Raw genomic sequence first — 138,828 nt, forward strand, 5'->3', positions numbered from 1 at the left:
TGCCCCGGGGGTCTGACCCCTGCGTGGGGGTCCTAGTGCTGTCCTGGGGTCAGAGCCCTGCGTGGGGGTCCGAGTGCTGCCCCCGGGGTCAGAACACTGTCGTGGGGGTCCGAGTGCTGCCCCAGGGGTCAGAACACTGTCATGAGAGTCCGAGTGTTGACGGGGTCAGAGCCCTGCATGGGGGTCCGAGTGCTGCCCCGGGGGTCAGAACACTGTCGTGGGGGTCCGAGTGCTGCCCTGGGGGTCTGACCCCTGCGTGGGGGTCCGAATGCTGCCCCGGGAGTCAGAGCCCTGCTTGGGGGTCCGAGTGCTGTCCCGGGGGTCAGAGCACTGTCGTGGGGGTCCGAGTGCTGCCCCGGGGGTCTGACCCCTGCGTGGGGGTCCGAGTGCTGTCCTGGGGTCAGAGCCCTGCGTGGGGGTCCGAGTGCTGCCCCCGGGGTCAGAACACTGTCGTGGGGGTCCGAGTGCTGCCCCCGGGTTCAGAACACTGTCGTGAGGGTCCGAGTGCTGCCCCCGGGGTCAGAACACTGTCGTGGGGGTCCGAGTGCTGCCCCGGGGGTCAGAGCACTGTCGTGGGGGTCCGAGTGCTGCCCCGGGAGTCAGAGCCCTGCGTGGGGGTCCGAGTGCTGTCCTGGGGTCAGAGCCCTGCGTGGGGGTCCGAGTGCTGCCCCCGGGGTCAGAACACTGTCGTGGGGGTCCGAGTGCTGCCCCCGGGTTCAGAACACTGTCGTGAGGGTCCGAGTGCTGCCCCCGGGGTCAGAACACTGTCGTGGGGGTCCGAGTGCTGCCCCGGGGGTCAGAGCACTGTCGTGGGCGTCCGAGTGCTGCCCCGGGGGTCAGAGCCCTGCGTGGGGGTCCGAGTGCTGCCCCCGGGGTCAGAACACTGTCGTGGGGGTCCGAGTGCTGCCCCCGGGTTCAGAACACTGTCGTGAGGGTCCGAGTGCTGCCCCAGGGGTCAGAACACTGTCGTGAGAGTCCGAGTGTTGACGGGGTCAGAGCCCTGCATGGGGGTCCGAGTGCTGCCCTGGGGGGCAGAACACTGTCGTGAGGGTCCGAGTGCTGCCCGGTATCAAAGCCCTGCGTGGGGGTCCGAGTGCTGTCCTGGGGTCAGAGCCCTGCATGGGGGTCCGAGTGCTGTCCTGGGGTCAGAGCCCTGCATGGGGGTCCGAGTGCTGTCCTGGGGTCAGAGCCCTGCGTGGGGGTCTGAGTGCTGCCCCCGGGGATCAGAGCCCTGCATGGGGGTCCGAGTGCTGCCCCGGGTCAGAACACTCGTGGGGGTCCGAGTGCTGCCCCGGGGTCAGAGCCCTGCGTGGGGGTCTGAGTGCTGCCCCCGGGGATCAGAGCCCTGCGTGGGGGTCCGAGTGCTGCCCCCGGGGTCAGAACACTGTCGTGGGGGTCCGAGTGCTGCCCCCGGGGTCAGAACACTGTCGTGGCGGTCCGAGTGCTGCCCCGGGGTCAGAGCCCTGCGTGGGGGTCCGAGTGCTGCCCCGGGGGTCAGAACACTGTCGTGGGGTCCGAGTGCTGCCCCGGGGGTCTGACCCCTGCGTGGGGGTCCGAATGCTGCCCCGGGGGTCAGAGCACTGTCGTGGGGGTCCGAGTGCTGTCCTGGGGTCAGAGCCCTGCGTGGGGGTCCGAGTGCTGCCCCGGGGGTCTGACCCCTGCGTGGGTGTCCGAGTGCTGCCCCAGGGGTCAGAACACTGTCGTGAGGGTCCGAGTGCTGTCCTGGGGTCAGAGCCCTGCGTGGGGGTCCGAGTGCTGCCCCCCGGGGTCAGAGCCCTGCGTGGGGGTCCGAGTGCTGCCCCAGGGGTCAGAACACTGTCGTGAGGGTCCGAGTGCTGCCCGGTATCCAAGCCCTGCGTGGAGGTCCGAGTGCTGCCCCCGGGTCAGAGCCCTGCGTGGAGGTCCGAGTGCTGCCCCGGGGTCAGAACACTGTCGTGGGGGTCCGAGTGCTGCCCCGGGGTCAGAGCCCTGCGTGGAGGTCCGAGTCCTGCCCTGGGGTCAGAGCCCTGGGTGGGGGTCCGAGTGCTGCCCCCGGGGTCAGAACACTGTCGTGAGGGTCCGAGTGCTGCCCGGTATCAAAGCCCTGCGTGGGGGTCCAAGTGCTGCCCTGGGGGGCAGAACACTGTCGTGAGGGTCCGAGTGCTGCCCGGTATCAAAGCCCTGCGTGGGGGTCCGAGTGCTGCCCCCCGGGGTCAGAGCCCTGTGTGGGGGTCCGAGTGCTTCCCCGGGGTCTGAGCTCTGCATGGAGGTCCGGGTGCTGCCCTGGGGTCAGAGCCTTGCATGGGGTCCAGTGCTGCCCTGGGGTTTGGGCCTTGCATGGGAGTCCTAGTGCTGGTCTGGTGGTCCTCTGCCATTGAGTCCGAGTGCTGTCCTGGAGATCAGAGCCCTGCGTGGGGGTCCGAGTGCTGCCCCCGGGTCAGAGCCCCGCGTGGAGGTCCGAGTGCTGCCCCCGGGTCAGAACACTGTCGTGGGGGTCCAAGTGCTGCCCCGGGGTCAGAGCCCTGCGTGGAGGTCCGAGTCCTGCCCTGGGGTCAGAGCCCTGCGTGGGGGTCCGAGTGCTGCCCCCCGGGGTCAGAGCCCTGCGTGGGGGTCCGAGTGCTGCCCCAGGGGTCAGAACACTGTCGTGAGGGTCCGAGTGCTGCCCGGTATCCAAGCCCTGCGTGGAGGTCCGAGTGCTGCCCCCGGGTCAGAGCCCTGCGTGGAGGTCTGAGTGCTGCCCCGGGGTCAGAACACTGTCGTGGGGGTCCAAGTGCTGCCCCGGGGTCAGAGCCCTGCGTGGAGGTCCAAGTCCTGCCCTGGGGTCAGAGCCCTGCGTGGAGGTTGAGTGCTGCCCCCGGGGATCAGAGCCCTGGGTGGGGGTCCGAGTGCTGCCCCCGGGGTCAGAACACTGTCGTGGGGGTCCGAGTGCTGCCCCCGGGGTCAGAACAATGTCGTGAGGGTCCGAGTGCTGCCCCGGGGTCAGAACACTGTCTTGGGTGTCCGAGTGCTGCCGGGGTTAGAGCCCTGCGTGGAGGTCCGAGTGCTGCCAGGGTCTGAGTCCTGTGTGGAGGTCCAAGTGCTGCCCCGGAGCTTCGTGGAGGTCCTAGTGCTGCCCCGGGGGTCTGAGCCCTGCGTGGAGGTCCGAGTGCTGCCCTGGGATCAGAGCCTTGCGTGGGGGTCCGAGTGCTACCCCCGGGGTCAGAACACTGTCGTGGGGGTCCGAGTGCTGCCCTGGGGTTGAGCCCTGCGTGGCGGCCGGGTGCTGCCCTGGGGTTTGGGCCATGCATGGGAGTCCTAGTGCTGGCCTGAGGGTCCTCTGCCATTGAGTCCGAGTGCTGTCTCGGAGATCAGAGCTCTGCGTGGGGGTCCGAGTGCTGCCCCAGGGGTCCCCTGCATGTGGGGTTCCAGCTGCTGCCCCTGGGTTCCCAAACTTTACCTTGGGGTTCCCCTGCATGTGGCTGCGAGTGCTTTGCCAGGCTTCCCTGCTGTGGGAGTCCGAGGGCTGTCCTGGGGTTCCCAAACCTTACCTTGGGTGTCCAAGTGCTCCCCCAGGGGTCGTGAATCCTGCATGGGGGTCCGAGTGCTGCCCTGGGGTCAGAGCCCTGCGTGGAGTTCCGAGTGCTGTCCCGGGGGTCTCGAACCCTGCGTGGGGTTCCCAGGGCTGCCCTGGGGTCCCATGCTGTGGGGGGTCTGAGTCCTGCCCCTGGGGCACAAAGTTGCCCTAATGAGTGCTCCTGGGGTCCCAAACTTTACTTTGGGGGTCCGAGTGCTGTCCCGGGGGTCTCGAATCCTGCGTGGGGTCCGAGTGCTGCCCCAGGGTCCTGAACCCTGGGTGGGGGTCTGGGGGCTGTCCCAGGGGTCTCGAACTTTACCTGAGGGCAGAGTGCTGCCCTGCAGGTCCCTCCAGGGGATCCCATATACCGCCTTGGGGCTGCGAGTGCGGCCCTGGGGATCCCAGCCACTTCCTTGGGGGCATCGGAGCTGTTCGAGGGGTTCTGAAGTCTGCAGTAGGATCTGGAGCCTGGCCGGGGAGGGGGGTCCTGAACACGGCGTGGAGGTTCCAGATTGAGTCGGAGGTGGGGTGGGGGTCGTGAAGTCTGTGTCGGTCGTCCAGGTGTGGCACGGGGGTTCAGGTTCTGGGGTTCGAACCGGCCGTGGGGGGCCTGAACTCTGCCTTGGAGATTCTGCTCCGGCCCCTGGGGTTCCAGAGTCTGTGTTGATAGCCCGGGGTGTGGGCCAGGGGCTCCAGACCCTGGCTTGTGGGGGAGGGGGCCAGGGGAGCACCAGGAGTCCTGAACCCTGCTGGGGGGGTCCTGCCCATCCCTGGGGGTCTGGAAGCCGGCCTTGGGGGTCGTAGGCAGGACCTAGGAGTCTGGAAGTTTGTCTGTCAGGACTGAGTTGGTCAGTGCTTGAGGGTTAGGGTCTCCGAGTGTGCCTTGGGCGTGGGATGCTGACTTTGGGCATTCCCGGTGCTGCCTCGGGCCCGACTGGCCTGGGCGGATTCTGAAAGCTGTGATGGTCGCCCGCGGGTGGCCCTGGGGGTCCCAGAAGTGCTTGGGAATCAGCCTCTGCGGTGAGTGTGATGTGGGGCAGGGTTGCACCGTCCCAGGGTCCAGCCGAGGGTGACGGGTGGGCTGGTTCCACAGGGGCTCCCATCCTGTTCAGACGGGGATCCGTTCCGTAACCAGGAAACACCCCAAGCAGCACGGGGTTGCACGCTGTCAGGAGGGGTTCTCATTCCTCCGGAACGTGGAAATGGTCCTCTTCGAGCGTGTGGGGAGTCTGTGGCGTCTGAGGTTTGGGGAGATGACGGCAGAGGTCCTGGTTCCGACCCCGGCAGGGCGGGAGAGGACGACGGTGGAGTGCAGCCTGGACGAGCCCGTGCGTGGCGATGTGGGGGTGTGGGATTGGAAGCAGCGTCGGAGGTGGCCGGGGATGGCCGAGATCACGGGAGCAGAATGAAATGCCGACGCGGGTCCTCGGTCTGCGAGAGGACGGGCGACGCAGACTGTGGACTCGGGGTTGTTGGTGACGCCCCGGGCGGGCCCTGGCTCCTGGAGGCCGTCTCCCGGGGCCTGGGTTCAAAGTTGCCCTGGTGAGTGCACGAGTGTGTGGCTCCTGGGCGGCGTGTGTGGCTCTCGTTCCGTCCCCGCCCCGCTCCTCCGTCCCACGGCTCCAGACCGCCAGGCACGGGGAATGTGGATGAGGAGTCCACGGAAATGCCGGGGTCTTCTGTCCCCGCAGCCTGTCTCTGGGTCTGAGATGCTGGGGGGCGCCCGTGTGCAGGGGGAGGCGCAGGACCTCACGCGGCCGCCCGGCGTGGTCCTTCTGCGCCACCTGGTGTCGGACGTGGGCAGGTCCGCTCCTGCAAGCCCCGTCCTCTGGAGGAGAGCAGCTGCCCAGCGCACGTTTGCAGGGCTGTGTGGTGCTCTCGGCGGCACCGGGCCCTCCCCGCCCTCCTCCGCTTGCCGTCCTGCCGGATCCCGCACCGCTCGCCGCCCCGTGGAGCCTGCCTTCCCGGCGGTTCCTAGGGGTGTGTGGGGGAGGGACGCGGCGAGGATTAACGCCCGATAATGAGGTAACGCATGTTCTTCACGGCTTCTCTGTGCTCGGTGTGTCTTACGGCTGCGGATGGGGTGCGGGGTTTCTTCCCGGGTGAGCGGGGCGTCCTCCCTCCCCTTCCCCCAGAAGCAGAGCTCTCCGGAGACAGTCCCCCGCGTCTCCTGTGTGTTCTGCCCAGCGCAGAAATGGTGCCAGGCCCAGGGAAGGACGGGGAGGGGTCCGGGGGCACAGGAGCCCTGCACGGGGCGCGGGCGGGGAGGGAGCCCTCGTGTTTTCTCTGGGCTCGGGGAGTCTTTCACCGTCGGCCCTGTGAGGTGTCCGTGGTGCGTACGATGCGTCGTGGATGGCGTGGGAGGCGCATCCTGACGTGAGACACCCCGAGCCGCGCACACTGACTTAGAGTCAGGGAGAGCCGGGGGTATAGGACGGTCCCCGGCAGAAACGGACCCTTTGAAGCTCGTGCCTTCCGTGAGCGGAGCCACTCCCCGTCCCCCGGCATTGTCTGGGGCTCGTTGCCGCCTTCCCTCTGCCGGCCACTGTCCCTACATGTTGCGTGGTGCACGTCGTGCCTGCCGTCCCCGCGTTTGGAAGCATGTGGACCCCGGAGAGGGATCGGGGCGTCAGGGTGGCTTGGAGACCCCCAGCTTCCCGCCGCAATCTGACTTGTCTTGTGTCTCAGCGGAAGGTCTGGCCGAGCGGGGGCGAAGGCCGTGTCAGGCGGTGGTGGCAGCGGCCGGGACCGCGTGTCGGTAAGTGCTCCTGCTCGGGGAGCTCCCGCAGCGTCGTGCATGGTGGGGGCTTGGGCCACAGGTGTGTGCCCCACTCCGAGGGAAAAGCAGGGCTGTCTTGGGGACGAGACGGTGCAGACACGAACACGGAAGGAGGTGAGAGTCCCTGCCCATCTGACCATCGGCGGTCCGGGGGAAGACCCAGCTGTACGTCTGTCCAGTCTTCTGGTTTTAGGTCATGTCCCCACCCCTCCGGATTTCGGAGAGACAGGCATGAACAGCAGCCGCGACGCTCCTCTGGGGGTCCACGGGCTCTGCGCGGCCACCGAATTTGTGAGAGCTTGCGCGTCCGTGCTGGAGCCCACGGGGGGGCCGTCGCCGAGCCTGCAGCCCCCTGGGCTTCGAGGTCCCGTGGCCGTAGGGGTGGTGAGCGTCCGGGATGATGCGGGGCGGGGGTCTGCAGCTTCGCCCAGAGCTGTGTCCCCAGGGCGAGTCGGTAGGGATGCCTCTTTGCTGCTCCCAGGCCCATTGTCCCTTGATCTGCTGTGTCCCCCTCCACGGGGACATTGAGCCACATGGACACTGTGCGATCGTCCCTACGGTCGGGGAGATGACTGCAGCTGCCGTCCCCCGAGATCCCGGAGGCCTTGGTCATCCCTCGTGGCGTGTCCCCACGGCCCCCACCCACCCCGATCTGCGCTGTGCCTGGACGGGACGTTGTGTGCCGCTGTGAGGTTTGTGTGCCCGTGCCTTCTACACGATGGCGTCGCACCGTTCATCCCATTCTTGGGTGGGGATCCGTGCGCTCGGCGTAGCTATTTTCGCATTCAGCCACGTAGGAAAGTCTCCGTCGTTCGTTCCTGGGATTACGGAGCAGCCGTCCCAGCTGGGATTGACCCCGGTGTGTCCGTCTGCCGTGGATGGCACCTTGGGGTTGTTTGTAGGGTTGGGTGTCCCTGACGGAGCAGCCAGGAACACCCGTGCGCAGAGCTCCGTGCGGAAACTTGCCTTTGTTCCTCTCGGGCCACTGCAGCGGCCAGCACGCGCGGGTGTGACATTGCGGGACACGGCCACGCAGCCTTCCCCCGCGGTCACCGCCCCGCGTGGTGGGGGCATGCGGCAGAGTCCCACGTGCCCCCGGCAGCCGGCAGCACGTTGGATCTGAGCTGATCTCACGGTGCTGGTTTCCGCCTGCGCCTCCCTCAGGCCGGTGACCTGAGCCCCTTCCCAGGGGCGCCCTGTCCCCTGGGCAGACGGTCCCATTGCTCATGTTTTCTGGGGAGGAGTCCTTGCACTCTTTCGTGGGTCGTGTTTATTGGCTTGTTTGTTTTCTTGTTGAGTTTCGAGAGTTCTTTGTAAAACGTTGGGAAAGGTCCTTTAATAGATGACGTTCCTGACGAGTATTTTCTACCACACAGCGCCGTGTCTCTTCGTTCTGGTTTTCTTAAAAAGATTTCATTAATTTATTTGGGACAGAGAGAGCGCCCGAGAATAAGCAGGGGGAGGGGCAAAGGGAGAGGGAGAAGCGGACAGCCTGACGCGGGGCTCGATCCCAGGACCCTGGCGTCGTGACCTGAGCCGAAGGCAGATGCTTAACCCGCTGAGCCAGCGAGGGTTCCTTCATTCTGTTAATAGCGTCATTTATTTGTATTTTTTACTTCTCATTGTTACTATTTTTTATTCCTTTAAAGATTTTGTTTATTTGACAGAGAGACACAGCGAGAAAAGGAACAGAAGCGGTGGAGTGGGAGAGGGAGAAGCAGGCTCCCCACGGAGCAGAGAGCCCGATGCGGGGCTCGATCCCAAGACCCTGAGATCATGACCTGAGCCGAAGGCAGAGGCTTTAACCCACTGAGCCACCCAGGCGCCCCTGAGGTTCTTTATATATTTTTGGATGTATGTCCTTTATTAGATATGTTATTTGAAAAGTATTTTTTTTAAGATTTTATTTATTTATTTGACAGACAGAGATCACAAGCAGGCAGAGAGGCAGGCAGAGAGAGAGGAGGAAGCAGGCTCCCCACTGAGCAGAGAGCCCGATGTGGGGCTCGATCCCAGGACCCTGGGATCACAACCTGAGCTGAAGGCAGAGGCTTTAACCCACTGAGCCACCCAGGCGCCCCTGCTCAGTACTGTTTTTGAGCACGTTATAGTCTATCGCTCAGGTTTGTTTTTATTTTATTTCTCTCTCTTCTTTTTTAAAGATTTTGTTTATTTGACAGACACACAGCGAGAGAGGGAGCACAAGCAGGGGGAGCAGGACAGGGACAGGCAGGCGTCCTGCCGATAAGGGAGCCCGACGCGGGGCTCCATCCCAGGACCCCGGGATCTTGACCCGAGCTGAAGGCAGACGCTTAGCAAGACGGAGCCACGCAGGCGCCTGTTTTGCAATTGTCCAAAAATGCAGCTGGACCGTAGTTATGTGGTGCTGCTTCTGGCCTCTGTCCCGTTCCCCTGATCTGTGGGACCGTGCTTTTGCCAGGAGTCCAGTCTCCGTTACTGTAGCTTTGGACGCAGGTTTGAAGTTCGATCGTGTGGACGCTGCAGCTTCGTGTCTTTGAAAACGGAATCGACTGTCCTCGTTCAGTTCCTTCCCACAAATTTTAGGGTCAGCTTGCTCATCCTAGAAAGGCGCGTGCCGAGGTGTTCGTCGGGATCTTGCTGACTCTGTAGGTAACGCTGGGCTGTGTTCACGTTTTACTGCTCGGACATGATCCTGTCCACGAACATGGGACGTCTCCCACCGACCTGTGTCGTCTTTCATTCTTCCCGCCGCGTGTGGTATGTTTCGTCAGCTGCGTCTTTCACCGTCTGGGTTCAGTCCGTCCCTCCGTATTTTACTGTACGTGATGCCACAGTCAGTGGACCCGTTTTGTCCTGGCCTTTCCAGCTTGCTCACGACGGTGGGTAGGCACACCGCTGATTCCGGCGCGTTGACGTGGTCTCCGACACTTTACGTGCGCTGGTCCCCCCAGTCTGTGTGTGCGTCTGCGTGTGTGTGCGTCTGCGTGTGTGTGCGTCTGTGTGTGTGTGCGCGCGTGCGCGGCGAGAATTGTTAGGATTTCTACATGAAAACTATAGCATCTGCAAAGTAATGCGACTCTCCCCATTCCAATTGGGACGTTTTTCTCTCTTCCCGTCTTCCTGTGTCGGCCTGGCCCGTTTCCCTGCCTCTCAGTTGCCGGCTGCGTGCCGTAGAAGTGCACGAGTGAACGTGCTTGCCTTGTTGGGCCTCTTGGAGAAACGCCTTTCCGCCGCTCACCCTGGGCACGATTCTCACGGTGGGCTCTTCATCGACGGCTTCGGTTGCACGGACGGCACCTCCTCTTCTCAGGGGCTTCTTCGCGTGTGCGAACCACGAAAGCCCGTTGAATTCTGTCAGTGTTTCTGAATCAGTGCAGTTGATCGTGGGATGTTTTTCCTTAATTCTGTTGATGTGGTGCCTTCCGCGGACCGGTTTTTGTGTGTGGAACCGACCTTCCGTCCAGAAGGAAGTCCTGCTCGGTCACGGCGTGCACTCTCCGCACGTGCTGCCGAGTTCCGTTGCTGGTGTTCCGTTGAGGGTTTTCGCTTCCGTGTCCATGAGGGATGCTGGTCTGTAGTTTCCTCGTAGGGTCTCTCTCTGGCTCTGGGACCAGGGAAATGCTGCCTTCCTGGGATGAGTTGGGAAGAGGTCCCTCCGCTTCAGTGTTTGGAAGAGTTTGAGAAGCATTGGGATGAGTTTGCCTTAAAATGGGGTCGACAAAGTGGTAGAATTGAAATGGCAGAATTCCTCCGTGGGCGCTTCATGTCCAGGGCTTCTCTTCTCAGGGGATTTTCACTCCTGGTTCAGTCTCCTCCTCGTTGCGGGTGTGTTCGGATTTCCTCTTGTGTCCGACGTCCTCTTGCCAGGGTTTGTGTTTCTGGAGAGTTGTCCGTTTCACAGCCGCTGTCCCGCTTCTTAGTCTGCCGTCGGCCGCGGGACTGTCTTCTAACCCCGTTTCTGTGGAATCTGTAGAAATGCCCCACTCTCGTTTCCCTTTTCCATAGTATGCGTCCTCACTCTTGTCCGTAGTCCATCTAAGCTAAAGTTTCCTTCATTCTGTTACGTTTCGGAAGAACCAACTCTGGGTTTCGTTGGCTTTCTCTGCTTTCTATTATCTGTTGTGTTGACCTCTGTTCTCTTTCTTTCTTACTCCCTTCCCTCTGCTAGCTTTGGGTTCAGTCTGTCCTTTTTCTTGTTCCTCGAGGTGTAAACTTGGTCTGGGATCTGTCTTGATTTTAGAGTCAGCACGTACAGCTGTGGATGTCCCATGAGCACTGCTTTCCCAGTGTCCCATGACTTTTACTTATGGTATGTTTTCATTCTCATTTGTCCCCAAGTATTTTTTAATTGCCCCTGTGATTTCTTGTCTGATCTACTAGTTCTTTTTAAAAAACACTTTACTTATTTATTTACTTATTTGAGAGGGCGGGGGAGAGAGAGAGAAGGAGCAGGGGGAGGGACAGAGGAAAAGGATGAAACAAACTCCCCAGTAAGCAGGGAGCCCAACATGGCTTGATCCCACGACTCCGGGATCATGACCTGAGCCAAAGGCAGACACTTAACTGACTGAGCCACGCAGGTGCCCTAGATCCACTCATTCTTTCGTGGTATGTGTTTTAACTTCCACAGTTTTATGACTTTTCCAGTGTTTGGTCTGTTACTGATTTCTAACTTCACACTACTGTGGTCAGAGGAGATACTGTGAAATCTGTGAAGATGTTGTGGGCTCATGTGTGGTCTGTTCTGGGGTGTGTTCTGAGTGCTCACGAGTGGAAGACGTGTGCTGTTGCTGGCGGAGGGTTCCAGAACCGTGTCCTAGTTGGTTTGTGATGTCCTTTTTGTCCTCACGCGTCTTCTGTCTGGTTCTTTTGTCCTTTACAGAGAGTGGTGTATGGAAGTCCCCACTGTTCTAGCATGGTCCAAAGTCTCCCTTTCCTTCCATGAACATGGTATAGCTCAGTGTTTCTGAAGGTCTTATTTGATTTTTTTTTTTTTTTAGTTTTCAGTACACAGACCGTATACGTATTTTGTTAGATTGGTATCTTTTTCATTTCTGAGGAGCCATTGTGATCGGTACGGGTTTTGGGTTTTTTTTTACTGTCCATGTCCAGTTTTTCATCGCTTGTTTATAGAAATAGGATTGACGTTGTTACACGGACCTTGTATTCTGTGGCCTTGCTTATTAATTCACTTTTGAGTTTGAGGACATCTTTTGGTTTGGTACATCTTTTGGGATTTCCTATATAGCCAATGACGTCATTCTCAAACAGAGCTAATTTTATGCCTTCTCTCCCGACGTGATGACTTTCATTTTCTTGTCCTGTTTGTTCCACAGAGTAGCATTTCCAAGATATTGCGGGATAGTAGTCGTCAGCGCTGCCCGGTTCTGGGCCCCGTGGGGATGCAGGTGGGGGAGAAACATCCGCCCTAGGTAGCGAAGGAGACTCTGGCCCAGCGCTTCTTAGCGCCTCGGAGGTGCTGCTTGCCACACGGAGTGATTCATACCTGCGATCTCTACTTGTCTCGTTAGCACCCAAGAATGGGCTAAAATCCGAAATGATAAGAGGCATTTTCTGCGGCATCATGTAGGATAGGAAATAGGGATCAGTGTAGATATTTCAAGGTGAAGTAAAGAATAAACCAGTTCATGCTACGTCCCGGCGATAACAGGTACCAAAAGCCAAACTTCAGACTTTCTTACCTGAAATCGTTACAGCCTCACAAGAGTTTGCAACAACAGGACACGGTGAAGTGTTTCCTGTTCACGCCGATGCCTCACGTTAGTATCGCACTGTGCGTGTGTCCTCTTGCGTCTCTGTGTGTACGTATACATTTGCGATTTTGTCTTCCTGAAGAGGCGTGAGAGCGCGTTCCTGGGGCAAGGTCTTTAATGGCACACGTGTCCATGTGGGGCTCCTCCGGGCGGGACCAGGTGTGTGTTGCCGTGGCGTTCTCGGTGGCAGTGAGCCAGCCTGGCCTAGCATGTTCTCCGTTATGAAGACCGTGTCGTAGAGGCACACGGTGTAGGGGTGCAGGGGCACAGTGCCGCTTGGGCACTTGTCCTGCAGACCCTCCATGGCCCTCGAGGACTCAGTGTCAGCACGCCCTGGATGGGTCGCACTTTAGTGGACAGGGGAGCTTTGGGTCTGGGGAGGTGCGGCGCTGGTTCTCTCATGGCGTCCGTTGCTGTTCCTCCTGAAGTAGCCGCAGCCCATGAGGGAAGGTCACGCTGCTCCTGGCCGCGTGCGCATGAGTGATCAAGTTCCACTGTCTGCGTACGTGGCCCCAGGTTCTGCCAAGGCCCCCGGGTTTCACTGTCTCAGTGATTCTGGGTTCCGCCGTCTTTGCACATGACTCTGGGTTCTCTCGTGCCCCCTTGTCCGGCTGTGTGTACCTTTGATCCCTGGTTTTGGGCTACCCTCCTTGTGTCCCTCGAGGCTGTGGTGGTTTCAGTCCTGCTTCTGATGAGCGCCAGGGCACCACCTGCCACTAAGGACAGGGAGAGCTGGCTCACCTGTCCCAGGGGACTGAATTCCCCCAACCTTGCTGGTCACCGGCCTGAGCTCCCCATCTCCATTCTGGGCTCTGATGGGGGGGTGGGGGGTGATGGATACCGCATAGCCCTGAGACACAGCCCTTGGGATAGGCTTCACAATGGCTTTCTGTCCCCTGGACACTGGTGGTCCGTGGCCGTGGCTGCAGCACGTGGACTGGGTGTGTCAGGTGGGGGTGGGGACGTGGGCAGGGACACGGATGGGGACGCAGGTGCAGGGGAGGCTGGTGTGTGTGAGCGCTCGGCTGAGGACCTGGCGAGCCTCGGAAGGTCCTGCTGAGGTCTCTGTCCTGCAGCAGCAGTGGGTGTGGGGTGCCGTCCTCCTCGCCTCGGGCCCCTGGGGGTAACCGGCGTTTGGAGCAGTCGCTTGCTGGCCGTGCTGCCTTCGTCCTGTGCTGCCGGGGTCCCGTCGTTCATCTGGCCTCCGGGCGTCAGCGTTTCCTGGCTCTTCACATCCCACTTTCTGATTGTAGGTGCAGGAAGGACCCTCGGGGGGCCGGGATGCCGGGGGGAGTGGACCCCGACGACGAGGGCGGCGTCCGTGCCGGAGGCTCAGGAATCAGGCTGGCCAGTTCATCTCCGTGGTGACCGTCTTTGAGGTGATGGCCAGGAGGAGGCGCTCCGTCCTGGTACTGGCCACGGCGGGGAGGGCCGCACGGGCTGAGGGACTGTGACGTGCTTCTCCACATCAGGCCGGGCACTGGCCAGCTCGCACGCAGATCCTGGAGGCCTTCCTCCCTGCCCGGCCTGCCCGTCGAACCCCAAGTCTCCTGGGGCCCCACGGGACCATCAGGGCCCTTCCCTTCCCCATCCTTTGACACCGCGTCCCATCCCCGTCCTGAGACACAATGTCCCCTCCTATGTCCTGAGACACCACATCCCCTCTGCTGTCCTCAGACACCGCATCCACTCCTTTTCCTTTGACACCACGTCTCCTCCCCATTTTGAGACACCGGGTCCCCTCCTTTGTCCTCAGCCACAGCGTCCCCTCCCCTGTCCTTGAGGGCTTCGTCCTCATCCCCATCCACAGACACGGCGTCCCTTCCATTCTCAAATACTGTGTCGTCCCCCGCTCCCTCTCCCGGCCCAGAGACACCCCATCCCATCCCTGTCCTGAGACACGGTGTCCTCTGGCCCTTCCCCGTCTTAAGACACGGCGTCCCCTCCCCATCCACAGACACGGCGTCCACTTCCTTGTCATCAGGTTCAGTGTCCCCTCCCTGCGCCATGGCGTTGAGGCCTCCCGCCTGGGGTGGAAGGTCTGTCCCCCTGCTCTCCCTTCCGGGTGCCCCCCTTCCAGGTGGGAAGCCCAGCTCCCGCCCATTGTCTCAGGTGAGCAGGGGCGTCTTCTGGCTGGTGCAGGGGAGGCCCTGTGGAGCCCAGGTCTGTTGGATACGGAGGCCATGAAGACGTGGTGGCGGGGGGCACGCCCAGGTGTGCCGTGGGGTCTCCCGTGTGGCCCGTGTTCTCCTGAGGACATGGTGGGGGAGGGGCATGCCCAGGTGTGCCGTGGGGTCTCCTGTGTGGCCCCCGTTCCCATCAACCGTGTTGTACTGGACAGCGCCCCGTGTACCCGCCCAGGGCCACGTCCTTGCCCATCTCTTGGACACCGGGCTTCCGGGGCGGGGTGTAGCCCCGTCACGGCCTCCTTTGGTTTTAGGCGCAGGGAGCACCCTCAGGGGGCCAGGATGGCAGCGGACCCGGCACTCGCCGGCGAGGGCGGCCGCCACGGAAGCACCGCAGGAAGAAAGTGGCCGTCACCACAGAGGTGACCCTCTTTGAGATGGTCGCCCTGGGGAAGAACTCCGTGCAGGTACTGCCCACGGAGGGGGGCTGTGGCAGGGCGGGTGTGGCGGGCGGCAGACACGGGGCCTGCCTGTTGTGGCTTCTCCATGGCCACATGGAGGCCAGAGGCCGGGTGTCCCGGCAGAGTCACGGCTGTACCCACCACGGCCTTGTGCTGCCCCACCGTCCAGGTGTCATGTCTGCCCATTGCACGTGCGTGCCCGTCACACGTGTGATCAGACAGGCATGTACGCACACATGTGCTCACCGTTGCCTGTCCCACACCTGATCACACACACATGCTCACCGCTGCGCGTCACGCACTCCTAATCGCACACACACGTGCTCACGGCTGCCCGTCCCATGCACCTGATCACACATGCGCTCACCGCTGCCCCCCACACACCTGATCACACACACACGTGCTCACCGCTGCCCGTCCTGCACACCTGATCACACACACGCTCACCGCTGCCCCCCACACACCTGATCACACACACACGTGCTCACCGCTGCCCGTCCTGCACACCTGATCACACACACGCTCACCGCTGCCCCCCACACACCTGATCACACACACACGTGCTCACCGCTCACCGCTGCCCATCACGCACACCTGATCGCACACACACGTGCTCACCGCTGCCCGCCCCACACACCTGATCGCACATGTGCTCACCGCTGCCCATCACGCACACCTGATCGCACACACGTGTACAGAAACGAGTGCTGACTGATACTCCTCACACGCACTTCATGACACCATACACACGGGCTCGCGGCCCGTCACACACACCTCATCACACACATATACAGACGAGTGCTCACCCCTGGCCGTCCCACACACCTGATCACACACACACTGGCACACACAGGTGCTCCCTGCTGGGTCAGATGCATGATCACGTGTGTCCTCACATCTGGCCAGTCCCACGTACCTCATCACACGTGTGCTCACCTCTGGCTTCTGCCCCAGCAGACGGCCGTCGAGGAGTGGGTGCGGTCGTACAGGGAGGACAGGGAGCTGGCCTTGCTGGACCTCATCAGCTTCTTTGTCCAGTGCTGTGGCTGTGAAGGTGAGCCGGGCTCCTGGACGCTCACGGGCATCACCACACGGGGATCCGCTGGACCTGCCCGTCCTGCTCACGCAGGGTTGTAAGAGACCGGGTGGGCTGGGCTTTTCCAGAGGCTTTTCTAGGTGGGAGACTTGTCTCTTCAAGCACTCTTACCTCAGAGTGAAGGCTGACTGCCTGAGAAGAGATCCGTCCATGTCCTGACCCGGGACCTCAGGATGTGACCTCGTAGAGAAGGACCTTTGTGGGTGTGAGCAGTACGATAGTCCTTCGGGTGGCCCTAGTCCCATGAGACTTGGTCCTCGTAAGAGGAGGGACACGGGGGCCTGAGAGGTTCAGTCTCTTAAGCCTCTGAGTCTTGTTTTCGGCTCAGGTCATGATCTCTGGGTTCTGGATCATGCCGCAAGTCAGGCTCCGCGCTCAGCGGGGCGTCGGCCTGACGTTCCCTGCCTTCCTGTCCTTTCGCCCTCCTGCTCGTGCTCACTGTCTCTCTAAAATACATAAATGTTAAAAAAAAGAGGAGGGACAGACACAGAGGAGAAGTCACAAGAGGATGGAGGCACAAATGGGAGGGACGAGGCCACCAGCCTAGGGATGCCCGGAGCCGCAGAGGCTGGAAGAGGCAGGAAGGACCCTGCCCTGGAGGCTCAGCTGGTTCCCACTGGGGGGTTGGTGTGCGTGGGCTTTGCCAGCGGGCCACACTGTGGTCCGTGGCGGTTCCGTGTCTCCTGCCTGGCGCCCACGGAACAGCTCAGTGCTCCCCCAGCCATCTGCAAGTGGCTGACGAAACACTCAGAGTGTGCGAATTACTCGGGGACAGCGTGAGAATTACTCAGGGAAGCGCCGGCCCCCGCGGCCACAGGCGTGGACGTGAGACTCACGGTGCTCGGGGAGATACGCAGTTGCCGCGGGCCACACGGGCTGTACACGGAAAGTCCAGAACGGCGTGTCCGCAGGGGGTGGGGTCTCCGTGGTTCCTGGGGCCACGGAAATGAGAGGGGACCACCCGCGTGTGGGGGGTGGAGGCTGTGGCGATGGGCAACTGCGGCGTGTGTGTGCACCACGGAGGGCCATACCATAAGGGAGTCCATGGTACTGTGTGTCCTTGTTCCTCAGCCGTTGCACCAGCAAACAGCCGGGGCCTCCCCTCCCCCTGGAACCTGACGCAGAAGCTGTGGGGGCAGGGCCTGCCTCTGGAGAAGGTCCAGTGGTGTCCAGCCGGGCCCCTGAGGGTGCCCCTCGGAAGCCGCGTGGTGACAGACACGCAGGGCACAGGGCCTGCGGACCCCAGCCGCCAAGGCTGCATTCAGCGGCTTTGCCGTCCTCTCTCGGGGACGAGGCGTCATCCCCTGGGACAAGGAGGGGTGGCTTGAACCGCGTTTCTTTCTTTCTCTCGCAGGGATGGTGACGGCTGAGTTGTACCAGAGCAACGAAGGCAAGAACGTGGTGCACAAAATGACAGAGAGGTTTGACCAGGTGGGACGGGCTCCGCGCACTCCGTGAGCCTGGGGCCTGAGGTCGGTGCCGCAGACCCCCGGGCACCGGGTTTGCAGTCAGGCTGAGGGGTAGAACGCTCTGAGGCATCTCCATTTCCTGGCCGGAAGCTGTCCCCCTCGGCTTCCCTGGGAGGACAGGCTGCCCAGGGCTTCACGGGCAAGACCACATTCCTTTATAAAGAAAAACGTGACCCTGAGTTAAAGGTGGGACTCTCTGTCCTGCACGGCACAATACGGCTGTGACACGGTTCTCAGGTGGCCGTCGTGGAAGGGAGGACACAGAGCGAGGCCAGTGGGTGCCCAGACATGCCCTGTGCCCATCCTGACCTACTCCCGGCGGTGGGAGGACCGTGGTCCTGAACTTGGTGCTCACGGTGTTCCCGCGCTTGGGCTCTGGTGCACGTAGGCTCCTGTGCATGCCAGTCGCACTTGGCCCGGCTTCCAGCTCCAGGCCCGGGAGGCACCGTGCTCGGGGCGGCGTCTGTGAGGCTCTTCTGCCCCAGGCACACACGATTGAAGGAACAGTTTGTATACACGTGATTACCGTCAAGTAAATGTCCATGTCGTGGCCGTGGAATGTTCCATCGCATGTGTGTGCATGGGCCACGTCCCCATTCTGCTTCAGACAGTGTTCGGGGTGGTTTCGGGCTTGGTCTGTGTGTGGCTGTGGACGTGTGTGTCTGTGGGTCCTGCTGCACGTGGTCCTGTGTTTGCGTGTGACAAAGGGTCAGAATGCTGCTTGTTTCGCTTCGTGCTGTGACGCTGACTTGTTCTCACGGCCTCTCCACATCTGTGTTAGGCTGCGTGGGTCCACACCCCCGTCCGTGTCTGACGCCGCGTACGTTTTGCCAGTCTCGTCGTCGTGTGTGTGGTCCAAGTCCCCAGGCTGCAAGTGGGCTCACACCTCGTTGCACTGAAAGGCGGTTTTCTCTTGTTTCAGACATTGTTTTCGTTGTGGTAAAGGACACCCAGCTTACAATTTGCTGTCTTAACCCTCTCAAGTGCAGAGCTCAGAGGCACCGAATGCATTCACGCTGTTGTGCGACCCTCCCCACCATCATCTCCAGAAGTTTCCGTCTCCCCAACAGGAAGCTCTGTCCTCAGCAAACACTGTCTCCCCATCCCCGTCCCCAGCCGCAGGCCCCCCATCTCCTGTGTGTCTCTGTGGATGGGGCTCCACCAGGGACCCCGTGTACGTGGAATCAGGCAGGGTCGGTCCTTCTGGGTCTGGCTGATGTCCTCAAGGCCCACCCACGCCCCAGCAGGTGCAGAACGTCCTTCCTCTTCAAGGCTGCGTCGCAGGCCACTGTGTGTGTGGATCATACTTTGCTGATGGACTCATCCATTCAGTGAACAGACATAATACTACAAAATTTCTCACAGCTTAAAATACTTAGAAAGTGTCTTCAGAAAGTCTTGGGAATCAAGTCCGTGAACAGTAACTTTTCTTTAACTTTTTATTTGTAACAATGTCAACCCTAAGAAAAGGGGAAAAACACATAAGCGTCACCTGTGTTCAGCAGCTGACGCTCTCCTGTCTTCACCATGTCCCCATGCCTGCACGTGTGCCTCTGTGCCCTGCATGCACACACACGTGCGTGGCCCATGCGAGTGAGCTAATGCATGTGTGTGCTGTTCTTTCTTTTATCCCCCACGCAGGCATGTGTGCCTCTGTGCCTTGCATGCATACGTGTGTAGCTGGTCCATGTGAGTGTTTACGTGCGTGTGCGCTTTCTCTTATCCGCCATGCACAAGCGTGTGCCTCAGTGCTGTGTGTGCACATGTGTGTGTAGGGTAGGCCTGAGTGAGCGATGGCACGTGTGTGTGCACTCCCCTCACCTTATCCCACATGCGTGCACGTGTGCCTCTGCTGTGCTTGTACACGTGTATGCACTGGGCACGTGAGTGAGCGCGTGCGTGCACGCGTGTGCCGTCTTCAGCTCACCCCCCCCACGCACATCTGTCTCTGCCGTGCATGCACACGCATGAGCCCTCTGCGCCCAAGTGAGCGCATGCGTGTTCACGTGCCGCCGTCCCCTATTCCCGTGTGTGTGCCTCTGTGCTGCGCACACACACGCGTGTGCACTCTGCACATGAGTGAGCGAGTGCGTGTGTGCACTGGGCACACGTGAGTGTGTGTGCAGGTCCGTGCATGTGCACACGTGTGTTCGCCCCTCTGTGCGTGTTCACCACAGTCACTTGCGAGGGGCCTGCCGACGGACCCGGGCCCTGGCCGGGTCTGCATGCGGGACAGTGAGCGCTCCTGTGTGACTGGTCCTGTCCTCTCTCAGGCACTGCAGGTTGCGGGAGGACAGCGTCCGTGTGAGGGGTCTGCACATATCACTGTGCCTGTCTCAGGAACGTCCCTCATGTGCTGTTTCTGCGCCGTTCAGGGTCCAGCGGAGGACGCCACGTGACCCTTAGCTGTCTGTCCCAGAGCTCTCTGGAAGCCCACACGTTCAGCATCTGGGAGAGCCCAGGCCCGTAGTTGAGGAGGACGCCCCTACTTGGCTTCCGGCCTGTGTCCCTGAGCTTGGCTCCTTCCTCGGGATCATTCCGCGTGGCTGACTCGATGGGGCCTCTTTCCTCGGAGAGCCCTCAGTGCCAGATCGGGGTCCCGTTCGGTCTCCCCCACCTCAGGAGCAGCACGGCGGGCTTTGGCAACCCCCAGCCTGTGTCCCTCACGGGAGAACCTGCGCTTCCCAAAGAGCAGATCCCTGGACACGTAGGGAAATGCTGCAGCGTGCAGGGCCCACCGCGGGTGGGGTGACACACAGAGCCGTGGCACTGGTCATATGGAGCCGTGGCCGCGGAGCGTGAGAGGCTCCGACGCTCCCGGGTCCTCCGTGCAGACTGGTGTCTGTGCCATGGTGTCTCCCCGTTCTGGCCTCTAGAGATGACACGGTGCATGCCGCAAGTGTCGGTTGAGTCCACAGTGGCTCAGTGCCACAGATGGTCCATCCACGCCCCCACCAGGGCATAGACATAGAGGTGTCCGTAGACTGTTTTTGTAGAGATAGGCCGCTCATGCTGTTGGCTGCTCGGAACCATTCTCCACCCCACCCCCGGCACCCCCACGGGCCTCGGCCTCTGGGATCCGCCAGGGGAGGCGGACCAGCTCCGGCCCCCCGTGCCGCACAGCCCATCCTGCCGGGACCTGCTGCAGATCTGGGGACGAGGGACTTCACCGGCACATCTCGTCTGTCCCTGCAGGAGACCGGGCTGTATTACAAGAAGTTTCTGGCTTACCCCTGGATCCTGACCATCATGTGGCCCGAGAAACTGGTAACACACATTCCAGAGTTTACAAGCGGGGTAGTTCTGTGTGGTTTCCCAGCCTGCCAGAGGCCAGCGAAGCCCTGGGTTAGTTCCTGTGCTGTTCTCAGCACGGGGTGAGCGCCCTGTCCTGATCACCAACAAGGGACTGCGGACATGTGCCTGGCTCCCACGAGAGCCACACTGAGCTGGCCCCGGGGACAGGGTTCTGCCGGCACAGAGCGGGCGGACCTCATTGTGTTCAGCCTGCAGCGAGGCGGGGCTCGACCAGACCTGACCCTGAGCTTCCCAGTCTTGTCCACAGCAGGATAGGACTTGACCGCACTCAGTCCACACTGAGTGCACTTGGGTCCCACAGCATGCTGCTTCAAATGAGAACACCGGGCTCTGCACCACGGGACCATTAGACCTGACCTGTCCTGCAGAAGTGAGTTCATCCAGTGAGTTCTGTCTACACTGGGACATTTAGACCAGAGCAAGTTCTGTCTGCACTGGCATGTTTAGACCTGACAGTGTTCCTTCTGCCCTGTGTTATGGGAACTGAATCTTTTGTCTACACTGGCACATTTAGGCGTGATCATGTTTTATCTATAATGTGTCATGGAGTCCTAATGTGTTCTGTCTACACTGACACATTCAGACCAGAGTGTGTTCTGTCTATGCTGGGACATTTAGACCAGACCATGTTCTGTCTACACTGACGCATTTAGATCTGACAGTGTTCTTTCTACTCAGTGTTACTGAAATTGACTCTTCTGTCTATACTGGCACCTTTACATCCCACACATGCTCTGTCTACATTGGGATGTTCAGACCTGACACTGTTGTCTATTCCGCATCATGGAGCCCTAACTGTGTTCTGTCTACACTGCATCATGGAGACCTGTGTTCTGTCTGCCCTGGCACATGTACGCCCGATCGTGTTCTGTCTACACTGGCACATTTAGACCAGATCCTGTTCTGTCTACACTGTGTCATGGAGACCTGACTGTGTTCCATCTACACTGGCACATTTAGGCAAGATCCTATTCTGTCTACACTGTGTCATGGAAGTCTGTGTTGCGTCTACATTGGGACATTTAGACCAGATCACGTTTCATCTACACTGGCTTGTTTAGACCTGATCATGTTCTGTCTTCACTGTGTCATGGAGACCTGACTATACTGTACTATAGTATACATAGTATAGTATACTATACTATACTATACATCTATACTCGCACGTTACACCTGATCGTGTTCTGTCTTCACTGGTGCATTTAGACTGGATCTTGTTCCATCTACAGTGGCACATTTAGACCCGACTGTGCTCTCTGTAGTCTCTGCTATAGTGTGTGTGTTGTTGTCATGGGCACTGTTGATATGACCCAGCCAGTAAGGGTTTCTGTAGCCGTCGGCGTCTGGGTGGAGAAGGGTGTTGTGGGGCACCGTGTGGCTGGCCTCTGACACAGAAAGTGCAGGTGTCCTGTGGGCTGGAGATTCACTTGGTGCCCCTCACATCATTCATTTCTCACCATCTTGGGTGTGCCGACGAGGTAAAGTGGATTAGTGCACTTCACAACAAGGGCAGAGGAGGTTTTCTCACAAACTGCACTGACTTAGCAATGAGGACCGACCTTGCAGACCCAATTAGTGACCAGGTCTAGCCTCAGAACGGGGCAGGGGGGAGGGTTTCGGGACATGTTTGTAACTGGTTAGTGACTTGGTCTAGCCTCGGAACGGGGGGGGTTTCAGGATATGTTTGTAACTGGTTAGTGACCTGGTCTAGCCTCGGAACAGGGAGTTTCAAGATAAGTTTGTAACTGGTTAGTGACCTGGTCTAGCCTCAGAACAGGGGGTTTCAGGATATGTTTGTAACTGGTTAGTGACCTGGTCTAGCCTCGGAACAGGGGGTTTCAGGATAAGTTTGTAACTGGTTAGTGACCTGGTCTAGCCTCGGAACAGGGGGTTTCAGGATATGTTTGTAACTGGTTAGTGACCTGGTCTAGCCTCGGAACAGGGGGTTTCAGAATAAGTTTGTAACTGGTTAGTGACCTGGTCTAGCCTCAGAATGGGGGGTTTCAGGACATGTTTGTAACTGGTTAGTGACCTGATCTAGCCTCAGAACAGGGGGTTTCAGGATATGTTTGTAACTGGTTAGTGACCTGGTCTAGCCTCGGAACAGGAGGTTTCAGGATAAGTTTGTAACTGGTTAGTGACCTGGTCTAGCCTCGGAACAGGGGGTTTCAGGATATGTTTGTAACTGGTTAGTGACCTGGTCTAGCCTCGGAACAGGGGGTTTCAGAATAAGTTTGTAACTGGTTAGTGACCTGGTCTAGCCTCAGAATGGGGGGTTTCAGGACATGTTTGTAACTGGTTAGTGACCTGGTCTAGCCTCGGAACGGGGGAGGTTCGGGACATGTTTGTAACCCAGTTAGAGTTCTGGCCTCACCTCTCAGGGACTGGTGCAGAAGCCTCAGCTGGCGTCAGGGTTTTGGAGGCTGGGGTGTCCTGTTGAGGCTGGCTTGTTGGAGCAACTGCACTCCCGCCCCCAAGTCTGATCTCCAGGCCCTGGCAGGGCACCCCTCCCCATCACGCTGCAGCCAATGGGGAGGGGCTCAGTAAGTTGGGGGCAGACTGGTGGGAGCCAGTCGCCGGGACTAGTGCAGAGGGAGTGATGTGCAGGAAGGAAAGTGTATGGGGGATGGGGCACATGGGTCCCAGCACGGAGGAGGAGGGTCGTGCACAAAATGCACTGGGGAAGGTGCGGTGCAGAGCCTGGGGGCCCTGGCATGGGGGATGGCACAGGTGGTGGGGGCACCGTGTGTGGAAAAAGGTGGTGCACGATCTCGTGGGTGCCTGCTTGCACAGGTGAGTGTGAGTGAGGCAGGGAGCTGTGAACGCAGCCGGCGGAGTTGGGGATGTGGGGCATGGGGGGGGCGGCAAACGGCTTCACATGGGAGCAGAGCGTGAGGGGTGGGCAGCATGCGAAGAGCACAGAGTTGGGGCATGTCTGACCCTTGGCCATCCTCTGGGCACTCCCGGGCTAGGCACCTTGCGTCATCCCCCTGCTGGGTTCTGGCCTCCAGCCTCAACCTCCCTGCACGGCTCACCCTCCCTGAGGGGTCTCAAGCAGGCTGTGCCGGTGACTCCGACAAATCCGTATGCATGATGGACGCGAGGCCGGAGGCGGCTTCTGCTGAGGCGCGAACGTCCTCCCGCGTGGGCAGGAGGCGACGTCCCCCGAGGGACCCGCGCGTGCGCAGAGCGGCGGGAGCCGGGCCGTCCGCGGACTGACCTGCCGGGCACCGAGGGAAGGCGGCGGCGAGGCCGGCGGGCGGCGGGGAGCTGCGGCCGGCGCGCCCGCAAGCCCGCGGGGTCTGTTCCCTTCCCGAGTCCCCGGCTCGTCCCCGGCTGGTCCCGGCGTTTCCCGGGAGCGGAGGGAGCGGCGCGGCCCCCGGGAGCCCGTCCGCACCTCCGGCCGCGGGGTTGGGGTTAGGGTTAGCGGAACGGGCGGGAACGGGGCTGGTCCGCCCGTGCCGCTGCCCTGAGCGCCCGACTCGGCGCCTTCCCACGCCAGCGGGTCCCGCCGCGCAGCCTCCGACCAGACGGGGGGCGGGGGTGGGGCGGGGCGGGGCGCGACCCTGCTGGCTGGGCCGAGTGACCCCAGGTTCTGGCGTCGTGGCCGTGCGTCGCCGGGCCGGTGCGTCCGTCCGAGCCCGGCCGGCTGCGGGGTCCGGGACAGCGGGGGTCGCCGCGGTGACTGCGGGATGTGCGCCCCGGTGCGGGGATGGAGTGGGGCCCCGGGGTCGGAGTGGACGTGCGACCCCCACCCCCGAGCGGGGCGGGAGCTCGGAGACTTGGCGTCAGCTGGGTCAGAGCGGCCGGGGGACGCCCAGGCGCAGCGGCTGGGAGACGGGGGCTACCTGAGAGCGGACGTGTCCCCTTCTGGAAGCGCGGGGTCAGCGTGTGTTCACGTGACCCAGGGTCCCTGTCCGGGAGCAGAGCTCCGCGTCCTGATGGCGGGGTGGCCCAGACCGGGCCCAGCATCTCACCCCTTCTCTCGGGTTCTTGTCTTGAACACAGCAGAACGACTTTTACCCCATCGTGGGGCCGGGGCCCTTCTGGAAGAGGTTTCGGGGGAACTTCTGCGAGTTCACGGAGCTGCTGGTGCACCAGACGCACTCCTCCGTGCTGTGTGACGGTCACCTCATGGACACGGTGATCGGCATGCTCAGTGGCCTCACAAACTCGGCCGTGTACAGCCTGCGGCACACCAGCTCCCTGGCCGGTGAGACGCCGCGCGGGCCCCTGCCCAGGCTTTCGCTGACTTGGGGGCCGGCCGGGGCCCTGGGGGCAGGGACCAGAGGACGTGGGGGTAGGGGACATGGGGCCAGGGCCCACAGGGGCAGGGGCCACGGGACACAGGGAAAGGACTGTGGGGCTGGGGTAGTGGCCATAGGGCCACAGACATGGGAGCAGGGGAGATGAGCCACAGAGGCAGACGCCGTGGTACCAGGGGCACGGATTGTGGGGGAAGGGACCATGGGACACGGGGCCGGGAGCTCCGGGACACGAACACGGGGGCAGGGGCCTCAGCCGGCGCTGCTGCTGCCCCAGGGCGGGTGTCCACACCCGGGCCTGCCCTGCGCTGGCTTGCAGGGGGCAGAGGCTGCCGGCCGGGTGGTCCCCAGGAGCTGGAGGGGATGGAGAAGCCACGGAGGGACGTTTGCTTCACAGAGGGACTGGGTGGCGAGTGGCGCAGACTTGGCCCTGTTCATGTTCCACACAGAGGCTGTGGCAAGGCTGACGGAGGGAGGGTGGGCTCTTCAGTCCCAGGGCCGGCCCACCAGGCGTGTCCTGTGCCTCTGTCCCCAGGAGAGACCCCAGGGCTGGCCCTCCTGGGCATGTCCTGTGTCTCCCGAACGGGGGATGTTAGGTTTTCTAAGCGAACGTTAATTCTACAAATCAGGTTATTGGTGGGGTGTCAGTACCTGGTGCGTCTTTTCCACGAACACGTGCGGAGCGGTCAGTGCCGGCTTCTCCCTGAACGGACGCTGAGCGGTCGGTGCTGACCGGGGCACTTGCTCCGAGGGCCCGTAGTTACAAGTCCTCTGAGTTTTGTGTCCCTTTGGGAGGTGCGATGGCCATGGACGTAGCCGTCTGCGGAGTGATCCTCGCACAGAAACGTTTGTAGGGGAGTGTGAGGATCTTCACACCGACCCGTTGGGAACCGCGAAGAAATCCGGGGTTTGTGACGAGGAGGCTGTGGAGGGATGTGTCCCCCGGGAACTCCGGTCCCGTGTCAGACAGGTCCCTGAAGATTTAGGGTTCTTTCCGTGTGTGTCAGCGTGTCTCAGCCACACAGTGGCTTCGTGTGTCTCGTTCCCATGTCTGGGTCTGCAGGGGACCCGGTGTGCATGGTGCTACGGGCTCGGGGGGGGGGGGGGGGGGGGCGGGGGGCGGCGTCCTGCACGGGAACTCTGACCTTGGACAGCTGGTCCCGAGACACCACGTGTCCTGGTCGTGGCGAGGCTCCTTGGGCGTTTGCAGCCTGCTGAGTTGGGGTCGTTCAGCTAAAGCCCGGTTCCTGCTTTGGTCTTGGCCCTGTGTGCCCTCTGAGGCCATTTCCCACCTGGTGGAATTCTGCACACTCGGGGCAGACATGACCTTGCCGCTGGAAAGGTCGCGGTGTGTGTCCATGCCCTGGGGACGCTGAGATGTGTGCTCGGGTCCGCGGGCAGGGTCATCGTGTGGGGGGGTAACCGTACACAATCTTGTGACCCAGCGAGGGGCTGGACGCAGCATCCTCCCAGCCTCCCGACCTCCCAGCTACGCCCAGACCCGCTCTGAGTGCTGCGGAAGGGTCCCTCCCGTGGGAGGTGGAGCCCAGCGTGGGGCTCACGGCGGGGGGTCCCAGCCCCAGGGTCACAGCCCCGCTCTGCTGGCAGCCATGAAGCTGCTGACCGCGCTGGCCAGCGTGAACCAGGGCATCTGCACGGGCAGGCGCACGGCCCAGCGGCTGTACGAGATCGAGAGCATCACGAAGCTCAAGGGAAGGCACAAGTACTACATGGAGCTTCTGGACCAGCGCAGGCACCAGGTGCGGAGCGTGGTGGGGGGGGGGGGTGCAGGGGTGCGGAGGGTAGGGGTGTACAGCTGTAGGAGCATGGGGGGAGTCTAGGCCTGGCGCGCCCCCGTGCTCCCCAGCCCCGCCCCGTGCTCCCCAGCCCCGCCCCGTGCTCTGGGTTGGGGGCCCCCCCCAGCCCAGGCTGCCACACAGCGTGCGGGTGTCTAGTCGGGCGGCGGGGCGGCCTGGCCACGGGCAGCGCCCGGTCCCCCAGGACTGCGGAGTCTTCTCCGGGGTAGGGGTCTCCGCACACCTCGCCAGCGAGCGGGGGGCACGGGCACGGTGGGGGTGCTTCCGCATCCCGGCTCCAGGTCCCGCTGGCCTTCCTGTGGGGGCGTCCCCTGGGAGCCCCGGACACACGCAGGTGGACTTCCGGCCTCTGGCTCGGCTCCGTTTCTGTTCGGCCGTCCCTTGGGGTTTCAGTGCGCACAGACTGCGTTCCCGGTGTCCCCTGTGGCCCCGTCCACGCCCTCTGACCCCGCGCCTTCTGGACTCGCCCGCACCTTGCCCTGTGTCCCTCCGCCGCGCCCTCTGGTCCCCTGCCTGCACCACGGCGCACACAGGCGGTCCCTTTCTGGGGGACATCTGTGTGCGTGGGGCTCGGAAACCCGTCCGCAGTGGTGCGTGTGTGGGGTTCGCGCCCGCTGGGTTCCCCTGCACAGGGGCAGCCATCCCTGCCCTGTGCCCCACGGGCGCATCGCCCGCTCCCTTCACCCCTGTCCGCACCCTCACTCCCCCTTTCACCCCTGCCCCCGCCCTCACCCTGTCACTCTTTCCCCTCCTGCCCCTCACCCGCACACCTACCCCCACTCCCATCCCAACACCCCTTCACCCCGTCCTCTGCCCCACGCATCCCGTTGTCCCCAGTCCCACCCCTCAGCCCCCCCCTTGCCCACACCCTGTGCCCTGTCACACCCACTTCTCACCCCATCACCGTTTCCTGTCACCCCTTGTCTCTGCCCTGTGCGCCTCATCCCTTCACCTCTTCACTCTCACCCCATCCCCCGTACCCCTGCACCCCAGCACTCATCCTGTGACCCCCCAGCTCTCAGTCCGTGATGTCTTCACTCCTGCGTGCAACCCATTGTCCTGCACCTGTCACCCCTCCACCCTGCCCTCATCCCACACCCACCCTCTCACCGTTACCCTTCACCCCCGCCCCTCATGCCACCCCTCACCCCTTCACCTGGCCCCTCACCCCACCCCTCACCGTCAGCCCTTCATCCCGTCACCCCGTCACCCGTCACCCTGCCTGTTACCCTATCACCCTGTCACCTGTCACCCAGCCCTTCACCCCACCCCTCACCCCTTCAGTCCCCTCACTATGCACCCTTCACGCTGCCCCTCACCCCCTGTGCTGCCCCCAGCCCCTTCACATCCATCCCTCACTGCATTGCTCTGTCCCACTTCACCCCTGCTCCCCACCCTTCACCCCTTCCCCTTCGCTTTTTTGCCCGCACCCTGCACCCTTTTACCCCCGCTGCTGGCCTCCTTACCCTGTCCTTTCAGCTCACCCTCCCACCTTCAGCCCAGAGCTTTTGCCTCTGCCGCCCAGCCCTTACCCCTTTTCCCGCACCCGCTCCCTCTCACCGCTCAGCCTCACCGCCTCATCCCTGCCTGTAGGTGTGTGCAGCAGCGGCTCCGATCCGAGCAGGCGGGATGACCCGCGGTGCTGTGCGTACACATGTGTGGGGGGACACCGCGGGCTCCGATCCGGGCATGCTGTGGCGGCAGGACCGTCCGCGTACAGGACTCAGATGCCTGACAAGGGGCGACCCCCCGCCTCGCACCCCCTCGGAGGACCGCGTGCCGGCTTCCCGCGTGCCGGCTTTCTGCGCACCAGCCGCAGCTGCCTGGAGGGCACAGATGCCCACTCCTGGCCAACACGTCTGCGCTTCTGCTCCTCAGTTCCAGAACAAGCCCATGGCCATCGACAACATCATCTGTGCGCTCTTCAAAAGGACGTTTGTGCCCCGCTACCGGTGAGGGTTAGCTTCGATGCCATGCATCTACCCGCGTGTCCCTGGTACCCAGGCCGTGGTGTCCCCGCGTGTCCCATCACCCAGGCCGTGTCGTCCCTGCATGTCCCCAGTACCCAGGCCGTGACGTCCCCACGTGTCCCCGTCACCCAGGCTGTGACGTCCCTGCGTGTACCATCACCCAGGCCGTGACGTCCCCGCATGTCCCCAGTACCCAGGCCGTGATGTCCCCACGTGTCCCCATCACCCAGGCCGTGACGTCCCCGCATGTCCCGTCACCCAGGCCGTGACGTCCCCGCGTGTCCTGTCACCCAGGCCGTGACGTCCCCGCGTGTCCCGTCACCCAGGCCGTGATGTCCCCACGTGTCCCCATCACCCAGGCCGTGACGTCCCCGCATGTCCCGTCACCCAGGCCGTGACGTCCCCGCATGTCCCGTCACCCAGGCCGTGACGTCCCCACGTGTCCTGTCACTCAGCATCACACAGACACGTGGCCCCACTGTGATAGTGATGTCACGTGGCCGCTGGGTGACACTCTCGCTTTGCTTCTCAGTGACGTCAGCTCGGACATCCGTGTAATCTGCATGGGGGAGCTGGGCTGCTGGATCAGGCTGTACCCGGACCTGTTCCTGGACAACAACTACTTGAAGTACATCGGCTGGATGCTGTACGACAAGGTGCGTGAGTCCCGCTGCTCCACCCTCTGCGCGTGGATGAGGAGCCCCGGGGCGTGGGCCCCGCCGCTCCAACCCCTGCGCAGCGGGGAGGTCCTCCGGTGCACCCGCTGTCGGTCGTTCCCGGAGCGAGCACGCGCGTCCTGGACGGTTTGGTGTGAGTCCAGGTTACGAAGGAGGCTTTCCACGCAGGGGCCGCACTGTAGCTGTCCACGCTGTGCGGTGACATAGGGTTCGGGCTGTAGGGGCTCCCCTGTCCCCTGCAGGAGTGGGGACACGGCCCTGCCTTCGTGTCCACCCTCCAGCAGAGAGTTTGCAGCCGGGTCCCTCGCTTGGATGACGGGCAGGCATGGCCTGCTGCACACGTACGCCAGGTCGCTATCCGCAGCCTTCGTCAGCCCGCCCCGTCCACCTGTCCATCTGCCGCCAGCTCCCAAACCAGGACACACGTCCCCAGCCCGAGTCGGCCTGACGCGGGGAATCGTAAGCACGTGGCTGCGCGGGAGCCATAGCCCCGGACCTGCACGTTCACGGCCCAGCCCCGCAAACATGGGGGATGCCCACGGCTGCCAGTACCGGGCGGTGTCTCTTCCCTGTCACAGACGTAGATGAGGAACAGTCAGTTCTCCGAAAACGTGCGTTTCGTGTTAGAACCGAACGTGACAAGGCCTGGGGGCTGTTTGTGATGAGCCTGTGGCTGTGTTTCTGGAGCTGATGGGCCGGTTTTGTCCTCCTCCTCCTCCAGACTCCCGGGCTGGGGCTCTTGCTGTGTTGGGGGAAGGTACGGGCGTGTGGGGGGAAGCAGGCAGGTGTGTGGTGGTGGGTGGCTGCGGGTGCGGGTAGCAGGCAGGTTGGGGGAGAAGGTGCCGGTGTGGGGGGCGGAATCCAGCAGGTGTGTGTAGGGGAAGCTGGCAGGTGTGCAGGGATGGGTGGGGATTTGGGGTTAGGCAGCGGGCAGGTTGTGGGGAGGGTGCAGGTGTGTGTCAGGGTAAGCGGTCGTGTGTGGTGGGGGAAGGAGGCAGGTGTCTGCGGGGCTGGGGCGGAAGCGGGCAGGTGTGCGTGGAGGGAGCAGGCAGGTGTGCGTGGGGCGAGCGGGCAGGTGTGCATGACGGGAAGCTGGTAGGGGTGAGCGGGCAGGTGTGCATGACGGGAAGCTGGTAGGGGTATGTCGGGGAAGTGGACAGGTGTGCGTGGGCAGAGCGGGCAGGTGTGTGGCAGGGGGAGCAGACAGGTGTGCATAGGGGGAGCAGGGAAGTGTGTGGGGGGAGCGGGCAGGTGTACATAGGGGCAAGCGGGCATGAACGTGTGGGGGGAGGAGGCAGGTGTGTGGCAGGGGCAGCGGACAGGTGCATGGGGGGAGCGGGAAAGTGTGCATGGAGAGAACAGGCAGGTGCACGTGGCTGGAAGCTGGCAGGTGTGCACGGAGGGAGCGGGCAGGTGTGCGTGGGGGGAGCGGGCAGGTGTGCAGAGGGATCTCTGCGTGGCGCACGCACTGCTCCGTGTGCTCGTTGCAGGCGGGACCCTAGCCGAATTGCTGGGTCGTGTGTGGGTTTTCACGCCCCGGGGGCTTATTCCGGGTTAGGACGCACAGCGTGTTCGCTGGGGCATGCTCTCGGTGATCCGTGTGCCTGGCAGGCCGTGGCCGCTCACGCATGGTGACTGGTCTTGGGCGGTGAGGGCAGACGGGGTTCTTCTGCAGGCAGGAGAGAGGATGGGAAGGTCAAAGGGTTGCGTCGTGCGCCGTGCGCGGGGACCCGTGGCAGACCACCCCCCCGGGGGGCTCGTGATCCGCTCACGTCCGTTGCTCTCCCTGCTGGGGTCAGACGTCCCCGGTCAAGGCAACGCAGACTCGGGGTCCGCACAGAATCCCCTGGCCCGCTCACGGATGGCGTCTCCTCACTGGGTCCTCCCGTGGAGGAAGGGGCGAGGGAGCTCTCTGGGGTCTCCTTTGCGAGGACACGGGAACCCATCACGGGGTCCCCACCCACAGGCTTTACCTCCGCACCCCATCCTTGCGGGGTTGGGACTGAACGTAGGCATTTGGGGTTCACAGACACTGGCTGGACCAGACTTCTCTGCCTTTCCTTCTTGGGGGGAGCACGATGGGTTTCGTGCACAAACGATAAACATAGTGACTTTCCCAGGCCCTCGGGGGCTGTTTGTGCTCGGCCAAGGGAGCCGATGTGTGGAGGGAGGAGGCCGGTCAGGGCACTAGTTGTGGCTAACGTGGGGCCTCCAGGATCCACGGAGGGCGGCTGTTCCCACAGTGTAGGCCGTGTGGTGGCTGCGGGGTTCCTTCCTGGAGCTGGGACCTTCCTGCTCTGTCCCGGCCCTGCTGTGCCCTGCTCCGCTCTGCTCGGGGCATGGCCAGAGACTTCCGGGAGGGCATGGTGAGGCCCTTCACAACCCCGGGAGTGGCTGTCAGAAGGTGCCCTGCAGGGACTGACCCTTGAGCGCAGAGGACGTGGGCTTGCCCTACAGGGAGCCAGCCAGGGCACCCCTGCACGCGGGTCCGCACTGAGCAGCTCTCCCCACCTCGTGCCACATGTGTGGCCTTGCTTTGGGCTCCGTGCTCTGCACGTGGTTCTTTATTCCCCAAACAGTCCGTCGCGGCCTCACTTGGTTTTCTGCAGAAGGACGTGGGGCACAGAGCGGTCACATGCCTGACCTGCACTTGAGATTCAGTGGTCTGGGTGCAGGTTTCTTCTCTTCTTTTTTGGATTTACTTATTTACTTGAGAGAGAGAGCAGGAGAACACTCGGAAGCGGGGCGGTGGGGAGGGTCAGAGGGAGAAGCAGGCTCCCCGCCAAGCAGGGAGCCCGTCGACCCAGGACCCTGAGACCATGACCTGAGCTAGAGGCAGACCGTTGGCTGACTGAGCCCCCAGGTGCCCCCGGGTACATTTCTCTGAGTGTGCGGAGTGTTCTCACGCACACAGAGGAGTGCAGCGGCGTCCACACCAGATGACTCTCGTCTCTCAGAAGATGAGACGTCGCTGGCTGCGTGGGTCCGAACGGCATGTTTGTCTGCTTAAGAGAAAAATCCCACACGGGTGCCTGGCTGGGTCAGCCAGTGGAGGGTGGGGCTGTTGATCGTGGGGTCCTGAGTTTGAGCCCCATGTTGGGCATGGAGCCTTGGGGCGAAAAACCGATCCAGATGCTCAGAGCTGTTTCAGCTGCGGGCACTGAATTAGCTTGTGTGGCCATAACAGACATCCAGACCGGGCAGCTCAGATGGCACCTGCTCGTGCCTCTCAGTCCGGGGTGCTGGGAGGCAGAGACCCGGGCAGGGCTGAAGCCAGGAGTGTGACTTCCAGGCAGGTCCAGGCGTGACCAAGGCAGCTTCCTCCTGTGGCCTCTCTCCTTGGCATGTGGACCGTCCCCTCCCGTGTCCCCCCGTGGCCGCGTCTGTGTGTCCGTGTCCTCATTCCCTCTCCTCGTGAGGACCCAGTCCTGTGGGATCGTCCCACCTTGCGAACTTGTCTTACAACTGAATCCCTTCTTTGAAGGCCACACCTCGAAGTGCAGCCCCGACCTGAGGTCCTGGGGTGACGGTTTCGGCCGCACCGTGCAGACCGCAGCGGGCGTGTGTCTGGACCGGGGGGGCTGCAAACCCTCGTGTCCCGCCTGGACTGCTGTCGGCTGAGGGCCGGTCTGCGAGGTCGTGGAAGGGGCGTTCCTGTGGAGCGCGTGTGGGAGGCTGCCCTCGCGGGCTGACGGCACCCGTGTCTCGGCTGCAGGACGCGAGCGTGCGGATGAAGTGCATCCTGGCGCTGAAGGCGCTCTACGAGAAGAGAGAGTCGGCCATGAAGCTGGGCCTTTTCTTCTACAAGTTCAAGGTGAGTGAGGGGTCGCGTCCCGGCGGCTGCTTCCTCCGCCGGCTGCCGCCCCGTCTCCCCGTCCCCGAGCATCCCGGCGGACGTGTGGCCGTCCCGCCGCCGCGCGCTGGCCTAGCGTGCCAGCCACATCTCAGCCCGGCGCGGGGCTGCCGTCCTGCGAGGCTGAGCCGAAGGTTCTCTGGGGGTCCGAGCCCGGGGCCAAGCACCCACGCTTCCCAGCCCACCGGCTGACATGGGCCCCGGCAGCAGGGTGCTCTGTGTGCAGGGCTGAGGTCGGAGCACAGACGCGCCCGCCAGTGGGCCAGCTGGGGTGCTACCCTCTATCCTCTTGGTGCGGGAGTGGGAGGGCTCAGCACCCACCGTCCTGGCGGGGCAGCACGTCCTTGCTGGGCCCAGGGTCCGCTCGCAGAGGTCGAACTGCTCCCGGACTGTGGGTCGGTCATCCGGTGCATGGGACGACGTGAGGGGGCCGCCCACTGTGTTCCTGAGTTTGGGGGCCACGCCGTCACCCGGGACGCTGTTCCGAGATCCCACCGCCCGTTGTGCAGGATGGCCAACTGTCGGTCGGTCAGGGACCCGACCCCGGGACCCGTGGCTGGGCGGGAGCAAGAGTGGGGCCTCGGAGGTGGCCAGTGGACGCGGCGGGCCAGCCTTCATGGCGGGGGCCACCCAGTGGGTCATCTCATCCCTGTGGGTGCGGGGGAGGACCAAGTGTCCCTCAACCGCGTCAGGGTGCCCAGTGGAGTCAGACCGGAGACCAGCGAGGCCCGACAAAATAGGGCCACACATGCCTCCGTTTATGGACGTCGCCCCTGTCCTCGGAGCCTTTCCAGGACGCGGAGGCACCCAGAAGAGGGACCTGACGCCTGAGGAAGAGTGGGAAGACGGGAGCACGGTCCTCTCTGCTGTGTGCGAGCTCGGATATGCCTTCCTCTGGGTGCAGGGAGGCCCCCGCCCCCGAGGGAGTGAGGGCCGCGGCGGGCGGCTGTCCCGTACCGCCCGTCTCATACCGCCCACCGCTGCCCGCAGCCTCGCAGTCGGAACACCACGCCGTGCGAGGGGCTGACCTGGGCCAGCACGTCCTGAGCCCCGACAGGGCACGGTTGTGTCTGGGTGCCAGAAGCTCCTGGTCCTGGTTCCGTGAACCCCGTGGGGTAATGTGTGGCCATGTTTGGAGATGGGGTCCCCCAGCCAGCCCTCTCACGTCTGCCGGCTCTGGGGACAGCCGCGTGCCCTGCCCCGTGGTCCTCACGTCCACATGGTGGTTCCCAGTGTCTGTGGGAAACATAAGATCAACAGGCAGAGAGGAGTGAGCGGAAGTCGAAAGCCCCGCAGCAGATGCCCCGTGCCCACGGCGGGTGGAGGGCCTCCTGCGGGTGGTGGTGAGTCCCCCCAGAGGAGGGCAGCGTGGTGCCAAGCCCGTGCGTCCGCCGGCTGGGACCGGCCGCCATGTGTGGGGCAGAGGTCATGCAGAGTCGTCCCCTGTGCCTCATAGGAAAGGAGCGACATGTAGTCCCGTTGCCTGGACGGGGACTCGTTCCGTGGCCCCCCCCAGCCCCAGGCTGGGCAGGGGTGGGGACGGCCGTCTTTGGGCGACTCTGCGGGGCCACGGAGCTGGTGGAGGCCACCAGGCGGCGCTTCTCCTGAGCCCTGGAGGTCTCGGGCCTCTGGCTCCAGCTTCTGTGCTGCGCATTTCCTGTCACGATCCATCTGTACGGGCGGTGACATCTGGGGACATTGGAAAGTCAGGGGACACGTGGGTGTCAGCCCCGGCGGGGGGTGCTGCAGTCTCAGTCACCGAAAGCACAGCCGCACCAGCTCACGACCCAGCCCCGAGTCCTCCATGCCGCCGCAGGGCGAGAACACCTGCCCCCACTCAGCAAGCAGCCCGGGTCTGGGGGCCGTGGGACCGGCCGTGCTGGGGGTCGGGAGAGGGTGCTGCCGGCGCCCGGGGCATGGCCCTCGCCGCCCCGGCCTCTTGGGTGATCGGTGCCGGGCTGTGTGCTGCGGCTGACTCGGGATGTCAGGTGCCTCCGAAGGGGCCGTCCGTCCTGTGGGCGGGGGGTCGTGGTGCCCTGGGTCCCACACACGGCGCTGGGACGACGCCTGTTCGTCTTGGGTCTTTCCACAGAAACGGATCCTGTCGATGACACAGGACAGGCAGCCGGAGATCACGTCGGAGTGCATGCAGCTGCTGAGGCTCATATCCGAGTGAGTCGCCGTGCCCGTGCCGCGCGCCCGCCAGCTGGAGGTCCCCGCGTGCCCCTTCGGTGCCCCTGCCGGCTGGAGGTCCCCGTGGTCCCGCTGGCCGTACGTCATCGCGCCCATGCCGCCACCCCCCCCCCCCCTGCCCTGCAACGGCTGTGCAGGGCCTGGAGCCACCAGGCTTGCTGGACGCGGGCGGCGGGGCTGTGGGGTCGTGCCAGCGGAGCGCTGTCGGGCTAAAGACCCGTGCCACGCCTTTGCTCTTGTGTTCGAGTGCGCCGCGGTCTGGCTCGGTTAGAGACCTCTGCCTCCAGCGTCCGTGCTCGCGGTCCGTGGGGAGGGCCCCTGGGTCACCTGAAAGGTCAGACCGGACCGGGCCTGGCCCTCAGCAGTTGGGGTTCTCTCTGGGAGTCCCAGCTTCTCCCGTCTGCTCCTGGGCCTGGGTCGGGGGCTCCCGGGGTGCCGAGGAGCTGGTGTCAGGAGGTGGAGACCAGTGGCCGGGCCTGCAGAAAGTTCTGGAGACGCGTGGGTCACGGCGGCGCTGGGGCTGGGACGATGGGCGCTTGTTCCCTCGGACGCTCCCCAGCTGCACGATGCACCCCCTGGCTCAGTGAGTCACGTGTCAGATGCTGATGTCAGGTGTGTCTGGAGCAGGGGGCACGGGGACACCACCCCCATGCGTAGATGCCCAGGCGAGCGCTGTGGGGACATCTTGTGCCCAAAGGCTGGGGCCTGCCCGTGGTGCCATCTGTCTGCTCCGTGCTGAGGACAGAGTGGGACCACGTGGACATCGGACCCTCATGCAGCCCTGCCTCCCGCCGCAGCCCAGAGGGACACTGTCACAGCTGGAGGCCAGGCACCGGCCTTCCTCCATGCTGCGCTGTGGTCCCATGGGTGCCCGGCGCTGCCGGCACCTGGCCGGATGCCCACATCCAGGAGCGGCAGGCAGGTGACAAGTTGGCGTAGTGTAAGATGGACCCGTACGGAGAGTAGCGTGTACCCCGGGGTGGTGGCCTCTGTCTCCTGTCCTGTGCAGGCTGGGTGGCCCAGGGTGGCTGCATGTCCTGCCTTTGGTCTTCCCACGGCTGCTGTGTTCATCGGGGTCCTCCACGGAGATGGACCCAACAGGAGACGGGTGGACACGTGCATCTGGAGGGAGGCTCTTTGGGGGCATTGGCTCAGGATCCCAGAGCTGGGGACGTCCCAGGACGTGTGTCTGTGAGCTGGGTTTGGGAGCCCATGGTGTGGCTCGTGGGCGGCGGAGCGGATGGGCCTGGACCATGGCAGGTGGCCCCGGGGCATGTAGAGCGGCTCTTTGGCTTAAGCTGTCCACCTGTGAGGGGTTCCCTCCCAGGCTGAGGGTAGGCGCTGGGCCGGCTGCCGTCGGCCACCTGGTTTTGTAAGGAAGTGGCAGCGGCTGGAGCATCGTGGCAGCCTGATTGCTCGTGGTGGGGGCAGGGGGCAGCTCACGCCCGATTCCAGAAAGCCTGTGAGGAGTTTCCTGCATAGATCTGCACGGGGGTGAAGGGCTTATCCTGCCCAGCGAGGTGGGCCGTGTCTAATCTGTCGAAGGCGTGTATCCCACAAAGGGGAGGAAGTGTGTGTCTGCTGGGCCTTACCCCCGGCCGGGATACCCACCTTTTGTCGCCCTCGGCCGTCCTGCTTCCAGGCCTTCTGACTACACTTCTGCCAGCACCTGGGGGCCTTGTGAGCAAAGTGCCAGGTCTTGGGGCTGCACCGTGGCCTGAGTCTGTGGGTGGGCGCCCGATGACTGGGCTCGGTCGTGGGAGAAGCCCGTGTGCCTCCCGTGGGGCAGAACCGTGTGGCTTTGGAGCCCGAGGTTCGGACGGGGCTGCTGTGGACCCACCGCAAGCGCTCCTTGTGTCCAGGGTCCAAGGGGGAGGACAGCTGTCCCAGCCCCTCGTTGGGCTCTCCGTGTCCTTGGGCGTCTTCCACCTCCACTCGAAGCCCAGACAGTGAAGCACGTTAGGCGGCCCCGTTTCTGCTGGTTCTGGGAACGCCCACGAAGCCGCGTTGGCCGTCAGTCCGCGGTGCTGTGGTCAGGTGTGGGGTCAGTGGACGTGCTTGGACACAGGGTCACGCTGGTGCTACCCCCACCGACATCCCCCAGCCGCTCCCACCACAGGCGCCCGTGGACGTCTGCTGCCCCTCCGTGTCTGCCTCTGTGCGGACACCTGCTCGGAGGGTGGAGGGTTGGGCGACTGGTAGCCCGGGTGCACACGCAGGAGAGGATGCAGATTTTCCCTGATTTGGGGCTCGTGGCTGGCTAGAGGGGAAGGAACCAACCCAACCCTAGAGGCCCTGTAGGAGGCAGGACTCTCCCGGGATCCTGCTCACGGGCCATAGTCTCATGTGGCCTCAGCTCACATCCGGGGACGTGTTCTGCCCCAGGTGAGCTCGGACGGATGGGGATTCCAGAGGGGCCACAACTCGCGGAAGCTGAGGTCGGTGCCATTGGCCCAGCAAAGAACCCCAGTCTGCTCTCAGGGACAGGCGTGTGTGACCCAGCCCCGTGGGCACACTCTGTGTGCAGAGCCGCGTGGGCACAAACCCGTGTGGTGAATAAAGCTCCGTGTGCACTTGTGTGCCAAAGCCGTGTGCAAGGCCTCGTATGCACAGCGTGTACGGCGAAGGGCAGGGCAGGGCCCTGGGCTCAGGCGCGTCTCCCCGCAGGCACTACGTGGGCGTGTTCTCCACCATGGAGTACGTCTTCCTGTTCCAGTTCGTGTACGCGGCCTACAGGCCCATGGCGACCGCCGCGGGCGAACTCATCTGTAAGAGGTAAGGCACGTGCCCGGCCACCCCGGGGCCCCTGCTGGTGTCTCCAGGGCCGTGATGTCACTGTGGTGTTGGAGGTGGGGTCCCCGTCCCGTGTCCCGCGTCCCACCAGCTGCGGATCTGCAGATGGGGTAGGAGGAGGCCCAGGACCCTAGAGAACAGCAGGGCCTGTGACCACGGCTACACAGGACAGCAGGTGTTGGGCCCCGAGGGACACCGCGGGGTGGACACGAACGTGAGACAGAAGGACACACTGACCCAGAGTCTGGAACACGAGTGGGAGCCGACCCGCTTGGTCCGTGTGGCAGGCATGTGCGCACGTGGATTGCTTTGAGGAGGTGGCGGTGGCCCCTGCCCCTGAGGTCCCGGAAGGTCCCCGGAGGGTCTGAAGCCTACTCGGGTCCTTGAAGCCCCCTGAGGCCCCCTGTGAGCCTCTCAGGTCCTCGTAGCCCCCTGAGGCCCTGAAGCATGCTCTGTATCCCTGAGGGGCCCTCCTGGCCATCTGGCTGTCTGGCCCTCACTAGCGGGTCTGCGTTCAGGCAAAGGTTCCCCCGCCTCTGGTTCTCTGCGGTTTGGGGTGCGGTGACGGGGCGCCGTCTGGTTGTGGGTTCCCTCCCCAGAGCTGGCCCGAGCTGACAGTCAGCTCGGACAGACAAGTCGGTTCTAGAACTTTCCTCCGTGGTCCGCGTCCTGTCCCTGTGGCTCCCGGCTCTTCCTGCTCCCCGGGTCGTTGTGTGCAGGGTGTGCGCAGAGGCGTGCACTGGGGTGCAGGTTGGCCCGGCCCCACAGGACCCGGGGGCCCCGCCAAGTGCACGGGGTCCCCCTCCACGCCAGCACTGCGGTCACTGTCTCTGATGTCCCTAGGCTCCTGGCCCCTCCGCCCCCCGAAGGTTTCTTTGCTCAAGAGCCCCCTGACGAGTTTGATAGAAACCTCCAGAACATGAAGGCGCTCATCGACTTCTACCTGCAGGGCGAGGTGAGGGCCCGGCTGCGTGGGGCCCGGGGGCAGGATGTCCGAGCCACGTGCGGGGCCCAGACTCGTGTCCCGTGCCCACACCGCGTGTTCCGTGCCGTGTCGTACGTCACAGGCCCGCATCCTCTGTTGGGCTGGAAGGGGCTCGGCTCCTGTGTGGACGACGCTGGCTGTGGGCACGTGGGAGTCGCGTCCCTGGGTTGGTGTCCACGCGTGTCTTCGTGGGACCACTCACGGGAGGGTTGGGAAGGGAGCCGTTCCTGCCTGTGTCGTTACCTGACCTCCTTGCCCCGTGTCGTCATTGTGTGTCCTCCCTGGGCCATATTGTCATCACTGTGTCCTCCCCGCCCCTTCGGGTCATCGCGTGTCCTCCCTGCCGTGTGTTGTCATCACTGTGTCCTCCCCTCCCCGTGTCATCCTGTGTCCTCCGTCCTGTGTCATCAGTCCGTGGCCTCCCTGCCCCATGGCCTTACCACCATCTCCTCCCCGCCCTGAGTCGCCGTCATCACGGTGTTCTCCTTGCCCCGCGTGTTCATCACATGACCTCCCCGCCCCGTGTCACCCCACGTCCCCCTTTCACGGTCTCACGACCTCACGTGCCGGGCACGTCCCTGTCAGTTCCACAGACACGTCCCGTACCTGGTGGACGGCCTGTGGGAGGCAGCGCCCGCCCTGGTCCGGAACTGGGAGTGCATGACGGCCCTGCTGCTGGAGCCACGTGGCGGGCGCCAAGGTGAGCGTGGCCCGAAGCCTGCTCTGCGTCGTGGACCAGGGCCGCGACCCTGCTGGCCTCCCTGCCGTGCCCGCCAGGCCCACCATCCCCCACCCCGTGTCCTGCTATCTCCCCACACCGTGTCTCACTGTCCCCCCATGTCCTGCTGTCCCCCCACCCCCCACGTCCTGCCGTACGCATGTCCTCCTGTCCCCATCCCCGTGTTCCACTGTCCCTGTGTGCTGGTGTCCCGTGTTCCACTGTCCCCATACTCTTACACCGCCTCTGTGTCCCGCTGGCGCATGTCCCACTGTCCACATCGCACAAATCCCACGCTGTCTCTGTCCAGCTGTCCCCCCGTGTCCCAGTGTCCTCATGCCCCGCCCCTAGGTCCCATTGTCCCCATCCCCCATGTCCTACCATCCCCGTGTCTCACTGTCCCCTTGTGTCCCCGCATCCCTGTTCCAATTCCTACTCTCCCCCCCAGTGTTTCACTGTCCCCATCCCCCATGTCCCGCCATTGCCCTCTCCCACTGTCCTTGTTCCACCGTCCCCGTCCTCCGAGTCCTACCGTCCCTGTGTCTCACTGTCCCCTTGTGTCCCCGCATCCCTGTCCCAATTCCTACTCTCCCCCACCTCGTGTCGCTCTGTCCCTGTCCCGCCATCCCCTGCCATCCCGCCGGGCGTCCTCCCGTGCTGTCTGTGACCCCGGTTAGCAGCGCACGGTGCAGGCAGGCCCGTCCACGCCTCCTGCGATGTGTGTGCTCCTCGAGCGCTTGGCTGGGGGGAGGGGCACGCGCCATGCTTTCCTGGGGTGAGCGGGCCTTGGCTCTAGAGCATGTGGTTCCCAGGTCCCTGGTCGGGGGTCTGCAGGACGAGGGCCATGGGCTGCTCTCCTGTAAGAGCCCCTGAGGCTCAAAGCCTGGCCGCAGAGTCAGGGTGCAGTGTGGGCAGAGTGCCTGGTGAACGACCCCCCGGCAGCTGAGACCCCCTTCCCCATCCCTCTGAGACCCCGCGCCCCCGACACCACCGGCAAGGAGACGGCCTCTCCTCTGATACTGTCCTCCACAGCCCACCCAAGGCCCTGCCGCTCTGAGACGCCCTGTCCCCGACCCCGTGCTGCAGACGCGATCCCCGCGCCCGCTGCTTCCCTTGCCGTCTGCTGCGGCGTCCTCTGCTGGCCGCAGGAGTCCCAGTGCCATGTCTCGGGCGGCGAGGCCCATCACGTTCCTTGGCGGGACCAGCAGCCTCAACCGTGCTCCCTGGGGTCACCGAAGGGGCGTCTGTCTTTGTCGTGAGGATGCCTCCTCTACTCTGAGCCAGATGTCTGGGGCCCAGCTGTGTGCTCTCTGTTTTTCTTGCCTCTGTGTATGAGCCTTGGCTGTCCCTGGGCTCATCGGGGCGCCACGTTTCGGGTGTGGGACACAGGGCAGGAGAACCGACATGTGAAGTTCCAGAGTAGTTGTGGCAAATTACCTCGAATCTGGTGGCTTAAAACTAGAGTCCATCCTCTCGCAGCTCTGGAGATGAGATCCGGGGGGTGGGACAGGGCTGCCGAGATCCAGGGGGGTGGGGGGGCAGGGCTGCCGAGATCCAGGCAGGACAGGGCTGTGCTCCCTTCTGAGGCTCCAGGGGAGGGTCCTTGCTGCCTCTTCCAGCTTCTGGGGCTCCAGGCGTCCCTGGACTCGTGGCCGCATCCCTCCTATCTCTGCCTCCGTCTTCACGCGGCTTCTCCTCTGCGTGTGTTTCCTGTTCTCTTTCAAGGACACCTGTCAGTGAATTTAGGGCTACCCTTTTTTCCCCTAAGTTCCATCCCATTCTGAGATTCTGGTGGGTGTGATGAGTTAAAGTGACCACAGAATTGCCGATGAACAGCCTGTCCCCTCGACGGGATGGCTTTAGACCTGAGTCCTGGGATATTGGGACCGCAGCCGGGGAGCCCGAGGGATGAGTGCGCGGAGCCCCACATGGAGGTGAACGGGCAGCAGCGCTTTGCTTTGTGGGCAGTTTGGGCAAAGGCCGGGCCCTGGTTGCTGTCATCTGCGTGTCACGGAGTCTGTGACCTGTGCTGGGGCTCTGCTGTGCCTGGGATCCTGGCCACGTTCGCACTCCTCCCTGAACTCTACGTGTGGGGGCCACACTCCTCCGTCTCAGGGTCCCTGCCCCACGTGCTCTGAGCCCACACCGGGCTGACCGGGGCCTCTCCGAGCGGCACGTCTCAGGAATGTCCTGTCTCTGGGGAGGCCAGAGTGTGCTGAGCTAGCGCTGTCCCCCCGCAGCCCTCACCGGCCAGCAGGAAAGAGTGCTCATCGAGATCCTCGTGGCCGCCGTGAGACAAGCCGCAGAGGGGCGGCCACCCGCGGGCCGGCGCCTGGGCAAGAAAGTCAGTGACACCCCCCGCCCCTGCCTTGATGCTCTTCGTCCCCTGTGCTGAGCTCTCCGCTGTGGTTGTCGTGCCAGAGCTCTGTGGCGCCCGCTCCCGCCTCTGCCTCGCAGTGCCCCCCGCCCGCGTGGCCCTGAGCACCGCTTGCTGCCGCTTCCGCCTTGTGCTTGTCACCCTGGCTGCTCCCGTGGCCCCTGGCCCTGCGGGCGGGACTCCTGGCCACCCAGGTAGGTGTCGCCGGCCACGCCTTGCAGCTGCCGCCCACCCCTCCTGCTGGCTACCGAGCCCTGTGCCCGCTGGGTCCTGTGTCTGCCGTCTGCCTCCCCGGGGAGGGCACGCCACAGCCTTCCTTACGCCGCGTTCACTCTGGATGCAGCTATTTGTTGGCCACCTTTGAATCGCTTCCGTGTGAGCCTCCGCTGCCGCTGGGACAAAAGATCACACCCCAGGGGACTTAAAAACCACAGGCGTTATATGGTGCCCCCGCTCTGGAGGTCTCGAGATCCAGGCGGGGCAAGGATGCTGAGATCCCAGCAGAGCAGGACCACTGAGATCCAGGCGAAAAGGGCTGTGTTCCCTCCTGAGGCTCCGGGGAGGGTTCTTTCTGCCTGTTCCAGGTGCTGAAGCTCCAGGTGTCCTTGGGCTTTGGTTGAGTCCCTCCCAGTTCCGCTTCTGTCCTCCCATGGCTGTCGTATTCTCTGTGCACACGTGAAGCTCTGTGTTAGTCTCCGGTTGATGACACCGGTACTACTAGAGAAGGGTCTCACCGTAAGGTGGGAACGTGGGGGAAACAGCGGAGTTCTTGATGGCGTCCCTGCATGGGAAGCACTTCCTTGGAAACAAAAACCCGAGTAGTCGTTCAGAGCTTTATCCTTGATTTTCGGGGAGCTCTGCCTGGGTATGACCTAGCCATGGGGGAGCAGGCGCCAGGGCCGCCGTGGGACTCACGTGGGTCCGTCGTGGGCTCAGGCCACGCATGCTCTGCCTGCAGGCCGCCAGGGAGGTGGACGGGACCCGCCGCTGGCGTGAGCATGCCCACATGAGCCGACACTTTGCCAAGGTGCTGCCCCAGCTGCTCTCCAAGGTGCCGAGTGGGGAAGGGCCCGAGGCTGAGAGCCCAGGGAGGCTGGGGGAGCTCCAGGGCAGGCCAGGAGGCTGCAGAAGTGAGGGGAGGCTGGGGACCCCGCTTCATGCCTGCTCTCTGGGCAGTTTGCAGCGGACAAAGAGAAGGTGACCCCCCTCCTGCAGATCCCACAGTACTGCAACCTGGACGTGTATGACATGGACGGCCTGGGCTCGGTACGTCGCAGGACTCTGCTCCTCCCTGAACGCTACGTGCGGGGGCCACACCCCTCCTTCTCAGGGTTCCTGCCGCACCCCTTGTCTGGGTCCCGGCATGGGGGCCACGTGCCACCCCCCTGGAGTTTCAGGTGTCGGGCTGCTGTCTTCTTTCCATCCGCAGTGCAGGGCTGGGCCATGACCCCCCATGCTTGCAGGTCCCCTGACCTTTTTCTCATGGCGCCATGCCCCCCTCCCTGCACCGCAGCTGCTCCTTTACCCCTGACCTTCTCCCAGACCGCGTGACCTTTCACTCCGCCCCTGACCTTTCCCCTGAACCCTACGATCCCCTGCCCCCCCCACCTAACCCCTGATCACCTTTTCCCTGACCCTTTATCTTCTCTCAACCCTGTGACCCCCGACGGCTCCCCGTATGACCTTCAACCTTTCTTCTTCACGCTCATGACATTTTCCCTCAACCCCTGACCCCCCTGGCCTCCTGCCGATCTCCTGACCTTTGCTTCTCTCTGTTACAACCCCCTGACCTTTTCTCACTGCCCCGCACCGCGCCCCCATGCAGTACCTGGACGCGGCGCTGCTGGAGCTGGACTGCCTGGTGCAGCGGCACTCGGACGTGGCGGTGCTGGAGGCCTGCGCCCGCGCCTACGGCACGTACTGTGATGAGGGGGGCTCTGCGCACGGCCAGGCCGCCCCCGCCTGCAGCCGGCTGGTGGACATGCTGGTGGACACGCTCACCCCGCTGCTGGACGTGTTCATCCAACACGAGGTGCAGGCCGAGGGGTCTGACGGGGCTGGACGTGGGGCGGGGTTCTCTGTCGGAGCCGCAGCTGGTCTCGCTGCCCCTGTGACGGGAGGGGGAGTGTGTGCGAGCGGGTCCCAAAGTATTGCACTGTTCTCCGCGGGAGCCCCCTAAGCCCCCGTTAGACCAGCCTGCCCCGGAGGCGCTGCCCTGTCTGCACTTGGCGGGCAGATGGTTTCTGTAAAGAGCCGCGTCACAAACACGTTGGGTCAGGCGGGTCCTCCCGTTCTGGGTCCGAGAACACTGGACACAGTGCGTCACTGGGCCACGTTCCAGTCAAACTTTATTGACACAGACAGACTGAGGGCCGCGTGGCCTGTGGGCGTGGCGTCCAGCCCTGACTGAGGCGCTTTGCTTGTGACGCCCTGCGTGTTTCCACAAGCAGGACTCCGGGTTGCTCTTGAACCTGGGCCTGCCGCGATCGTGGGGTGCTGGAGGTCAGCAACGCGCTTCTGCGTCTGTTCTCTCAGCTGTAAAGGGAGAAATGTATTCCCTGTGGCAGGTTCTTGACAGGAATGGGGGGCAAGTGCATGGGGATGGGAGGTCGCAGATCCCCACTGTCCTTGTTCCGCAGCCTGCGCGTCCTTGAGGGTGTCCTCTGGTCCCCTTCGTTTCCTGCGGAGCCGGACACAGAATGGCCTGGGGCACTGTTTCCCTTTGGAGATTGTAGAGGGCTGCCTTCCGGAAGGTTGGGGACAGAGCAGGCAGGAACACAGGCCTGGCTTGAAGCGGGTCCGTGTCCTGGGGAAGCCCCCCCAGGACGTGCGTGTCCCGCCACCACCCCCTCTGCTCTCTCCCCGCGGTGTAGAAGCAGGGCCTGTTCCTCGGACACGGCGAGATGGGGCGGATCTGCTCCACGCTGCGGAGACTGGCTGCCTTCTACAGGTGAGTGGGGCAACGCGCCGCTTCCCTCGGGGAGCTCACACGACCCCCAGGCCATGTGCCTGCTGCCTTACTCTGACAGATGTCCCCGTGTCCCACGTGAGGTGGGGAGGACCCGGACCTTTTACGGGTGTCCTGCGGGTGTGCCTGGTGGCCCTGGGCCACCCGGGAGCCCATCCCACCCATCCGGGGCCCGGAGCTGCGTCCCCAGGAGTGGGGACTGCCTCACCAGGCAGGTGCGGGACGTCATACTGGAGGGAGCCCAGCTGGGCCATCTGGGGTTTGTGGCCCCTCAGTCTGCCGGGAGGGGATCCCTCAGCTCCAGGACCTACTGACCGGTGTTCGCGGCTCACCTGGGGGACGTCGGAGCTCCCGGTGGGGATGAGCCCTGAATCCTCGTGTGCGTTTCTGGCCAGCGCACACGACCTGAGCAGCTGGAATCTGTACGAGAAGATGGACAGCCTGCTGACTTTCCGCCGGCACCAGGGCAGCCTGCCCACCGAGGTGAGGGCGGGCGGAGGGTTCTGGGGAGAGAGGGTCCTAAGGGAAGGGAAGCATGCGGGGGCGGGTCCTGAGGAGAGAGAAGGGTTGTGAGGGGAGGGAAGCATAGGGGGAGTGTCCTGAGGGGAGAGAAGCATGGGGTGGTTCACTGAGGGGAGATATGTCCTGAGGGGAGGGAAGCATGGGGGGGTGAGGGTCCTGAGGGGAGGGAAGCATAGGGGGAATGTCCTGAGGGGAGGGAAGTGTCCTGAGGGGGGAGAAGTGTCCTGAGGGGAGAGAAGTGTCCTGAGGGGAGGGAAGTGTCCTGAGGGGAGGGAAGTGTCCTGAGGGGAGGGAAGCATAGGGGGAGTGTCCTGAGGGGAGGGAAGTGTCCTGAGGGGAGAGAAGTGTCCTGAGGGGAGAGAAGTGTCCTGAGGGGAGGGAAGTGTCCTGAGGGGAGGGAAGCATAGGGGGAGTGTCCTGAGGGGAGGGAAGTGTCCTGAGGGGAGGGAAGTGTCCTGAGGGGAGGGAAGTGTCCTGAGGGGAGGGAAGTGTCCTGAGGGGAGAGAAGTGTCCTGAGGGGAGGGAAGCATAGGGGGAATGTCCTGAGGGGAGGGAAGTTTCCTGAGGGGAGGGAAGTGTCCTGAGGGGAGGGAAGCATGGGGGGGTTCCTGAAGAGAACAGTCATGAGGGGTGGGAGGCATGGGTGGGTCCTGAGGAAAAGGAAGGGTTCTGAGGGGAAGGAAGCATGGTGGGGGATAGGCCTGAGGGGAGAGAAGGTCCTGAGGAAAGGGAAGCATGGGGGGGAGGATGGTCCTGAGGAGAGGAAAGAGTCCTGAGGGGAGGGAAGCATGGCGAGGGGAGGGTCCTGAGAGGAGAGGAGATGGACGCATGGGGGGTTTTCTGATGGGAGAGAAGGGTCGTGAGGGGAGGGAAGCATGGGGGCGGAGGGTCCTGAAGGGAGGGCAGCATGGACGGAGGGTCCTGAGGGAAGAGACGTCATGAGGGGAACGAAGCATGGGGAGATGGGTTATCATGAGAGAGAAGGGTCTTGAGGGGAGGGAGGCATGGCGGGGGTGGAGGGTCCTAAGCGGAGAGAAGGATCCTGAGGAGAGGAATGGTCCTGAGGGGAGAGAAGGGTTTGGGGGTGGGGGGGTGGGGCAGATTCTTGATGGAGAAGGATCTTGGAGACAGGAGGGTCTTGAGGGGGAGCCGTAGGGTCCTGAGGGGGGACAGATCCTGGGAGAGGAGGGTCTCAGGAGTTGGGGGTCGGTCCCGAGTGGGGGGCAGATTCAGGGGGGAAAGGGACCCGGGGAGTGTCCTGATGGAGGGGAGAGGATCATGAAGGGGAAGAAGGGTCCCGGTCAGGGAAAAGGCCCTGAGTGGGGGAGGGGCAGGTACCGCGTGAAATCTCGTGGTTCTCTGCAAAGGAGTGTCCCCAGGGTGGGTGTCCCATCCACATCCCCAACTCCATGACAGGCCCTGCGTCCCACAGGTTGTGCACTGTGCCCTCCAGTGCACCTACTATGCGCTCCTGTGGCAGATCGTCGCCGCCACGGACCGGCTGCCGCCCCAGGTGGGTGAGGGTGTGGAGGAGGTCAGGCGTGTGTCCGCGGCAGTCTGTGAGGAGGGAACGATGGAGCGGGATGGGGCCGGCATTGCCGCTGTGACAGGAGTCCACCCCACCGGTGGCTGGCGGCTGTCATCCTGGGGGCCGCCTGGGCTCCTGGACTCCGACGTGAGAGCTGACTTGGGGCTGTGGCCGACCCCACCGTCCAGCCTGCCCGCCGGCCGTGCGGAGCGAGGCTCAGATGACCTCTGAGCACCTGCTTCTGGGAGAGAGACAGACCCTGGTCCTTCCCCGGCTGCTGGCCAGTCCCTTGGTTGGAAGCCAGCCACACTTCGGGGTTATATTTCTGGTTTCTTGGAAATCTGCAGGCCTGAGTTCCTTGGGAGGAAGTTTAGACCCGTGTGGGGACCATATGGAGTGGGGGACGATGGAGATACGGGGAGGGGACATGAGGTAGAATAGGGGAGGGGAAGGAGATGGGGGAAAGGGGACCTGGGGTAAAGATGTAGGCGGGGAAGAGGGATGGGGCTAAAGACCAGGGAGGGAGGGGATGACGACGGGGATGGGGAGGAGGGAAGGCGGACGCGAGGGCGAGGGCGGTGGTCGATCTGCGCGGGGACGTACCCGACGCCGGCTCACCTGAGGCGGGCAGGTACGTGAGCTGGCGCTGGGGCTCAGCTGACGGGCACCTGCTCGCCGGCTGTCCGCTGGCAGGAGGCGCTCCTGGACTTGAGGAAGAGGCTGATGAGGTTCTGCCTGGTGTGCCGAGTGTACCTGAACCACCAGAGCAAGGTGCTGAGCGAGAAGGTGCGTGCGTCTCTCCGCGAGCTCGCCGGGTGCTCCCGGGGCTGGTGGAGCAGCCGCGACGTGGGCTCGAGCACGTCAGGGCAGTGAGGGTTGGCCGCGATGCCGTTTCCTGCTCTCAGTGTGTGTCTCGTACGACGACGTTTGTTCTTGAACGATGAGGGGAACGCCTGAGGGGGGCCCTCGTAGCGTCGTGTGAGCATCTTACGTCTGTGAAGTTGCTTGCACGCCCCGGTTCGCGGGAGCCCGTGTGCACGGCCCGTTTGTACCACCGCATCCATCTGGCGGTCGCTCCCGTGATCCGGTCCCCGTGCCGTGGCGGTGGACACGCTGGGCGTTGACTCCTGACCGCTGTGTCTGGAGGTGGCCGTACACGGAACCTTCGGGGCCATCTCCTGTCTGCGGGGAAGCTGTTCTAAGGGCTTCTTGACGCTGGATGCAGGCGCCCGCTTCCTGCCACCGTCCGCGCTGGGGCTCCTGCCCGTTTTCTTCCCATGCGCATGTGAACTTTCAGAATTCCAGAATTTCCTCTCCCGTTACCTTACATAAAACCTCGCTCTCGTCGCACTCGTGGCCGACTGAGGAGGCTGAGTGTGCATCTCCGTTTCCAGCCGCTGAGCTCTGCCCTGGGACCCTCCCCCGCTCCCCCACCGGTCACGAGCACGTGTCCGCGGTGTCCGGCCTGTGCGGCTCCGATCCCGGCCGCGGCCCGTGCCGCTGTGCAGCCTGGATGTCGGGGACGTGTCCGTCCTGCGTGTGTGCCGTGTGCTGTTGTGAGGCGTTCGTGGTTGTCTCTCGCCCGCGTGTTGTCCATCCACGTGTCGTCTGTCTCTGGTGTTCCGCTTGCAGCCTGGGGTTCAGCGGCGCGTGTCTCCGAGGGGCCCCTCCCCGCCCTGCGGCTCTCGTCCAGCCCTGGGTTGGCCTGGGCGGCTGCCGGGGCACTAAACGGGGTCCGTCCCTGGGGGGCGGGTGTCTGTCCCTGTCCGTGTCCGTGTCCCCTCACCCCGCAGCGCCTCGCCCCCCTCAGGCCTTCATCCTGCTGTGTGACCTGCTCCTCATCCTCAGCCACCAGGGCCCTGAGGAGGACACGGGCCTGGGGCTGCTGTTCTTCGTCCCCGACCACGTCCTACAGTGCAAGCTCCTCACCTTTGTCAAGGAGCACGTGTTCCTGGAGGAGGCCGGAGCTGCAGGTCAGCCTCCCGGGGACTCAGGGCAGGGACGGAGGACAGACCTCGAGTGGGGACAGCTGGGGCAGCCTGGGGTGGGAGGTGGTCTGGGCGGTAACGACAGGGCACGACCTTGGGCTGGGGGATGGGGGCTGCGGTAGAACGGTAGGGGGCACCTCGGGGGTTGGGGACAGTTGGAGCAGCCCAGGGGCAGGAGGGCCTGTGCAGACTTCGGGTGGGAGGTGGACGACCCTCGTCGGGGGCTCGAACACGCTGGGGTCTGGAGCTGCATTTCCCGTGCACATGGGTTCTCGGTTCACGCTGCCACGGAAGACTCGGGGGAGCCCTGGCCAGGCGGTCAGGACCTGGAAACACGGGGACCCCATGACACTAAGGGCCTCCTCTGTGGCCCTGGGTCCGCGCTCTGGGGGTCAGCGTGTCCAGCGGCGGTTCTGACCCACTGCTGTCCTGGCACTGGTCCACGGAGACGACGCCGGCACCCCCAAGCCCCCCGGGATCATGACCCCACCCGCCCCACGGCTCCCCCGTGGCAAGGCGGCCCCGGGAAGACACGGCAGAGACCGGCTGTCTCGGCAGGGCCCAGCAGAGTTTACAAGGAGGAGGACGCGGACGAGCTGCACGAGCTGTTCCACAGGAGAAACATGCTGGCCGTGTTCTGTAAGCTCATCGTCTGCAACGTGCTGGAGATGAGCGCGGCCGCCGACATCTACCAGTTCTACCTGAAGGTCTCTGCCTGGTCTCCCGTCCCCGCGGCCCGAGCTCACCCTCCCCCGCCCACTGCTCTCCTGTGTAAGACACAGAATTGGGGTAGAAAGATTCCAAAAGAGAGGAGATGAGTGGAAAGTACCCAGACCTACGGACTCACTATCGTTAACCTGTCCTGTTTCCTTCGACAGCTCCTGTGGGTGAGCCCACCTGTGTGTGTGTGTGTGTGGGCGGCATTCCTGGGAGCGTCTCATAAGCCTTTTTATATCACTCACGCCTCTTCCCAAACCTAAGTCCCGGAGACTGTCCTCACTTAGAACCTCACATCCTGTCCTTTAAAACTTCGCAGTCTTCTTCCGTGAACCGTTGCTGCTCTAATTTCATTCTTTTGTTACTACTGAGATGGAATGCGAGCGTATGAGGGCTGCGACTTGACTGTTCCGCTTGGTCCTTGATGTACCCCAAGTAATTATCGTCAGTGCCTGGGACTGAAGGAGGCCCAGGAGTTTCGATGAATGCATGGCTGGGGAAAGGGATGACTGCATGGACGGACGACAGATGGGTGGATGGATGGATGGATGGACGGATGGACGGGTGGATGGATGGGTGGGTAGGTGGATAGATGGTTGCGTAGATGAATGGATAAATGGATGGATGGATGGATGGGTGGGTGGATGGTGGGTGGATGAGTGGACGGGCCCATGGCTGGGTATGCAGACAGAGAACTAGATGGGCGGATGGGGGTTGGATGGATATGGATGGATGGATGGGTGGAGGACGGGTGGATGGATGGATGGGTGGAGGACGGGTAGATGGATGAATGGGTGGAGGACGGGTGGATGGATGGATGAATGGGTGGAGGACGGGTGGAAGGATGAATGGGTGGAGGACGGGTGGATGGATGAATGGGTGGAGGACGGGTGGATGGATGGATGAATGGGTGGAAGACGGGTGGATGGATGGATGAATGGGTGGAGGACGGGTGGATGGATGGATGGGTGGAGGACGGGTAGATGGATGAATGGGTGGAGGACGGGTGGATGGATGGATGAATGGGTGGAGGACGGGTGGATGGATGAGTGGGTGGAGGACGGGTGGATGAATGGGTGGAGGACGGGTGGATGGATGGATGAATGGGTGGAGGACGGGTGGATGGATGAATGGGTGGAGGACGGGTGGATGGATGGATGAATGGGTGGAAGACGGGTGGATGGATGGATGAGTGGGTGGAGGACGGGTGGATGGGTGGATGAATGGGTGGAGGACGGGTGGATGGGTGGATGAATGGGTGGAGGACGGGTGGATGGATGGATGAATGGGTGGAGGACGGGTGGATGGATGGATGAATGGGTGGAGGACGGGTGGATGGATGGATGGGTGGAGGACGGGTAGATGGATGAATGGGTGGAGGACGGGTGGATGGATGGATGAATGGGTGGAGGACGGGTGGATGGATGGATGAATGGGTAGAGGACGGGTGGATGGGTGGATGAATGGGTGGAGGACGGGTGGATGGATGGATGGGTGGAGGACGGGTAGATGGATGGATGGGTGGAGGACGGGTGGATGGATGGATGAATGGGTGGAGGACGGGTGGATGGATGAGTGGGTGGAGGACGGGTGGATGGATGAATGGGTGGAGGACGGGTGGATGGATGGATGAATGGGTGGAGGACGGGTGGATGGATGGATGGGTGGAGGACGGGTAGATGGATGAATGGGTGGAGGACGGGTGGATGAATGGGTGGAGGACGGGTGGATGGATGGATGAATGGGTGGAGGACGGGTGGATGGATGGATGAATGGGTGGAAGACGGGTGGATGGATGGATGAGTGGGTGGAGGACGGGTGGATGGGTGGATGAATGGGTGGAGGACGGGTGGATGGATGGATGAATGGGTGGAGGACGGGTGGATGGATGGATGGGTGGAGGACGGGTAGATGGATGGATGGGTGGAGGACAGGTGGATGGATGGATGAATGGGTGGAGGACGGGTGGATGGATGGATGAATGGGTGGAAGACGGGTGGATGGATGGATGAGTGGGTGGAGGACGGGTGGATGGGTGGATGAATGGGTGGAGGACGGGTGGATGGATGGATGAATGGGTGGAGGACGGGTGGATGGATGGATGGGTGGAGGACGGGTAGATGGATGAATGGGCGGAGGACGGGTGGATGGATGGATGAGTGGGTGGAGGACGGGTGGATGGATGGATGAGTGGGTGGAGGACGGGTGGATGGGTGGATGAGTGGGTGGAGGACGGGTGGATGGATGGATGAATGGGTGGAGGACGGGTAGATGGATGAATGGGTGGAGGACGGGTAGATGGATGAATGGGTGGAGGACGGGTAGATGGATGGGTACGTGGCACAGGTGTATGGATGGATGACTGAACAGGTGGGTGGATTCAGTCATCGTCACATTCTTTCTCGAAAACTGTCCTTTCAAGATCTTTTAGCGTCTTGTAATTCGATGGAGACATTGGCTCTTTGTTATTTGTGGGAAAAATGTTCCTCTGATGACTTTTCCATTCTGAGTTTTATTTACGTGGCGGTGATTCTCTTTTCCCTGTTTTAAGCTCACGTGGTCCTGAGCTCTGTGGCGTGGGGTGTAAGGACAGTCCGGCCTGGGTTTTCCCTTGCCTCCTGGGTGTTGGGCATCGCTGTCCTCTCCCGAGACTTACCTCTTAACGTGCTGAGCCTCCCCGTGTCCTGGGGGCCGTGTCGGCGGCTGAGTGTTGTCGCACGTCTGGGTTTGGGCTGCTTCCACACTGGCCGGAGCAGGTCGGCGTGGCTCTGAGAGACTTGGCTCCCTGGCTCCCGGCCCGTGGCTCCCCAGAGCTCCTTGCCCTCCCTGTGGAAGGAGTGCCCTGAGAGACAGGGCCAGCCAGTGCTGGGGGCACAGCCGGGCCCTGGTCTGGGAAGCCTGATGGCTCCAGCTTCCCTGGGTCCATGGGACGTGCCCTCCCCGCCGGCCCAGGACCCGGCCCCCGGCCCCGGGCCCCGGATGGTGCTGAGTGCTCGGCGGGACCCATGTGTGCAAACTTCCGGGACAGACGCTGGGTCTGAGCCGCGTGGCTGTCCACAGTCTGCACCTGGGGAAGGCGGCCTAGGAAGGAGTTGGTGCGTCTCGTCTCCGTGGTGACGGTCCTTTCCTCTCGCTCACAGCATTACCATCACTTTGGGGACATCATCAAGGAGACCATGACGCGGACGAGGCAGAACGACAGGCTTCGCAACGCGCTGTCCCTCCTCCTGTGTCTGCAGCAGGTGAGTGGCCTGTCCTGGAAGGGCCCACGGGGTCCGGGGACCGGTCCCCGCGGCTCTCGGCCGCAGTGCGTCGCCCAGCCCTGGGGGCATCCCTGCCTGGGGACACGCCAGGCGCGGGTCCTGCTGGGCCTCACTGCCCGGTCCTCGGGAGCCCTGTACCCCCACTCGTGGCGGCGGACCAGTCAGACCCTGACGCCTCCCAGTGCTGGAGGCTGCGGCCCCAGGGCTGCGTCCTAGTGGGCTCAGGTTCTGGGGAGACCTTTGGAGGGTCACAGGTGGCCCCCCCTGCCGGGTCCTCATGTTACCCGAGGTGGAACACGGGGACCTCTCTCTCTGGACACGTAAGAGGACGAGACCCCACAGTGGGGGCCCTTCCATGCTGATCTTCTCGGCTCCCGACCACCTTCCAAGGACCCGCCTCCCAGCAGCCCCCAGGACGCCCGGCTTATACTTGGGGACTTCGGGGGCAGAGTCCACGGATGCTCAGTCCCGCACAGCGGGCTTCTGTGTGCCCACCTCCCGGTGACAGCACCGTTGGGATGGGTTCCCCTGCTGCCCAGTCCCCAAGGACTGGACGTGGTCAGGCGTGTGTTGTGGGGACACACGGCAGCTCGTGGTGTGTGCACAGAGCGGCCGGGCGCCGGCATCGGGCTGGAGTGTCCCCTGGAGGCCTTCAGGTGTCTTCTTGCACAGGGAGCTAGGTGTCCTGACGGTGACTCAGGTTGTCCCCGACTCTCAGGGTGGTGTCCCTCTCCCCCATCAACTGACCCTCAGGGTGGGCGTCCCCCTCCCCCACCCGCTGACCCTCAAGGCGGTGTCCCCCCCCACCATCCACTGATCCTGAGGGTGGGCATGTCTTCTCCGTGTCCGTCTGTCCTGACACCGTGTGAGTGCGTGTCCCGTGTCTGACTCTGGTCCTGCCATCCCCGTGGCAGCTGGTTCAGATCCGTGGAACCACGACGGGACACGTGGCTTGTTCCGTGCTCTGGTCTGCTGCCGGACGAGTGTGTCTGCCTGTAGCTGGGGGCTCCATCCACGTGTGGGGAGTTCTCGCCGAGGCCACGTGGGGTTACGTGGCAGCAGGGACTCGGGACTCAACGGCTTCCGTCCCTTCTCTGCCCGATCCTGGCTTTGTGCGCTGAGTCTGGGGCCGCCCACCCGGCTTGAGCTCTTTGCAAGGCGGCCTTTGGTCCTCAGCGCTGGGGTCACGGCCCCCGACACAGCTGACTGCTGCCGGTGTCCGTGGTGCTGTGGGCGCCGTGGACTCGCTTCTCTCTGGGGAGCTGAGCCTCCGTGGGTGTATCGGGAAGGGCCGGGATGTGGCGTCCCTGCTGCCAGTGTGGGTTCCTGGTCCTTGTGGCCGTTCTGCCTGTGGCTGCGGTGGGCAGGCCTCTCTGCGGACACTTGCTAGACCATCTCTGTCCCGTGGTTTTCCTGGAACACCGCTTCTCGGTCCCGATTCCGCAGGCCACGCGGACTCTTGGCCCCCACACTGAGTTCTGCCTTTAGGTTGGACCGTTTCCTGCCATTTTTTGTTTCTTTGGAAACGGTCTCCTTCCTCCTGGCCCGAGAACACGTCTGTGTGTACGACGCTGCGGTGACCCCGATTCCCCAGAGCAAGCGTGGCATGTCAGGGGCACGTTCCCGTCATATCAGGCCCCCTCGTGTCCCGTTCGGTGTGTGTTTTCCCTGTAAACCAGGAGCGCCGTCCCCCTCGTGGGTTCTCTGTTGCGTCCGACACACGGGAGCTGCGGCTGACCAGGTGGGACGTGGGCGGTGTGGGTGTGTGCGGGACGTTTGCCGGCTCCCGGCTCCTGGGCGTGTCTTGGTCTGTACCACCTGCTCCCCGCTCCCCGGCATCCCGGCCTCGAGGTGGCTGTCCCAAGGACCCCTGCCCTGCGCCCCGTGGATGTCATCGGCCGGGGGCCCTGTGCTCCGGGAACTCGTCCCTTCTCTGCGCTGCTTTACCGCTGGGGGTGGAGGGAGGCGTCTCGGGATGTGCTGAACCTCGGTCTGTGGGACATGCCCCTCGTGGTCCTGACCGCACGGCCCGTGGCCCTGCAGCTGTTCCAGAAGCACGTGGACACGTACGGCATGGGCTACGACCCCATCGAGTTCATCTGCGGCCCCTTCTACTCCATCCGGCTGCTGGCTCGCCGCTTCGCGCTCACCCTCGGCTTTGACCGCGCCCGTGACGCGGCCCACCTGATCCACAGGTACCTGCTGGTGCGGGGTGCTGTGCCAACGCCCGACGCACCCCAGCCCTGGTCTGACCCCGCCTGACGCTGCTCCCCAGTCCGACCCCGTCCCCTGTCTGACCCCGCCTGACGCTGCTCCCCAGTCCGACCCCGTCCTTCAGGCTAGTCCCACCTGGCACCCTGAGCATCACCTGACCCCACCCTTGCGCTCACCCTGTGAGCCCCAGTGGACAGCCCGGCCGGTCCCCGTTGGCCTCTGCCATGGCCCCAGCTCCCCACTGCACACCCTGTCCCCAGGCGTGGGCTGGCGTTCGCCTTCTCCGAGTCCCCCGTGCCGGAAGAGGAGGCCCGGCAGAGGTTCCCCAACCTCAGCTTTCTGCTGGTTCTGGCCGAGTTCTCCTGCAAGATCCCCCCTGCAGAGCGACAAGCCGCGTGCGTGCCCCAAGGGGGATGTGAGACCCCAGGGCGGTGGGCATGGGGATGGGCTCTGGGGGTGCGGGGGTGGAAGCGCAGACCGTGGCCCGGTGGGGCGGGGGATGCGGACACCGGAAGGCTCTGTGGAGTGAGGGCTCCCGTCTGGGCCCTTGCACTGACCGGGGCCGCTGTCTGGGGTCCCGGCGGGACTGGGTGCGGGGCTGCAGCACTGACTGTGGCCAGCAGGTGGCGCCCCTCTGGCACGGCTGCTTCAGCCTGAATGTGGGGGACGGGCCGTGGGTTGCTGGGGACCTGGACTGGGCCTCCTCTGACTCCCCCTGCCTCGTGCTCCCTGGCCCGCAGCCTCACCCACTTCCAGGACTCCATCCCCGAGGGCCTGCCAGTGTTTGGGGAAGGGGACATGAACCCCATGCTCGTCTACCGCAAGTCCCTGATAAGGACAGACTACGTGGCCCAGGGGGAGGAGGAGCCCGCCGCCAACCCGTTCGACGCCATCTGCAAAGACAGCAAGCGGCCCCAAGGTGGGGAGGGTGTCCGGGTCGGGAGGGGTGGCCCGTGGGCCCCGCGGCTGACCGCTCCCGGCACCGCAGAGTTGCCCGTGGGGACGTGCTCCACCTGGACACCAGACACCCTGGCCAGCTCCAGCGCGGGGGACAGAGAGCCGAGAAATGCCTCCAAGGGCCAGAAGTCCAAGAGGTGAGGCCCCCGTTCTCCAGGTTGGGGTGGGGGTCCTGCGTCGCTGGGCAGCCTGTCGGGCCTCTGCCTGCCTGGTTTCCGGGTCAGCCTTGTGGGTTTCTGCAGAGCAGAGCCTGGGATGGCCGTGAAGGGACGCTGGTCTGATGGGGGCCCACATGCTTCTGAGGCGGTGACGTGGGTGCCGCGCGGGTCTTAGGCGGTGCCGCGGGTGCCGCGCGGGTCCGAGGCAGGCAGAGGGCTGTGTCCGGCACGTGGGCAGAGACTGCCCTGCTCTAAGGTCGGACTCCAGGGCGTCGCCAGGGGCTCGTCTCGTCTCCCCCCCCACCAACTGCCCAGCACAGCCCACGACTGTCCACCACCGTCCACAGCGCAGAGCGGGATACGCAGTCACTGGTTGCCCATGACTTAGGGCCGTTCCTCGTCCACGTGTCTACGTGTCTTCTGTTTTCTGGGGCCGCGCACACCTGTTTCCTCCCGGGCTTGGGCTCCCACGGCCTCCGTCCGTGGCCTGGGGCCCTACCTCGGTCTCCCTGGTGAGCAGCCACCCTTGGTCTCCGGCAGGGACGTCTTTGATGTCGACTTCCTGTCATCGGAGGACTCTGAGAACTCGTCCAACGAAGACGTGGACGTGGAGGGCATCTCCGTCCACGAGGTTGGCACGGGCTGGGGCAGTGGGTGGTGGCCACGTGGGGGGCTGGCCTGGACCTGCCTTTCCGGCCACGGCCCCCGCTTCTCAGGGTGGTTGGAGAGGCAGGACGTCTCATCTGAGGGGTCCCCCCGGGGGACACTGGCCTCTGTGCCCAGTGGGCGTGGAGGCAGGTCCGTCCGCCCGTTCGGGGGGTGGGGGATTCGGGCTGTGGTGCGACGGCTCACCGGGCGTGTGGCCTGCGGACCGTCCGAGGCTGCTGGGTTGCAGCGAGGCAGGGCCCTGAGCTGTCCCAGGTGCCCGGCTGCGTCTGCACCAGGCTCCCGTGGTGTGCTGGGGCCCCGAGGCCGGGTGTGGTGCCCATGCCCTGGCCTGCTTGGCTCAGGACACTGGATTTAGGATGCCCTGGGGTCCTCGGCATCTGGATCCTGGCTATTGGCCCCCAAGTCAGGCCTCCGCGGGTCTGGTGTGGCCCTCAGAGCGGCGCTCTGGCACGGCAGCCTCATGTGGACAGCCCCGTCCCCCGCACGGACACCCGGGGCCAGGGTGCCTGTGCCGGCCTGGGGTCCCAGGCAGCGGAAGGCCGTGTCCCCCGCCCACCCACGTCCTGGCCAAGCTTTGGTGCCCTCCGTCCGCTGCCCAGCGTACACAGCGTTCCCACCCCACGCGGAGTGGGAACCAACCTGGCCACGCATGCACCGTTGTCCACCTCTCCGTCCGCGTGTCTGGGTTCTGAGCGTCGTCCTCTCCGTCCCAGGGCGTGTCGGACTGACGAGGACTCGGGCCCTGTGGGACTCGCGCCGCAGTTCCAAGTTCCGCCTCGGCTGTGGACGTGCGTTCCTCGGCTTGGGGAGCCCGTGGTGTCCAGGTGTGGCTGACCAGACCCCCAGGGGCTCCAGGTGGACGACAGTGACCCCGCCTCCCGCACCTGCGCACTCCAGCCGCGTGTGAGGAGGGTCACGTGACCGTGGACTGGGGCCCCCTGGGGTGCCCGTGCACCCCCCGCAACGCACCAGGTGCCTACCTGCCTGCGGCGTCTCTGGCGACCGCTGTGCTTGGCTGGAAGGTCCTGGAAGCCGCGTCGCCCCCACCGTGGAGCGCGGTGCTGGCCCCTCAGCGCACGTGGTCCCGTGTGGTGTGGCTCCGGCCGGGCCGTCAGCTCTTCCTTTCCCGGCTCAGGACCCCACAGCTGGGCGATTCCCGGCGTCCGGTGCCGAGAGCTGCCGACGGTCAGCTCCGCTCCCACACGCTGCGCACAAACTGGCTGCGTCCGACTCAGGCTGGGGCGGGACGCGTGTTGGCCGCCGACTCCCGACGTGCGGGAGCTCCGCGCCTCCCATCCCGTGCTGGTGCCAAACCAGAGCTGTTGGGCCACGGTGTGGAGGAGGACGCCCCGAGTGGACACGGAGAGCGAAGCCGGGCTGCGGGGAGCACTCCTGCGGGTGGTGCACCGGCAAGAACGGGCCCAGGAGCTCAGGCCTGGGGGACCCTGTAGACCTGGGCCTGGGGGTTGGTTCTGTGTACACTTGGGCCTGGGGAGCTCAAGCCCTTGCAGACCTGGGCCTGGCGGGTTGCCGTCCAGGAGGGACACGTGTGCCTCTGGCTGTGCCCTCCCCGGGACCCTGGCAGCTGCTGTGGGGAAGCCAGCCCTTGATGGTGGCCTTGAGAACAGGGGTGGCCCGCGGGCAGGGCTCAGCAGGAGGGCCACCCTACAGACACTCCGGACCCCACGGCCCGTGACCCTCGGCTGGACTTGCCGCGCCCCAGAGCCACGCACACGACGTGGTCTCCCGTGGCGTCACTGCCGCCTGTCCCCAGTAGCGTCCCTGCCTGGCGTCTGTGCCCTTTGTGAGCTCTGTGTGCTGTGTCTGTGTCGTGGGCTGGGCGAGCCGAGCCCGTCACAGAAAGTCCTTAAATTCTTTATTCGAAAATACAAACGTGATCTCATAAGACGTTTTTAAACTGCTACACACGCAAATAAAAGTTAACTTTACACGTTTTGTACATTGACATGAGAACGTAAGTGCGCACGAGACGTGCTCCGCCCCGTACCCCACGTGCAGGGCTGCGGCTGCGCCCGGAGACGCGCCTGTGGACGGAAGGTCCCGGGGCCCCTGGAATGTTCCTGACCGACGCGCGAGAACAGCGCGGGACCGTCCGACACCCGGGGGTCGGTGCACGACTCACGCCCCCGGGGCTGCCCCTTTGCCACAGCAGCTCCCCTCCGAGGAGGCGGTCGGCCGAGCCAGTGAGTCTCCAGACACCCGCGCTCGGGACCTACACGGCACGTCTCTCCCTGCCGGGCCCAGCCAGGGACTTCTGGACAGACGGCAGCTCCTGCCGGGCACGCGGGGACACACGCTCAATGACCACCGGACCAGCTTCCGTGGTGGATAAATAAAAACTTTTCATCCCATACAAATCACTTCATTTTCTATAAAAGCTCAATGACCAAACGGTTCTGTTCTTTACACGACAGCGGCTCTGCGTCCAGATCTCGGCCCAGGTCACGAGGGCGGCAGGTCGTCGTCCTCACACGCGTACTCATACAGGTCGACGGTGCCCAGGGTGGACGGTGCCTCGAAGAAGGGCCTCTGGGCCAGCGGAGACCTCAGGGAGCCGAGCTTCTGGTCCACGGGGCTGGGCTCGGCTTCGTACCTGCAAGGAGAAGCGGGTGAGCACGGAGGGGCCGTCTCAGCCGGGGCAGGACGCTGAGGGCAGCCCGCAGATGGCGGGGAGCTTATTGTGTGGGAGCCCCAGGCCCGGAGCGGTCACTGGTGTGTTCCTTCCTCCTGAAGGGAGGAGGAGCGTGCCTGCACCCGGAGACCAGTGTTCCCGGGATACCAGCATGAGACACGGAGCCACGAGGTACGAGGCCACAAATCAAATTTGTGGACGGGACTGGAGACTGAGCGGGGTTTCTCGGGGGTGTGGGAGGCTGGTCCTCCTGAGGCCTGTACCCACAGGTGCTGGAGCCAAGGGCACCGGACAGAACACAGTGTGTCTTCTGGGCTGACATGAGACTTTGGGGTCGGTGATGACCGTCTGCGTGCAGGACTGGGGACCACAGGAGGACACACGCCTGCTTGCACTCTGCACTGTAGCAGATGTTCTAGAAGCGTGGTGGCGAACAAGAAAGCGTCCTCACCGGCAAGGCACCCGTCCACACAGAGTCCCAAAGAACCGATGCGAACGTCCCCGCGGCCGACAGGTGCGTGGGACACACGTGTGCACCGCGGACCGATACGCCGTGACAGTGCGCGCTTCCCACGAACGGCCATGACCGCGGGGTTAAACCACCCTTCTCACACCACGCGGCAGGAAGCACTTCCGTGACCGAGGACAGAAAGGTCCAGGCAAAGAGCCCGAGACCCGCGTACAGAGACACGCTTGTGGGGGACACCTTCGAGACCGGCTGTCTCCACACCACGCGGGATTTTGGAAAATCGAACCTTCCCCCTGCTGTTTTGTACGAACGGACAGGCTTATCCTGAGATTTGCCGTCACAGCCAAGGAACCGACGACACGACCCCAAGAAGGAATGCCCGCAGGATCCGAGCAGGGTTGCTGAGTCTCGGTGGAGCCACAGACGCAGCCCAGGTAGGTGTGGCTAGTGAAGGGCACAGACAGGTCCGAAAACCCCCCAGCCAGCCCGCCAGCAGGGCCGGGGAGTCCATTCTCCAGCCCCCACCCGAGACCCCGCCCCGGGCACGCGGGCCTCTCCCGGAAAGCCGCAGGCGGATTCCAGGACTCCTGCGGAAACGCCAACAGACCTGGTACGTTCGGGAGACCCGGCACACGCACGCCTCACCATAAACACGCGTGCCGGCCCCGTGGGTGATTCCGCCCCAGACAGAGCCCCAGCACCGGGGAAGGAACCTGGACCCTCCGCCCAGGCCCCACGGCAACTCAGGACAGACCACAGCCGGGGACGTGGATCGGGAAGCCCTGAATCGTGGGCCAGGTCTCCGTGGGTCTGGGCACGGCAGCGGAGTGGGACCCGGACCCCGTAGGCGCAGCCCGAGGCAGCAGCGGACGAGGACCTGAAACCTCATCCACGTGAACAGCGTCTCGGACACACACTCCAACAAACAGGGCCGCGAGCGCGGAGGGAACGCCAACCGACCACGGATCCGACAACTCGCACCCAGAGCCCCGAAGCCTCCGTGAGAGCGCGGACGGCCTGACGCGCAGCACAAAGACACAGCACACCCCAGGGGGACCGACGGCGGCGAGGACCCAAACACAACGGGCACGAGGGGCCGTGCCTGAGACGGGCTGACCCGTCAACCACCACACACAGACCGGGAAGACACGGACCAGCGAGGACCATCCCCGGGGCGGCTACGTGGGACGTCACTGCATGGGTTCTGGAGGTCTGCAGGTGTCCCCTCATGATCCGCGGCCTCGGGCACGGAGCCCAGAGACGTGAGAACCCACATCCCCACGAGGCCAGGGTGGGAGTGGTTCGTGGCGGCGCTGCTCACATCTGTCCAGAACAGATGAGAACGTCTTTGGCCTGGCAGGGGGGTCACCTGGAGCCGGGACGCTGCTCAGCCAGGCCACGAGTCCCCCACGCGCCCGCCGACAGGTTACGCGGGCACAGCCTGTGTGAGGGGACGGCGGGTCCCGCTTCCACGGTGTCCAGGAAAACCACAATGTCCAGGCAGAGCCCGGCCCGGCCCCTGCCCCGAACCTGAGTGGGAAGGGCCCGGGGTGGCTCCAAGTGTCCCCTGCCGTTTTGAGATCCTCTTGGAGCTGGGGGTCAGGACCCCTGAGCAGGCAGCCCTGTGCCACCAAACCCAGAGCTCCTGCATGGAGGGGCCGTCCCGTTCCTGAGGGCGGAGGGGACACGCGACCGCGGGCTCCAGTCCTATTCCGGGCCTGTTTACCATGTGTGCAAACACCTGACCCTGCGTGACCCCACCCAGGGGACAGAACACACATGTGAGCAGCGCCCATCAGGAGTGTGTAGGACACCTGAGTTCCTACCGCAGAACCCAGGCCTGTGTACGCACCTGGAGGCCCAGGCCCGGAGAGTGGAGCGGGGACGGGATGGGCCGCGGGCCTGGGAGCAGGAACCCCCGCCGGTCCCACATGCACTCAGTCACGGGGGCGGGGACAGTGGCGGCAAAGGGGCCTCGAGGCCTGGCTCCCTGCATTGGCCTCATGAGCAAAAACCAAGGACAAGGTTCCCAGCTGTGGCGACTCTTGGGGGGGGGGGGGCGGGGGGAGGTCTGTTGGGTCTTCATCCAAGCTGGGCCCTTCGGGACCCAGCCCTGTGCCGTGAACGTGCCCTGCACTGGCGGAAGGAACGGACTGGCCGTGAGATGTCCCAGGGTCCTGGGGACCCAAGGATCAGGACAGAAGGGAGCTGGCCATGATGCGGGCCGGGAGCCCAGGGCAGCATGCGGGCAGGAGGGCTGTTGGCGGGGGATGGGGCCGGCTCGGGGCCGTAGGCCTCACACAGCCCAACGGCTGGGCCCTGCCGGCTGCACTCCCGGGCCCCGCTCTCGGGGGCGGAGGAGCAGCAGCTCCTCCAGACCTGGGTCCGGAAAAGGGGCAGACGGAGGAGCCCCAGGACAGGCCGGGGCCGGGCCCCCCTGCGCTCACAGCCAGGGCTCTGGGCTTTCTGCAGACTCGGGGCCTGGCTCGGCAGCCCCCGGGACCCTGGAAGGGGCGTCTCAGAGCCCCTCTGGGGCCAGGCTCGCACTCAGGCCGCTGCCGGGAGCATGTGGGTTTCCTGCAGGACTCGGGACACCCAGCTGCGCCTTCTCCCCGCCGAAGTTCCCTACCCGGAGCTGCACACGCTTGTCTCGTGAACGTCCCGCCGCCCGAAGGAAGTGAGCAGGCCGCCCCCACGAGCCACCGTCTCTGGCCTCAGCCCACTGGGGACAGGTGGACATGGGAAGGGAGGCGCCCACTGCCCGCCGACCACCCGTGTCCCTCCCGGCCGTCCCCACGTCCCGTCCCACACTCACCCGTCCTCCCACGGCTCCCCTGCAGCCTCCTCGGCCACCAAGATGTCGTACTCCTCGGCCGCATACTTCTCCCAGTCGGACAGCTCAGGGCCCTCGCTGTCGCTCTCCTGGACAAAACACGTGTGTCACGCGGCGCGGACGCGGCCGGCACCCCACGTGCCCCTTCGCCACACTCACCCTGAGCAGGGAGACCTGTTCCTTCTGCTCATGGTCGAGGTACTTCTCGATGTTGAAGAAGGTGTCGAAGAAGACGTTGGCGAGTTTACACTTCTTCAGGTCACGGAGGGTGATCTTCCCTGCAGGACACGACACGGTTCAGACCATTAGTCCCAGGCGGACTCGCACTAACCGGCGTCCGGCGCGGCTCGGGGAACGTGGCGCGATACCGCGTTTTCTGACCAAGCAGGCCTAAGGCGGCCGCGCGAGGTGCTTCCTGTGCGGGTGGGAGGCTAGGTCGCGGAGCAGTGCGGACCAGAAGCCGGGGGTCCCCTGTGCCCCCGAATGGGTCAGAAGACCGACAAGGACGCGGAGTGCAGGAACAGTCTCTGGCCACCAGGGGGCACCCGGGCACACATCATGGAGCAGGACAGGACGGGAGGACGGGAGGACGGGAGGACAGGAGGACAGCCACTGCTAGGGAGGAGGACCTGATGGGACGGCCCAGAACGACTCTCAAAGACCATAAATACCCCCCGACCAGGACCCCACAACGTGGAAACAACACTAATGTAGGTATCACAGTTTGGGAAAAGTCTCCCTCTGTCCCTTTGACCTCTGAAGTGTCCTGGGGTCCCTCCTTGTGCCACAGGTGGCCTCTCCCTGCACACCGCCTTCTCAGCTGAGGGGTGTCAGGAGGACCCCAGGTAGGATCCCAGGACGGGGAGGAGAAGGGGACGGGTGCCCATGGCACCGCTCCACACCAGGAACTTGGGCTTGAGGTCCCTGAGGTGGGAATCCGGGGAGCATAGGCAGGGAGACGTGGCGTCAGGGACATCTGCCTTCCTGACCCTGGCAGGACCGCTGTGCTCGCCCGACAGGTCAGGGCTCAGCACAGGTGAGAGCTGAGGCGGGACCCATGGGGCCTGAAGGAGACGGGAAGGTGGACAGCCGGGATACACAGTGGTGGCTCCACACCCAACAGGGACCACCACCGGCAAACAGGGTGCTCGAGTCACACATGACTCCAGCTCACCCAGTCCTGAGTGGGGGTCTTGTGACAATATGGTTGGTACCAAAGCTCCCCATCACCCCCGTCACCAACTCAGAGTACGGATGTTCATTCCGAGTGGGTGTCCCTTCACAAGGGTGTCTCTCACAGGGGCTATCACACCTCACATGGGGACATCTCCTCATATGAGGGAGTCCCCTCACTCAAGGGAAACGTGCCGTCACACAGAGGCATCCCATCTTACAGGAAGAACGTCGCATCACGTGGGGTATCCCTTACACGGGGGCGTGCCACAGGGGGACATCTCACACGGGAGGATCCTCTCACACAAGCACATCTCACATGGGGTGCCCCTCCCATCTTACAGAGGGGACTTACCCTCACGCAGGTAGGGACGCAATACCATGGGAATGTCTCCTTCGGTACCCCCTTACACAGGGGGACATCTCATACGGAGGGGGGGTGACATCACAGCCACTAGGAGAAATCACCTCACCCGATGTGTCCCTTCACACAGAAGGACACTCCCTCATGTTGGGAGGGCAGCGCATCACATCTCACAGGGGTGGGGCGTAGACATCACCTCACATTATGTGTCCCCTTACACAAAGGGACATCTCACACAATGTGTCCCCCTCACACAGGGACATCCTCTCACATTGTGTCTCCTCACACGGGGACATCTCACACAGGGCATTACATTTCATGGGGGAAGGGAAGTCACCTCACACAATGTGTCCCCCTCACACGAGGACATCTCATACAGGGGGACATCTCACAAGGGGGAGGACATCACATCTCATGGGGAAAATCACCTCACAGTGTGTCCCCTCATGATATCCCCTCACATGGGGTAACAACACATCACATCTCATGGCGGGGGAAGGAGATCACCTCACATTACGTGTCCTCTCACACAGGACATCTCACACAACCTGTCTCCTCACACAGGACATCTCGCACAAGGCACCACATGTCATGGGGGAGGAGAAATCACCTCCCGTGATGTGTCCCCTCACAAAGGGGAGTTCTCACATGGGGAGGCATCACAGCTCACGGGAGGAACCACCTCACACGATGTATCCCTTCACACAGGAGGATATCCCCTCAAATGGGGGGCATCACATCTCACGGGGGTGAGGGGAGATCATCTCACATTACATGTCTCCTCACACAAGAGGACATGTCACATGGGAGGCAGCATCACATCTCATGGGGGAACCACCTCATACAATGTGTCCCCTCACAAAGGGGCACATCTCACATGGGGGGTCATCATGCTCACAGGGGGAAAAATCACCTGACATGATGTGTCCCCTCACACAGGAGGCTATCCCCTCACATGGGGGGGGGGGCATCACATTTCACAGGGGCGGGGGGTAGAGATCACCTCACATTACGTGTCCCCTCACACAGGGGCACATCTCACATGATGTGTCCCCGTCACATGGGCACATCCCATCCCAGGGATACCTCTCCTCACACGATGCGTCCCTCACGTGAGGGGACATCGCAGCTCACAGTGAGGAATCCCCTCAGACACATCCCCTCACACGGCTACGTTCCCTCAGGAGGGATCATCCCCTCACACCGGGCGTCCCATCTCCAGGAACACTACCTTCGCTCTGCGGCTTCACCAGGTCCAGCATCTGGCAGAGGCAGTCCTCGAAGGGCAGGGCCTCGATGGCCATGCTGTCCAGCCTGCGGCACTGCTCCTCGTAGAAGTACTCCAGCTCAAACATGGACAGCGCGCCGTCCCCGTCCAGGTCCATGCAGCGGAACCAGTACTCGATGCTGCCGGCACAGGCGGTCCGCGCGAGCTGGGTACCGAACCCACTGGGCCTCACTGCACCCGGGGAGGACGCCATCCAGGCCAACCCTGCCCAGTGTGGACCCTGCCTGGGACCGGCCTTGCCTGGACGGACCCTTGGTGGCGCTCATGCTCGGGGACAGCCGCTAGCCCTCGGCCTCCAACTGCTGCACCGGGACAGCCGCCAAGTACGTACCTGGTTGGAGTTTTCTTGTCTTCTTCAGAGATCAAAAACCAAACAAAGTCAGCGTAGCTTATTTTTCCTTCTTTCTGGACTTTCCTGCCCCTGGGTTCAGGGTGGAGACCAACAGACAGACAGCATGTCGGGAGGAGCGGCTGAGGGGAGAGGCCCCGCCCGCCTCCCTGCGTCTGGCCCCGTCCCACGCGGGGCTCCTGCTTGGGGAAGGCCTGCAGAGGTCGCCCTGGGGCTGCAGACGGGGCAGGGGTGGCTTCTGTGGCCTCAGTCACAGCCGCCTCATGGCCTCCGATGCCCCTACTCCAGGGCCCCCTCAGACGCCCAGGGCCTGACATGACCCGCCAACGTGGGGCCGGTCCTCCCCCACCCCTTACTGAGGACCTCATGCGAGGCTGGTGCTCGCCCCCGTTCTTAGGGCCTCCTGCGACAAAGAGGTATGTCCCCTCATTTATGGTCTGGTGTAACACAACTGTGTCCCCCGACGACAGCACAGGACAAAGCTGTGTCTCCCCTTGTGAGCGTGTGTGAAGATGGCACGTGTCTCCCTTCACAACCTCCTGTGACAAAGATGTCCTCCACCATGACCCCTCGTGACACGTACCCTCCCTTATTTAGGACCTTGTGTGACAAGGTCCTTGTCACGTGTGTCCTCCTCACGACCTCCCAGGACAACGGCACTCGCCCTCAACAAGCAGCTCCCACTATGGAACGAGTGAGACAGACCTGGACTCAGGCACTGACCACTGGCCACAGCCGCAAGACGATGACCTCAGGACGTACCTGGTCACGGCGCCCGAGAATATCCTGTCGATCATCCTGGTGGATATGGCTGCGGAGACAGAGCCGGGCCATGAGCCGCCGGGGCTCAGGACCCGCAGGGCAGGTCGGCTCTGAAATGTCACAGCCCGGGGTGGGGGGGGGGGAGGGGGTGGCACCCGGGGACCCTCCTGTCCCGTGTGTGTCCTCCCTGGGGCGCTGCCCACGGCCTTCCTGTCCCGAAGACTGAGCCCAGTCAGAGCCGCAGAGTGAAAGCTGCCCCGGGGACGCCGAGACAGAGGCTGAGTGTGACGAGCACAGTCACACTCGCAGGTGCTCCGCCTCGGAACGCTCTCGCTCTGCGGTCCCAGCAAACGTCTAACTAAAAGCTGACGAACGAGAAGGGGAAAGCCCCGCGTCGGTCGGCTGGGGCAGCCGTCACAGAGCACCCGACGGGGCAGCTGAAGCACTCGGGCTTATCCTCTCCGTGTCCCGGGGGGCGGGGAGGCCGAGACCCAGGCGGGGCCGAGGTGGGCCCTCCCGAGGCCTCGCTGCTGGCCATGCGGACCCCGTGTTCTCCCTGGGTCCTCACGCCGCCGTCCCTCCGTGTGTGTCTGTGTCCCCATCCCCTCTTCTGTGAGACCCCCGTCCTAGGACATCAGGGCCACCGACGGACCTCGTTTGACCGTCACCACCTCCTTAGAGACCGCACTTGCACTCACAGGCCCGTTCTGGAGTCCCGGGGAACGTGCCTCCAGCGACGGAGTTCTGGGGGGACGCAGCTCAGCGCATAGCACGCCCGGCACCCACCAGACGGAGGAGCGGAGAGTCTCTTCCCACATCTCCCAGCCCGTCCCACACCTTAATGGGTGTCACCCGGGTGCAGAATGAGTGGGCGTCACGACAGGCGGAATCGTGCCTCCCCAGGAAACCACGTCCCAGTCTGATTCCCGGTACCCGGATGTGCGGCCTCGCATGGAAACAGGTCTTGCCAGATGCGATTCAGAGAAAGCCCTGGATGAGCGCATCCTGGGTCAGGGTGGCCCTAAATCCAGCGTCTCTCGTAAGAGGAGACACAGACGCAGAGGAGAAGCCACGGAGAGATGGAGGCAGAGACAGGAGGGAAGCGGCCACGGGCCCGGGGATATCTGGAGCCCCAGAAGCCGGAAGGACCCTCCCCGGGGACACAGCCCTGCGCCGCCTGGATCTCAGCCTCTGGTCCGCGGAGCTGGGCGAGGGTGCACTCCCGGCATGGGAGGGCCCGGGTGGTGGTTGCTTCTTCCAAGCCCTTCAGCAAACTCCTGTACAGCCCTCCTGGGACACGGCCCGTCAAGTCCTCGACCACGGATGCCCTGAGGACACTCTGCTGTGGCTTTAGGCCCGCATTACCGCAGCCCCAGAGCCAAGACCGCTCTCCCGGAGGCACACGTCCAAACCCTGAACGCACGGCTCATCCACGGAGACCTACCTCCGTGGGCTGCACGGGACAGGGTCAGCTCGGACCTGCCTGCCTTCCTGTCACAACACCCAGGTCAGGGTCGCACCCCAGCCTCAGCCTGGCTGCCGCCTGCGCCACGGGGCAACTCCGCGGGCACCAGCGCTCCGACGGCTGGAGCCTCCTTATGCAGGCAGGTCAGCACCGCACGGGTGTGCGTATCGTGAGCCACGTCTGCCCCCAACTGTGTGTCCTGCACATCCCACACGAGTCCCTGTCCCTCCCGTGTCTCTGCGTGTGCAGCGTCTCCCGTACGCACGTCCTGCGGGAACAGACCACTCCCGGACACCGGGGAAGGCAGTTTTAGACGTCGGGCCGCGGGCCTGGGGCGCTGGCCATGGCCGGCGGTACTGGACAGGGCAGGACACCGGAGGGGCTCTCGCAGGTCCCCTCGTCCCACGCAGGCCGCACACTCACCGTGGTCGTTGTGCCGGGCCAGGTCCTGGGAATCGATGAGCAGGTCGTGGTCCGTGTCCAGCTCCCAGAACTTGCAGTAAATGACGTAGAAGTGCTCGTAGGAGAAGTACTCGGTCAGCTGATTGATGTCCGCTTCCTCCTCCAAGAGCGCCACATTCTGCCAAAACACACCCAGCAGAGCGTTTGTCACGGCAGCTGGGTCTCCTGGGCGTGGCACCTCCCAGGTGTCCCTGGAGAGCCCAGAACTGGTCCCGCCGCGCCTGGGGCTGGGAGCGCGGCACCCAGGTCAGGAGCGCGGCACCCGGGTCGGGAGCACACTGCCGTCAGGCCTGCGCCTGAGACTCAGCCGGCCTCCTGCTGGCAACGCGCGGCAGCCCTGTGCGTGCCGATCCTCTCACAGCCCCGGGCCCCCTGCTGTGGGCGGATCGGCCCCTCCTCGTGAGTGCGCACGCGTGCACCGAACCTGACTGAAGACGACACCTCGCTCCCCAGTGCGTAGGGGTCGCTTCTCCTGCAGGACGGGGGTGGGCGACGATGGGTAGACGGGTACAGACGGAGAGAGGAGGGCGGAGAACGAAGGATGGAGAACGGGACACGAAGGGCTGACGGACGGAGGACAGACGGACGACAGTGGAAGACGGGAGGATGGAGAACGGGAGAAGGACAGTAGACAGGAATGTCGCCACAGAAGAGCACAGAGAACGGGAGAGACACGTGGAAACGAAAGGACGGAGACGGATGGAAGAGACTCAAGAGAGAAGACGGAGAACGGACAGGAAAGAGCAGAAGACAGGGCGCGGGACGGACGGCGGAGGGTGGAGGACGCGGGACAGATGGAGGAGGGTGGAAGACGGAAGACGGACGGTGGGGGTGGAGCACGCGGGACAGATGGCGGGGGGCGGAGGGCAGATGGACGGGTAGAGGGTGTGGTGTGGTGAACGGTCCAGGGCAGACGGTGGCGGACAGACCGGCGGACAGAAGGCGGAGGAGGGCAGACAGGACGGCCGGCGGACGGGTCGGGGACGTACGGGACCCATGTGCCCGCCGGCCGGCCGCCCACCTGCAGGAAGGTGCTCCTGCGCAGCTCCGCGCACGTGATCCTCCCCGACCAGGACCTGTTGACGGAGTAGAAGATCCTCTGGATGACCTGCGGGAGGGACGGCTGTCAGCAGGGCACGGCGAGGCCGCGGCACCCGTTCCGCGTGGACCGAACGTCTGCGCTGTGGACGCAGGCGCCTCTGAACCTCACGGCCCAGAGCGTGGCCACACGCGGTCCTGAGAGCCCAGACGGGCGCCCAGGCCAAGCGACAGCCGCCCAGGGGGTAGAGCACACGGCTCTCTGGGACGTCCCCGCCCACCCGCGCCCCGTGCTGGCGACAGACGTCCGGACCCACGGGAGCCACTGCAGAAGCTCGTGCCAGCCCCGGGCCACCTGCCTCTCCAGACCCTGTGCTCGGCCCCGCTCGGCAGGCGCGGCCAACATCTCATTCGTGGGCGAGGACATCGGGGCCAGATGGGCCGCAGCCCGAGGGTTCCCGTGGGTGCGGGGCTGGACGTGGGGCCTGCGGCAGCCGGCCACACCCGTGCACTCACCGTCGTGATGTAGCGGGAGTGGAACTCGGACGCCTCCTTCAGGAAGGCCAAGCCCGGGTGCGTGTTCACCACGTCCTGCACACAGAACACAAGACGGTCCTCTGGACCCGCAAAGCACCCGCCGAGCACGGACCCCGTGTCCGTCACCAGCCCCTGCCGCCTCCCCAGGGACGGGGCTGCTGCGCACGGGTCCCTCCGGCCCCACGGCTGCGCAGGGGGCAGATCCCGGGCAGCGAGGCTGTGCGTCCCCGCACGACCCCGGTCCGCGACAGCGAGCCCCGTGATCTCCGACCGCGGACCGGGACTCAACGCGTGTGAGGACACACGGGCCCGCACCGAGGTCCCCAGGGAGGTTTTAATGCCCTCGGTTTCCAAGCTACGGTCACATGCCCTGGAATAACCCTGGTACTCAGAACAGTGGCACAGGCGATCCCAGCCCAAAAGAACCGTCCATCCTCAACCCTCTCTCTCAGTCTGCGCAACGATGCCCTCAGCCTGAAGGGAGGCACAGAATGTTCCGGAACACCACGACCTCTTTCAACGCATCCGATGACACAGCCAGGGGCTGCAGTCCCCTTGTCTCTGTGGCCTCAGGCTCTGAAGCTGCACGAGGTCCCTCCGCTCACACACCCGCACCGCGCGGGCACACGAGGTCCCATCACACACGAGGCGCTGCCCCTGAGCCACCTCTGTGGGAAGCAGGCCCGAGGGAAGGGAGCCCGACCCCTAGCTTCTGTGCGGTGTCGACGCGGGGGCGGGCCCGGAGGAGGGAGTGGCGTGGGGCGCAGACGCGGGGCGTACCTGTAAGAACGGGACGAAGTCCTCCTGCACCAGGTAGTTGGCGCCGGGATTCATGAGCAGGTGCACGAACTTGGCCGCGTCGTCGTGGCAGCTCTGGAGAACCCTGCAAGGACGGAGGACGTCCCAACGGCGCCCGCACACCAGGCCCGCGAGGCCGCTGCCAACACGGCTGACGGGGCGGACACGGGGCCATGACCGAGCGTGATCCCGCGCTGGCCCAGGAGGGGACAGGACACCGTGCCCCGTGCCCTGGAGCTTAGCTCCGTCCTCTCGCCGTCTCGGCCACAGCAGCGTGAGCCCGTGATGCGGCCTCGGCCCCGGGACAGGCAGTCTGGGGACCCGCCTCCCCTCCCGGCACCCGCCCCCAACGCACAGGCCCGGGACTCACTTTCTCCACATGGCGACGAACTTGTGCACAGAGACGGCGCCCGTGCGCTCTCCCCCGGCGCTGCAGAACAGCGGCCCCTTCCAGTAGAGCGGGCAGCCACAGGCCTGCGGCAGAGGGCACAGCGGGCCGGCCGTCAGCGCCTCCGGACCCCCACGGCCGCTGCCACAGCCGCACGCTCCCGCCGGGATTTCGCGGCGATGCTCCCTGCAGACGGCCGGAGCTCCAAACCCGGCAGCCCCACGCCGATGAGCTCAGCGTTCCCTCCGAACGCAAGACGCGCGTTCCTTCCCGCGCACCAGGGACAGCACGACGTCCTGGTGCCGCTGCCCCTTCAGGTGACAGGAACGCAGCGCGGGGACGGGAACAGCCCACGCCCTGCCCAGCACACAGTGCAGCAGCAGGCGGCCAGCGGGTCCCCTCGCAGCAGTGTGCGAGTCCAGCAGCAGCTCACGACGGCCGCGGGGAGGGAACCGACGGCAGAAACGAGGGAGGGCGTGCGACACGACACGGAAAGTCCCGGCCATCGGAACGTAGCTCGCGGGCACGGAGCGGGGTGTGCGCACGTGTACCGAGCCCCCACCTGCAGAACGCAGCCCCGAAGGAACGCCAGCACGGGCACACGTGAACGAGAACGAAAGCCAATGGCCATACAGTAAATCCGCGAAGGCGAAAGTCCGTTCTTGAAAGATGTACAAAACCAGCACCGTCCGCAGCACCGGCCAGAGCCGGAGCCGGAGGACACAAGTTACCAACGTGAGCCGTCCCCGCGGCCCCCACACGCGTGAGGGACGCGGGAAGTGGACTTCCGCTCCTTCATGCCCACACGTGCCGCGGCACCATGACCGGCACACGCCACCCGACGGAGGCTGAACCGCACCCGAAGGGACACAACCGAAAGCCCGCACAGAGCCGAACGTCTGCGCGACACTGATTCTGGAAACTTCCCCGGGAACGGCGCAGACCCCCGCGGCTCCCTAGCAAACCCGTTAGTTCGGGAGGAAATCGTTCCGGCGACACACAGACTCTTCCAGGGCTAAACAAGGAACGTCTCCTATTTCTTGTCCTGAGGCCAACAGCAGATGCTGAAATCCGCCAAGGACGCAAGGAGACCGTGCGCCGGTCGTCCCTCGTCAACACGGACGCAGAAATCCCGTGCAAACACACTCACTGACTCCAGCCAGCAAAGAAACAGTAACGAAGAAACAACACACCAGGAAACTGCGAACTGGATTATGGCCACCGAGGTCTGGTTGGGGGTTTACGTCGCCGCTCACCAAAGACCTGGGTTCGCCATCGTGACTTCTTAGAATCCTCGTCTCCCGGGCTGTCCGGGCGGCCTCTCGGAACGGCTCAGGAAGCGCCCCTGCCCAGTGTGTGTTCTGGCGCGTTCTCTTTGCAGTCACGTTTGACTTTGACGTAGATGTTCTGTGGAATCCCCAGGGAAGCCGTCTGCGGTTGGGGTTGTGTCTTTCTGGGAGGGGCATGTTCCGTTCCTAACTGTGATTTCCCTTCTCGGTGTGTCATTTTTATCTAATTTTTTTTACTTTTTTACAAACACATAATGAATTATCAGCCCCAGGGCTGCGGGTCTGGGCATGGTCCTTCACAGCCCTCCCCACAGCACATGCCCTCCCCGATTCGGTGCGTCCGTACGGCCAGAGTCTGCTCGCAGTTCCTCACGGGTGCCGTGACGGCGTGTGTCTCCCCCGTGTCCGTCCAGGCCCCGAGGTGGTGACCTTGTGGGGGAGACACGGGGCCTACGAGTCCCTCTCTCCGGAGCTCTAGTGAGGCCGCTCCAGGCCCTCAGGCCTCCACGTGCGTCTTCTGTCCAGGCTCTTCACCGGCTCGACCAGGAAGTGCTCCGTTTCTCTGGTTTTTCCCAAGGACGGGCTTCTGGTGTCCGCGATGGTTTTCCTGGTGACGTTCTGTGACGTCGGCTTCCGGCTTTCTCGGACTTCCTGCCTTCGACCTCCCTCGGGATCGTCATGTTCTGTGCGGTTCCTGAACAAGGCCGTTCTGGCCCACCTTGGTCTGCCGACGTGGCCTGCAACCCGCAGGCTTCCCACGCAGGGACGGGCCGTGTGTTTTCACGTTTGTTCGGCGTCAGCGAGCTCGCAGCTGGACTTGTCATTTCTACTTTGCCTGCTGCGGTGTTTAGGATTCTGTTTCCAGTTCCAAAACTCGTAGCTTCTGTGGACGTCTTTCTCTGACGGATTCCTGGTTGCTTCTGCTTTCGGCATGGAAATACTCCACGTCTGTCCCGGGAAGTGCGCTTAGACGTGAGCTGCGGCCAGGACGGCCTCGGGGGGAGGGGCCTGTCTGCGTGGAGACCGAGCCCGCTCGCAGCTGGTCTGACGGTGTTTCCGTGTTGGCGTTTCCGCCCTCGTCAGGGCTGGAGCGAGCAGGGCTGAGCTCCCGTTTGTGTCGTGGGGCCCGAGTGTGCACAATGCAGGCTTTCTGTCCTGTGTCCCCGTGGCGTGGGACCTGCATCCCGTCGGTGCTGTTCCCACATGCAGAGCACCACGTTTGCGCTCGTCCAAGACGAAAGAGCCGTCGGCACGCGGAGGAGGGCCAGGACCTCCGTCCGTGCTGGGGGGCGTCGGCAGGAGGCCGGCCTCGTGGATGGAGACGCGCGGCCCAAGCCGGGCACGGAGGGGGACGGCCCACCATCTCCGTGCACAGATCTGACCGCGCACTCGTAGCCACAGCACCTGAAACGGAGCGTGACCCAACAGGACGTTGATGACCCCGTCGGTAAGATCCTCACGTGAGAGGGCGGGCTCATCGTCCAAGACGCTGGTCGTGGGGAACGCGACACAACATGCCCGTGACTGCCCGTGGTGAGGACCGTGGGAAACGGGTACGACGGGGTGGTCGGCCCGTGCTCCAGCAGAGGGTGCCGAGCTCTGCAGGCGCAGGTCCCCAGTGGTCCCGTGGAGGTCGAGCCCCAGGGCTGGGGTGTGCGTACGTGCGCTCTTGGGCTCCATTACGGCCCAGGGTCGACCTGGATGAATGGGACCAGGGCCCTGAAACGAGGGAGCCGGGAGCCCCCAGCCCTGGCCTCCGAGTGAGGACACTGCGCAGAGACGTCGTCCGTGAACGGGGAAGAGGCCTGACCCACGCGCCCCGACCACAGACGTCCGGCGTGCGGAAGCGTCAGAAAGAACGTCCGTCGTCGTGGCCTTGGTGCGACAGAACCGCCCAGCCCGTGCCGGTTCGTCACCGCAGCCTGAACAGAGACACGTGGCCGGTGGCAAGCAGCGTCGCAGCCGTGGGGGCCCGAGGCCCGTGGGTGCAGCTGGAACGCGAAACGCCGCGGTGCTGTGGAAGCCACGTGAGCAGGTTCTCCGAGAACCACGGAACGGTCACGTAACCCGGTAAGTCCAGAGTTGGGTCGGCAACTGCACGCACACACAGACGCACCCGGAAAATCACCGCACACGGGGACCCTCACAGATCCTGACACGGGCACGTTCACAGGGTGTCCGTCGGGGTCGCGGACAGCGGACCGCACCGGGCGCCCATCCACAGGGGAACAGGCAGACACACGTGGTCCACCCACACAGACGCATATTACTTGGCCGTGAAGACGAGCAGAGTGCTGAGACCTGCTGCCTCCACGAGGGACCCCAAGGACACGAAAAATCCAGCACAGAGCAAGCCAGGCACACAGGAAGTGGACAGTGTGCCAGGACCTGGGGCAGGGAATCAGGTCTCTTGAGGTGATGAGAACGTTCTGGAACCGGACCGTGGTAATGCCTGCGAAACACCGTACGTGTCTTAAGTGTGTCTGAATTCTACTTTCGTGGGGTGAAGATGCCGACGGCATGTTACGCACGTTTTGCCACAATAAAGAAGCATCCACTGTCTCATTCTGTTCATGAACGATTCCAGGGAACTCGCCTCCCCCACCGTGACCGAGGTCCCGCGGCAGCCTGCGCACGAGAGGGGTGGCCTGGAAAAGGGCAGAGTCTGGGCAGGTCGGAAGAGTGTGTCGTCTGGACTCTGCCTAGTTTCCAGGGAACACATACGTCCCAGCTCCTCAGGTCACGCACGGGAACCACGGGCTGTGTGTCACAGACGAGTCACACCTCAAGGACGCTCCGGAACGGAAGAAAGATGGACTGTGAGAAACGCACGCGTGAGAAGCTGTTCAACAAAATCACGGGGGACGTGACGCCGCGATGACCTACACGCGCACACGTGGGAGGACGGCTGAACCGGCCACGTGTGGAAACTGAGTGCCGGTGAGGTCACGTGAGAACCGGTGCCCTCGAGCACCGCGGGCCGGAGACGTGGACAGACAGCCACTCCGGAGAGCAGCTCCGCAGCTTCGTACAAAATCAGCCACCAACAGTTCAAGTCTGCGCGTTTGCTCTGAGACAGGCAGACGTGCGCACGAGTCTTGCACGCGCACACACAACAGCAGCTCTACTCACAAAACACAACAGATACAACAAAGCGTCTCCCACTGGGAAACACGTAAGTCACAGAGCGTGCACACACGGGCCACCGTCTGGTACTCGGTGCCTCTGCTGGGGAGAACAGTACAATTATTCGGTGCCAAAGACAGCAGACACCGAGGACAGTGCACTGCACGGTTCTCGTCACGTGACATTCCTGCACAGGCAAAACCGCAACACCGGACCACGTGTGTGTGTGACACGGCCGGGAAGGCAGGGATGGGACCGGCTGCAAGGACCGTCTCGCAGCCGCGATGGGGCTCCCTGCCTGACGAGGTGGCGCATGGGCGCATGGGCCAGGATTTAGCACGTTGGACTCGTCACACTGGGAATCTTGCTGTACGAACACTCTACGTCCATAACCAGAACAAGAAGGGGTGGGTCGTTCTGGAAGCGAGGAGGGAATGACGGAACGGGAAAAACCACCAGAGAGTGACACACGTGAGAGCAGGAACCGTGAGATGAGAAAAGAAAGCCGTAACCCACGGAGCGGACGGAAGCTCATCCGAGAGACAACGAAAATCCATCTCCATGGGGAACAGACAAGGAAGGAAGCAGAAGTAAATAACCCCACAAACGAAGGCCACACACCCAGATCTGGTACAGGTTTTGAAAACGATACGAGAAGAGGAAAGATGTTCAAGCAATAAATGTGTAAGTTATACAAACAACCGTTTGAGAACATGAATTGGTGAAAATTTACTGAACAAATTAAAATCCCAAGCAGAGCCAACACCGAGGGATGTCCACGCCGGAAGGAGTAAAACTTTCTGCGCAGAGAGCCGTGCACCGCGGCCGGGGGAGAACAGCAACGCACACAGGAACTATGCACACATCTCACGGAACAACCTTCGCTGAAATTCCACCATAATGTGTCCACACATCGACAGAAATGGGGACCAGATGGCCCTGGATGCCCTTTCTCGCGCATCTGACCGCCAGACTGCAGGCACGAGACCGCGTTCGCAGCTCGGGCAGATGACGAGTCAGTCCGGCCATCATCCGTACGCTGACCCTGAGGGTTGAGACGGCACAGCCCTTACGGAGGGGAACGTGGGACCACGAGACAGTATCCCAGGTGTGTGTGTCCTGTCACCCACTAACCCTGCCTACGCAACCTTCCCGAGACACAGGAACGGGATGTGAAAGGATGCGCACATCCGATGTTTGCTGCACTGTCCCCTGAGGGTCCCGCGGACACTCCCTGTGCCCCCACGAGGAACCGGCGGCCCCTCCCTATTTCTGCACGTCCCCACGATGGACCGACGGCCCCTCCCTGCGTCCGTCCGCAGGTCCCCACGACGGGCCGGCGGCCTCCCTGTGCGGAGGGTGAATGCAGACACGGCTCTCCCCACAGCGGAGTGCTGCGCCTCTGCAGGAAGGAAGGGGCACGAACCACAAAGCCCTGGCTGTGCTCAGAGCACAGGGAATCCTGCCAGTGCCCACGCAAACACGTTCGTGTTTTAATTTCGGCGGCACAGACGTGTGAGGGAACTACGGGAGTCACCGTAGCTCCCTGAGTCCGTCTGCGACGAACAAGAAGCATAAAAAGCCCGAGTTCTTTGTGAAGGACCCGGCACCGTGCGTGTTATCTGGCTCAGGCAGACAGCACGGTGCGTGGCTCTGTGTGCCCGGCTCCCACCACTCACGCCACCGTAAGAAAGTAAGTCGGCGCTGCAAGTTCTCTCCGGGCTGCGCAATGTGCCGCGTCACCCTGGGTCTCCTGGACGCTTCAGTGAAAATGGGAAAATCTGCTTCTTACCACCAAAACCAGCTTCTTCCCCAGCCAAGGGGCCAAGCGATCTCAGCTCTGGTAAAGCCCACCGTCTCGGAGGGACGTTCTCACAGGTAACTGACGCTGCAGCCGGACATCGGGCAGTTTGCTGGCCGAGTTCTGGAAGAGACATGACAGGGCGCGTGCGGGATCCGTGGGAACGTGAAGGACCACAGAGGAACGCTGACCGCGGGAACCCTGCTGCTGGCACGGGGCGAGGAGCCGTGCGTGTGGAGCCAGAGAAGTCAGCGAGAGCCAATGATCGACACAGACGAGGCTGTGAGGGAAAGTCAGGTGCGTCCCAGAGCACGTGACTCCAGAAACAAGCTTCACGGAAGGGAACTCTCTGAGACATTTCACAACATTGAAAGCACAAAGGGCACAAGGTTGGAAGTGAGCCAGACTCAGGAGCAGGACCAGAGCCAGGCACAGAAGAGGGGCTCACGTTACCATACACCAGGCGATGCAGGGACGAGCCCCACTCAAGCATCATTTGCTAATGTTTTACAAAGAAGTGCAACACCAGCCTTTAGAATTTCTAACGTTTTAACTGACAGGGCAACAAAAATTGGTCTGTTTTTTTCCATGTCCCCATGCATTTATAAGAAATGATAGGAAAGTTTCTAATGTCTTGACAAACATGTTTTAAAAGTTCCAGAACACTTGTGACTTCCCCCCGGATAACACAGACCTGCATAGCTTCGGCTTGCATGGTCAGTAGCGTTTACAGTCCATGCTATGGTACAAAGCGAGGACCACGTGGACAGACACGGCATGAGCGCCACGATACCATGTTCGCTGCGAAAATACCCACGTGCAGGACAGCGTGCTACTTTCTACCTCAGCACAGCATGAAATTACTTATGTATGTACATTTCCATATTATGTGCGCATTTCGTAACATATGTTTATGTCCATACGTTTGCTCGTACTGAAAAACAAAACAGTAAACCAAAACTGTGACCACCATTCCTTCTGGGCAGAGGAAAAGAACACGGGGAAACAGGCACAGAATGTGTACTTCTCTGAATATAAATGATTTGGGGGTTTGGCCTTGGAACCATGCATGTTTTTGCACACTTCTAAAACAACACTTAAAAGAAACTTTACGAGCCTAATTCACAAAGGAAGAAAACATTTCTGAACTCATGCTCGGAGACAAGTATTACTCTAACATCAAAAGCAGACAAAGGAGTCACAAAACTGCAATCAGTGCTTTTTATGAATGTGAACGGAGCAAAAATCGTCAACAAAATCCGAGCAAACAGAATCCAAGAACGTAGAAAAACGACTATGCACCTGGGCCACAGGGGACGTATTCCAGGAATGCAAGGTTGGTTTAGTGCTGGGAAGACCAGCTGTATCGCAGCTGTATCGCAGAATACACTGTATCAGCAGAAAGAAACACCAAAGCCATCCGCGCAGATGCAGAAAAAGCTGGGACCAATCCAACACCCTTTCCAAATAAACACTCAGCACACAAGCAATGGAAAGAAACGTCCTCAGCCTGACAAAGGGGCTGTGAAAAGCTCACAGCGACAGCACGTTTCGTGGTGGAGGAGCGGATACTTTCCCCATAACAGTGGCAGTGACACAGGAGACCCCACACTCCTTCTCCCCAGAGCCGCGCGGGAGGCCTCCCACAGCAGGCAGACATGGGGACGGAACAGCAGACGCACACACTGGGAAGGAAGAAGCCCACCGATTCCTGCTTGTCGGTTCCTACTCTATGGAACGTTCACGGATCCTCCAAACGGCGTCACAAGACATATGTGAGTTCACGAGGACACGGGACACGAGAGGAACACACAACAGTCAACTGCATTTTTACACACTTGCAATGAACAACCTGAACATCACGTTTAGGAAACAATCCCAGGGTAAACCACCCAAAAGAATAAAAGCTCTGAACCCATTCAACAAAAGGCGTGCAAAGCACACTTAAAACCACAGAGTGCTTCTGAAAGGAAAAGGGTAATTACAGGGAGAGAAGCTTCTGGACGTGGATGAGAAGACGGAACATGAAGATGGCGCGGTCTGCGAACTGATGTACAGACCAACATGACCCGTATCAGGGGAGCTGCTGGCCTCTCTGCAGAAACCAACGAGCTGACCCTAGAAATCACACGGCGTGACAAGGAGCCCCAGGGAGCCCCGGCAATCCTGAGCAAGAACGAATCGGAGGAGCTACACTTCCCTGTCTGAAAACCTACTACCAAGCAACGGTGATGAAGACGGTATTGTCTTGGCTGAAAAATGGAAATTCGGGTCTATGCAATGAACTGAGAATCCAGCGATAAACCCTCATTTCACGATCAACTCATTTCCCATGAGGGAGACCAGTCCATGTGGAAAGACACATCCTCTCCAGACATGGTGCCAGGACGCCTTGATCTGCACACGGAGAAGACGAAGTTGTGCCCCAACGTTGCTCCTGACAAACGCCAACTTGAAACAAACCCAAGACACACGCGTAAGAGGTGGAACTAGACAACCCGCCGGAAAAGAAAGAATAAATCTTCATGACCTTAGATTTGGTGAGGATTTCTCCAACAGGACACCAAAAGCACAAGAAACAAATGTAAAAGCAGATAAAAGGAAGCATGTCACGATGAAAACCTAAATGCCACCCAAACGTGTACAATGACACAGCCATGGGGAGGAAATATGTGTGCACCACGCATCTGATCACAGACTTGCGTCTATGACACACAAAGCATTCTTAGAGTTCAACAACGGCACGACAACCGAGAAATGGGCAAAGGATGCGAACAGACACGTGTGCAGAGATGTACAAACGGCCAACACGCACGGGAAGAGATGCACACGATCGTCAGTCGGCAAGAGAACCACACGTCAATCCCAGAATGAGAGAGCAGCGCACACACACCAGGGTCAGCGTCTCGCATCCCAGAAGAGGACAGCACGCAACCTCTTTCACTGCCGGTGGGCACGGAAATGGTGCGGGTGTTTGGAGACGTGGTCATGGTCCCACAAGCAGCTGCACAGCATTTCCGCCTGACCCCGCACGACCACTCCCGGCTGCGCACCCAAGAGAAAGGTCATGTGGGCACAAGACACCTCTGGGTGCATGTTCTCAGCAGCCAGAACAACAGAAACATCCGCGAACGGCTGGCTGGATAAACATCGGACGTCAGAGAAAAGAAGGAGGTGCAGACGCGTGCGAACATGGGAGCGCGTTCTGAACAGACGCTCCACACAAGGAGTCCCACTTGGGAAACTGTGTGTACGAGATGTGCAAAACGGGCCGATGCACAGAGACAGGAAGCAGGGCAGTGGCTTCCTACGGAGCAGCATGGAGGGAGGCAGGCAGCCGTGTCAGAGGGAAGACTGTGTCCTAAAACAAAGCATGGGGACGACTGCACAGCTCTGAGGACGTGAACACCACTGAGTGCTGCGCCGGGGAGGCTCCGTGGATTAAGCCGCTGCCTTCGGCTCAGGTCATGATCTCAGGGTCCTGGGATCGAGCCCCGCATCGGGCTCTCTGCTCCTCAGGGAGCCTGCTTCCTCCTCTCTCTCTGCCTGCCTCTCTGCCTACTTGTGATCTCTCTCTCTGTCAAATAAATAAATAAAATCTTAAAAAAAAAATAAATAAATAAAAGGCTGGCCCGTGTGGTGCGTGAACTGTGTCTCACTGACGGCGAGACAGATGGAAAGGCAAACCCCAAACAAGGGAAGCAAAAGGTACACGAAGCTATTTAGCAGCTAGAGGAGAATGTTCCGGCGCGGCGCATGCACCGGGCTACCCGTCGGCCCCGGAGGAGAACATTCCCGCGCCGCGCACGCACCAGGCTACCCGGCTGCCAAAAAGGAGGACGTTCCTGCACCGCGCACGCACCCGGCGACCGGGGGGCCCCAAAGGAGAACATTTTCCCCCCGTGCACGCACCAGGCGACCTGGTGGCCGGAGACGACGGCGTTCCAGAGCCACCTACGCACCAGGCTACCCGGTGGCCACAGAGAACGTTCTCATGCTGCACAAAACGCAGAGCGCTGGCTTCCGGATCACCGAGACGAACCCCACGACACAAGGGCATGGGAGAGGGACAGGGAAAGAGAAAGCAGGAGGCCGGCCACACAGAAGTGAACAAGGAACACGCTCAGACCCTGGGGAACACTGCACGCTGAGCTGACAACCACCTTCTCCTGCAGCGCGACCACCATGGGCCCCGCGGACAGGCCAAGTCACAAGCCAGGAGGCGCCCAGGTGCAGTTGACGGCCACTCGGAGAGCACGATGGGCTGGGCCACCAGGAACCCTCACTGCTGCCTCGAGCTCGCCGCTGTGCTGCCACGGAGCCAATCTGGGCTCTGCGACTGGGGAGGGTGAGGCGTCCCCTGTTCCTGCAAGCGCACTGCGGTGGCGGCGGGCATCGAGAGGCGGGTCCGGAACACAGCACTCGTGGGGGGACGCCTGAGTAACTGGGGAGGACGCCCTGGCGGGACGGCGCACGGACACTGCCCGGGCAATGTCCCACATGCATGCATCAACACGGACATTCCAGGGACACGCCGTCCGGACAGGAACGCAGTGTGACACATGGCGGCTGAGCTGAGAGTCACACACCGCACAGAGCACACACGGACCGTGGCCGCGCGCTCACGCACTCCGGAGGAACGGCAGCTCGCACAGCACAGGCACGGGGCCACGTGGGGGCACGGAAGGCCTGCGCTCAGCCTCCGGGGACGCTCCCGGGAAGACACAGGCATTCACCCTCGCTGGCCCAGACCGTGACCCGGGCCGTACGTCCTTTGGGGTGGAGGACCAACGTTCCCAGCATCCCGACTTGCGCCTCGGAGCGGAAGCAGGTAGGGACCAGAGCAGCCCAGCTGCACCACGTGGGGCCCACCTTGGCCACTCGGCCCATGTCCTCCATGGTGGCTCTCTCGTGGGGGAACTGCGCGAAGGTGCATTCGATCTTGGCAATGACGGCATCTATGTTCACCGTGTCCTTGGGACGGCCTCTAGGAAAGTAGAACGTGGGAATGTTTCGGCTCGTGGCGGGCGGCAGGGGCTCCTCCTTCTTCGTCTGAACCTAGGACGGAAAGCAGACGGCACCGGCGTGAGAACCTGTAAGCCCCCCGTGTCTTCGCACTCACGCACAGTAGCAGTGACCCGCTGGAAAGTAACTGCAGCGCACCACATCGGACCCGAATTGGGACACGCGACCGCAGACGATGCTTGCAGGGGTTCACACAGCCCACAAGCGGGCACCACGTCCACCGTGGGCCCCATGCCGCCGAGCCTCCTCCAGGCCTGCCTTGGGTGTGACCCCTCAGGACAGGGACTGGGGACGCCCAGACTGACGGACGGGCTGGCACACGGGCTTGTGGAGAACCTGCCCGACCTCCGGGGGGTCAGGACCAGCCAGACGGCCACTAACGGGCATGAGTGGTGCCGGAACGGCTGAGCTCACGTGTGCTGCGTACACAGGGGGTCACCCGTGCCCACGGTGCCCGTCCTGGAGCGGGACACGCCCACCACGCCAACCTGTGGGCGCCTCGCAGACAGAACCTGGCCCACAGCCATGTCCTCGCCACAGAGAGGACAGCACACAAGCCACAGCTTACGGTCCCCCTGCTCCCTGGTCGCAGTCCATGATGGTCCCTGTGCTCCCCGGTAACGGCCCAGCACACAGTCCGGTCCCCGTACTCCCTGGTCACAGTCCACAACAGTCCCTGTGCTCCCTGGTCACGACCCAGCACACAGTCCGGTCCCCATGCTCCCCGGTCACAGTCCACGATGGTCCCCGTGCTCCCCGGTCATGACCCAGCACACAGTCCAGTCCCCGTGCACCCAGGTCGTAGTCCATGACGGTCCCCGTGCTCCCCGGTCACGGCCCAGCACACAGTCCCTGTGCTCCCCGGTCACAGTCCACGACGGTCCCCGTGCTCCCCGGTCATGACCCAGCACACAGTCCCTGTGCTCCCCGGTCACACCTCCGAGACAGTCTTCTGTTATCCTCAGTCACACACCAGGGTCGGTCCCCGCTGTCCTGGGTCACACGTCAGGACGGACCTGTACCCCCTCAGTCACACGTCAGGGACAGTCCTGTGTCTTCCTCAGTCACACGTCAGGGACAGTCCTGTGTCTTCTCCAGTCACACGTCAGGTCCGTCATCAGACCATTCCCTGCACTTGCCAGGGCTCAGAGCCCCCCCAGACTGACGCACGTCTGCACGAGACGCAGCCTCTGTTCAGCCACCACGGGAGCCGACTCTGTTGGTGTCCAGTGTCCAGCCTCCAGGGCCGCCGACCCCCGTAGGGAGAGCAAGTGTGTGCAGCGCTGCACGGAGAGACGCAGACCAGGGGGAGCTCAGTGCAGCGGGTGGGGGAGGGGGGAGGGAAGGGGAGACAAGGCAGGAAGGGGGGAGGGGAGGAGGGAAAGGGACAGAGGGAGGGGAGGGAAGGGGAGTTGAGGGAGGGGGGAGGAGAGAGGAGGGAGGGAGCGGGGTGGGGAGGGGCCACAAACGCAGGCTCGATGGACGAGGGAGCCTGGGGGCCACGGGTGTCCGTCTCCGTCTCCCCTGTGCAAACACCATCTCCGCGGCGGCACCGTCTCCCCGTCGGCGGGAGCCTTCCGTCCGCAGTCGCCACCCTCCCCTTCCAAAACCCTGGCGCAGGAGAAGGGTTCCTGCTCAGGAGGGCGGAGAACCACGGCACCCGGGAAGGGGCGGGTGTGTTGGGTTCTGGCACACACCCGTCACTGCCTGCCTCGGGGCCTTTGCACACACCATCCCTGACCCCACCACACAGCACGTCACCAAACACCCCACTCGGATCCCGCCGGCCACAGAATCCACTCACCCCCGTCCCGCGGCGCCTCCCCGGAGGGGTCACAGGAGGTCAAGAGGTCACCCTGAGCAGAGAACACCCCTCCCCATGCCTTCCCCCATCCGCACACAGAGCGTCAATGCTCCAGGCAGAACCCCGCGCCCCTGCCCTTCCTCCGTCCGACCTGCGGCCTCTTCACCGGCGTCCTCAGGGCTCACCAGGCTCCAGTCTGCCGCTGCCCCCAAGCAGAGGGAGCGAGGCTGCCCGCAGGCGAGCACAGAGCAGGCCCCCTCCATAGGGGCTGCCCAAGCGCACGTGCACAGCCGGTTTCCCACAGGCAGCCCTGCCCTTTGTTTCGGGCGGCTGCACCCTCGAGAACACCGGTCACAGGATGCGGCATTTGGCTGCGTCGCCCTGAGTCCTTCCAAACCTGGAGCCTGCCTGTCTCCTGGGAGGGGAGGGACCTGAGAGCCGAGCCGAGGGACCTGAGAGCAAGCACGGGTCTGCCCTCGCCACAGCGCGAGGCCGACGGCACCACGATGTGGGAACCTCAGCAGTCTAGTCCGGCAGCTGAGAGTCGGTGAGCTCTGTCTCCGTGCAGGGTCCGATCCCAGGTGCCCAGACCAGCCCTTCTGCTCAGAGTCCCTCCAAGCACCCCACAGAGGGCCTGATGGACATTTAAGAGCACCCATGCCCCGCCCCACCAGGAGAGGAAGGCACCCTCGGGCCACAGACACCCAGAAGGGAAACCCGGTGAAGCCAGTGGCGTCCGTGCGGCGGAAACGACCACCTCTTCGCGGCCCTGCCGATGAGCTCAGGGGTCTGGACGCAACATGCAGGGTCCTGGAAGGGGGCTGCCCCCTGAGCGGAGGTCCCAGAGAGCTGCCGCTCCCATGAGAAGAATCGGCCAGAAATAAGTGCCCACTGACGCCTGACCCCAAGGAACGAAAACGATGGGCTTCCCACGTCCTGCTGCACCCAGGAGCGGGGGCCACGGGGGCCACGAGGCAGAACGTGCCCTGAGAATGCCAGGCCACGGCAGACCCTCACTCGGTTCCGCACACCACGTTACGGCATCCCGGAGCGGGGACGCTCCAGGGCTCCGTCCGGCTCGGGATCTGACCCTCTTCTGCAAGGCGCCGTGTATCACACGCCGTGTCTTGTCTCAGTATGCGAAGCGGCTGTTCCCTGTTCAACGGGGCGGCAAGACAGGGACTCAGTCTCTGGGTGCTGTCCTCGGCTCCCCACACCGGACAGCAGCCCAGGAGAGCCGCGTCTCAACCATGTTGCAGGACGTGAGCTGGAACGACCCTCGGCCGAGGCAGACAGCGATGCCCCACCGGACAGTTTCTGGAGGGACACCCACCGCTCACCCGACAGTCGCGTGCGCGGACGCTACCCTGGACTGCTGCTGGAGCTCGGACCCTACCCCTGTCCGATATAAACCCCGAACCCCGAGCAAGGACGAGACTGACTGTTTTCCGCCTTCCGAGCCTCCCAGACACTGTCCGCTCTTCCCCGACAGCCGTGGTGTTCAGTCACGTCGGCCGTCACTTTCTCCGGCTTGCGGCTCACTCCTGTGAGAAGCCGAGGTCCCTGCAGGCTGCTCCCGGGGGACCCTCCCCGGGTGCTTGCACGTAGCCTGCCTGTATCAGTCTGGATAACCCCAAAACCTGTACCGAAAGCCGTACCGGTGCACCAGACTGGTGCGGCCTGGAAGGAGGAAGATGTGCCCCGGGAAACCATCGTCATCTCAGGACCCGTAAAACTGCCCCAAGTCCCACGGAAAAGGAGCAACGCCCAGTCCGAACGCGCACGTCCACACGCAAATAAGGCGCCAGGAGGGACAGAGCAGAACCGAACCCACCAAGGCTTCGATGCCGGCGCGACCAGACCCAGGACCCACACGCTTGCCAGGGCTCGGATCGCAGAAGCGGGAAGCTTGAAGATGGAAGACTGAGTGGACGGAACACGGGCCCCAGCAACACGGCAGAGATTCACAGACAACACCCGCTGGGGGACGGCGGGGGGGGGACGGAGCACAGCTGAGGACAGGTGTGGGGAAGCGGGGGGACGGGAGGCAGAGGTCAGAAGGCCGCCCAGAGCGGGGCAGGGGGGCAGGGGGTCGTGGGCGCGTGCAGAGGCGCACCCTGAGTCCTGGGCTCCCCGTGCTCCCCACGCAGCGCTGGCAGAGGGAATCTTGCGCAGGCACCGGAGAACGGAACCGCCGGACACCAGACACCACCAGCACATCCTCCAAAACGGCCGGGATGAAACACAGCGCAATGGGGTCCTCTTCAGCGTGGCAAGGAATCAGACGGCGGGCACGTTCTGGAGAGGCAACCCCGCACCGGCCAGGGCGGCCCCGGGGCAGGGCCGTGCAACCTGCAGCTCGGCCGCGGGAGGTCGACCGCTGGGAGGTGGTCCCTGCGACCAGAACAAATGCAAAACACAGTGAAAAGTGAGCTGTCGGCGGACCCCGGTTTGCGGACTCGCAGGGTCTCGATCCGTCGAACCTCGCAAATGGGCTCGCAGACATGCGGGGTCTCCGTCTCTGCACACGGGTTCACGGACTTGCGGGGTCTCTGCACACAGGAATTTGCGGACACGTGGGGTCTCTGTCAGCACACACGGGTTTGCGGACCGTGCCTGCCCGCACGCATGGGTTCGTGGAGACATAAAGTCTCCATCCGCGCACACGGATTTGCAGACACGCCGGTCTCCGTCCGCACACGGGTTCGTGGACACGTAGAGCCTCCATCTGCCAGCATGGGTTCGCGGACACACCGGTCTCTGTCTGCACGCAAGGGTTCACAGACACGCAGAGTCTCTCCACGTGCACAGGTTCGCGGTCATGCAGTCTCTGCACACACAGGTTCACGGAGATGCAGGGGACGGGTGCAGGAGCAAAGCTCACCCGCGTGCAACTTCGGAGTGACCGGGGAGAAAGCACCGCAAGGGCTGGGGCGGGGGAGGGCGTACATGGACCAATCGCGTAAACCAGGAGCAAGCACGTTGCTCGGCTTCGTTTCAAAGCCCCGTGGGCAGCCGAGCATGAAGAGCGGACGCACCGCGGCGATTCCGGAGTTCGACGGTGAGGACTGACAGACAGCCGTCCCGCCAAGGTGAGCAGGCGACAGGTCCAGTGTGACTGTCGGGAAGGGAACACGGCAACAGGGCGGGGGCAGGAGACACACAAGCAACTCAGCCGACAGACACGGTGCCCGTGGGCTACACGCTCCGGTCACAGAGCCGACAGCACGGGAACAAGAAGACCGGATGGATTTGTAAGACATGCGTGTGAGACATTCGAGCACACACTGGAAGGGTTTTAAACCATGGACTTAGGGGCCAGCTGTGGCCCTCACAAGGGTCGTGTGTGGCTGCAGGGCAGTCCACATGGCCCAGTGATGACCTGCAGATCCGCACCACGGAAGCCCCCAGGAGCTGGAAAGCCCACGGCACCTCAGCACCCATGACCTGGGCTGGGCTGGGGTGTGCACAGAGCCTCGGCGCCCAGACCGGGGCCGGAGCCTGCAGGCTTAGCCCCCCGGGCAGAAACGCTGCTGGGGACAGATGACGTGCAGCAAAGAGAGAGGCTGAGCTTCCCCTCCCCGGGCGCAGATGACAAGTGGACCGCACAATGAGACACAAAACAGCCTGGTGTGGACAGGGAAGATTTACGGGTTTAATCTCCCGGACATAAATAGCCCGTGGCCCGAGCACAGCTGCAGGACACGCATTCTTGTCCGGCACACGGGGCGCCGCTGGGAGCCGGCCACCTCCCGGTCCGCAGAGCAGGCCTCAGCAGATTCCACAGGAAACGCAGGGGCCGTTCCCTGACCTCCAGGAGATGAGGTCCGATATCTGTTAGGAACGCGACGGCAACAAAGACACGTGCGTGTGCGAGAATTCCACAGCGGGGCTCAGGGCTCAGAGTCGAGGCCTGGGCACCCGGCTTTCAGGGCACCGCGCCTTCAGTCCTCCTGGCTGCGCGGTGAGTGCAAGCCTTGGGCGGCATGCAGCCCAGCGCTCCCTGATAAAGATGACACCTCCCCACGGAGAGCTATTTCTGGAGACAGCTCTGACTCCTCATAAGGCCACAAGGCAAGAGGACGCCGCCGGCCGCCCAGCACACGCACAGCGGGGCCATCCTGTTCCCACGGGGCCCGACACAAGGTCCCGCTGAAGCCACTGCTGCCCCCCAGGGTGGGCGCCTGCAGAAGCAATCCAGACTGTGTCTCTGCTGGCGTTCCTCCTCGGAGCACGGGGCTCCGGTGGTCACCGGTCACAGTCACAGGTCCCACCCTCAGCTGGGACGTCGAAAGTAACCCTCGCCCAGAGCACCGGCACAAGACACACATTAGAAGCCAGCAGTCGGGACAAGAGCAGGCCAGGCAGAGGCACCCCGGGCACGGGCGGCTCAGCTCACAGGACCCCAGGGCTAGCCCTGACCTGAGACACAGACGCGTGGTGTTGCCTGGGACAGGACTGGGGAGCCGGTGGGGAATTCCCAGTGAGCCTGCACACACTTGTGGCCAGTTCAGGAGCGCCCTGCAGGCCACGAGACAGCCTGCACGCACTGAGACGCCGTGGCCAGGAGAGGAGGGCCCTGCAGGCCACGAACTCTCTGCTTCCGTGGACCACTTCCCGCCACATGACCGAGGCCCACCACTGAGACCTGCAGAGGACATACTGGACACACACAGGAGTCCTGGGACCAGAGTCTAACACAGAGGAGCCGAAATGACGACACGACAAAACGACGACTCGACCGCTGCCTAGGTCCACGTCCACGCAGGTTCGTGCAGATGCCCTTTCCCATCAGAAGGTTCTGGGGTCCACGTGTCAGGTGCGCACGGGGCCGGACAGCAAACTCGGCGGACATGGAGCCAGGCGGAGCTGGCCAGGCAGTGCGTGAGGACGAGGCCTGTGTCCAATGCGCACCGGCTCCCAGGACATCCGTTCAGCTCCGCGCCCGCAGGCAGAGTGGGCACGGACGGTCTGGTCTCCGCAAAGCCCACAAGTCGGGGCTGGAAACGTGGAGGACGTCGTGCCAGCACCCCGCGCTGGCCAGGAAGTACCATGAACAGGACACAGCGTCCACAGCCTCACAGACATGGGGTGGGGTCGCATCAACCTCCTGGGACCCTGAGAGTGTGTGTCGAGGGTGCGACCCCTCCCGGGCCCCACGATCCCCTTCAGACTAAGGCCCTGCTCAGTGTCCAGCACGGCCTGAGCCAAGGCCAGGCTGTCTCCAGAAGAGGTCAGCGCACGGCCCAGGAGAGGCACCTGGAGATGGCGTCACTGCGGTCCACCCGTGACCGTTCTGAGGGCCTGTCCGTCCACTCAGAGGACCCCCCAGGGAGGCTGGACAGGGTGGGGGGTACAGGACCGGGGCAGAGACACCGCGCAGGACAGGGGGCCCGCAGCACCCTCCAGAGTAGCATGCTGGAGTGAGGGGAGGGAGATTCGGCACCAGGGAAAGGGGAGGCGAGGGTCCCTGCTGAGACGGGGGCAGGCAGTCGTGCAGCCGAGCTTCGGGGGTCCCTGTGCCCCTCCGCCCCGGAGCCCCTGGAGCCCCTGGGAGGGCAGGCAGGCGTGTCCGTGCGGTGGGGAGCACTGTGAGCCCGTGGCCCGCAGACCCGCGGCCGCGATCCGGACACTCCTCTGACCCCGAGTACGGGGGACACGCACAGCTGCTGGACAGCCGCATCCGTGGCACATTCGACACCAACTGCCCCTCAAACCCCAACTGTCTCCACCCCCACTCCTCCCGGATCTCATTCCCATCCCCTCCCCCATCGCCGATCTCATTTCCCATCCCCTCCCCCATCCCTGGAGCCCCTGTAGCTCCTAATCCCATCCCCCAACCCTCCAGCTCCCACACCCCATCCCCCATCTCTTCCCTAATGTCCTTTCTTCTCTCGTCCTCACCCCCCCCTGCCCATCCCTCCCCGAATCTCATTCCTGTCCACATCCTACACCTGCTCACGGGTCCCTGACTCTCCCTCCCTCCCACCCCCGACAGGTGCCCAGGCTCCATCCCGCCCCCCCTGTCTCGTTTCCCTCCCACAGCCTCCACCTCCTTCCCACACCCCATCCCCCATGCCTTCCCCAACCCCATCTCCTGCATCCCTCCCCCAGCCTCCTGTCCCTGCAGCCACCATACAGGACCCCCCCATCTCCCTCCTAGTCCTCAGGGTCCCCACCACGCTCATGGCCCCAGGCCACCACCGACATGTGCTGACCTGCCCAGGGCCCTGTCCAGATCCACACTCAGAGGCCCTGGGCGGAGTAAGGCAGGACCTACCCCCTCCTCCCCCAACGCGCCCCTGCAAGAAGCCCCGTCTGAACCACCCACACACCTTGGAGAACAGTCACGGGACCCCAGACACACGCTCATGCCCGCAGAACACCGCTGAAATCCATCTCCTGGAACATGAAACACTTTCCCGCTAAAGGAATTCATAGAATTTCTCTCCCCAACAGTGGTGCTGCCGAAACGGGGTCATCCTAAAACAATCAGACTTTCCAGGACCGGTTCTGCCAGGAGCCAGGCCCCCTGAGAGCAAGTCACCGTGACTTTAGGAGCATCTGCCAATCCCGCAAACACCCTAGGAACCACCTCGGAGAAACCGCCCAACATCCATCTTCCTGCTGGGTGAGAGGACAGCGGCCCGTGGCTGATTCCACGTTCACTGTCTCAGAGACCCCAAACACACGTTCCGCAGGAACAAGGAACAAACGTTCAGCACAAACCACCTGAACACAGAACTTCCAAAGCTGAAGACGCAGCCAGACACACACTCAGAAGGTGTGTGAACTCCAACATGGGAACCTAAAGAAACTCCAGGTACAGAATCAGCAAAAGCAGGTCTTTTTCCCACCCCCAAACCAGCCCTGTTTGATTCCGTGTGATTTTTTGTCCTTAGGCCGTACCAGGGCGCTAACTTCTCACTAGCAGGGAAAACCAAGTGTTTCAAGTGGCAAGTGTCAGTGACCCAGATGTAAGGCACGTAGGGAGCAAGCCAGTGAGTGCCGGTGCAGCCTCCAGCCCTGCGGTCCTGGCCCCCGCGTCCAGCACCCCATCCAGTCCCCTGTCCCCATCCATTCCCCTGTCCTGTCTCCTCTGTCCTCGTCCTGTCTCCCCCGTCCCCATCCAGTGCCCCGTCCTGTATCCCTCATCCCCATCCTGTCCTCAGTCCTGTCTCCCCCGTCCTCGTCCTGTGTCCCCCGTCCCCATCCTGTCCTCAGTCCTATCTCCCCCGGCCTCGTCCTGTCTCCCCCGTCCCCATCCTGTCCCCCGTCCTGTCTCCCCCGTCCCCATCCCGTCCCCGGCCCCGTCTCCCCTGGCCCCGGGGCACCAGGCACTGAGGCACTACACGGCGGCAGGCAGAGGGTGAGAGGTCACGCAGAAACCTCGAGTTACACAATGACTCGGGACCTCACGGGAAGTCTCAAGCCTCTTCAATTACGTGTCCCCTCAAAGCACCTGACAAGATACACAGAGACGTAAGGCCAGGCTGGACGTTCCCAGCTCAGGAGAATCCCAGCAAAGTTCACAGGCAGGCCAATCCGTTGCTAAAAGCCACTCAGGCGTCCCCGGTCGCGGCTCCGTTCTGCGCGAACCTCCGCACGGCACGTCTCAGACCGCGGCCGCGAGGGCAGGGACCCTGGCCGCGTGCACCGGCGTGGGGAAAGCTTCCCGCTGCGCACGAGCGTCCAAGCCCCCCAGTGTTTGCGACTGAGGCTGAACCACCAGCCAACGCTAAACCCTGTCAGCTCCGCGCTGGAGAGAGCCGCAGCGCCGGCCGCCACGCTCCAGCTTCCCGACTGCGTGCGGTTCTGCCACTGGAACCCCAGGAAGGGAAGCTGGGGACTCCGTCTACGGAAGGGTTTCCCGAACACCCCACACGGGCCACCTGGCTCTCCAGAGCCACGACACAGCCGTTCCGGGGGACACATGCGGGGGCCCAGAAGTACCAGCAGACCCCCCATCCATCCGGGGGGTGACGACCTGGGGGTACCAGCAGCCGCTCCCCAGTGCAGGCCTGAGAGGGAGCTCAGGTGAGGCACACACGAGACGCACACAGCACACCTGCCCCACCTGCAGCTGCTGGAAGGCCTTGAGCCTCTTCTTAAAGCGGGACGGCAGCACAAAGTCACAGCCGCGGGCCAGGGAGGCCAGCTCCTGCCTCAGGTCAGGGTCCTGGCGCAGGGACAGGTCCCGGAGCCGCATGTCGGCTCGCATGGGCCGCCGGGGGCCGGGCCAGGCACCACGCTCGCGCTCTCGCTCTGACTCTCGGGGCTGGGCTGGGCCGGGGCCGGCGGGCTCGGGGTGGCGGCTGTGCCCGGCAGGACAGTCTGGGTGGCCGGGCTCAGCGCGCTCCATGCGTGGCCGGCCAGGCGCTCTGGGGGCCGGCCCTGGGCCGCTTGCATTCCACAGGCTGAGGAGGGCACATGGCTGCCGGGTGGGGGAGGCGGCCACTCCTCCCCGCCAGGCCCTGGCTGTGCAGGAGGCAGCCGCTGTGGCCGGAGCTGTTCCGGCGGAGGAGTCCCGGACACAGCTCCCCACTCAGTGACCCCGTCTTGCGTCTCAGTCCGGAGGGACAGGCACGTCAACAGGTCTGCAAGGAGACATCTGGGGACAGCGCCTCTAGCTCTGCGGGTGGGGGACAGGGGCGTGCTCCAGAGAAGTGAAGGGATCTGAGCAACTGCCTGCGAGTCCGTCAGCAGAGGCGGGGAGGGACGGGAGGAGGCGCTGGGCACAGAAGGGAAGTCTGTCCTGGACACAAGAGAACCTGTCACGGAGCTCTCGCCAGATCCCCGCTGGTCCCCACCAGCCCAGATGCAGCCAAAGCAGCTGCTTCCTCCCTGAAACCGTGCCAAAAACAAAGGGGTCTGCGAGCACCAGCCGCCCTCCCGGCGCTGAAGACCAGACACAATAAAGCACACAAAGTCCTCGAATGCTTTCTTGTCACAGCGGCGGGTGGCGGAGTATTCGGGGTTTCGGGGTTTTCCTGCCATTCTGCACAAGGTGGAGAACACGGATCGGGTAACTCAGCTCCCACAGAATGTAAGCAACAAGGTGAAATGTCATCGGTCAGATGAGTGAGATACAATGTAACGTCCGCTGCGCACGGGCAGAAAGTAACCACACAGGGCACAGGATGTTGCAGAAGACAGGTAAGGAAGGCCAACGAGCAGAGCGCCAGGCTGTGCAGATGCCGTACGTAAGTGCCCCGTGGGTAACGCGGACCGGACCCGTGGGTAACGCGGACCGGACCCGTGGGTAACGCGGACCGGACTGCAGTGACTGGTCCTGCAGAGCACACGGGGAGGCTCCAAGCATGGGCTCGGGGCTTGAATGAGGATGAGCTAACCCTCCCAGGCGCCTGCCCGTCCCTTCCACCACAAGGAAAGACGTCCTGGGCAAGCAGCGACTCCACCTGGGCCCACTTTGGGTGTGGCTGGCACAAAGCCAAGGCACGAAAGTCCTGCCTTGTGAGCCCAAGACGCTCTCAGGACGCTTATCCCAGAAGCAACACAGACATTAGCAAACACAGCGGCCAAGCAGAGCAGAACCTCACTGGCCAGACATCACCCCAGGCGAACCCCCGCTCGCAGGACACACGGGGCCATGAAGACAGTGGGCGAACAGCGATCCACCCGCATCCACCACCCCAAGAAAAGACGTGTAGATGCACCCGTCGCTGGAGCACGAAGTTTTGTTCTCGGTTGAAAGGGCACCAGAACAGCCGAGCAAGGACACACGCACAGCCCAGAGAGCGGACGCCCGCACCGCCAGAGGGAAGACCCCCGCACGGCCCACGGAGGATGCAGCGGCACAGCCTGGAGCGAGCGCATACGTACAGCCCGGAGCGTCTCATCCTCGCGACGGAGCTCTGTGCACCCTACATCTTCATGGAGCCCCTCCGCACCCCTACTTCTTGTGAAACATCTTCAAAGCAGGTGCACACAGGTTAGACATAAAGACTTTTTACAACTCAATAATAACAGAATAACCCAACTGTAAAAGCAGGGAAAACATCTGAACACTCGCATCACGATGACCAAAGACAAGGTGAGGAAAAAAAGCCTCTGTTTGACCAGAAGTGCCCTGAGCACTTGACGGACATCAGACTTCACAGCCGAAGTTGTACTTCCCGGCGCTGACAGTGGGTGAGCGCATCCCGTCCCCTACAGCATCGGCAGAGCCGTGTGAAGTCCCAGGGTTAACACGCAGCTCCTCTCGCAGCCCAGGGGCAGAAGGTGCTCCGACCCACGGTGGCCCATTACGAGATCACGGGTGTCATTCTAATTCTAATCTACGTACGCAGCAAATCGCCTTCCTCTCAGACCTGCTGCGAGGGTCGGTCAACGTGGCGGAAGGTTACAGGGATAGGGACCTCTGCAGGGGAACGAGGAGGAGGGGGACCGTGAGTCTGAACTAGCCGCTGGACAAGGTTACTGGGAGACTGACCACTGTGGGCGAAGGTAGGACGGGGGCTTCGGAGGCCATGCCCTGCATTGGCAAGTCTGGTCCCCGGCCGCCTGGGACCCTTCTTCCCCTGGGCATCATCACTGGGGTCGCAAGTCCGTGCAGAGGCAGGGCCTGCCCACTCAATCTGGTTCCCTTGGAGAACTTCCTTAGAAGCACTGTGAGGGTTTTCTGCGGCTGGGATCATGGACAACAGCGCCACGGAGGCCCTGCGGTCCAGCCCTCTGCCTTCCCTCACGGAGATGGAAGGGGACGTTCCGAGGGCCTGTGCGTGTAACACGTTTGCCACAAGCTTCATGTCTCGCGTGTGTGGAGATCACCCCTGGGGCGGGGCACGGAACTCGGCAACCGGACCCTTGGTGAGTGTGGGCTCCCTGTGCCGCCTCGTTCCCTTAGCCGGAAATCACTCGGAGCAGGGGTGAAAAGGAGTGGCTCGGGGCTCGCGGCAGCCCTTCCGCGTGTGTGGACCGCAGAAAAGATGCCGACCCCAGGGAAGAGGACAAGGGGTGGGCGGAGGGGCAGACCATCGCAGGCAGAGTCCCCACTGAGCGTGGAGCCCAAGGAGGGGCTGGCGGTCCCGACACTGAGACGGTGACCCGAGCTGAAACCAGCAGCTCGAGGCTTCACCGACGGCGCCTCCCGGCTGCCCCACGACGGTGAGCATCGTGATCACACTCCAGCCCCACCGTGCACACCTGCAGCAGCCGGCCTTCTGCAGTCAGACCTCCAGCCGGCACAGCGTCCTCGGCCCAGAGCACTGCGTCCTGCCCGATCCCACAGGCACACACCGACCCGGCACCTCAGCCGGCATTCAGCGGTCAGGCCGCTGCAGCCTGCGCACAAGACAGGACAGCTGATGTCCACTGCAAACCTCCCTGCCTGGCCCCCCCTTCCTCCCCACGAAAGTCAGTGCGTTCCCCAAGTCGCAGACTCCCGTCCTGCACCATCTCCCTCCCACTTGGGGGGAAGGATCTCTCTGTGCTGCGGACGCTGTAGGGACTTCCTTCCCACGCGGCACGCCACGGGCCCGCTTTCCAGAAATGCGTCCTTTCAAGGCATCCCAGTCGCCCTCGTCCAGCAGTGCTGACCTGCCAACATCGGCTGTCCTGGGAGGTTTTACACAAGGTCACGGGGTCACAGATGCAAGAATTCACCTGCACAAGGGGCTGGGCCTCAGCGCTGACCCCTTTACTCCATCAAGGCCGCTCGCCGCAGGAGACCTGGGCCGTCCCGGGGAGAACAGATGCCGTCCTGGGGAGGGAAACCACCGTCCCTACAGAACGAACCGTCCACGTGCTGGCCCCGCACAGACCCGGCAGCCTCGGTTACTCGGGAGATTCCGGCGATACTCCCCAGCAGGAAGATTCTGCGGCAGCGGGAGAGGGAGTGAGCCAGAGCCCAGGGCTGGTCCGCGGGCTCTGCAGGGGCCCACGCACGGTCTTGTGGGGTTCCCTACAGGGGCTAGGCCAGGTGGGTCTCCAGCCTGACCGCTGGGCCTACTTGGCACTCCCCGTGGAGGCTTACTTTCTGGAACGTCGTCGGGACCGCGGGAACAGGCCAGGAAAGCACGGGTCAGAGACCAGAGCCAAGCGAGCGCGCCCGCAAAGCGGCAGCTGGCCGTCTGCCCGTGGCGGCTGCTGCACGGCGGTGGGAAGCTATCAGGTAAGGGGCACCAGCACAGCGGTCGCTGACCCGACGGGAGCTGCAGCGGAAACACGGGAACGGGGCGACCACGTTCCGCAGGAAGGCCAAGGCAGCCAGCGAGGGGTTCGCGCAGGAACGCGGGACGCACCCGCCGCCATCACGCCGGAGCCAACCCGTGACTCTGAAGGCACACAGCGGACGCCAACCTCTTTTCGGCACCGGCCGCGTGGCGGGAACTGCCGCAGACGCTTTCAGGAGAAAAGCAGGCAGCGGGGTAAGACCTCAGGCTCGCTCCTTAGGCTGGGAAGGAACCGTGGAGAAGCGGGCCCGGAAACCAGACCGCGGGCAGCCTGCCGCGGAACCCCGCCATCCCGACCCGACGGCCCGACCGGCCTGGCGCTCTGGCAGTGACACGAGGCTTCCGCACGCAGGACCCGCTTGGGGGGAAACCGCGCAAACCTGACTGTTTGCACGTGGGGCGCTCCCGCAGCAGCGAGCCCCGGGTCGGAACGCGGCCGAGGTCACAACGGGAAGGGAACTTACTACTCGCGTCCCTGCGGATCGGCGAGGCCCTCGCACGGGAGGCGCGGTCCGGGGCCCCGCGGCGGCTCCCAGCGGGAGCGCGGCGGACGCGGGGGCCGGGCTGGGCGCCCCCGGGCTGTCGAAGCGCGCGGGCTTGCAGGCGGGGGCCGCGGCGGCCAGCGGGGGCCCGGGCGGCCCGGCGTCCGCCGCGCCCGCCTCGGTCCTCGCGGGCGTCTTGATCCTGCGCAGGCAGTCCCGGAGCGTCGCCTGCGTGCCCGCCTCGCTGAGCCAGCACAGGAACAGCTCGTCCACCTTCATCTTGAGCACCGGCTGCAGCACTTTGCCGGGCGGCATCTCCGAGGCGCGGACCCTCCGGCCCCGGGGGCCCCTTCGTCCCGCGGGCCGGCCTCACGCCCGAAACCCAAGTGTGCCCGAGTGGACGTCGGCGGAGCCGAAGAGGGCCGCCGGCGGGGTCACGGGCCTGAGGTCTCCGGGAGGCGGGTCCGGAGCCGGGGTCCCGGGGTGGCTGTGGGGGCTGGTGTCCCGGCCTGGAGTCCAGGCTCCTGGGAGGTCGCGGGCTTGCGGCCTGCAGCGCCGAGTCCTGCGGGCCAGGGTGGGGGGCGCGCTGGACCCGGGGCCTGGGTCCCAGCGTCTCGGGGACGCAGGGTCGCAAACCTGGGGTCTGGGTCTCTAGGAGCCGGGGTCGCGGGCCTGGACCCGGGTCGCGGGGGGCGGGGTCGCGCTGCGGAGCCCGCGGTGCTGGCGTTCCGGGGTCGGGGAGGTGGCGGGTCCGGGTCCCGGGGTACGGGGCGGGGACGTGTCGGGTCCGGAGGGGCCCGAGGTCGTGGGGTCCGCGGGAGCAGGCGGCGGCCCGGCCCAGCCCGGCGAGGGGCGAGAGGCGACGGGCGCGGGCGGGGGTCCTCCCTGCGGCGGCGCCGGCGTCCGGGCAGGTGCGCGGAGCCCCGGGCCCGGCGGAGGCGGACGGGCAGGGGCGCAGCTGGGCCGCGCCGCTCTGGGCAGCTTCAAACGGGCGCGCCGGCCGCCGTCCCAAACAGGGTCGCCGACGTCCTGCGTCACCGCGACGCGTGACGTCATCACGGCGGCCACGGGCGCCACCCGCCGCCGCGCACGCGTCCCTGGCTCCGGACGCCGCGGCCTGAGGGGGCGGGGCCTTTGGTGCAACCAGAAAGGGAGCGTTTAGGGGCTCGGGGAGCACAGCACGCGGTGGCGGCCATCCGCGCCCCCAGGTCTTCCTGCTGCGGCGCTGTACGGTGCAGCGCGCACTCGCGAGCTGACCTGACGGCCGCGGTGGCGGGAGCATGCGCAGTGCGTGCCTGCCGGGAGCGAGCGGGAGGCCGGCCCTGGATGGGTGGTGGGCATGCGCACTGCGTTCCCAGGGAGAGCGAGCGAGCCGGAGGCCGGGCGCGGGGTGAGTGGCGGGCATGCGCAGTGCGTTCCCAGCGGGAGCGCGCCGGAGGCCCGTACTGGCGCGATGGCGGGCATGCGCAGGGCGTGCCCGCGAAGCACGAGGACGAATGCGCGCGGCGGGGGTCGGGAGCGAGCGCGGGGCCAGCGGGCGGGTGTCACAGGCACAGCGCAACGTGCGGTGGGCGCGGGCCGCGTGGCCGTGGACGTCGTCGACCGGCGGGCTCCGTGCGCGGGCCGCGTGCGCCTCGCTCCCACCCGGTCTTCGAAGTGAGCGCGCCGCGCGGACCGTCGCCCCCCCCCGTGTCGTGCCGGCGGGAGGGTCGTCGCCCCCCTGCGCGCCCCCGCACCGCCCCTGGCCCGGGTCCCGTGGTCCGCGTCCGCGAGCGCCCTGGGCCACGCCCGGGCGCGCTCTGTGTCTGCGGCTGCGGGTCCCCTGCGGGCTGCGGGCTGGGGGCGTCCGTCGGGTCTGGTCGAAGGCGTGTCCTCCCGCACGTGATCCTGCCACGACGAAGTCCGCACGCGGCCTGCCCGTCCGGCGCGCGATGCCCGACTCCGTGCGAGCCGCTCCACGCGGCGGAAGCGCGGCCGGACTCCCCGAGAGCGCGGCACCCTGTGCGCGGCCCCGAGAGCGCGTGTCCCCCTGTGCGCGGCCCCGAGAGCGTGTGTCCCCCTGTGCGCGGCCCCCACAGTGCACGGTGACTCTGTGTGCGCCCTGAGAACGCGTGTCACCATGTGCGCGGCCCCGAGAGCGCGTGTCCCCATGTGCGCGGCCCCGAAAGGGCGTGTCACGCTGTGCGTGGCCCCTACAGTGTGCGGTGACTCTGTGTATGGCCCCGAGAGCGCGTCACCTTGCGCGTGGCCCCGAGAGCGCGTGTCACTTTGCGCGCGGCCCCCAGAGCGCGTGTCACTGGCCTGGGCAGCTCGGTGCGGGCTTCCGGACCGCGTTCCCGGCTCGCGACCGCGCCAGGACACAGGGCCTCTGGACCTTGTCCCGCTGACCGCGCACCCGTGCCGGTGGGTCGGGCCGCTTCGCGGAGAAGGAAACGCGCACAGGCACCGCGCTCGGGCTGCCGCACGCAGGCATCTCGTGCAGGAACAGACCGGCCTTTCACCCGGGTCTTTGCACCAGCGGCCGCTCACCGCCCCTTGCGTCCCTTGCCCGCCGCCGTTTTGCCGAGGAAAGGGGGTTTTGAGCCCGAGCACAAGACGGCTTTATGCGTCCCGGGGCGTGCGGAGGCCCGAGCTGTGCCGCTGCCAAGCGGACAGAGAGAAGGTCCAGCACAGGAACACAAGGCGCCTTCAGTGTGGGCCGGCCCCGCGAAGATCCTGTCCTGCCAGGACAAAGACGCACTGTGCGACCCTGAGGCGCCCCGGAGCCAGCCCTGAGCCCTGCTCGGCCGAAACAGGAGCACAGTCTGGGGCCGGTGACACGAAGGGTGCTTCCCGGGGTCTGCCTGACTTCCAACGAGGTGGCCAGAGGACCCCCCCCCCCCCAGGACAGAAGCATGGGGGGGGAGGGTGGTAGTGGACAGGAAGAGTCTGGAGGACTGCACGTGGGTTGGGGGCCAGGGAGAAGCGGAGTCGCTTCCCTGCTGCGTTATCCTGGGAGCTGGAGAGGAAGGTGCTGGGCGGTTGGAGGGGACGGCGCCCACCTGAGCCCAGTTCCCCCTGTGGGGCGCAGCCCACCCAGACCCTCAGAGTGGATCCGCACACCCGCCGCTTCAGCTCCATCAGGGATGGGCTGATGGGAACGACAGGCTTTCCCCATACCCCATCACGGAACAACAAAATAACGTGTCTGTCTGCCGAGCCCAAGGTGGTTGATGGCAACCCCCGACCCCACTTGGGGATGGAAGAAGTCCTAAGTACGGTGCCTGTGACATCAGATCTCATGGGTCCCAGGCGGACCCGAGGCTGCAGAGAGACCCTCCCTGGAAGTCAGAGTGATCGAGTTTATATCTGCCAAGGACGTTCATCCAAAACAAGATGCTCTTTCTTCATTTTAAAAATCTCCATTTCTATCATGAGGACCAACTCCTGGGTGCCTGGGTGGTCATTTCGTGGAACGGTCAACTCTTGATTTCGGCTCAGGTCACGACATCAGGGTCACAAGATCGAGCCCTGAGTCGGGCGGGTGCTCAGTGGGGCGTCTGCTTGAGGTTCTCTCTCCCTCTCTCTCTGCTCTGCCCCTCGTGCCCTCCCGCTCTAAAATAAGTGAATCTTCAAAAACAAACAAACAAAAAGGAACCCCAGAATACCCATAAATGTCTCTGTGCTTGGTCTCAAGGGATGTCCTTCAAAGAACCTAATCAGGACCTTAACCACCTTCCCTGTGTCAGGTCTGGCAGGAAGGGCAGAGTCTAGATGGTATTTACGAAGTCGGTCTGTCTGTCTCTTCGCTTCCTGTTTTACTCGCTTCCCTTGGCTGCTGACTGACTTGCTTTCCAATATGTGGTTTTGCCTGCTGCTCGAGGGCACGTCCTTTCCTACAATTTTGAACCGGAGGACCTGGGTCTTTTCCTGCATTCCTTGAGGGCTCTGCAGCAGTGGGGTGGCTGAGCGAACTTGGGGGCATCCCACGACTGGGATGTTTCATATGGCTTCATCGTCACGGCATTGGTTCTTCCTTGGGAAGCAGCCACTCTGTTCCGCCTTCCCTCCCAGACTCAGACAGCCCACGTCCCCACGCACTGCCTGCCCTTGACTGAAAGCACAGTGGTTTTCCACTTCACGTTTCCAGACACGGAACCGTGGGTGAAAGACCGTGGAAGGGTTTTTTCAGCAAAGACGGTGTTGTGGTCATTCCCCGGGTGCTATGTTTCACTGACACCGGGACAAAAAAGTGGAGAAAACATCCATTAAAAGTTTCCGATCTAAGCAGTGGTGTTTAAATGCCTCACGGTCCTGGTAACCAGGAAAGAAAAATTATTGTGTTAGCACCCATCTTAATAAGCTTTCAAAGAAGAATAAAAATGTTGCTCAAAACAACAAAAGGAATCAAATGGATCGTGACCCTACGAATCTAAAGAGAATGGAAAAGTTGTAAATGCTTAAAAAAATAAAAAGAAATCAGATGTTCAGGTTTGCCCTTTTCTCCGAAGGAAAGAGTTTTACAGGGGTGATGCACGCATACCTTTTGTTTGTTTGTTTGTTTCCAGACGTCCTCGTATTTTCCTGAGTCAAAATCCCAGTTTTAAGCAGTGACATGGGCTCAGGACCTCCCAGACGGGGAGGCTGTGTGTCTGTCCCGTCCTGCAAATGAGAGGCCCGCAGAACGACTTGTTTCTGTGTGGCCAGTGCTGGGAAGCTGGGGAAGTCTCCCCTTCTCGCTCTCACCTCGCCTGGCTCTATCAATGCTTTCTCTTTTCTATCATTTACGATGTATTTATTACGCTGGAATGCGGCATCGTTAAGCTTCGGCCTACTGGGTCCCCGAGTGTGTGCTACAAGCCCGAGGACAGAGAGAAATAAAAGACGATTCACGATCTCAAAGATTTCCTCGTCTAATGGGGCGGGAGTGGGGATTTGTACAATTAGATGATTCAATGCACAGTTACACCGTGGGGTGCGGAGGAAAAGAATGTTCCAGAGGAGCTCGTGGCTGAGGGAGGGACCGTCGGCCTCACGGAGGGGGCACGCACCACTCAGCACAGTAAGTGGACGTGTTCGGGACACTTGATCCTGGGAAGCAGAACGTACGGAAGGAACACACAAGAAAGGAGCTAGAAAGGGCTTGGGAGGGGCTCCTGCATCAGGCCAACACCCTTGTGCACAAAAAATGGATTCGGGAGGCTGGACAAACAGAGATCCTCGTTACCTGGAGGCGAAACCGTTGCTACAATGTGGGTGGCCGTAACCGGGCAGATGGGAGGGTGCGTGTTCCCCCGCCCCCCGTTTCCCTGGGAAAGGAACGGAAAACAGGCTGCAGGCTGCTGCTCTCTCTCTGAATTTCATCAACAACCACAAGGAGGGGAGCGGTTTGGAAAAGCATGGGCCAGCTTGCAGTCTGAGTTAGAGGATTCCGACGGCCCCCAGCACTGCAGGTTTGAAAAGGCATCGGGCCTTCACCCAATCAGAAGTGCGCGCATTACAATACTGAGGTGGGGGGGGGGACCTGAGGCAGTTTCCGTCCCCTGTGTGAAAACCCCTGAAAGAGTGGAGGTGTGCAGACGGGCCCCCAGAAAGAGCCCTGGTCCCTGTGACCGAGTTTAGGGAGAAGGGCCAGCCGGGGTTGGCCAGCGTCCTGACGTGGTGGAGATACTCTAACTGAAGCGCTGGGGAAGGTTGTTACACACTGGCAGCTACTGGCACAGACCTCGGGAGCCATTGAATCCAGCCGGCGACTGACAGGTCAAACACGTCAGGCATTGGAGATGCTTACCTCTGGCAGGGAAGAGGAAGATGGGTCACAGATGCAGGAACCCAGACTAGTCAGGGCTGCTGGGGCTGGATACGGTGTGTGTCAGTCATCTCGCTCTTCCGTACCGAGTGGCCACAACGTCGCGGGCTTAGAAGAACACAGATGTGCTCTCCCACATTCTGGAGGGCACCGGGCCAAGGTCAGTCTTACTGGGCTGAAGTCAAGGTTCCATAGGCTGGTTCCCCATGGACACTACGAGGGGACCTGTGCCTCGTCCTCCAGCTGCCGGTATCCAATGTGGGTCAGGACCCGGCTCCACCTTCAAAGCTCATCCTTATCCAAGATGACCTCCATGGCAAGACTCGCTTCGTTCATTAACATCCGTGAAGTCCCTTTTATCATCAGAGTTCCTTTGCTAAGGCTGCTGGGGTCACGCAGCCCAAACTCGGTGACTTGACCAATGGACGTGTATTCTCTGGCTGGGAGTGTGAGATCCAGGCAGGGGTGAGGTTGGGAGTGTGAGATCCAGGCAGGGGTGAGGCTCGAGGTCTGAGATCCAGGCGGGGCTGAGGCTGGAGGTCTGAGATCCAGGTGGTACCAAGGCTGCTTCCTCCTTTGGCCTCTGTCCTTGGCGTGTAGATGCCGTGTTCTCCACGTGTCCTGACGCAGTCGTCCCTCTGTGGTCTGTGTCCTCGTCTCTCCTTATAAAGACTCGAGTCATACTGCATTGGGGTCTGTCCCAATGACTTCATTTTACCTTCATCACTCCTTTAAGGACTCCACCTCTGAATAGAGTCCCATTCCGGAGTCCTGGAGGTGAGGGTTTGAACATGGATTTGTGGGGGAGGGGACGCAGTTCAGCCCATAACGGGGGACAAAGGATGGGTTTGACAGGGTCGTGGCCCGTGACATTAGCAATCCGTATCACTGGTGAATGTTGACTGTCTAAACAGCAGCAGAAAATTCAGAAGCAGAGAGAAGGCTTTGTGTCTATTTGCTTCCTTCTAATGACTTCTGTCTCATTATCGGGATTCTCTGCGGAGACATCATTTCCCTGGTCTGCTTCAGATGTTCGAGCTTGTGTCTACACCCGCTTACAGTCTGGCAAGGGAGTCCGATGTCGGGCACAGGGTGCGGGATTCCTCTCACGGGAATGTCCAGAATACAGAAATCCATGGAAACGGAAAGGGGATTAGTGGTGCCGGGGAGGGGCTGCACTGGCCTACTCAGGGGACGCGGTCTCCTTTGGCGGGAAGGAGAATGTGCTAGAACCAGATGTCGGCGGCGATTGTGCACCTTTGGGAGTACAGTTTCAAGTTGTTATTTTTAGGGGCACTGGGTGGCTCAGTGGGTTGTCTGCCTTCACCCACGTCATGATCCCAGGTCCTGGGATCAAACTCCACATCGCACTCTGTGCTCAACAAGGGTCTTGCTTCTCCCTCTCCGTCTCCCGTACTTGTTTTCTCTCTCTCTGTCAAATAAACAGAATGTTTCTTTTGAGTAGTTATTTTTATGTTATGTGAATTTTACCCCAATTTTTTTTAAAGGAAGCACCTAGGTAGAGAATAGAGCAGAAGAGGTCAAAAGAGAAACCTGGGTGAGCAGTGGGGAGGCGAGACGTGATGGAACCAGAAAAGGGTGTTGGAAGGGAGAGGGATAAGTCCTCCTTGAGGAACGGCGTGCAGTCTGGGAGAGGACCCTCCTCGGGCTGCACGCCGTCTCCCATCGAAACAGCAGTGCTCGAGGGCCGTTCTCAGCTTCTGCGTTCTCCGCGGCTCTGCGAAGATTTCGGGTTTCTGAGCAACTCTCGTAGCTGACAGCGCTCCATGGTCTGCTCCTCATTCCTCTTACAATTTTTACAGCCGTCTGGGTGTGTGAGTCTGATGACTCGGCTTTGTTTGAGGAATGAAGCCACCGGCTGTTTGGGGACGTGGGCAGGTGGGGGGTTTGCATCAAGATCGTGTGAGTGAAAACCAGGCGGACGTGGTCAAAAGCCTCTGAAAACTGAAGCCCTGTTCTTATGCAGAGAACTCTTCCCTCCACTCTGGCCGTGGGTGAATGTTCAGTAGCTGACCCCAAAGTTATGTCCACGTTCTCCAACCCTGGGAAGGGGACTTTGATTGGAAGTAGGTTTTGCAGATGTGATGAAGGGAAGGTCTGGGATGAGCTCGTCCTGCATCAGGGTGGCCCTAAATCCAATGACACGTGTCCTCTTAAGACAGAGAAGACGAGACACAGACACAGAGGAGAAGCCACGTGAGGACAGAGGCAGAGATGGGAGGGACACAGCCACAGGTCCAGGGACGCCTGGAGCCCCAGAAGCTGGAAGAGGGAGGAAGGATCCTCCTCTGGAGAGTTAGGAGGGAGCCCAGCCCTGCCCTGCCTGGATCTCAGCATCCCTGTCCCGCGTGGGTCTCAGGCTCCCATCTCCAGAGCTGGGGGAGGATGCATTCCTGTGGTTTTATGTGCCCGGTTTATGGGAATTTGTTATAGACGCCCCAGGAAGTAACAGCCTGGGTGCTTGTTAAAATGGGGAGATTCTCCTGAAATACGGCTGGAGATCTGCTTTCATCCAGCCAGTGCAAGCAGCCCTCGAGGAGGCTCTGAGGAACTCTGTGATGAGTACGGTCTGTCCGTTTGGTGTATTTTGAACGTGGGGGAACGTCCAAGCAGATGAATCCTTGTCCTGAAGAAAGCCGGGGTGCCTGGTATCGGGTCTCATGAGACGCCGTGTTTTTTTACAGTAGCCGTGGTAGATCTATGGTCTGTAAGTTTCTTCTTTTCCATCCCTGGAAAAGCATTTTCTCCATGGCCCAGTGAATGCATATTTGTGTCGGGGCAGAAGTGGAGACACAGACTGGCCGCATCCCCTCCGTAAGGCTCAAATGTTTAAGACGCTCATTGCCACACGCGCAGCGAGGAGCTCCTGCCAACCCCACGTGGCACAGGACTGTCCTGCTGTGTTATCCGGGGGCCCGGGGTCCACTAGGGACCTGTGAGCTCCCTGAGGGGAGCCATCCTCCGGTCTCTAAGCACAAGGCCTCCTGGAGATGCTTTGCCTTCTCTTTAACTCACCAAGACCGCGTCCCGATTCGTCGGCGCAAAGCCGGAGACCTGGGCCAATACCTCTCTGTCCCCTGCACCGGTTGCCGGCCCTTGTTTGGAGAAATAAAAGTGAAGTCGAAAAATGCCCCCTTTTCCATTTTCATCTCTGATCGAATTCTCTCCTGACCCCCCGGTTCCCCACGGCTGTGTTTCAGGGTTTGATGATAAGGAAAAGAATTTTGTATTTGGATAATAAAATTTCCTTAGTTGCCTTCAGCAACCTTCAACTCAATTTCCTGTCCCTGGAGACAGTGTATATTATAGAGTAGAATCAAATTCCTTATTCGTAGGGAAAAAGTTCCAATTTAATCTGAATATTCAGCGCTTTGCACTGGTCAGGGTGATGGATGGCGTATGGAAATGATTCTGGTTCAGGTAATCAAATGGCAGAAGGCGCTCCGGTATTGAAAGGAATAATGAAGTCTGTTCAATATTCCACACAGCGCAGGAAGGCTCATCGCACCGTGGAGACCTCGCGTTCTCTTATTACCTTACCAATGGCAGCCCCGTCGCAGACATAAGTAATAAATAAATAAATAAGGGGTGGCCACAAATGAAGAATTAATGTCCGTGAGAGCATGTAAAATGTAACAGCTGTGCGGGGCAAGGCGGCGGCCCGGGCCAGTCCCTACCCACAGATACAGATCGTGGACAGAAGCGGGTCCCGATGCAAAAAATAAGGGGAAGCGTTCGGATCTCCCCAGAGATGCGTTTCCTGGTGAGGACCTAGGGAAGGGGGAGATTCATCCTTTGGGGCTGAGGGAAGAGTCCGAAGCACCTCGTTGTCCTTAAATCCTGCCGCATGTTGGAAATCTGGGTGACGGGTGATGCCTCGCGGAGGCCTGGGCAGGACTCGGGTGCTGGGGCGTGACACGGTGTTGGGGTCAAGAGTCAGCGTCAGAAAATGACGAGACCGGGGCCCAGCATGGGCCGAGCCGGGGTCCGGGCTGCCGTGCTCGTGGAAGCGTCTGGGAGATGCTGCGGAGGAGCACAGAACCGCGGTGTCCGTGTTGCCTCCCCCCGACTCCGTCTATTTGGGCATCGTTAGTGACAGTGATCGTCACCACCCTCATTCCTCGGCAGATGCGATGCGTTTCCCCGCGGCCGTCCTTTCCGCACACCGTGGGCGCTGGACGCGAAGCCCGTTTCCTCCGGGCTCGCCACGCGGCTGACGTCTGCGGAGGAAAGCAAGAGCACGGGCCAGCTCCGGGGCAGGGACGCCTGGCTTTCCGGGCGGTGTTTCCGGAAGGAAGACATTTTGCCCGTGAAAGTTCCGTCCACACGTGTGAGCTCTGCAGAGTCCCACGTCCACACACGTCCACACGGGGGCCGGCTCCTTCCTTGTGTGCACGGTCTGGCTGACAGACCACTGGACGCCCACACACGGCTGGGACCGTCAGGGCAGAGGTGACCCACAGGCCAGGGGGACCTCTGTGACCTCACCACCCCTGGTCTGCTTACAGACGTCACCTCGCAGTGATCTGGGCGTACGCCTGGTCCTGGGCGACCTCTTTTAACTCACCATCTCTGGGTGACCTCTGTGACCTCGCCATGTCCTGAGTGACCTCTGTGACCTCACCATCTCTAGGTGACCTCCAAGACTTCATCACCCTCGTCTGCTCACAGACATGACCTCGCGATGAGCCGGACACGGATCATGTCCTCAGGTGACCCCTGTGACCTCCCCACCCCTGGATGACCTCTGTCAGTCCACCACCCCGGTCTGCTCGTAGGTTGGTGACCTGGACAGGGATGTGGCCCTAGGTGACCTCTGCGACCTCACCACTGTCATCCCACACGTGTGACCCATGGTCACCTGGACGCAGACCCCATCGTCCGGTGATCCTTGTGACCTCAAGCTGCGTGCATTTTTTCTTCCTGTCACTGCTTTGCTGGCCCTTCCTCACCTGGGCAGGGGTAGGAGCCCAGGTCGCCGAGTAGCCCCTGCCTGCCTCACTTTCCTCCGGGGCTTGACTGAAGGGGCAGTCAGGAAGGGAGGGGGCTATGGGGGCTTTGCTGGGACCCCAACTCCTGCCGGCCTCGCTCCTGGGGCTCCAGGTCACCTCCGGACGGGCCAGCCTCCGCCTGCCGGGTGTGTCCCTTCCGTGGCTCCCGGAGCGACTCTCAGCCCTTTGGGAAATCTCTTCTTCTGTTAAGCTGCTCAGACACTGTGTTATTGCACGGAACTCTTCGGTGTCAAATTTTTATTTAAAATTTTTGTACTTAGGGGCACCTGCATGGCTCGGTCCGTTAAGCCTCTGCCTTCGGCTCAGGTCGTGATCCCAGGGTCCTGGATCGAGCCCTACGTCGGGCTCCCTGCTCCGCGAAGAGCCTGCTTCCCCCTCTACCCCGTCCCCTGCTTGTGCTCCCTCTCACTTGGTCTTGCTCTCTCAAATAAATAAATAAAATCTTTCAAAATTTTTAAAATTTAGGTACAATTAACATAACCTAGAATTAACTATTTTAAAGTGAACAATCCATTTAATGCATTCACAATATTGTCCGGCCGTCCCCTCTATCTGGTTCCAAAGCATTCCCCTCTCTCCAAAAGAAGACCCCGCCGTCATTCGCGGTCACTCCCTGTCCCCTCCCCCAGCCCCTGGCAACCAGGAGTCTGTTTCCTGTCTATGGATTTGCCTGTTCGGGATGTTTCATATAAACACAGTCACATGCAACTTGTCCTCGTGTGTCTGCTTCTCTCATGGACCACCGTGTCCTCACGGTCTGTCCGTGGGATAGCAGGTGTCAGACCTCTGTTCCTTTTTGGGGCTGAGTCCTATTCGCCTGTGTGGATGGACCGGACGTCATCTGCTTATCTGTGTGCGCACACTTGGGCTGTTTCTGCTTTGTGGATCATGCTGGTACGAATGCTTCCTGTTTAAGGGAAGAGTTCATCCTGCCGGGTCAGCACTTTCTACCTGGGGACCAGAGCTCTGTGTCCCCATTCTGGGCCTTAGTTTCCTCCTTGTTGACATCATCAAAGCCCTCACTTTACAGGTTCTTTGAACATTTGGTGACCTGACATGGAAAAGCCCTTAGAACCATTGTTCAACCTCAAAATAGGATAAGATTTTATTTGGGAATAGGGTCCAAGGCAGATGTGACCAAGGGAAGGGTCCGAGGCAGAGAGGAGAGAGACACACACAGAAGAGAAGTCACGTGAAGACAGAGGCGGAGATGGGAGGGACGTGGTCACAAGCCCAGGGATACCTGGAGCCCCAGAAGCTGGAAGAGGCAGGAAGGACCCTCCTTTGGAGGTTCAGGAGGGAGCACAGTCCTGCCCCGCCTGGATCTCAGCGTCCCTGCGCCACCTGGATCTCGGTGGCCCTGCCCTGCCTGGATCTCAGTCTCTGGTCTCCAGGGCTGGGGGAGGATACATTCCTGTGGTTTTAAGCCTCAGTTTGGGGTCACTTGTTGTGGTCACCCCAGGAGGCTCACATAGCAAAACAGCACCCATCTCCACTGTGGCCATGGAGCCTAGAGATCTACAGCGAGCCCCGTCGATCGCCGTCTTGCCGTCACCAAGACCCCTTCCAGCCCCCTTGAAAGATGAGAGATACTCCCTCTGTGAGCCCTGCAGGGTCACCTGGTACAGCCTTTAGTCATGACGTTAAAAACTCTTTTCTTTCATTACATTGCATGGAGCCAAAAAACAAACAAACAAACAAAACACAAAACAAAACAACAATTGAGGAGCAAACACGCAATTGAGGTTGGGTCGCCCGCATGGTGGAGGAGGTCTAGGGCGGCCCCCGTCTGGGGAAGGCTGACTCCCACGCAAGTGTCGTTATTTTAACTTAACGAACACAGTGTATCCCTTTCCCTGTTCCGTTAGACGCTGTTGGGAAGCCAGTTTGTGCGACCTGCCGAGAGCCGAGCGGATGACCTCCACGGCCGGCAGCTCAGCGTCGTCACTCTGTCAGACTCTTACGGAAACGACCCCAAAGCAAGCCCAGCGTCGGGCGCTGTCCGGCCCGTCATTAGCAAACACCGAAAGCGCTCAGGATGACCGAGAACGGAGGCTGGCGGGTTCGGCGAGTCATGCTGAGTCAAGACAGTCCGCGAAGGAAGACAAGCAGGAGCGCAGACCGAGGGAAAGTGCGTCTGTGCAGACGGAGGGGAGAGCGACACGGCGCCCCGGCAAGCGCCCTGTCCGGACAGCCTCGGGGAAAGCTGGGACGTCGTACGCCAAGGGAATTCGTTGCCGGGACGGCGGCAGACCTAGTGAGTGATTGAAGGAACACTTTCTCCGTCTCCCGAATTTCCCATAGCGACGCGCGGGTGAGCGACTCATAAACGTGTGTTAAACTTGTTTCGGGAAACGTTAGGCTGTAAATAAGTTCAGGAAAGAACCGGAGAGACGGCCACCTCCCCCTCTTCTCAGCAAGGTGCCCGTCCGGAGGGAGCACGCAGATCCCGCCTTCGGGGGAAAGGATCGTTTTCCGGTTCTACGGCTTCACTCAAACGTCAGACGCAGGACTCTCGGCTCTGGCGTACACTTTGCCCCGCACCTCTTCAGCGTGGCAGGAACCCTTAGATCTTGGCTGTGACGCCGTCTTCTGTTTCCGCCGGCATGAATGCAGGTCTGTCCGCGCTCCGGGCGGCAGGCGCTGGTTTCTCCGGCTGAAGACCTACATTTGACTCCCAGCACGGAAGGCACATTTTTCTTAATGACATGGGGCTGGATTTCGGAGAGCCAAAGCTCGTGATTTAGATCCTTTATTATTTTTCAGAGGACTGTAAAAGACATAGGTGCTCTGTGTGGAGGGAGCTTGGAAACGCAGCCGCAGTATAAAGAGAACAAAAATCTCCCGTTTTCCAGCCTCGCACCCACCCCTCAGAGAAGACAGCGAGCGTGGGTATTTCGTTTCCAGATGTGCGTAATCACGGTGAAGATTAATGCACACAGAGGGGAGAAATGGGGCTCTCTGTGCTAGGGAAGAAGGGGGCTGTGGGGTGGCCCTGAAGCCGAGAAGGACTGTGTCTGACATGACTTGAGGGCTCCTCTCAGCTGGGTGCTCCAGAGTGGTCTGGAGATACAAGGAATTACCCCCCAAAAATGGGAATGAGGGTCCCACCCACGGAAAGCAGCCGGGGTGTGGGTCCTGAGGCAGGAGTGAGCTCTGCATGTCCAGGCAGAACCAAGGCTCTGGACTGGAGCATATGGGCTGAGATAACGTGCTGCTGGGTGAGCCGTGCAGGTCAGTAGGGCCTTGTAGGGATGGGACAGGGAGCCACAGGGAGACGCAGGGGCCACCATCCAAGCTGCTGTTAAGAGAGAACAAGAAATAGTCTGGCAGTTTCTCAAGGGTTCAACATGGCATCGGCCTGTGACCAGCAATGCTGGTGGTAGGTGGGGCAGGACTGAAATGTGATGGTGACGTGTGTGCTGGTCCCTGGTGCGGTCACTTGGCTGCGTGTGTGTGTGTGAGAGAGAGAGAGAGACTTTCTAAATGTTCTACTACCGAGGCAGGAATTGTGGCAAGGTAACCAGGCATCACGGGTTGAATGGGGGCTCCCCAGGAGACATGTCCAAGTTAGGACATGTCCTAACTTCCAGAACATGGAATGAGAGGGGCACAATCACTGACCCAGGGACGCCTGGAGTCCCAGAAGCTGGAAGAAGCAGGAAGGACCCTCCCCTGGAGCCTCAGGAGGGAGCACGGCCCTGCCCCGCCTGGATCTCAGAATCCCTGCCCCGGCTGGACCTGAGACGTCTGATCTTGGAGCTGGGAGAGGACGAATTCCCGTGGTTTCAGGCCCCCAGCCTGTGGCCAGCTGTCACACGGCCACGGGACACTCACACACTGGAAGGACTTTAGGAAGGGAACACGGCACAGAGGCCTGAACGCTGTGTGCAAGAGGTCTAGGGCGATGGTCTTGAGGAGCCCTGTGCGGCGTCTTGGGGCACACTGGTCAGACGGGGCCGCCCCAAACACCACGGTCCTTTGCTGCTGCGGATCCCCAGGCTCGAGAGGACGTCTGCACCCAGACACCTGCTGTGCCCCCTGAGCCGCCGGGTGGAAAGAATGCCCTCGCGGAGGACAGCTGAGGTAAGTCTTGTTTTGGCAGCACATAACTCGGGTTATTTTAAGGGCTCTTGTCCATGCCCTGGAGGTTATGTACCAGCAGATTTCAGGAAGTCACAGCCACGCATGCATTAAAGCCGCATTACGGTCTGGCTGCAGAATCCGGAGTATGTAATTAACTCCCCGTCCTCGGCGTCGAAGCACCGGCAGGCGCTTCCACGACAGAAACGCACCCTTCCGTGAGCCTTTCTTGGCGTCCCAGGGACGCGGAGCTCTTCTGGGTTCGACCAGACAGTGTCCTGGGTGTGCACGGTGTGTGCTGTGTCGGCCTGCAGCCCCGATGGGACGAGGTGGTGTTAGGTGCTGGGAGGAGGGGACGCTCTCCTGGCGTGCTCTCCTGGGGACATGGTGGACGACCTCCCAGAGTAGGCGGCCCCTCTGCGGTTCACGGACAGCAAAGGCCTTCCCTAGGGGCCAGAGAACATTCCACAACCACCAGCGATGAGCCTGGCTCAGGAAGCATCTGTCTCCCACAGTTGTGAACTTTCCTGTCGACGCGTGTTTTCTAACGGCCGAGACTGTGGCAGAGTCAGAACTGGGTTCCATGAAAGAAGTGGGTTGTTAGCTTCAGTTCTGACCGAGCTTAGACCCAAACCTGATCGCGTTGTCCAAGACAACTTTCTCTGAAAACACATAGGGACAGTGGGCCCTTGGGTCTTTGAGAAGGAGTACACGTATTGAGCTGGACTTTCCTTCTAGACAGAGGGACGAAAGAGATGTAGATAGGTAGATAGATACGTAGCTGTATACACATGTACACGGATGGATGGATGGATGATAGATAGATAGGTACATAGTTGGAAGGACATATGGATGGATGGATGGATGGATGGATGGATGGATGGACAGGTACATAGATGATAGGTGGATGGATGGATGGATGGATGGATGGATGGTTAGATATGATGGATGGATGGTGGATGGATGGATGGACAGGTACGTAGATGATAGGTGGATGGATGGATGGATGGATGGTTGGTTAGATATGATGGATGGATGGATGGTGGATGGATGGATGGATGGACAGGTACATAGATGATAGGTGGATGGATGGATGGATGGACAGGTACATAGATGATAGGTGGATGGATGGATGGATGGATGGATGGTTGGTTAGATATGATGGATGGATGGATGGTGGATGGATGGATGGATGGACAGGTACATAGACAGATGATAGGTGGATGGATGGATGGATGGAACATAACAAATAGATTGAAAGTACATGTGTTTCCCTTACAATAAATACAAGTACACCACTAAGATATAATACAGTGTGGTCTATTATATCTATTTCGTTTCTCTTTTTTGCATAACTTTTATAACCCATGGATTGTCAAGATGCCTTTGAAGTTTCCCATATGGATTTCAACCCCGCACCTGCACCATGAAGTAAATTCTTCACAGCTTCCTGCTGCTGAACCTCCCCAGGGAGGCTGTGGTGGGGTCCTTTGGGCAGGTGCTGTCCCTCCCATGGGGGGTTGGGCTGTGTCTGCCCCGTTGGCAATTTCTTGAGCCTGGAGGGACACGGGTTCAGAAGCAGTCCCCGCTTCTGTAGCCTTGCCCTTGAATCTGTAGATTTTATTTTATTTTTAAGTTTTCATTTATTTATTTAAGAGAGAGCGAGCGAGAGCGTATGCATGAACGGGGCGGAGGGGCAGCGGGAGAGGGAGAAGCAGACTCCCTGCCGAGCACGGAGCCTGATATGGTGCAGGAGCTCTCCACGCAATGTGGGGCTCGTTGTGGGGCTTGATGCCAGGACCTCAGGATCATGGCTTGAGCCGAAGGCAGACCCCTCACCCACGGAGCCACTAGGGTGCTCCTTGGATCTGTGGACTTTCGGTGCTAGCTGAGCGGCATCGCTCCATGGTGCCGGGGTGGGGAAGCTTGTTGCAGGAAGGTCCTGTGACGGGGGCCAGGCGTCCTCAGGAGATGAGCGCCACATGGGCGTCCCTAGGATCTGCCCCCATGTTGTGGGGCTACCTAAGGCCCCCGGGAAGCCAGCTCTCCGTCTGGAGGATTCTGCTCCCAACCCACCTTTTCTTGAAGCTGATCCCTTCCGTCAGATGCAGAGGGGTTCCTGGGCTCACCCATGCTGCAGGCAGTAGATGGTCCCGGTCTTGTATGCTCTGAGTATGTGGGGAAGCCTGTGCCTCCCGCCTCGGGGCGGCGGGTACAGGCACACGTGTTTGGATAGGTACGGCGCCGTGTGGAAGACGCCACAACCGAGCCAGAAGCCAGATGCCACAGCAGCTCAGAGCTCCTTGCCTGGGGGACCGTGGTGTGCAAACGCGTGAGCACAGCACAGGAAAGGGCACAAGGCCGGAACGGAAGCCAGCGGAGCTCTGAGGAGGGCCCCTCGACAGAGGCTGGGAGCCAAGAAGACCATCACGCTGCACCTCCGGCACTCCAGCAAAGACGTGGTGAGGAAACAGTCGGGGAACCACAGTGACAAGCAGCAGAAAGAACACCATTTCCGTTTTGTCGCTGGTTTGAAAAGGAGAACATCACCGTGAGTCCTCAGGAGGGACAGGCCCATGTGGAGGCATCCGCAGGAGACAGAGTCCCATGTGTGGTCCGGGTGGACGCCGCGGGGCACGTTCACCTTGTGCGTCCTGTCCCAGCGGCCGTGCGGACCAAGGCGGGGACGAGATGCGACCAAGCCCGTGTCTCCTGGACGCCCTGCACACCTGACAGATTATTTCTGGCCACAGCACGCGTGGACTGGATCTCAGCACTCTCAAAACATCCCATGCAAAGCCTGCAGCCCACATTTGTCGGGCATACCACCGTGCCCGCCGGTGGACAGCGGGCGTCCTCAGCGGCTCTATTTCTGGCGAGCAGGTGGGGGAAGGATGAGACGCGATGGCTGTGCCCATGTGGGTGGCAAGAGTCGGGAATTCCTGCGCTGGTTAACATTTTTGTGTACCAGACTCGTGCACTCGGCCGAGGAGAGAGTGCGTGAAACCTGGGAGGCCATGGTCTGGACCCAGGGTGGACTTATACCACCCAGGGCCGACTTTCTGCGGACCTTGCTCCTTTTCTCATGGCACAAGGTTACAGTTTCCCCTCCTGACTGCACAGTGCTTGCATGACTCTCCACTGTGCTGGAGGTGGCCGGTTCCCACACTTATCCAGGCGCACCAACTCATGCGGAGGAGAGGGGACGTGCTTGACATTCAGTCCATCCCACGGTGTCTGATGCAATGTTCAGAGAGAAGGACCCCACTCGTCCCCATCCAGCACCCTCTTGTCTCCACCGGAACTCAGGATCCGGAATTACTAACTCGGGGTGGCATCTGATGGCCAACAATCCCCCAAAAGATCCTCCTTCCTTGGGTCTGGCTCCTCATCCCAGCCCTGCCCAAGGTCCTGTCAGAATTCGGGAGATGTCCAGAAACTTACCATCTGGTGTGGACCCCGAGGAAAGTGAATTCAAGCAAAAACTCCTAACAGCTCACCCAGCATGGGTGGGGGAAGCAGACAGCGTGTTTTCTGTTCTCTCTTCCTGCAGAAGTGTGTATTTCTGTGAACATGTGACCGTGAGGAAATCTCCACCTCTCCTCCTTCCGTCCGTGTTGAGTCAGCGCCTCCTGGGAGCTGGTCTCCCGATTCGCAGAGAGACTGGTTTCTTTAACAGAACATGCATGAACAGGATTCCTTGTCCTAAAGGAATAAAACGATGGTCCCATGGCAAGCCATGGTCTGGGGGCATGTCAACACTCCTGTGGTGCACATGTTACGTTTCGGGTCCTGGGGACATGGAAGCCCGTGAGATGTAGCTTGGAGAAGTTTGGAGGAAACAGGTGAAAAGTTGGACAATATGCCTGAGGACTGTCAGCAGTGTGGGGGAAGGGGAGGGGCCGCCACGGAGGAGGGTATGCAATGAGAAAGTGGGAGCCCATCCCAGATGGAAGAAACAGCCCCTGAAAAGGGATGACACAGGAACGGAAAGAAGGGTCCAGTTCACATCTGTTGTGGGCCGAACTGTGCCCCAAATCCACATGTTGGTGTCCTAGCCCTCGGGAGCTCAGCGTGTGACCGTGTGCAGAGATGTGGTCTTTACAGAAGTAATCACGTACAAAGGAGGCCATGCAGGTGGGTTCTGACCCAGTGTTTCCGGTGTCTGTGTAAGAAGGGGACATGGACACAGAGGAAGCCACGTGAAAACAGACACAGAATGAGGGGGTGCGTCCAGAAGCCAAGGGATCCAAGAATCACGGGCAGGTCCACAAGCTGGGACAGAATCAGCTTTTCTCTCAGAGACCCCAGGAGGACCCAACTCTTCCCTGCCTAGATCTCAGACATCTGGTCTCCAGGATGGGAGAGGATGGATTCCTGTTGGGTTAGGATCCTCCTCTCCATTGGGCTCACCAGTTACAGTGGCCCCAGGACATGCGTACAGACCTGCGGAGGGCAGGGAGGCTTCAAAGGCAGCTGTGGGTACAGCAATAAAAGGAGCAGGCAGGACCGTAATGGCCAGCGACACCCCAAATGTTAAGAATGCTCTAAGGAACTCCTGGAAAATCCACCATAACCAGGGAGGGTGCAGGCCCCTGGTCTTTCCTATGCACCTGGCATGTGAGTCTCACTTTTCTGACAAATGTTTGCATGCGCTTGCTGCTTTCCACCAACTTCAGACAAAGGATTGAAGATGGGGAGAAAGATCTTTCCCTGATCATTTCATTTTGCCAGGCTGGTTTTAAAGCCATGGTCTTAGTCTGCTCAGGGCTGATCTCACACAATACCACAGATGGGGTGCCTAAAACGACAGACATTTACTTTTCACGATTGGGAGTCTACCCTCTGAGATCCAGGTGTGGGACATTTGGGGGACATCCTGGCTTGAGGATGGCTGCCAGCCCCCCGTCCTTCTGTGACGGAGAACAAGAGAAAGGCGTGGTATGTGTGTGGGACTCTCATAAGGACGCTAATCTCATCATGAGGACAGTACCCTCATGACTTCATCTCAACCTAGCCACCTCCTGAAAGGCCCCTCCTCCCAGTACTGTCCCCCTGGGGGTCAGGGCTGCAATGCGTGAATGTGGGGCAGGGGCACACACATTTGATCCATTGATAGCCAGGCTGGGGACAGTTTTAAAGAGATCTAGATAATAAGGACAGTAGTAGACATATTTACCCATGTAGTTACCTTCTCTGATAGCCTCACTTTCTTGGACTGGATCCCCGTTTCCCTCTGATACTCTTTTCCATGGACATTTCTGTCTTGCCGAATGAAACATTGTTAACATTCTGTGCAACAGAAACGTTAGTGATACACTGTCTCAGCTGTCCGAAGCCTGGAAACATGTGGTGTTCATGAGAGGTACTGGAGCTGGGTATAGGATTCCAGGCAGAGAGTTTTCTTTCTTCCAGAACTTGGAAGAGGTCACTCCACTACCTTCCTGCCCGCGTTGTTTTGATGGGCAATCTGCTTTCAACGTCATCTTGTTTCTAGGTGTGCACCAAGTCTCTCCCCCTCCCTTGGCTCCTTTTAAGATTTTTCTCTTCAGACTGGTTTTGAGCAGTTTGATTACAATGTACCTCAACGTCGTTTTCTCCGTATCTCTTGTGCTTGGAGTTTGTTAGGATTCTTGGATTTGGGGTTTAACATTTTCTTCAAATTTGGGAAGCCTTCAGCCAGTATATTTTCCAAATGTTTTTCCTCTCTCCCTCTTCCCCAACTCCACCTCTCTCCCAGCCTGCTCTGTTCATTTACACCATTTTTACACTTTCTGTGTTTCATCGGAGATAGTTATTACTGCTACATCTTCAAGTTCGTTAAACTCACCCGCCGTGAATCCCAAAGGGTGTGTTTCCTCTCAGACATTGTTATTTACATCTGTGAAAGTTTGATTTCATTATTTTTATAGGCTCCCTGTCTCTAGTTTTTGAACACGTTGCCTACATTATAACTGTTTTAATGTCTCTGCAGATTCTACCCTAAGTCACAGCTTGGGGTTATTTTCGGTGACTAGATTTGTCTTCTTGTAGAGGTCATATTTTTTGGTTGGATACCTTTTCACTGGATACCAGACATTATGGATTTTATTTTGGATGCTGCTGGATAATTTTTTGCATGCCTGTAAGTATTATTGAGGTTTGCTATGAAGTACTCTTGGAAATGGTTTGATCCCTTTGGGTCTTGCTTTTAAGATTTGCTAGGTGGAACCAAAATGGTGTTTTGTCTATGGCTAGTGATTCCCCAACACCGAGACAAAGTCTTGCTGACTATCTTACCCGCCCTGTGCACTGTGAGTTACGTTTTCTAGTCTGGCTGAGGGAACATGCAAGGTGCCCACCCCAGGGTGAGTACCCAGCCCCATTCCTCCCGATCCTGGATCCTTTCAGGTGATTCTTACCTCATTCTTGGCTAGATCTGCACCTTGTTGTTCTCATCAACATTTAACTAAAGACAAAAGGGGACCCTCCGTGCTTTTCTGGATTCTCTCTGTGCTGTCATCTCCTCTCAGGATCTTACCTCCTTGGTCTCCCCTAGTCTCAGTGCTGGGTCTTCAACTTGGGGGGTCTGCAGGGCTGCACCTGGGTCTCCCGTGTCTGCAAACTCTCTCCGGGTAGTGACCTTGAGCAATCAGGAACCCATCTCCTTGTTTCCTGTCCCTTGGGGACCACTGCTCTATGGGCTGATGACCGATGTCCTGAAAACCATGATTTTGCATGTTTTGTGCATTCCTGGGGTTGTTTCATGTGGTAGACTGAATCTGGTCCCCGTTACTCCATTGTGGTTGGAAGCAGAATTCTTGGGGAAAGATTTATAGGTAGAGATGTTGAAATTACAAGAACAAATCAGGTGTTGCCGACTCGCTAGAGTTACTGTGCCCTTTGGAGCACCACCCCGACCCTTGTTGGAATGCACCCCCTGAGGAAGGGGGACCTAGTTTTGCCCACTGCGGAGACCCAGCCCCAAGGACAGTGCTTGGCGCAGGGTAGGTTTCTATTAAATATGTGTTTGATCAGTAAATGAATCAATGACCTGGTGTGTTCTGCAGAGAATGCGAATGGGTGGTTTGACGTAGAGTTTCTCCTGGATGTGGGAGAGCCCCCTCCCCATTTTAGAATTCCACGGGCGAGCCGCGTGCATGGAAGCTCGAGGGGGTGGGGGCAGGGTGATTTTCGTTACTGAGATTCTGTACTGCCTAACCCCCCTTGCTGTTCGTGCGAGCTACAGTAATTCGAAATAGAGGGGACTCGGAAAAAGGGACGTTTGTTCATACATTCAGAGGACGTGTTGTTTCTATCATCGCCCCGCTGGTGGGATATTAACAAATCCTCCTGGGGCGCCTGGGTGGCTCAGTCATTCAGCATCTGCCTGCCACTCAGGTCATGATCCCAGGGTCCTCGGATGGAGCCCCGCATCGGGCTCTCTGCTCAGAAGGAAGCCTGCTTCTCCCTCTCCCACTCCCGCTGCTTGTGCTCCCTCTCTTGCTGTCTCTCTCTCTCTCTCTGTCAAATAAAAATAAATAAAATCTTTAAAACATCCTCCTAGTACATGGTATAGTTAGCAGCATTCTGGAACATTCTGGAGAGACACGGGGCTCCCAGAACCGAGAGCCCTGCCCTCTTTGGGTTGTGAAGAGTAATCCATCTCCCGGCCGTTGCAGCACCCCGTGTCGTCCTCGTTGGGGTCCTGTCAGCTCAGAGGTTCATTGCTCTGTGCTGACATCTGCCTGCGCCCGGGTGAGGGGCCCAATATTTGTGTAGAGATGTGCGTGGTTGCGTGTGGCATTATGTGTATTTGTGCGCGTGTGACCGTGTGCATCAGCGTGTGATGATGTGTGGGAGTGTGACTGACTGTGTCTGTGTGTGTGTGTGGGTGGAGGGTGGTGGGGAGGGGCACCGGCTGACGAGGGGACCCTGCGGAGCAAACTCACTTCCTGCCCCACTTCTCTTCCTGTCGTGCTCATTAGAGGGCATGACGGGCAAGCGCCGGCTGAGGCCAGGCGGGGACGGGGCAGCGTGGTTTTCTGTATGTGGCAGGCACCGCATTGGAATGAACGTGGGTTCCTGGAGGTGGGGCTCCTTGAACTCGGGGTACGTGCGGTGGAGCCGAGACCCGAGGCTGGGCTCCGTAGCCAGCGGGCAGCAGAGGGCTGCTGTCTGGGTGTACGTCCCAAGCTCCCACTCACCTTGCCTTAGAACAGCCCCATGCATGGCAGGCAGAGACCCGGCTGGGGAGGCGGGGCACCGGCCACCAGGCGTCATGGCTGCCGTAACGTCTGGGGTTTGGGGCCCACCCGAGTGCTCCCCGCAGTGCTGGCACTCTTGTGGGCACAGGGACACTAAACACACCCCAGATCAGCATCCCACGAGTTGGGGCGTGGGGGCGCAGACTGGGCAGGCTGCCAGCTCAGGTATCGAGTCCGGGTCGTTAAAACTGCGGGTTATCGCCTGTGTGTTGGGAATAGAAATGGTCCTAAATCGCAGAGGTGCGGGTTCCCCGCAGAGAGGACATGTTTTTGGACGACGCAGGATCCCGACACCCTCGTGGCGAGTCCACGGTGGTGGAGTCAAGTGATCTCCGAGAGGAACGGGAACGGTCCGAGCCCTGCACGTCTACACGAGGCAATACGGACTCGCCGGGTGCAGAATGCTGACTGTTCTCCGAAGAAAAATGACCCCAGACCCACGACAGCTGTTTCATTACATCTCAGAGCGACATCGACGTATTTAATAAATGGAAGAATTTTTTAATCAAGTCATGAGACAGGATGTATAAACTTTATTATTGATTACACGTTGGGAAAAGCTTTCTCAATAAAGCGCACTTGCGCCCCTCTGTCAGGTTTCTATTAGGGCAATTTAATCTGTGTAACTCTTACTTTTTATTGTTCTTTCTGTTTTATTACTTCACATCACAGTACATCTTTGTAGCCGCAAATTGAAGAGCATAATTGTTTCTTTCTTCTTCTTGGGACAAAAATGTGCTTTCTGTGTCCAGGAGGTAATAATTGCAGACAAAACTTGACCATTTTAATGCGAAAAAGTTCTACCAAACCATCATAAAAAAATTAAAAACCCCGCATGCGCATGACGTCCCGTTTGGATCTGAAACACTGTGGCAGTCTGCGTGATCTCTTTCTTTGAAGCCATGGAAAGCGCCGGGCTGTCCACATTTTACGTGGAATGTACCTAATTTCCTTTGGGAGCATTTGGGTTTTCCTGTTGCCAAGTTATGCTTCTCTGCGATGTCGCAGGCGAGTCGCTGTCAACTCAGGGGCGCAGACCTGTCACTTGCGAGTGGGGCAAGTGCGGTGACGACCCGCTGCCGGTGCTCTGCTCTCAGGGTCATCGCTCACGCACGTTACATCTGTATGGACATTTCCGCGTTTCTTCACAGCGACCGCGTCTGCGTACGTGGCCTCCTTTGTTCTCTCGTGGGTCTCGGGAGAAAAGCCTGCCTGCCGTTAAGGTCTTTCTAAGGTAAAGGCAAGGAAGGGGGAAACAGGGAGCGGCTCAGCCAGGACCCCAGGGTGGGGAGTGGCCTTGGTTGGGGGGTCTGCGTCACCCCCTCCTTGTCCTCCCCAGGCCACACCTCCCATCCCTGGGCGCTCAGCTCCTGAAATACCAGCCCCTGGTGTCACGGCCAAGACATGCCATGGTGGTCATTCCACAGACCCTCCGAGAGCCCCTCATGCACGGACCCCTTTCTGACAGGAAGGTATGCGGGGACAGGGTGACTCTCTTGAACGTCCCTGCATCTCCTCTCTCTTGTGTGTGTCTTCTCTGCTAGTCCTGGGGCTGAAGGAGGCTCCCATGTCTCAGCGCCAAGGACCCCAGGATCCTCAACCTCTCCTTGTCCTACCAGGTCATACCACACTGCGGGGAGCCAGCAGCTTGGCGTTCACCGGGAGCCAGACTCTAGCCAGCATCCCTCCCATCCCTCGGTGGCTGCGGGCGGCACGTCTCCCCTCCTCCTTTTTCCTTGCTTTTCCAAGACTGCAGACCTGGGGAATCCCACCGTTCTACAGAGCCAGGTGCACCTCAAGCACCCGGAAGGACTCCATTCCTAGCTCTGGGAAAGTGCCCCAAGGCTGGCTTTTATACCCACAAAGGTGCTGACCACACTGGGCCACAGCACGTTCCAGCAAACACATAAAAATCCAATGAGAAAGAAGCATGAAAGGATCGCATGACTGTTCTGGGCCGGTTTATGTCACGATATCAGCGGCGCTAGTCTTCGTGTCAAGAGTATGACCACAGGTGTCGGACATTACAGACCCATCCCTCTGCTCTTTCAGGATTCCCATAAGGGCACCGCCCCTTCCTCCACACAAAGCCCACGAAGGAGCTCTGTGTATGTCCGTCCTGGCGTCGTAGGGAAGGTCGTGAGATCCCGAGGAAACAGAGGACCTCACGTGGAAGGAGCTCGCCAGAAGAAGACACATGTGCCTTTCGATTGGCTCCAGAAGGTTCCAGAAGGATCTTTTCTCCAAGATGTAGAGAACCAGACCAGGAAGGTAAGAGCTGAAATCCCTGTGGTTTTATTTGGTCTTTGGGGGCGGGGGGGCTTGGCTTGTAGCAAATGCTTGTAGACGCATGGGAAGGGTACGTCCAGGAACGGTTGTTGCCCTGATGGTGTCTGGGAGGCCCTGCTGGGTTCTCAGAAAGTCCTCCAGCCGCTCGTGTGGACGGGCAGCGTTGGTTCTGCAGTGCACGGACGATGGGGTTGGGGGAACATGTGTCTGGCTGGCCGGTTCTCAACCTTCAGCATAAACGCCCCAGGCCATACTGCAATCGTGCAGGGCCCAACTGGCCCAGAACCAGACTGCTGTCCTCGTTATAACCCGCGACACAGTCGTCCACCCACGGAAGAGTGTTGGCTTGCTGGTGAACACCCTGGAGACACGTGCTCCAAGCCTCCACCGGGATTCATCGACGAGGCACAATCACGGCGCTCGGAACTACAGCTGAGGATTCCTCACGGCACCCCACACCGCAGTCCTTGGCTCACACTGGGGGCTCACACTGGGGTTTGGGCCCGTGGCTTCATACAGTAGGAACGTCCTACCTTAGTGGGAGCCCAGGACAGAACCCTGAGAGGCGTCTTGCCTTTGTGCATCTGGAGAACCTTTCTCAAAGTCTTGCTACAGGTGGGTTGACCAGAAAGCCTGTGAAACGGTGGGGAAGACCATCTTTCCAGACCCTCTGGGTTTTGGATTGGGTGGGTGGGGGTCTCCGGAACCTGTGCAGGGGGAGGTAGGGTTCTTTTAGGGATTTGGGGTCTGGAGCTGGGCTTCTGAAGAGGGTGGGTGGGAAAACAGGCCGGATGGACACGCAGGGCCTCCCCCACAGCCTCCACCATGAGCCGCCGGTGGTGCTCCTGGGGGGACCTCCCTGCGAGCTTTGTCTCCCCGTCGCTTGTCTGGGATCTCTTGCGTCTTCACGAAGAGCACAGAATGCAGCGAACATTTACGGTTCGTGAACTTAGGGCAAGACTCCCTGAGATTGTGGTGAAACATGCGTAACACAAACTTGACCCTTGTAGGGGGATGGGGGCCGCCGGCGGGAGTCCTCGCCCCCTTGTGGGCCCCGGGGAAGTGGCAGTCGTGCGGACTCCTGGCGACCTTCCCTCGCCAACCTCAGGATCAGCGACGACCCCCCCCGCCCCCCCGTCCCCGGTCTTTTGGGCTCTGGCCCTGAGCCCCGAGCTCCACGGAAGCCCGGCCTCACTCCACGGCTCCGGCGCTCCCCACGACCCGGACAGACAGTCCTGATGCTCATCCTGGTCGCTGAGCCCCCCTATGACTCTGCACGCCCCGCCTGCGTCTCACCCGTCCAGTCACCCCGGCCGGCAAGCTGGCATGCCACCTCGACCAGGTGCCCCTCCTTGGGCTGTGCTGCCACGGACATTCTTTGCCTGGGTTGTGGCCCCCAGGGTGGGGGCGGTGGGTTTGGGGAGGAGCAGCTGCCATGGGAGAACAGCTGGGGCACGACCTTCCGGGCTGCCAGGGTGGCCTCCCGCCTCCTCCTGTCAGCAGGGCTGTGGGCCTGTTTACCCGTCTCTGCATGTCACGCCCGGCGTGACATTTCCTGCCCGGCCCTCCCCTCCCCCGTGGTGGCCCTTCTGTCCTGCGGGGGCGGCTGGACACTCTCTCTCTCCCTCTTTGGACCTGCTTGAGGAAGGGGATTCCAACGGGGGGGGGCCTCACTGAGGGGGCTCTGGGTCAAAGCTTTGAAAGCCGGGTGCGGGGTGTTGGGGTCAGACACACACACACCTCTCTGTCCTCTCATTTGTGTATTCAGTGCTTACGTGTGCCCCCAGGCCTCAATAACCTATCTCTGTCCGTCTGTCTTCTGTTTACATACCCTTGCTCTACCCTTCTACCCACCATGCATGTACCCATCTACCAATAATGTCTGGCTATCCAGCCATCACGTATTTATCTACAGTCCATCCATCCACTTACGTCTCTATCCATCCATTTACTTACCAACTATGTACCCATCCATCCATCGTCTATGTATCCATCCATGATATCTACGTATCCATCCATCCATCATCTACGTATCCATCCATCCATCATCTACGTATCCATCTATGATATCTATGTATCCATCCATGATATCTACGTATCCATCCATCCATCCATCCACTCACCTGCATACCCATCCACTTACAAACCAACTGTCTACCCATGCATCCACCAATGATATATTGATGTACCTATCCATCATCTATCTATCATACCTATATCTATCCATCCATCCATTTCTTTACCAACTATGTACCCATCCATCCATCCATCTATCATCTCTCTATCCGTCCAGCATATCTATGTATCTATCTATCCAACCGTCCATCTGTCCCATCCATCTATTCATTTGTTATCTATCCATTGATCTATCATCCGTCCATCTGTCCATCCACCCACTGGATGATGGAGAAGACAGCAGACACTGTCACACGAAGATGGACTGTGTGTGTGTTTGCACACATGTTCGGTGGGTTCGAGCAGAGGTGTGCACGGCATGAGCCGGGTGCTGTGTGTACCCTGGGAGGACGCGTGCGGCAGGTGCGGAGCCCACAAGACCACAGGCCCCGCAGGGTGCAGGAGGGAAGGTGCTGACATGAGCAGCCATGGGAGAGAATCCCAGGGGTGGGCACAGACCAGGCAGCCTCTCAGAGCAGCGAGAGGCCTGGGCTTCGTCTCTGTGTGAGACGGGGGTGGGGAACCTTGGGCATCTGCTTCTCTCATGAGCATGGTGTCCTCGAGCTCCGTCCACGGGGCGGCTGGGGTCAGAGCTCCGTTCCTGTTCCTGGCTGAGTCGTACTCCCCCACATGCACGCGGCAGCTGTAGTCTCTCCGTCTGTCCATCCAGGGCCACTTGTGCTCCTTGGGCCGCGTGCCCTCGGGCTGGGGGAGCACTGCGAGAGCCTGCCGGCTGCATGTGCGTCGGGCTCCCGGGTGAGAGCGGACGGCGGTGGGGAGCGTGGGAACTGAGCGCCGGGGCCAGAGGCCGGGAAGGTCACACACACGTGGGGACTGGGGCTCAGGACATGGTTTCCCTTGGGGTGCATTCTGGACACTGAGCCCCTGGACTTTGCTGGTGGGCTGGAGGTGGGCGTGAGGAGAAGGATGACCCCGGGGCCAGCCTGACCTGTGGGCCGTAGCCCTTCCCTTTCATCATCTGGGAAGGAGCCAGGAATTTGCTCGTTGCCGTGAGTGTGGCGTGGGCTGGCTGGGAGGAAGTCCGGTGAGGTGCCGTGACCCCCTGTGTTGGGTCTCGGGGGTGCCGGCCATGCTGAAATCAACAGCAGCCGCCGTGGCTGCGGACAGCTGTGGCTTCGGCGTCTGTCCGAGGCCGCCCCCAGCCCTCGCCTGAAATTCCGAAGGTCTGGCTTTCCTGAGGTCCCGCCGGGAGGCTTTCTGAGAGCCGCTGGTGGGTCGCTGGGGCCAGGAGCAGAGGGGGAGGCACAGCCCACACCCCACACTCCCCGGGGGCCGCGGGGGACGGGCTAGCGGCGGGCCCTGCATGCGGGCACGGACCCTGCCGTGCCGGGGGACAGAGTCAGAGCCTTTTAAAGGCACGCGGAGCCGGCCCCATGGGGGAGGCCCCTGGACTGCCCCCCCGAAATGCCATCCGGCCAGTGCCCCACCCAGACCGCGCCCTCCCGACCTGCCCGCGCCTGCCCCTCTCGACCTCGGCCTCCGGGAATGCGGCACCCACCGAATTAGAAACGGACCCCGCCCACCCTCAGGAGAGTCACGCGTCCAGCTGACCCGGGGCTGGCCGGGGGGCCCAGAGCAGGACACCCCGCGGCTTGGGCGTGGGTCTGTCCTGGCCCCAGCTGCGGAAAGGGGATCCGTGCATCTAAGACCTGGGCCCCGCCTGGGCCTCTCAGCTGTTGCTGACGCCGTGTTTGTGTGGTTGCTGGGAGACGCAGCTAGAAATAGGGCAGGGTCAGCTAGGGCCTCGTGTGGCGGCCCGGGACCGGCTGTTGTAAACATTGACATCTCCAGGTGCTGCTGGTTCCTGGGGACACGGCCCTCGTGCACCCCGTCACCTGCCGCTCACAGTGCCCACAGCCCCGCCGATGACCCCAGGGTCAGGCGCCGGCCCCTGCAGCCCCCCATCCCGGCTCTGTCTGTGGGATCGGCCCTCAGGCCGCCCAGACCCTGGGTTTTCCCGTGGCTGCAACTCAGCACACGTGTGTTTTCTGGACTGTCCCACGCTCTGAGGGGCAGCCCGGCGTCCTTCGAAAGGGGCGGATGCTGAAGTTTGTGGAGTGTGAATTCTGGCGGGCGGGTGCGTGTCTTAGCGGGAAGCTGACACGTGGGGGACCTGGAAGCATTTGGACCGAGCGCGAAAAGGGCAGAAGGGATTTCTCCAAAGCCGGGTGCTCGGGGCGCGTGAGCAAACCGCGGCGGTGGATGTGGAAAGGGGAAAACCACCCTGGAAATGTCCTCCTTGCAGAGGGGCCGAGCCACCGTCCCGAAGCAGCGTGCCGGGGATCCCGCATGTGGCCCGGGAAGTGTGCGGGCGTCCCCGACCATAGATACGGGGGGGCCCAGGACGTGGAAAGGGAGAGCAACGAGGCTCCAGCCTTGTCCATGCCGAGGGTCTGGGCTCTGAACCACGAAGACCCCGCAACGCAGAACTCAGTCCCTCTGGCCCCAAAGAACCCTCCCTTGGAGCGGAGCAGGTGGGTGGGGGCTCCGCACCCAGGAGGGCAGGCTGGCCATGCCAGCTTGTTCCCACAAGCCACCCTTCTGAGGAGTAGTGGCCGTCGTATCCCTTCCCGCGTCCCTGGGCACCTGGAGCTCCTGCAGGGTGCCTCAGCTGTTCTGCTCCAGAGGGACCCAGTGTGGCCCATGGTGCCAGGTCGTTGAGGGACAGAGAGAAGGGACCCCGGGCACAGCACCGTGATGCCACTGACCGTGGAGACCCAGCTGCCAGGCAGTCCTCCGGCCGCCTCCGTTTAGCAGATGCGGAGGCATGGGTGGGATGCTGCCGAGACACCCAGTGAGGCCCGAAACCGAGCTCGGGGTTTGGACTGGGCCGTGGGGCAAGAGACTCCAGTGTGGATGGTTGGGCCCTGGCCACTCGCGAGCCCCCAGGCCACATCACTTCACCCCGTGTTGGCGCGTGTCTCATGCACCTGCCAGGCTCTGAAACGGGCCTGAGTTGGTCTTTAGTGTTTCCCAAACGAGGGAGATGGGTGTGACGGTGTCTTGTGTGGTGCAGTGGGACGGGGGCAGCCCTGGCCACAGCCCTTGGGGCTCGGCCACCTCCCGGGAAGCCCCCAGGCAGCCCAGACGTCACGGCCTTCCCTACAAAGGAGCACAGAGTTGTCTGGGCTCAGTCAGGGTCAAACACGGTGTGTGAGATGCCCAAGGATTTCACACCAATGACCCCAAAGTGGGGGCTTAAAACCATGGGAATGGGGCGCCTGGGTGGCTCAGAGGGTTAAAGCTCTGGCTTCGGCTCAGGTCATGATCCCGGGGTCCTGGGATCAAGCCACGCCGCACCCCCCCACCCCCCGCCTGCCTCTCTGCCTGGTTGTGCTCTCTCTGTGTCAAATAAATAAATAAAATCTTTTCAAAAAACATGGTATTCATCCTCCTCCAGCTCTGGAGACTGAACATCTGAGGTGCAGGTGGGGCAGGGCTGCTGAGATCCAGGTGGGGTAAGGATGCTGAGATCCAGGCAGGGCAGGACTGAACTCCCTTACGAGGCCCCAGGGAAGGTCCTTCCTGCCTCTCCCAGCTTCTGGGGCTCCAGGCGTCCCTGAGCCTGTGGCCACGTCCCTCCCATCTCTGTCTCCATCTTCCCGTGGCTTCTCCTCTGCATCTGTGTGTCCTCTTCTGTGTCTTACAAGGACACCTGCTTGGACTTAGGGCCACCCCGATCCAGGAGGAGCTCATGTCCTTCATCACATCTGGAGAGACGCCGCCAGCTAAGGTTCCATCCAGGGACCAGGATGTGGACATTTGGAGCCGTTTCTCAGCCTGCAGCATCCACCTTTGGGTCCTGGTGCCTCTCAGCTCTGTGTCTTAGGATTCCTGGGAAAACACAACCCCGTTAGCTATAAACCCCGAGGACAGCAAGGTGGTCCCGTGGAGGGCGGGGAAGACGTCCCGCGGGGCTGCCGTAACAGCATGCGGCAGGCTGGGCAGCTCGTACACCACACACAGCTGCTTCTCGGGGTTCTGGAGGGCGAAGCCCAAGGTCCAGGCACCTGCAAATTTGGGCTCACGGACGGCGTCCTTGTCCATGGCCCGCTGGCCGTCTTCTCGCTGGTGGGAGAGGCACGGGGCTCTGTGCAGTCGGTCTCCTTCACGAGGACTCGAATCTCACATGGGGGCTCCACCTTCGTGACTGGGGGACCCCCAGAGGCCCAGCCTCCATCACACCAGTGCCTCTCCCCCGTTCTACACTACCCTTCACCATAGAATGGGAGTCCAAGCGTTCATGCTGCCTCCCCGAGGACCCCAGACCAGCTCATGGGAGTTTCCGCTCCAGACGCGCTCCCCCTGCCCTCGGGCAGAGGTTACGGCAGGACCATCCAAACGGCCCGGCTCTTCACGTGGGACACAACCATGCACCCTGACGGCCTTGTGCACAGACGCCCGTCCAGCTGACGGCAGCAGCGAATCCTGTCCCCCCACGGCCCCCACGCTGGTGAATGCTCCCTCCCCAAGCCTGCGGATGTCGCCGCTTCCTGCACCCAGGAGGTGTTGGAAACACGCTATGACTTCACCCGGTTGTAAACACATGTTTAAGGGAGTGGGGTGTGGGGCTGCGGACGGCCCCCCAGATCCCGGCCCGTGAGCTGGTTCCAGAAGGACGTGGGCTCTGCGTGCAGGCTGCGGACCTGCCAAGGGGGTGGTCTCCCCGCAGACGAAGGAGGGGGCGGGACGAGGTCTGCTGGTCCGAGCACATCAGCGTGTGTCTCCGAACCCAACAGCGTGGAGGGAGCGCGGAACCCAGATGGGCTTGCCACATAGTGGAACGAAGGCCACCGGCGCCTTGACAGAGATGTCGCACGCGCCCACAGACCCCCTAGGATGGGTTTTCTTCATCCCAACATGGCCAGGGGCCAGGGAGGTCCATGGGGCTCTCTTGACTTTAGGATGTGGAGCCCTGATGATTCCCACAAATAGGGCCCTTCCTTGTTCCAGACTTGACGCTTCTGTGACTTCTCCCCTGAAAGTCTACGATCTGCTTCCAGAAGGTGATGAAACAGGGCATGAAAATGGAGTTAGCAACAAGCAGAGAGGAGTTGGGCCGGGGTCAGTCCACGTGTGGCTGACAGGGTGTGGCTGACCGGGTACAGCCCACCATCTCCATCCAGGTGTTGCTGACCAGGGACGGCCCACCATCTCCATCCACGTGTTGCTGACCAGGTACGGCCCACTATCTCTGTCCAGGTGTTGCTGTCTGAGTATGGCCCACCATCTCCATCCAGGTGTTGCTGACTGAGTACGGCCCACCATCTCCATCCAGGTGTTGCTGACCGGGTACGGCCCACCATCTCCATCCAGGTGTTGCTGACCAGGGACGGCCCACCATCTCCATCCACGTGTTGCTGACCAGGTACGGCCCACCATCTCCGTCCAGGTGTTGCTGACTGAGTACGGCCCACCATCTCCGTCCAGGTGTTGCTGACTGAGTACGGCCCACCATCTCCGTCCAGGTGTTGCTGACCAGGTACGACCCACCATCTCCATCCAGGTGTGACTGACTGGGTACGGCCCACCATCTCCATCTAGGTGTGGCTGACCCCATTCTCATGCACGGGGCCTGAGGGCCAGTTCCTCGTTCTGCTGCCTTGTCCCCATCTGTGAGCCCTTTGTCTTCCTCTCTTGGCCCCAGGAGGTGAAGTGAGGAGGGTGAAGTCCTCAACGGTCTGCCGCAGTGAGTGCATCTCTTTCCTGACTTCCCGGGGGCACGGTCTCTTCAGCTCGCACCTGAGCAAGGCACTTGCCTGTACACCGTGCACACCTGTGTGATGCATGTGAGCTACTCCCCAGCGAGGAAACGGTACTTTCCAGGCTTCGGAGGAGCACCTGAAAACGCCCTCGCCGGGTGCAGCTGGCAGCAGGGGGTCCCCACATCGCCCGCCTTGTCCCTCTGTGTGTCCGACTTGTCAGCACGTCGTTCTAGTTTCCCGCGTGCAGACTGTGGGTGAGTGCCCAGGTGGGTGCCGACCTGTCGGGAATTACCTGAAGGATGGGATCTGCCGTCCCTCACGTTGGAAAAAGCTATATTCGGGCTTTTCCAAACCCACGAGGTATGATGTGACGCCCTTCTTACGAGGACTGTCGTTTTTGCTCTAGAAGGAGTCCTGGGATGATGACACGGTGTCCCGGGCCCCAGGAGCTTATGGGATCCTTCCAGAATCGCCGTGTGTCCACGGTCAGTCGTGTCTTGTCACGGGGTTTGACGAAACATCGATCGTGCGCAAATGGCAAGGGCAAAAATGGGGTCTTCCCACCATCGATGTTGATTCCCTCACTATGCCGAAGGGGTCGGGACTGTGGAGCTTCTGTGTGCGTGACCAGCTTTGCCTCCCATTGACCCCGGTGGTCGGGGACGGGGCCGACCCGGTGACCTCATCTTATGCCCGAGCTCTGGGAAGACCTGATTTCCAGATAAAGCCATACTCCCAGCTGCGGGGGCGAGGACTTCAACACAGCTAATGTCGGGGACACAAGGTTACCGAGGACAATGCTTTCTTTCCCAGATAAACGGGTGACAGCAGACCCCAAGGCTGCTGACCCCCTGGCAGGGTCTGGAGTGTGGCTCATGTGCCGCACGGGTCTGTGCCTTCATTTTAGGGTGGGGTCGTGCCCTGCGTTTCCCCGACTTCATCGGTTTTGTCGGCTGGGTGGTGGGTTTGGTTTGGGTGGGGATTTTTATTGTCCCCGTTTCGAAGCACGGCAAGACGGTGACGATAAACGGACACTTGCTTTCCAGGACGACTTAACTTTCTCGGGGGTGGCTCATAACTGCTTTGAGGCGTCCCGCGGTCGCTGTTTAATTAGCGGATGCCAGAGAGGAAACGTCCGGAGCCATGAATGGACACATTGTTTCCCCTGCTGCGTTTCTACCCCGGCACAGCGAGTCTCGCCGTGTCTGTACTGATTTCCGCGCAATGCTTTCCTAGCGTTCTGCCGGTTTTCTCGTCTTGCTTACTTTTTTATTTTTTTTTTTTTCTGGGTTTATTATAGGCAAGAATAAGAACCTCTACCCAGGGGTCTTTATCTCAGTATAAATTGCCCAGCAATTTCAGGGATGAGCTTTCAGAAGGCATTGAACTTTATGGAATCTCCCTCATTGCATTAAAGAAAATCCCCGCGTTAGAAAACATCCCGCCCACTCTGTTCGCAGAGCCCTGGCGGCCGCTCCCGAACACCATTAGAAGGAAGCCCGAAGCCCGTTGGCCGTTACCCTTGACCTGACGAGCTGCGGGTCTTTCATTAAGATTAGATACGGATGAAAGAAGTCACCAATTTTCTCTAATTATGTTGCGACTCAGAATCCGAACACCCCAGGTAGCACGGATTCCTGCAGATCTGAGACCAAAACCTCGGTTCCGCGTTGGGCAGAGCGTTCAGCTGAAACTAATTATAAAACGAAGTCAGCGCATGGCCGGGTCCTTCCGTGGGGCTGGTTAACCAGACGTTGCGGTCCGTCTTCTCTTTCTGCATTGTGGTGAGATGCACGTAACGCGAAATTTTCTGTTTTAATGACCTGTAAGTGCTCTGCTCAGTGGCATTAAGCACATACACACTGTTGTGCAAACATCTCCACCATCATCTCCAGAACTTTCCGTCTCCCCAACAGGAAGCTCTGTCCTCAGCAAACACTGTCTCCCCATCCCCGTCCCCAGCCGCAGGCCCCCCATCTACTGTGTGTCTCTGTGGATGGGGCTCCACCAGGGACCCTGTGTATGTGGAATCAGGCAGGGTTGGTCCTTCTGGGTCTGGCTGATGTCCTCAAGGCCCACCCACGTCCCAGCAGGTGCAGAACGTCCTTCCTCTTCAAGGCTGCGTCACAGGCCACTGTGTGTGTGGACCATGTTCTGTTTATCCATCCGTCCATCCGTCCATCCATCCATCCGTCCATCCATCCACCCGTCCATCCATTCAGGACACTCAGGCTGTTTCTACCACTTAGTAAGTATCAGTATCACGTCTGTGAACATGGGTGTGGAGCATCTGTTCCAGTTCCCGCTTTCGATGAATTCCGGACCACAATAGGGGGGATTATGGGCTAAGTCAATGTTTCCCTTTTTGTCCTCTTGCTGTTTCCATGGAGCTGAGCCATGTCACGTTCCCACCAACCATCTGTGCACGGCCTCGCCAACACTCGGTTTCCGGAAGCATCCGTCCTCACGGGGGTGAGTTGGCATCTCATTGTCTCCTGACCTCCGACGTGTGCTTCTCCTCTGAGCTCCCCTTCTCTTCTCTTACGAGCGTCCTCCGGCACCAAAGGTCACTGCCGTCAAACACAGCTCCGTGTCATGTCATCTGCGTCTGGCTCTGTGTGTCTCCAACCTGTGGCTGCGTGGACGTGCGCTGGTATCGTTTAGCACAGTCCGGGAGTTTGGGCGAGATGGGAGGGGAGACGGGGAGTGTGGGCCTTCATTGCCAGGGCGGGGTGGCCCCAGATAGCGCGTCACGGGCGGGAGGAAGTCTGCATGAGCCCACAAGTACCCCAAGGGCCCAGCTGACTTCTCGGTGGGACACTTCCTGGGAGACACCACATCGTCGATCTGGGGTAAAGTGTCCACGGAATATTGAGCGCTGTGTCTGCACGGAGACAGAGCTGACCCCCAGTGACCTCGGGATAAACTCTGGTTTCTGGGCACCTTTACAGACGTCCATCCCAGAGGCGGCCCCACGGCTGGTCAGAGGGACCAAGAGAGGACGGGAGCGCCCAACCAGCAGACAGCAGAGGGCTCCCCATGGACCGCAGCTGGAGGGACCACCAGACACCCTGACGCCCCACAGACCCGGACACACAGCCGGCCTGCCCTGGAGGGAACTCGGCAAACATGATAAATCCTGGTAGTGGACATGTTCCTGGTGGCCAGAGCCCGTGGTCTTTCTTTAGTGGCCCGGGAGGTCCGGGCCGACGGGGAGATCGCGCTTCTGGGCAAATATAGCTGATGGCCCGTGGCCTGGCCAGCCTCGCACATCACAGGGCCGTCTTTAAGAAAACAGCCTGCTTCCACGGGGTCACAGCAACCTCCCTCCGATTCCGCTCACATCCTCAGGCACTAATCCCTTCCCACTGGCCACCTCCACGTCCGGGACGCTGCGGGCTTCCGGAAAGATATGTTTCTGCAGCTGCCGGGCTGGGACCCTCCCTGCACAGACGAAATTCACGGCTGGACCCTCACCTGGGACCCACCTGTGTGGACATCCGGTGGCCGTGGGGGTGGGGGGCTTGGGGTCCTGTGTCTCAGCACCTGCTGAGTGAGGGGCCGAATAATGGAGTGCTTGAATGCAGCGAGGGTCCCCCAGGCTGGCCCGTTTCAGCCACCTAGGTGGAAATTCCAGCCCCGGGCAGGGGGCAGATGTCCTTTCTTCCCATAGAGGCTGTGCCCACATGTGTCCCGAAACGGGGTCCTGCACGGTGGGAGGGACCACACAGCAGTCCTCCTGACAAACACAGGAGGACGCCCTCTCTTGGCTTCTAAAAACACCGACGGACTCCCCTCGGACGGCAGAAGCAACCCGGACAGGCTCTTTGTAGAAAATTCCAGAAAACAAGGAAAAAACGTCAATTCAGTCTTGAAACACAGAAAGGTGAAAATAAGCCCATCGCCTAGCCAGGAGCCTGGATGTGCCTTTTGCTGTTTCCTCCTGCGCAGGTACAGGCCGTGGGTACTGATCGCTCCCTCTGGGGACCAACCACACGCGCGCGCGCGCACACACACACACACACACACTCACATGCCCGGGTTCGTCAGGGGGCTCTCCCCACACTTCCAGGGACTGTTTTGAATCCGGAACGTTCCCACTCCAGCCGTACGACAGACATCTTTGCTGAGTTTGCAAAGTCAGTTTTCATGCTGTGGCTGTTGGGTGGTGGACGGAGCTATTTCCTCAACGCACTGCATTTTGCTTGTTTCCAAATTAAACACGGTACGTTCCTCTGTGAGGAAAGTGCCCACGCGTGGGTCTCCGGACGCAGCCCTGATTGGTGAGTTCAGGAGCGATTCCTGCAGCAAAGGGCCTCCAGGCAGCCTTTCAAGTCTTTGACCCCCAAAGCAAATTGCTTTCCCAGAGGCTCCCCCACCCGATTCCCGTAGCCGAGAAGGAGCCGTCCTCCCACTGGGTTGTCGGGTTCCCTGATGTCTGCCAACTTGAAAACGGGCTCTGCATGAGATTTCTGGGGCGGTTGTGACAAAGGACCACAGACTGGGAGGCTTAACAACACAGCTTCATCCTCTCCAGCTGGAGACCAGAAGTCTGAGATCCAGACTGAGCAGCGATGCTGAGATCCAGGTGGGACGGGGATGCTGAGATCCAGGCAGGGACAGAGAATCTGAGTTCCAGGTGGGACGGGGATGCTGAGATCCAGGCAGGGACAGAGAATCTGAGTTCCAGGTGGGACGGGGATGCTGAGTTCCAGGCAGGGAAGGGTCATGATCCCTCACCAAGTTCCAAGGAGGGTCCTTCCTGCCTCTTCCAGATTCCAGGGCTCCAGGCATCCCTGGGCTTATGGCCGTGTCCCTCCCATCTCTACCTCCTTGTGCACATGGCTTCTCCTCTGTGTCTGTGTCTCCTCTTCTGTCTCTTACGAGGACCCCGGTCATTGGATTCAGGGCCACCCTGACCCAGGATGGGTCCATCACAGCTGATGACAGCTACAAAGACCTTGTCTGCGGAAAGGTTTCTATTCAGACTCCTGGGATCATGACTTCAAGGTATCTTTTTTGGGGGCACAAATTCAGCCCACAATAGGCCTCTTTATTGCTTTATTTTGCATCTATTTGTGACCACCAATGAGAGTACAATTTCCCCCATTTTCTAGTGAGTGGTGTTTCGTTCCCCCGTGAAACACCAATATGTCTTCTTCGAACACTGACGCTGTACTTACTGATTAGTAAGAGTTTGGGGATGAAAACATCCCCACTTATCATCGGTCTGGCGGTTTTTCTTGATGTCGGCACATCTGAGAACTCCGGGTGGCCCGATTTACCAAGGGGTGAGTTCCCGTCCGTGGTGACTGAAAGGCCTCATCCCACCCCAGAGACATGCAGACACTCTGGTGCGCTTCCTTGGACGGCCTCTGGGTACACGTGTATTTGCTGGAACACCCGTTTCCGGTTGTTTTGGGATGTCATTGCCGGGTCCTACGGCGAGTGCGTGTTTGGTGCGCTGGGAACCCCCTTCCCTACCCACTGGCGTCCCCTGTGTGGCCATCACGCCGGTCCGCTTGCGGCACCTGGATGAAACCACGTGCTGGGCTCTGCGTCTGGCCTCAGCCCCCGTCCCTGCAAGGCTCTCAGGCATGGGCCTGTGGTCCCCTCGTGCTCACACGGTCAGGCCCTCCAGAGCCCATCCTGCCCTCTCCTGGGGTGCCCTACACTTGTTTTCCTGCAGGTTTCTCGCCGTGGGGCTGCCCGGGGTCGCGGGGCACTGGTCAGCTTTCTGGGCACTTTCTGGGTGCGGTTGGGATGCCCAGACCACTGCAGGCTTCCCCGTCTGAGCTCCAGCCAGCGTGATTGAGTCTACCTGGAGGACAGTCCTGGGGATGGAGACTGACGTGGGTCCAGGAGTGCTCACGGGGGCGTCCAGATGAGTGGCCGGAGGAACTGGCCAGCATTCGGATGGTTGTGTCCTGGGTTGAGGCTGCCAGGGAAGGGGCCCAAGGCGTCCCCACCTTGGGGCTGGTGTAGACGGAGACCTGAGACCCTGTGTGCCCCGACGATTAGGGGACCCGCGGGCAGCTGGGCAGGGGAGGCAGCTGAGCATGGCCGGTGAGCTGGGGGCCTCTTGTGCACGAACCGGGGGGAAACGCCCCTCACCCCGGGACACGGCGCTCATGTGGGTCCCCGTCTTGGGGAAGGGGGAGGCGGGACAGGGAGACCCAGGCCCTGGGGCTGCAGTGGGCATGGAAAACACTGCAGGCGCCGGAGGCTGTGGACAGAAGGCCAACGGTCTGTGTCCTCCCTCCCGCCCTCTGTGCCTCTGTCTCTGCGGTCTGCCCGTCCGGCGTCGACGCGTGGGTTTCTGTATCCGTCTGTGTCTCTACGTGTCGTTAGTGAAGTCTCCCTGTAGCGTCATCTTTCATCCGTGCACACGTCGGCAAGCACACCTGCTCTTTGTGAACATCCAGGCGCACGTGCTCGGGACATCGGGACCTCCACGTTTTCTCCCGAACCCCCCTAGAATGGTCTGCACAGCTCGGACTGTCCCAGCGTGCGTCCCCCGGGAACAGACGTGCCCCATCCAGCAAAACGCACCCTTCCCTGAAGGCCCAGCATGCGAACCACGTCCCGGTTGTGCAGACTTCTCCCCAAATGTACGGCACGGCTGGCTTTCCTCCCCAGACCGGTTCACGTGGACGAGGGGTGAGCTGCGTAACTGTAACTGCGTAGGCCGCGGCCGGCAGCCGGAGGGGGCCCGTTGCCCGTGCAGCCACACGATGGCAGTGTGAGTCACCGAAACGCTCCTGCAGGACCCATTTCCTGCTCCTCTGGGGTTTTCGTCTCATTCCCCACAGAAGCTTTCCCCACTGGCCGGTGCTCCACGAGGCTGTGGTGTTTTTCGATTTTGAAACTCATCACACATCGGTCCCGACCCCCATGCCTGCCCCGTCCTCCTGCAGGACGTCCACTTCACAGACGGACCCCCTGGTTGGGAGCTCATGTTGGAAAGCCCACGGGTTCTCCCAACAAAACCCCCACGTCACAGAGGACATGACGGTTGGTGGGGATCCCACCGATCCGACAAATGCCGATGGGCAGACCAACGGCCCCGTGATGGCGTCCAGGATTCCCCACACGTCCCTGCCCTCTGCCCCGGCCTCGATCCCAGCAAAGAAAACCTCCAGGCCCCAGGCTCCCGGTCGTCAGGACCACGCCAGGCAGACGTCCCGGGCAAACTGCTTGCAGACACGCGCACGCGGCCTGCTCTGTCCTCGCGCCCCCTGCCCCGTCCATCACGGATTCCAGCCCGAGGATGTCCACGCGACGCGGCCTTGCCCGGATTCACGCACCCGTTTCTGGGACGTTCTGCATCGGCTTCTCCCTGTAAACACCACGTCTGAGCAAGCTTCCCCGAGAAACTGCCTTGTCAGCTTTCCTGTTTCCTCGAAAGCTCTGAGCCATTTGGGGGGCGCAGAGGGGGTGTAAGTCCCGAGAGTCCCAGCAAAGCCTCCTTGGAATTGTACCCGTGAACTCGCGCTCGGGGGCGCCCGAGGGTGCGTTGATGATGCCGCCACGGTTTCTTGGCGTTGGGACAGATTGCGTTCTTCTAATTCCTAAGGGGATGGCACGGAAGGTTCCAGAAGTGTGGCTCCCGCTGCCCCTACGAGCGGCCGCGCTGCCTGGTGGGTGAGGGTCTTTAGAGAACCAGCCCCCGCGTTCTGGCTGCTCCTGGCTGCAGGCCATCGGCGCTCCCAGCCGGCGAGCTCACGGTGGAGCAGCCTCTCGGTTCTGCACTGTTCTGCAAACATGCCCCGATGGGGCAGCTCTGACGCGGGTCTGGGGGAGATGCGGGTCTTGGTCAGGCAAGCGAGAAGGAGGCGTGGGTCCTGGATGGGGTGGTGTTGGGGGACACGTGGGTCTTGGCCACGTGGACATGGAGGAGGTGTGGGTCCTGGCCATTTGTTAGGAATTGGGGGGGCACGGGTCCTGGACATGGGTGGGGGGTGCGAGGCATGGGTCCTGGCCATGTGGACAGGAGGGTGCAGGTCTTGGACGCAGGTGGGT

At 61.7% G+C, this 138,828-nt stretch overlaps 2 protein-coding genes and 1 long non-coding RNA gene across 8 annotated transcripts; 1 reads left to right on the plus strand and 2 right to left on the minus strand.

The window, feature by feature from the left end:
* Positions 1 to 4,072: 4,072 nt before the first annotated feature.
* LOC123934921 (cohesin subunit SA-2-like) lies at positions 4,073 to 59,126 on the plus strand. 4 transcript variants are annotated; one of them, XM_045995152.1, is made up of 34 exons: positions 4,083 to 5,074; positions 5,224 to 5,557; positions 6,221 to 6,290; positions 13,321 to 13,446; positions 14,508 to 14,660; positions 15,609 to 15,708; positions 17,105 to 17,181; positions 20,415 to 20,486; positions 24,543 to 24,747; positions 26,408 to 26,559; positions 28,495 to 28,568; positions 29,119 to 29,242; positions 32,979 to 33,077; positions 35,209 to 35,288; positions 37,977 to 38,084; positions 38,946 to 39,057; positions 39,673 to 39,787; positions 42,046 to 42,149; positions 43,141 to 43,233; positions 43,359 to 43,448; positions 44,008 to 44,214; positions 45,056 to 45,132; positions 45,546 to 45,633; positions 47,105 to 47,185; positions 47,894 to 47,986; positions 49,011 to 49,173; positions 49,747 to 49,895; positions 53,046 to 53,147; positions 55,212 to 55,363; positions 55,643 to 55,777; positions 56,123 to 56,301; positions 56,371 to 56,476; positions 57,038 to 57,128; positions 57,880 to 59,126. In XM_045995152.1, exons 2-34 carry the CDS (start codon positions 5,553 to 5,555, stop codon positions 57,892 to 57,894), a joined length of 3,597 nt encoding a protein of 1,198 aa, XP_045851108.1. In that variant the 5' UTR covers positions 4,083 to 5,074; positions 5,224 to 5,552; the 3' UTR covers positions 57,895 to 59,126. The 4 variants fall into 4 exon arrangements, 3 of the variants coding, with proteins under 3 accessions (XP_045851110.1, XP_045851108.1, XP_045851109.1); XM_045995154.1 differs by lacking the exons at positions 56,123 to 56,301; positions 56,371 to 56,476; positions 57,038 to 57,128; positions 57,880 to 59,126 and having other exon boundaries at positions 4,073 to 5,074; positions 49,747 to 49,959; positions 55,643 to 55,774; XR_006816846.1 differs by lacking the exons at positions 56,123 to 56,301; positions 56,371 to 56,476; positions 57,038 to 57,128; positions 57,880 to 59,126 and having other exon boundaries at positions 4,075 to 5,074; positions 55,212 to 55,506; positions 55,643 to 55,726.
* Positions 44,236 to 47,266, minus strand: LOC123934923. The gene is made up of 3 exons (XR_006816847.1): positions 47,135 to 47,266; positions 45,483 to 45,570; positions 44,236 to 44,862 (listed from the first exon to the last, which is right to left on the minus strand). It is a non-coding gene; the product is annotated as an uncharacterized LOC123934923 (long non-coding RNA).
* A 149-nt stretch (positions 59,127 to 59,275) lies between the features above and the next one.
* Positions 59,276 to 97,910, minus strand: LOC123934922 (serine/threonine-protein phosphatase 2A regulatory subunit B'' subunit beta-like). Of its 3 annotated transcripts, none has more exons than XM_045995156.1 (13): positions 97,449 to 97,910; positions 82,834 to 83,019; positions 71,728 to 71,831; positions 71,340 to 71,442; positions 70,539 to 70,613; positions 70,006 to 70,092; positions 68,946 to 69,102; positions 67,058 to 67,106; positions 66,278 to 66,367; positions 65,890 to 66,065; positions 63,281 to 63,399; positions 63,104 to 63,210; positions 59,276 to 59,780 (listed from the first exon to the last, which is right to left on the minus strand). In XM_045995156.1, exons 1-13 carry the CDS (start codon positions 97,779 to 97,781, stop codon positions 59,630 to 59,632), a joined length of 1,737 nt encoding a protein of 578 aa, XP_045851112.1. In that variant the 5' UTR covers positions 97,782 to 97,910; the 3' UTR covers positions 59,276 to 59,629. The 3 variants fall into 3 exon arrangements, with proteins under 3 accessions (XP_045851112.1, XP_045851113.1, XP_045851111.1); XM_045995157.1 differs by lacking the exon at positions 97,449 to 97,910 and adding an exon at positions 92,868 to 93,968; XM_045995155.1 differs by lacking the exon at positions 97,449 to 97,910 and adding an exon at positions 86,907 to 87,574.
* Positions 97,911 to 138,828: the final 40,918 nt, after the last annotated feature.

This window comes from Meles meles, chromosome X (genome assembly GCF_922984935.1).
Source record: "Meles meles chromosome X, mMelMel3.1 paternal haplotype, whole genome shotgun sequence".
Classification (NCBI taxonomy): Eukaryota; Metazoa; Chordata; class Mammalia; order Carnivora; family Mustelidae; genus Meles; species Meles meles.

What these genes read in the sequence shown, in the direction of transcription:
- LOC123934921 (XM_045995152.1), top strand. An exon ending in TCATGTGGCCCGAGAAACTG is followed by an intron (nt 20,487 to 24,542) that starts GTAACACACATT and finishes TCTTGAACACAG; the next exon opens with CAGAACGACTTTTACCCCAT. An exon ending in TGGACCAGCGCAGGCACCAG is followed by an intron (nt 26,560 to 28,494) that starts GTGCGGAGCGTG and finishes TCTGCTCCTCAG; the next exon opens with TTCCAGAACAAGCCCATGGC.
- LOC123934922 (XM_045995155.1), bottom strand. Translation starts at nt 87,296, where the DNA reads ATGTCTGCGAGCCCATTTGCGAGGTTCGACGGATCGAGACCCTGCGAG. An exon ending in ACTTCGTCCCGTTCTTACAG is followed by an intron (nt 70,614 to 71,339) that starts GTACGCCCCGCG and finishes TTCTGTGTGCAG; the next exon opens with GACGTGGTGAACACGCACCC. An exon ending in GGTGAAGCCGCAGAGCGAAG is followed by an intron (nt 63,400 to 65,889) that starts GTAGTGTTCCTG and finishes CGTGTCCTGCAG; the next exon opens with GGAAGATCACCCTCCGTGAC.